The sequence below is a fragment of the Hippoglossus hippoglossus genome, chromosome 22 (genome assembly GCF_009819705.1).
Source record: "Hippoglossus hippoglossus isolate fHipHip1 chromosome 22, fHipHip1.pri, whole genome shotgun sequence".
Taxonomy (NCBI): domain Eukaryota; kingdom Metazoa; phylum Chordata; class Actinopteri; order Pleuronectiformes; family Pleuronectidae; genus Hippoglossus; species Hippoglossus hippoglossus.
Genome location: NC_047172.1, coordinates 24999892 through 25130026, shown reverse-complemented (window position 1 = coordinate 25130026; position 130135 = coordinate 24999892). Strand labels below are relative to the sequence as shown.

The 130135-nt window shown below is 41.2% G+C and overlaps 3 protein-coding genes across 11 annotated transcripts in view; all 3 read right to left on the bottom strand.

Annotated features, from left to right (window-relative positions):
• Window positions 1–16030: 16030 nt before the first annotated feature.
• bcl11ba (BAF chromatin remodeling complex subunit BCL11B a) lies at window positions 16031–59177 on the bottom strand. 3 transcript variants are annotated; one of them, XM_034575851.1, is made up of 4 exons: window positions 58115–59162; window positions 49329–49790; window positions 19625–21490; window positions 16031–17384 (listed from the first exon to the last, which is right to left on the bottom strand). In XM_034575851.1, the coding sequence occupies exons 1-4, from the start codon at window positions 58167–58169 to the stop codon at window positions 17308–17310; spliced, it is 2460 nt and encodes an 819-aa protein (XP_034431742.1). In that variant the 5' UTR covers window positions 58170–59162; the 3' UTR covers window positions 16031–17307. The 3 variants fall into 3 exon arrangements, with proteins under 3 accessions (XP_034431742.1, XP_034431743.1, XP_034431741.1); XM_034575852.1 differs by lacking the exon at window positions 16031–17384 and having other exon boundaries at window positions 18541–21490; window positions 58115–59177; XM_034575850.1 differs by lacking the exon at window positions 16031–17384 and having other exon boundaries at window positions 18541–21490; window positions 49329–49787.
• A 27420-nt stretch (window positions 59178–86597) lies between these two features.
• setd3 (SET domain containing 3, actin histidine methyltransferase) lies at window positions 86598–113536 on the bottom strand. Of its 4 annotated transcripts, none has more exons than XM_034575854.1 (13): window positions 113475–113530; window positions 109378–109501; window positions 107474–107566; window positions 107233–107381; window positions 106964–107036; window positions 105452–105708; window positions 96841–96899; window positions 95393–95507; window positions 94934–95008; window positions 94322–94488; window positions 92458–92543; window positions 90737–90897; window positions 86598–90407 (listed from the first exon to the last, which is right to left on the bottom strand). In XM_034575854.1, exons 2-13 carry the CDS (start codon window positions 109478–109480, stop codon window positions 89922–89924), a joined length of 1824 nt encoding a protein of 607 aa, XP_034431745.1. In that variant the 5' UTR covers window positions 109481–109501; window positions 113475–113530; the 3' UTR covers window positions 86598–89921. The 4 variants fall into 4 exon arrangements, with proteins under 4 accessions (XP_034431745.1, XP_034431746.1, XP_034431748.1 ...); XM_034575855.1 differs by having other exon boundaries at window positions 88067–90407; window positions 109378–109496; window positions 113475–113536; XM_034575857.1 differs by having other exon boundaries at window positions 88067–90407; window positions 90737–90894; window positions 109378–109496; window positions 113475–113536.
• Window positions 113537–118623: 5087 nt separating this feature from the next.
• Window positions 118624–130135, bottom strand: part of ccdc85ca (coiled-coil domain containing 85C, a) — an 18051-nt gene continuing 6539 nt past the window's right edge. The window contains exons 2-5 of one of the 4 annotated variants that reach the window (XM_034575867.1): window positions 123033–123112; window positions 122211–122291; window positions 120172–120270; window positions 118624–119666 (exon numbers count right to left, since the gene is read on the bottom strand). In XM_034575867.1, the coding sequence (XP_034431758.1) occupies window positions 119529–119666; window positions 120172–120270; window positions 122211–122291; window positions 123033–123112 (398 nt within the window). In that variant the 3' untranslated portion in view covers window positions 118624–119528. The remainder of the gene's footprint in view (window positions 119667–120171; window positions 120271–122210; window positions 122292–123032; window positions 123113–130135) is intronic. The other 3 variants (XM_034575869.1, XM_034575870.1, XM_034575871.1) reach the window with 3 other exon arrangements.

Below are 130135 nucleotides of genomic sequence, written 5' to 3'. Positions count from 1 at the left end.
ATTAAATGTATTCTCATTTAACATTGGTCGTGCTGGATGTCTATATACGATTTATGAGACATGAATAAAGGAGGAGATGATTCTGGCAAAGTGGTTAAAGCAGTCATCCAAGTATTTCCCCCTCAGAAAAGAAAACTGCCCTTAAATCAACCTGAAAACTGTCTGGTCTTGTTGGGCTGGAATGTGGCAGTTACAACCAGACCTGATGGCACGCAGCACTCAACACAACAGAGAGAGAGAGAGAGAGAGAGAGAGAGAGAGAGAGAGAGAGAGAGAGAGAGAGGCAGAGAGGCTTGCGGGAACTTTCCCTTTGATAGCATGTTCAGTATGTAAAAATACCACAGAGCATTCGCCGTACTGCCCTTTTTCTTTTAATCTCGCTACACAGGAATATTGCAGTAAGCGCTAAATCTGATCACCGGCCCAGATTTCGTAAAGGTCAACTCCTGGAGAGTGAAGGCAAAGAGAGGGAGAGAGGCAGAGAGAGTGGAAATATGTGATCATAATTTACTGCTCAGACAATGAAAGACAAAAAAAGATGTTATCATTAAATATAAACACACACATTTGTGTAGAAAATTGTGGTGCACAGCGCACGACAATGACTGGGATGCTCGTGCATTATATGTTAAGAAAAAACAAACAGCAATGTCTGAGAATGTAAATGCAATAGTTTGTCCACACATACAACAGGAGGGACATTTATAGATAGACACTGATAGAACCCAAGTGGTCTGACTAGATAATGCTAACTTTGCAAGACAGTTTTCCTTTTTCGATTTGTTTTTGTAATGTTGTGCTTCTAATGTTAACTTTGGCCCAGGACATCACCTGTCAGTTAAAGTGTGTTGTAATGCTTGACACACAAGCCTCCAACTAATGGGATTTTTCTCTAATTCTCAGCACTGTTTGTCAATAAAACTGAAACTGAAGCACTTTTCAAACAAATCAATACAGCCAGCCTAACTTTGGCAATATCCCTCCATATTAAGCTCAAAAACAAGCAAGCTAGTCTGGTGTCATTAATGAAAACAAGTAAAGTACAGTGGACTACTTCCTTTGTCAGGAGAGTCACACAAATACATTTGCAGCACATGGTTAATAGTCCATGCAATCATATTTGGATACCAGAAACATTAGTCGATCTGTCACCCATCAGAAGAAAATGTATAAATAATCAGAGGTGGAAAATAACTAATTACATTTTTGGTAAATTGTGAGGTACTGGTCATTTCCATTTTATGCTACTTTATACTCCCGCAAAACCTCAAATGGAAAAAAACGCAGGGCCCTAATCGATTCTGGTGAAGGAAGGAAGGAAGCAGTTCAAGAAGCCACTGAGAGCTAATGCATTGGATGGTAGACTACTTGCCTAGATGACACACTGCACTTCCCCTGTAACCCTAGTTCTCTCTGGCAAACACAGAGAGACTGTTGCGTTTAAGGTAATCTCAGCTCTTACCCTGTCACACCCATTGATTTAGGGCACTCCTGGCTTAAAACCCATAATGTGCATATTGATCAGGCTGACTAGCAGAGTTCTTCGTTGGGGCAGTTCTTGTCATTCGGCCTGTTTGCAGTGAGCCACAAGCCCCACCCCCTCCCGCTGGAGGTTCCCTCTCAGAACATTAACAACCTGGTTTGTCCCAAAAACTCTTCCCATTACCTCAAGTAGGTTTTCAATAAAGATCGGGCTCTTTCCTTAGCTCCTCAGAGACCATAGGATTGTGCTATTGGCTTCCTGCCCGGAGCTACGCTACCTTCAAGTCGACTTTACAATCTTACCACCCCTGAGAGAGGCAATGGAGGAATATATCAAGGCTGTTGGTGTACAAATTGTTTGTGAAGGCATAAAAATGTGACTTCCATGCCATGACAGTCAGTTTTCTGGGGTACTGTATATCACTGAGAGCAGGCAGGTTAAGGGTTTGTCAACTTCTACTGCACTTCATCAGGAATTTCAATGTGGTTAATGCTCCTCTGACACCTATAACCGTATCCTTTGTCCTGTTTGAATGGAATCCTAAATCAGCTGCAACTAATCAGAAACTGAAGGACCTGTTCACTTTTGCACCAGTTCAGATCCAGCCTAATCCTTCAAAACAGTTTGTGGTTGATGCCTCTGTCAATGGGGCAGGAGCTGTTCTTTCACATCATTCTGACTCAGATCATGAGATCAATCCCTGTGCTTTCTTTTCACCTGTCACCTGCAAGGAGAAACAATGAAGAGGACCGACCACAATGACCTGTCACATATTCAGTCAGCGAAAAGGTTCAACTCCACAGGGGCATGTTAGGTTTTTCAGTCAATTTGACTTCACCTTTTTGTCCAGGTTCTGTAAAGGTTAAACCAAGACAACTTAGTTCGACACCAACCCTGAACCCATACTGCCTCCATCCTGTGTTGTTGCTGCACTGACTGTGGAAATTTAAGCAATGGTAAAAGAGGCACACAAATACTAAGAGGACAATCAGAATTATCCCTTTGATTGTCTCTTTGTTTCACAAGCCATATGTTCTCAGGTCTTGCAGTGGGCTCACAGCTCCCATTTTGCTGCTCACCCTGGAGGAAATAACATGTACTTCTACTTACATTAAATTGTATGGCTACAGATACCGAGGAGTTTTTTTGCTGTCCTCTATACCAGAAGTAAAGTGTCACTCCATTCCCCAGCAGAAATGTTTCAACCTCTATTCGTCTCACATAGCTCAGCTTGTTCCTGACCTTCCCCTCTCACAAGGAAACGCAGTAAAACCGTTGTAAACTAACAAATGTTTGTGCAATGTAACAGGTAACTTCAGGCTCCTCCATCTTCCCTGACTGGGATATGCTTATTCAAATTCAGTTGTATTTCAAAATGTTTTGAAATATTAGTAAATTAGAAAGTTAATCAGTTTTATGTTACAGCTGTATATGTGCTTTTATACAACCTTTACTACCTTTAATACCTACTGTTTATTGTAAACTAACAGCAGCTTTTAATAGGATACTCCACATTACTCCACAGAGTCTGGAAAATGCTGACCTGAACAGGGTGGCCCCTAATTGTAGCGTATGATCATTGTTAATTAATTGCATCCACTTTGTGTGATCATGATCCTCCACAACTCTAAATGTCCTTTCATGTCCTTAAAGGGATAGTTCACAGAAAAATGAAAATTCCCTCATAATCTACTCACCACTGTGCCGATGAAGGGGTGGGTGAAGCGTTTGAGTCTCCAAAACACTTCTGGAGTCTCAGCAGTAAACTTTGTTGCAGCAGAGTCTAATCCAATTGAAGTCAATGGTGACCTATTCTGCAGACGTAATAAAACAACAGAAAAAACATAAAATGCCTTCATACTGCTCGTGTGGTGTCAACCAAGTGTCCGCATATCCTCCATCTCAACACACAATTATTACATCATTACAAAGACGAATGCATCACTAGGTAATATTGCAAGGTAGGTTGCATGTAGGATTTGGGTAAACCAGGTTAATTTAATTCCCTGTGCCCTCTGCTCTGGGAACCCCAACAACACTAGTGGAACATTGTATTTGTCTGACCATGGCTTCAATACCTGGTCACAGGTGGTGCTGGAAGCGATGAGGTGGGCCATTATTTTAAGCCGCGTTTTAATTCACTTGATCCAGTATTTGCATGTTTAAAATTATTTTTCTGTTTGAATTAAATTAGTAGTTCAATATGTCTTGCATTTGGTTTTATTGTTTTGTATGTGTGTTGCATGGTTTTAGTCGTTATTATGTTTGCTGTTTTTATTAAACTGCATGTTTGTTTGGACAAGGATCAAAGTGATTACAAACAAGTGTGATTAACTGGACCACACACACGGCCCAGGATTGGTCAACACGGCACGGTGTGCTTTTTTAAGGACTGGATTGTGACAGGTAAAGAGGATGAAAAAGGACGACGGAGGATGAAAAGGACTGACACGAGGGCGACACAACAACTGGAGAGTTCTACACATCGCGAAGTAGTTTGCGACGATAGACGGGGCGGCAAAACGTTCCAAACAAGAGACAAGGTACCGGACGAGGACCAGTGAGTCAGACGTGACGCGGAGCCTGGAAAGACTTGGTTCAACACCTGCTAAAAGCTAAGTGAAGAAAAGTGACCAGAAAACGTGACCTGTGTATGTGTGTGTGTGTGTGTGTGTGTGTGTGTGTGTGTGTGTGTGTGTGTGTGTGTGTGTGTGTGTGTGTGTGTGTGTGTGCCCATGACTCAGGGTCTTCCTTCTCCCCCAGTGGCCACAGCAATTTGAGCGAGGACGAGACACGGAATATCCGGAAAAACAGCGCGACGGCGACACAGGATCCCCCCTCCCGGACATAAGTAGAACACTCCCCTTCCCAAACTATTTTATTATGCCACAGAGACATTGGATTTTAGTACCACCACTGTAAGAACGATCATTTGGGTGTAGATAAAGTGAAGCTGGTTAATATCTACTGGGGTACATTTTAGTGATTTTAGCCACTTTAATACCCATTTTTTAAACCTTTTTGATGTGTCCATTAAGTTTTTATTATTTCTTTAGCGGCTTTTTTTTACTTGTTTTGGCTTAACACCTTTTGTTTTTATATTTTATTGGCATTAAATAAATAGTTTTAAAGGACCTCCTGTGATGCTTCATTTCTTAAACAGTGAAAATTCACTTTTGTTGCTGGTATCACATAAAGAGAACCTCACACACTTGTGTGACAGAAGCTTTGATTTAGCAGCTACTTACAGTATTAGTTGGCAAACACACTAGCTAGCTAACCGGACAATCAGTTCACACAATATTCAATAAATATATCTGTAATATTGACTCCTGTGCCATAACTGTCTGGAAACCTTTATTGTGGAGCAGTTTATAGTCCTGCAGAGAAGAGTTATGTAGCTTCTGGTTTCCATCTCGCAAGCTTTCCGCTCTCTCAGAGGGAAGCCCTTTAGAATAGTTTGGTCTTTGTATCAAATTTCATCTTTTTTTTAACCTAACACTTATGCACCCACAGAACTTGTTAAATGCAAAACACAGAAATAAAGTGATTTCTGCACACTTTTATTGCATTTAAAATGATAAAAAAAAAAATGATTGGAGGATGTTTCTTGTTAACCATATTGCTTGATTGCTGGCTGGTTTGCGTAGCATGTTTGAGGCTTGTCATAAGTCAACAAAATTGAATTTATGGAGCAGGATTTCTCGTGTTTCTGTTCTGTCTTTCCAATCAGACCAAGTGACCCTTTCACCTGTCTCCAACCCTCAGGCCTCAGCTACATAATTGCTGTGGTATTACCGCAACATAAAAGATATAGACCAGATTATTGAGAGGGAGAGGGAGAGGGAGAGATTGCAATGCAGGTTTTTAATTGAGGACATTTACTTGGCGCACCTGTATTTTCAACAATAAATCTCCCTCTAACCAATGGCGTACACCTTGCAGCGTTTCTCCCTCCCCGACTGACCTCAATTTGTGGACTTCATAAAAAGGTGGACAGATATCTGGCCCTGTGGTCCGGGAGGCAATTACTAATGTTACCACTTCTCCTTGGGGAGGGGAGATACGATGCCTCAGCCAGCACTCCTGTTTGGAGACGGGCCAGTTATTTCCTGTGGAATCAGGCAGCATTAACCTCCTGGATGTAGATCCATTTGGTTGTAAATTAGCAACTAATTAGAAGGCACTCATCATTTTCCGGAGACACTGCAGATGAAAAACACATCAACAAATGACAGAGAAGAAAAAGAGGCACAGTGGATGTGCAGTTTGTTTTTTTATTGTTGGTATCAATTGCAGTGTTTTGAATGTATTACTTTCTGTTCTTTTTCTTTGATAATTGACAGGTATCACATTGAGTCATTAATTTGGACATAAATAAAATATCTTTAATAAATAATAAAAATTACTTTATAGTACAGCTGATACAAAGTTGAATGGGAGACAAATAAAGATCTATGTTCATTGAAAACAGTACTTACATTTTTATTTAGAGGCATGTACATGTATGACAGATGTGTTACATTAGAAATAGACGTACAACTCACACCCTCTCAGCCTGTTGAGATGCAGTGGATATCTGCTGTGAGGGTTGCCCTGCTGTGTGTGTGTGTGTGTGTGTGTGTGTGTGTGTGTGTGTGTGTGTGTGTGTGTGTAGGGGGACACTTGCTGATGGAGGGGTGGGTGAATTGTCCAGTTTTAGGGGTAAACAGCGTTGCAGCCAAGTCCAATACAATTGAAGTAAATGGTGACCGATTCCTCAAACCTACAAAAACAACTGGATTTTAAAGACCATAATTTTGCCCAGATGATGCAGACACCCGGTGGGCCAATCAAGATGCATCATCTCTTTAAGTGTCTCCAAATCGGACTGGTGGCATAGCCTTTCTGGCCTTTCAAAGTTTGAAATTTTGACCTTTAATTAAGAGACTCCCTGCCAAGCCAATCAGTGGATTGTCTGAAACGTCAGAGCACAGCGGTGAGCTATACCGTCAGTCGTGGTTTTGTCAAAATCTAAGCAGCATCCTCAGATCATTTGTGTTAAAATGTTTGACATTTAATCAGAGCGCCCTCATTAGGTCAATCAGTGTAGTTTTTAAGTAGCTGAATGCAGTTTTATGCCAACCTCATGCACAGTCTTTCCAAACTTCCACTAAACCTTTCTTTTTTTACATCATATACAACAGAAAGGCAAAGACACATTTTCTCCCAGGCGACTAAGTTTTACTTTGAAATGAAAAAAAGAAAACAAATATATCCCTGTGCCATGCACGTAGAAGACACATTCCAACAACTATTGCATGTATTGCCAAATGTTAGTGAAACAGTGAAGGTAGCAGCTCTGGAGTCAGAAAGAACTGCAGAGTGAGCTAAGAAGCTGACACCTCATTCAGAAGTGGTAAAGGAGCTTGGTTACTGCTGTGGAGCCGCTTGAACCAGACAAATTGTTCCAAAGTGTCAGTTTGACTTGAAGAAATGTGGCAGAGTAAATAAATCATATCTAACAAGACAGGGAAATCATCACCAACACTACCATCTTACATCAGATAACAAAGAGAAACAGGTCCAGCCATCTCATCAGATAGTGTGACATATCAGCTATAACGTTAAAACCTCCTGTTAGATATTGTGTAGGTCTGCCTCCACCACCAAAACTGTTCTGACCCGTCAAGACTCCAAGACCTCTGACGATGTGCTGCGGTATCAGGCACCAAGATTTTGGCAGTGGAGTCATACAGCTTCTATATGTGCAGTGCTTTTTTATCACATCTTTCATACACTGCCGGTAAAGCCATCAAATTTGGAGGATCAGTGTCTGCAGACCGGAGGAACAGGGGATTGAACCCACTCGGCCTTCTCGGCCACCGCCTTCCCAATATAGTGTATACATTCATGTCACTAGGAGGATGAAGTGTGTGTGTGTGTGTGTGTGTGTGTGTGTGTGTGTGTGTGTGTGTGTGTGTGTGTGTGTGTGTGTGTGTGTGTGTGTGTGTGTGTGTGTGTCGGAGCTGCCCTGCACAATTTGCGGTAACTTGGCCCTATCATATCTATAGATCCCTCACATGTGGCGCTCTCTGAGGTTTCTACGTTATTTTTCCCCTGTTAAAAAGTTTAACAAGTTAAGTTTTTCTTGTTGAGGGTTAAGGGCAGAGGATTTCACACCTTGTTAAATCCCTGTGAGACAAGATCGTCTTATAGTTCGATTTGTGAATATGGGCTATACAAATAAAATTTGATTGATTGATATAGTTAGAAATTAAATGGAATGTACAAGAGACAAGACATTCTCAGGAGGGGCTGTTTGTGAGATCACAAATGTCAGGGTGAGGATTGGACTTTCTCCAGAGATTCTCTGGCCAAGCCCCAAGTAAGAACTGTGGAGAATGAGCCCATGTGATAACACAGGGATTCAAAGCGAGCAAGTCAGTGTGTTGATGACATTTCTCACACGCAACAGATGCAAAACTGAAATAAATCCCTCAAAAGAATACAAATATCTTAGGATGAAAAAGCAGTGCTAAACACAAACGAGACACTGACAAAGATGTCAAGAGAGCTTTTTGTGATAAGGGCAGACATCTGTGTTGATGTGCTGTAAACAAAAACATGTGATCTCCGCATTGGATTTAATACGTTACACCCTGCCTCTACAATGAGAGAGCCTCTCTCTCTCTCTCTCTCTCTCTCTCTCTCTCTCTCTCTCTCTCTCTCTCTCTCTCTGTTATCTGAGGAGTCTTGATCGGCCTGTCAAGGCTCGCTGATCGAGGCAGCCAATTGCAGTTGCCCCCCCCCCCGATGTAAATAACCTCCCCATTATGCTGTGTGTATGGGAGGGGGGGTACATGGAGAGGAGGGTGTGGGGGTATGAGAAGGGGTAGAAGATGTCTCCTATAGTAGGACTAGGACAGGGAGGATGGAGATGGGCGAGAGAGATTAGCGGGGACAGTGGAAGAGTGAGCGAGAAATAATGCAGAATGATAGAAAGAAGCAATCTAAAACAGACAAGGAGGGTGACAGGTGTGTGTGTGCGCCCACGCGTGCTGATTCTATTGTTACCAGCTACGTCAGTGACGTACCAAAGTTACGGAAGTCACTGGCCAGAAATCCATTCCACAGAACATCTTGTGTTAAGTCTGCACTCTTTCTCAAAATGAAGCTGCAAATCTCGCAGTATCTGTCAAGCTAACCTCATACTGCACTTGACGCAGGCTTCTAGCGCATTATATTTTTTTCTTCATTATTGGGATGCTTATTTTATTTTGCAGTTGATCAGTTTTAGTTGATCATGAGAGATGAAAATCATACTCCCAGATAAGTGGTTGCAGATATTCCAGATGTAAGGGTTAGTCCGAAATGTATATAAATTAATGTAAATTAACTGTTTGTAATTAGTTATCTATGTTGCATTCATGACTGATAAAAATCAACCAGGGAGAGAATGTGGAATTCTGCGTTCTAATTTCCAAAGGTCTCCATTTCTGTCCGTCCACAAGCAAACATAGTTTTTTTAATGGGGCAGCAGCGTCCCAAAGGTCTCAGGTTTAGGAGCTAAAAAACTCAGGAGTTGTGTGGACTGATAAATGTGTGGACAAATAATTGTGTGGACGTAGCCTAAGCCTTATAAGTGGCCAGTACATATTTACTATCCATGCTAGCCCGGTGCTGCACTTTACAGCAAACAAACCCTATAACCTCATTATACATATAAGGTATTCACTGAATACTGTATTATACTGATCAGTTATTATCAGAGGACTCACAATAATACTAATTCCTGGCAGTTAGTGCCTGTTTACAGGATGTGAAGTCCACGTTCGCCCGTGACACAAATTGACGGAAACGTACTCCTGGTAGCGCAGTGGGGGGGCTGTGGAGGAGGGAGTGCTGCTGGGGAGTCGCGGAGCTTCATTCACGAGGCTGTGATTGGACGAGCCCTCTAACGTGATGACGTTAACGACTGATGTGGCATCTTCAGGAATGGACGTAATGACCTTTTCACTTTTGAAAAAGCGGTTATAATTTTTTTTAAATTGTACTTTACATTTACATGTGAAAGCCCCCCCCCCCCAATAGACCTAGGAGCAGGGGGGTCAACTGTCAAGCTTCTCAGGCTTGTAAAACTGCCTGAAACTGGAACCCCACGTCAATTCCCTGCAGTTTTCTGTGCTGCCTGCAGATTCCTGTGAACAGTCGTTAACCTAAACTTCCACAGAAATTTACAGGGGCATTAACTGACACAAATTCTTCTTTTCATGCAGTGTGAACTCCACAGTTTCTCCGTATTTCTTCCGGAGGAGGTGCATGTGTGAATGCAAATGTCCGTTGTGAGACGCTCTGCAGTCTCTGCAGTCTTTATTTGCCTGGCCTCGTAGTATAATGTCTGTAGAAATCCAGGAGAATCCGTGAAATGTGTGAACACAGCGGGGGATCCCCAGCAGGATTCATCACAAGTGAGTGGGGGGTGGGATTGATGATGCTTCTAACACGCGACATACACAAAAATGAAAAGAAAAAAAAAATATCTCCAGGTGAAAAAGCAGTGACACACACATGGACGGGACCGACGAAGATGTCAATAGAGTTGGAGGTGATAAGATGGTCTGTGTGCGCAGCAGTTAATACGTCACTTCCTGCCTCTGTCTGCTGCACCTGGCTGCTTCACCTCTCGCCTGAATAATGCAGAGGATCCGTTGCTGTTGTGAACTCGTCTGTGCAGAGAACCTCCTGCTAGGTTGCCAATGTGCAAAAGGCAAACTTTGGGTAAACTAGCCAATTCTCCAGATTTTACTTGCAGGTCATGTCTGAAAACGGCTATAGAGAACCCGAAACACAATGATTTGACGCCCTTCTTGCCTTTTGTTAGAGGGCTTCATTTCTATAATCATGGCCAGTGTGTGAAATAAAGGCTGTGAAACAAGGCTGGAGCTTAGTGATAATGGTACTGATAGTGTCACTCATGCTTCACCTCTCTCTCACTGTCTCTCTTGGCTTATAATCTGTTTTCCCCTGTAACCTCTTCTCTATTTCAAAGCAAAAGGGGGAAAAAATGCCTTCAGTGGTCAGATCTATCTGATCCTATGTCTCCGTTGGCTTTAATGTAAGCAGATTGCCAATCATCAAGGATGAATCCAATCAAGCGAAGGGGGAGGGGCAACAATCTAGGGCACTTTTCCATTGACTGCTGCAGGCCAGGAGATTAGAGGACAGAAGCAGGGATAGGAGGGGGGGTAATAGAGGTGCCGCAACTACGATGAAGAAGAAGCCTTTCATTCGGCGATGCAACACTAAATCACACATGCATTCATCACCTTCACCTCCATTTGTCTCCCCCTCCAACACAACTCCTCTTGGATAAAGAGATGCAAATTTCCCTCCTCCTTCTCTATTCACTTCTTTTTTTATTATTATTTCTACCATATGGACGCCAGCAAGGATGGGAGGGGGCATAGTGTTTCTACAAATCAGCATGACTACTGGTTGATTTATCCTCAAACTTTCCTCCCTCCCTTCTCTTTCTTCCATCTCCTCATCCCTCTACCACCAACGCCCAGTGACGGCTCTCCTTCCTCTCTTCTCTCTCCTATTTCCAAAGCTTAACTTCATTGTCTCAAGCTCCACTCCGCTTTCATCTTAAGACAAAGATTTATGTAAATCTTTGGGCCCGGCGTTAATGCGGAGCGCCGTGTGAGAAATAGCATCCCTAAATCGTGGCATTGTTGTTGAAAATGACAAGGCAGGCCCGTTAATCCTACAATGCGATCATCCAAATGTGTCATAATGCTGTGTGTAGGCAGGCAAATCTGAATATCAAAAAGACGGCACGCACCTCTTATAAGGCGCCTTCAATACTTCCACAGCTAACACTCTACGTCCCTCCATCTCCCTATTTCTCTCCGTCTCTTTTTAAAGAACTCACAGGAATCAAACACAAAGTGTCACAATCTGAAGTTTGTTGCAGAGCAAAAAAAAAAATCCCCATCATATTTGGCTTTTCTTTATTATTTAGCCTGTTTTCTCCTGCATATGAAAGATAATTACAAACTACAACTGTGTAATTGTCTAAGTGGCTGCGATTATGAGTTGAAATAAATCAGCGCTTTCTGCTTTGTCACAAAGATGTATTTATTTCAGAAACAGCAATAGGAGGCTTTGTAGAGGAACAGTATGCAGATACAAAGACAAACAAAGAGCTGTATCAACACGTTGAGTTAAGTCGCCACATGCATGGAGATTTTAGCTAAGTGTCACTCACCTCTTATTCCTTTATTAGGAATCAGTACAAGAGGCAGAGCTGCTCCGTCCTCTTGATCACGTGCGGCGCAGCACTCTGGGATCAAAATGAACCCAGCACAAGTCTGATGAGAATCCATTTTCCAGTGGTAAATTTACAGTGGAAGTGAAGCAGTGACCGAGGAGGTCATATGGGTGTTTTTGGAAAGAGCCATGAAACAGGCATGCCAATCCATTTGACTTGGACAAGGCTGCTGAATGATAATGTTAATAATTAGCAGCCATGTCGAAGGACGCATTTCTGATTGGCCGTGAAACCTGCGATGATTAAACGCCCAGCCTCTGCCCCTCTATCCCTTTCCTCCTGGCTTTACCTCCTGACATGTGACACCTACTCGTCTGACCCCTTCTCTATTTCTCATCCAAACTGACTCCAACCCCCTCCCTCTGTCATTCCTCTGTCATCCAGTCAGGGAGGAGCCCTGCAGGGGGATTTTGTCAGGGAGAATAGCGGCGTTGATCTTGAAGGCTTAAGACCCTACTGTACCTGTCAACAGTGTGGCTTTGGTGCTGACGACCAGCGGCTTAAGTCATTTGAAGTTGCTTTTTTTAATGAGGAGGGGAGGAGGTGCAGCGAATGCTGACAGCCAGTCAGGGTCTTGAAATAATTCCATACCTCTGAATAACCAGAGGTGTCTGTCTGACTTAATCCCCCCCTCTCTCTCTCACACACACACACAGACACTTTAAGGTAGAGGAAATAAAAGCAGATTGCAGGGCTAATAATGAGGAAGTGGTGGCAGAGAGGGGAAAATCCTTGTCTTGTCATTATGTGAACTGACTCTATGAATCAAGTCATGTATTTCTTATTTGAAAAATGTTATTCAATCATTACGTATGGTCACCTTTTATGATATCGGCATTCCTGGGATCCAAATGGATCCAATTACCTGCTACTATTTCTTATACTTTTATAAATTTAATATATTAAAACAAATAATTTGGTCAGAAAACAGTATAAATGGACAGTGGTAGATGATTCGTCTGATCAACAGTCCAAAGATATTCAGTCGATTATTGTAAGATGAAGAAAGCATTTTCATATTTGGAACTGAAGCTGTGGCCAAGTTTAAAATGTGACAAAAATTATGAATCAATTATTGGAATAGTTGAGTTACCAATTGATCAACTAATAATTTCAGCTCTAACATTAATGTCATTGCTTTCTAACTTGTTTCAGTCAGGGATTTGTTCGGGATGTTGTTTTACCTGCGATGCAGACAAATGTGATTTTTAATCTCTCTGTTAAGCGAGGCTTCACTCCTTGCTTTCTCTCCCTCTCTTATTCGGTCTCATTACTTTGCTCTCACTCTCTTTCTCTTGGCTGGGATAATCCCCCCTGTAGGGGACTTCAAAGTGCAGGCCAACCAGGGAAAAGCCTTAATTACCCATTTGCCTTGAAACTCAAGCCAAATCACAACTCGCCCCGGTCTGTCCGACTCCGTACTCCTGCCTCCCACAGACTAATTGTTGGTCTGGATTTCTTCTTTTTTTTCTTTTTCCTCCTCCACAGTGAAAGTGGAAGGATGAAATTAAATCAGAATCAGAGGGAAAATCTGAAATGTGAAGCAGGTGATAAAAGTGTTAGTGACCTTATTTTAGGAAGCTGATTTACCTCCATGTGCTGTTTTTCTTCAGACAGTGAAATTCAATGATATCAAAAATTGTTCTCTCCAAGAAAGTGCCATCATCAAGATAGATGTTTGGTATTTTCATATTTTATTTTTGCAAATACTATCATTAATATTTATAGGAGTGCAAAGCTTTGTAAGATAAATTAAAATTTACCTAAATTCACTCACACTCCTCTGCTCCCTTCACTGGTTACCGGTTGCTGCCCGTATCCGTTTCAAGACACTAGTACTTGCGTACCGTGCTGCGAACGGATCGGTTCCAGTCTACATCCAGGACATGGTCAAACCTTACACCCCAGCCAGTCCACTCTGCTCTGCTTCTGCCAATCGGCTTGTTGCTCCCTCACTGCGAGCTAAACACTCAACAAAATCACGACTGTTTGCTGTCCTGGCTCCCAAATGGTGGAACGAGCTCCCCAATGACATCAGGACAGCAGAAAGTTTACACATCTTCCACCGCAGACTAAAGACACATCTCTTCCGACTAAACCTTGAATAAAAGTTTAAACTAACAATTTAGTAGCACTTAAATGGCACTTACTTATAGAACTTTGTAGTTTGGCTTTCTTGAAGAAATAGTACTTTCTTGATTCTTGTTGTTCTGGGTTTGTACCCTCATGGTTGAATGCACTTATTGTAAGTCGCTTTGGATAAAAGCGTCAGCTAAATGAAATGTAATGTAATGTTAAATTAAATACCACATTAGCTGGCAAAAGGTTTCTATTATTCTTCTAAGAATCCGATTTAATTGTCATAATTTGTCCTTTATTCATTTTGATCTTCGAAAAGCATTAAGCCCCATAGATTGATGGCAAGGTTTAACATTTTAGTAACAGTGCCACCTCTGAAGTGGTGCACAGATTCTGACGAGGGACGTCAGTCAGAACAGGAGAAAAGACAGGTGCTGTGGTTGATTAGTGTGATCATAATGATTTAAATTAGCTCTTAAATATTTGACTCAGACCGATCTTTCTGCTACTTCTCTTCAAGAAATGGCAACGCTCTAGGAGATCAACATTTGGCTAAATTCCGGACCTGGTCACACAACTTGTCTTCTACTCTTTCCCTTTTTGCTCGTGATGATGTGCCCACTGACCCAGTCAAGGACTCGCCACTATGTGGGTATTGCATCTTGCGTACGCGTCGCGATGATTTCTGAGGACGTGTACAAACCTACTCACCAAACGGACAAAGGATTCGCGAAGCAGCCATCTTGTGTACATGTTTCCAACCATTCATGTATTATGTTTGGGGTGTTGTGTACATATTTATTCAGTTTTTAGAAACCTTGGGTCATCAATGAACTGAATTGAACTTTATCTCTCTCCTTTGCTACTTTTAAAGTTGATGAGAGGAGCTCATGTGTTTGGTCAACAGACCCCAGCCACTGGATCTGTAATAATGTGCTCACCAGCGTGAGTGTTTTGAGTGTTGTGTCACCACGACTGTTGCCCGTGCTCAGTTGTGTTTGCATCTGTGTTCTACGTCAGGACACCAGAACACAATGTGTTGATGTGCTGAGGTTTATTGCTTCATGGTCTGACCAAGGACCTGTTTTAAATGTTTTCACTGAAGACTTCAGTATTAATTGTAGATGCTCTAAAGGAATTCAAATATATCTGTAGTATCTGTAAAAAGTATCATGCAATGTGTAGTTTAAGATGGAGCATGGCCATGTAGGAGGCTTCAATGGAAACGCTGCTCCTTCAATCTGAATAGTGTGATGTCACGTGTTGCCAAACTGCATTGTGGTTGCATTGCTTCGCTCTATTTGTGTTGTACAGGCATCAGCCAAACAAATCACATTCATGTCCTGTCTGACATCAGATGTCAAAATGGGGGAGAGACTGATTATTGATTTTTGCAGTGGGAAATCGCCCTGTTGTCAGATATTATTTACTCACCGGGACACAAACCAGAGAAACTAAGCCTGGGCAGAGGAGGCAGAGACAGATAGTGAAGCAAACTAGCCTTGTTACAAAGTCGGCCAAGAAAGACAATGCTCTGGTAACTTTTTTCAAAATGATTGAGGATTGTCATTATAATGATTGCGCCAGCACCAAGCATCATGGACGCCAACTGTCATGTTTTACAGCATCGCGTATGTGTGAGTGCTCCCTAACAGGATAACAGTAAATGATGATGTGTTGAACTTTACAGTAGGCCTACAGGATATACACTGATTCAGACATTACGAAAAACCGATGGTAGCACTGATTGTTTCATACTCTTATTCATACACACATATTTCTTAAGTTAATGACTACACTTGGAAGTGGTAGAAAAAAACTGTAGAATGCTTTTTATTTGTATTATTGTTGAGTATTAAAATGAGTAAATCTACAATAAGTTGTGATGGTAAAAGTCTGCTGTCATAAGAAATACATGAAATGCCCTTTACTGGATTATTTCATGGTTTTAATCTAATCACCAAGAATTTCTCGTTTCTACTGGCTGATGTTCATATGATGGCAGGTCTTGTGTTGGCGTTCAGCAGCAGTAAATGTGCCTGTAGATGGTAAAACCTTAGTGCATGAAATACATTTTTTGATTCATGTTGTAAATGTGTCTTTCTTTTTGAGAGATCAGCTCATAGAACAAAATGAGACAAACAAGCAGAGGGTGGAGAATTGTAACAGCTTGTATTTGTGCTCTGTTCTCATGCTGAGAAATATCAACTGGGGAGGCATGTGCCTGAAAACTGACATGGAGGTCACAAAGGTCAAACAGAAGAATCACCCCCCCCCCCCCCACACACACACACACACACACACACACCCACCCCCCAAACACAGGAATTCACTGCCAGTGCCAGTTAGATATCACAATCAAATAAAAAGAAAAAAAAAGCAATTCAAACAAAATTTAAACAGTGTAGTCATAGAAAACTATGTACAACCAATGTAAACAAAACATCAACTTGTGTTTTTGTCACTAAAAGGCTGTCAAACAACCGTTTTAACCCCACTCTGTACAATGTGATTCATTACAACAGTACAAATGAATTAGGTTGTGTTTATCCTGCCCAATGAAAGGAAAAAAGATCATGGCAGCCTGTAAGTTGTATCTTGTCACTGGAATGAAGTCACCCTCCCCTTGCACCCAGTGTAAGAGCAAGACGTCCCCAGGTACTCAGAGTACCCTATTCACAAAGGATGCATGAAGCCTACAAGTTAAAAAAGATAAGCTCCTCAGTAAAGACAGCAAGTGCCTACACATGTATTTCAAACTGTCCATGAAGAATATTCCATACCAGAAGCAGGAAAATAGATACAAGTCAGGATTTTCAGTGTGATTTTCCTGAAAAGCAGAACCAATGCTCCATTGTTTCTAAGGGAGGAACCCGACATCCTCCAAACCAACCACCCACCCGCACCCAAACTCCCCTACCAAATCCAAGTGTGTTACAGCTCTGTCATTTTTTATTTCATTTATTTTTTATTTCATTACACCCAAGGCAGAATAAAAGTTACTAAAACTGAAGACTTATACAGTTACAGTGACAAAAACAGTTTAAGAGACCCACAATTTAAATTGGACTGCAAAATAAAAAATTCAAAACAATCTTTTTTCTATTTTTGTAAAATGCCCAGGCATTCTCCAATATTACAAATACTGGTATACTTTGACAGTAAACAAGAAAAATGTAATATATATTCATATATATTTATATATATATACTAAAACCCCGTCACCAAAATTAAAGAAAGGGAAATAAAAAAATTATATATATAAACAATACACACGTCGCCAGTATGGCATTCAGAGGAACTTTAGAAGCAAACCTAGAAAAAAAATACTTGTTTGTTCAAAATACACATACACACAAATATTATTTTACCCTTGTACTTGTTTCAATACTGTAAACTTATTTTAAGACACAGTTCACTAAAATCTTTTTTAGCTTCTGTAGTTCCTGATTTCTGTCCAGGTCTTCCTTGACTTTTTGTGTGGCTTTTGTTCACTCCTGGGATTTTCTGTTGAGGGACAAACATGTTCTTATGAGTGAGGAATTTGATATATATCTATATATATATATATATATATATATATGTTTGTGTCTTTATATGTACATATGAATACATATATACACACAGACACATAAGTAGTGTGCTGGGCACTCCTAACCTAAACTCAGCATCGTTTCATATGTCTTGATTTAAATAATTAGCTGAAATGTCAAATTACACATCAATAAAAAAAATGATCTCATTCAATTTGATGCTTCATAAATCTGTTGCATTTGTCTTTGACAATAAATAAGAAGATTGTTATTCAAGGCACACTCATGTCAAACTGAATGGCAGTACAAAAACTGTCCTGGATTCATCATTATTATCATAATTTTTTTTTTTTTGTGCCAGCATTGGGAAAGCCATGCCTAACAACCCTGGGCAGTTCAATGTCAGGAGATCCCAAGCTCTAGACCCTTTTAGTAACTTTTTCTGACCATCTTTCTGTGTGTGTCTGACTGAAAAAAAAAAAGTGCAGGTCTGTTGTTCAGAGCTCTGTAATTTGTATATTGACAACAATAAATTAGATCTGATTTAAAAATAAAAAAGTGCCAGTATGAAATAAAACTGGGGTTATGATATCTAAAATTACAAAGAGAGCATGGAGCGAGCTGGTGCTGCTTGTTTAGTCCTACTATTTCAGCAAACATACACATTTCCCTCTTCTACACAAAATTGTCCCACAAAAATGTAGCTTTAAAGAATTTTTATTCCTGCAGAGTGACTTCATTAATCAGATTAACCACTGTAACAATACAAGTCAAAATTTACTGCTCATGTCTTTGTAAATGTTTTTGCACAAAATTTTTATATAAATTTGAAAAATAAAATGTGAGACATACATTTTCTGCAGAAATCCAGTTAAAGTGTTGACATCTGCCATAGTATGCACATACATTTAGCCCTCACCTAACTAAATCATGTTATAATGACCCCTCTTTGAAATAGTATATAGCTTGAAAACTAAGCAGGTAGGGCAGGGCAAGAGGACATAACTGTCTCAAAAGATTTCAACATATGATGAAATGTAAATGCCTCTGAAACATAGGAGTGGGATAAATAAATAAAAGTAGTATAGCTCACCCTGAGATGTCCCTGTGCTCGCTCTCATGTCTGGTTCTTCCATCTCTCTATGTATTATGCATGGCTTCGTGGTCAGTTTACTCCTAATAAATAATATAGCCTAGATCATATGGCTTCATGCAAAGTATAATACATTGATGTATGAATGTAGGTTAGTTGGTAATAAGTGGAAGGGGTGTGGCAAGGAGAAGAAATTAGGGATGGTTGTAGCTTTGTCAGGATTTGGTACTATGTACCAGTCAGCAGCTGCCTTATCTAGAATCTGTTTCTTCTGGCTGGTTATGGTGTTCTCAGGAAGAAACCACTTTGATTTTACATTTACTGTCAAATATGACACTCAGTGCTACATTTCCAATTATATTGACATGTTTAAGAATCAGTTCATGCTACATTGCCAAGGATTGTTGTCCGCATATCATCGTCACACAAAACAAACTAATTCTAGCAATCTCAGTTAACGCCACTGCCAAATTGAAGATTGAATTCAGCTTCTCTTCGAGAAATCACATTTTTAGCTTAATATTCAATTTTCCTACATGTGGCGGCCAAAAAGGTTTAATTAAAATTGACTTTAAAAAAAAGAAAAACTCTAAGGATATAATGTGGGTTACTAAAAAAAAGAGTAACTTAAAGTCAAAGTATTACAAATAGAAAAAGCCTAAATAAAAAATTTACCTGCACATGCCAAAATACAAAATCCAATAAATACAGAAATTATTGCACAGTTAAAGGCTCCACATATGTTAAAACTCAAGTGACTGATTGTTTTAAAAGGAACTCCAAATGAGGCAGTTTAAACAGCTTCAATTGGTGTCAAGATCTCTGTTTTCTTTTTTTCTTAGTTGGCAGTTTCTTAGGCAAAACCCCAAATTAACCCAAAATGAATATCTCAGAAAAAGAGTATCCAGCTCCCCATTTAGTTTTTTCTTTTTTTTTTTTTTTAAGTCAAAGTGTGGCACAGATTATGGAAATAAAGAACCTGTTTTAGGTTCTCTCTGCTTGTTCAATTTTGACCTCATTTGTCATCAAATGTTCTCCATGCCACTTTTTCATGTGTTTTTCCAGAGTGCTGTACACGCTGAAGGGCATTTGGCAAATGTCACAGCGGTAGACGTCCTTACCAAGCTGGCCATGTGTCTTCATGTGGCGCGTGAGCTTGGAGCTCTGGGCGCAGGCATAGTTGCACAGCTCACACTTGTAGGGCCTTTCACCTGTGTGACTGCGCCGATGCACCGTCAGGTTGCTACAGTTCTTGAACACCTTTCCACAGTATTCGCAGGTGTCAGACCTCCTGCTGTCCTTGGAGCCAGGTCGACCTGGTCCAGGACCTCCACCCAGATGTGGTGTGCTGCCCCCACTGGCGGTGCCGCTGCGGCCGGAAAGGCCACCATCCAGCAGGTCACCCGGAGGTGTTGAGAACCGCAGGCTGCCATTGTCTGATGAGTGCTCAGAGGAGGTGGCAAAGGGAGATTGTCTGGAGTCGGTGAAACCTAGGAAAGGGTCTTTGATGAAGTGTCGTGAGGCAGCGTAGCCCACCAACCACTGGGAGTAGACGTTCTCTGAGGGAATGTGGGGTGCTGGAGGAAGGTCCAAGTCCTTCTCAATCTTGATCCTCTTATTTGAAGAGTTGGACAGGCTGGGGCTAGTGATGGGTGTGGGCTTACGGGGGAACAGGCCTGAGAAAGAGTCACCAGAGCCACAGTTCCGGCCATTAATGGTGGTCCTCTCTTCCTGCTGGTGGTGGTTTATTTCGCCAACCACTGAGTCTTCATCCCCAGTGTCCCGCAGCCCATCTGAGCCCCTCTTAGAGAAGGGCATCCTTTTACGATTGTCAACTATTAAATTATTGTACTGCTGTATTGAGTTGAGGCCCCCACCCTCCATCATCTTCTCAAGAGCGAGTGATGACTTCTCCTCTGATAATGGTTTAGAACCATTCTCCCTGTTGCGGTAGAACTCAGACTCCATGCTGAAGTTGGATTCTGGTCGACTCTCATTCTCAAGTTCCTCTTCTTCTTCTTCCTCTTCTTCCTCCTCGTTGCCTTCCCCCTGGAAGTCCCCGTCACGATTCTTCATGCCCTCACCTGTGACATCACTGGTACCTGGCTCTGGAGAGCTCGTGGTAGACAGTCCATCATCTGAGCGCCCGGTCAGGGATCCAGCCTTGTGCATGTGTGTCTTCATGTGGCGCTTCAGTTTGCTTGCCTGAGAGCAGGCGTGGTCACACAGCTGGCACTTGTAAGGTTTTTCTCCGGTATGGCTGCGCCGATGCACCACCAAGTTGCTCTGAAATTTGAAGGTCTTACCGCAGAACTCACAGGACTTGACCTTGTTCTGTGTCTGGGGAGGGGTGGTGCTATTTGGGGGCATTGGTGGTAAGGGGGGTGTGCTAAGAAAGGGAGATTTTGGTCCGGACTGAAAGGGGTTGGGGTTTAGTAGTCGGTGCATAGGGTTGGCCCTGCTGGGTGATAATGGTGGTGTGGTAATGTTGTTGTTCCCTGCCAACTCACGTAATCGTCTGGAGAAGTCCATAGACTGGGACTCCATGGCCATAGGTGTTAGCCGCATCACCCTCTCAAAGGCACTAGGGTGCTGGGAGATGAGGCCCATTTCCTCTGCACTAAGGCGTTCCAGCCGGTGGGGGTCCAGGAGATGGCGGGGAGGGGGGCTGACAAACGGAGGTGTGTTGGGAAGGCGGTTCTCCACAAAACCTGGGGGAGGCTCCCGTAGCAGGGGACCTGTCATCCTTAGGAGATGGAAAGGATTGTTGTCCCCAAGAAAGTTGGTGAGGGGGGACTGTGGGATGGAGTCGTTGCCCATGGGCGGGGGCATAGTGATGCGTGGAGTGAGGGCTGTGCTGGAGGGGTTGGACTCCAGGTAAATGCGAATGCCATGGATGTTCTGGGCATGCTGCAGCAGGAACCAGGCGCTGGGGAAGGGCTGTTTGCATGTGGTACATATATAGCTGGAAGGCTCATCCCTGCCACCTGCAACACAGAAAGAGAAAATACATGAAATATTTCAACAGAGACCTACTCATTTATTTGATGCGATTAAAACATGAGTGAGAGATGGACAAGCTTTCTGAAGTAACACATATTTTCAGTCACAAAATGAAACATTTATTCCTTTTTTAAAATACCTTATTAGTAAACTTGACACCATTCATTATTAAAATTGTCAGGAACTATAGCTTTTCTACAACAGCTTATTTCCAGTGTCTAAACCTTTGGCTGAAAGGCAGTGACATCGGATAAGTGTGTGTGTGCTTTATACTATGTGTTGTGGCTAATACTCATGTGGTCACATAAATGCTACTTATCATGCTATTGAGAAGTGCCTTCTCACAGATACTGGATTGGCCATCACAAGGTGTTGAATCTCTCATATACAGTATTGTGAATCTCAAAGTACAAACTGCAACTGTGTTTGTGTGTGTTTAGATTTACAGCAAGCATGAAAGAAGATGTATACATGTATCAGGCATTTTAAAAATCCCTCTGAGCAAAGAATCTGTGATAATCTAATACTAACATATAAAATTCCTGGCTTTTTGGAAGAAATAAAATCAGCTGAGAGAAAGACTTGAAGTTATTATATTATAGTGTGGTTTTTATTATAAGGTGACTAGAAAATGTAAAAATCGGTTTGTCAGATCACCTCTGACTGTCCCAGAATTTAAAAGTGACATACTTGTTTGGAAGTTTAAATACCTACTCTACAATCAAAGACTTCTTTAATTTGTCAGTCAATGACAAGTAATGGTAAGAATACAATTTTGAGGCGATATATGATCTGTGATTTTAAGAATTAATTAACGCAAATGTTTTAATGGTGCACATACACAGATACAGGACATATGAAGGGTCCCGCAATTCCTAGGTAACTTGCTACCACCATGACACAACTGAGCTTGATCTCCAATAAAGAGGAGCTCTCCTACAGTGAGTATACCAGTTATAAAACCCACTCACATACAGATAATGGTAATTGTACTCTTTAATGGCTCTCATATTTATTCAGTGAAAGCTCGCAGACTTGACCTTGTGCACTAATTTCAGGTACTACACAAAACATGTGCTGCTGTAATTGTTTCACTTAATTATGTGTGTGGCTGTGGTTATTTCTTGTGGCTTCACATAGACAAATACAAACATGAATGCTGTACATACAAATTATACTTTGTGTTTATATCACAATGCACTACTATGAGAAGCATATTTAATTGAATATGTTTATTCACTCATCTATATCCACTCTTTCTTCCCTTAACTGCTTCTCTGGAGATGCATTTAAATTTATTACAGAAGCATACAGGGGTGTGGAGCGCTTTGTGTGGGAGACACTACATTTTCTATACATTTTCCTGTAAGAACACAGAAAAGAAGTGCATATTAGCATAAGGCATGACTGGAACACCAGTCAAGGTCTGCTACCTACACACAGACCTGACAAGCCTGAAACCCTGCTTGCAGAGATCCCACCATTGACTTGTTAACTTGCCTGAAAAAGTGGAAAAGTTGGTTCAGCACAATTTAACTGGGCTAGCCAATCAGTCCTCAGTAAGTGTTTGAAATTTCAAGATAAAGTGTGAGTCATGTGAGCAGCCTGGGACAAAGGCAGGGTTCTGTAAGATGAAGAAGTCAACTGTGAACTGTTGTCAGGACACTCATTTATTCATACACACTTATTTTTGTGTCTCTTTTATTGTAATGTCACACTACACTTATTGTACACTAATTGATCTTTATGACAACAACATTCTATAGTGGTTTGATTAGCTGAGAGCAAAGTATGACGGGCCACCCAAACATCTCTTCAAGTGTTTCAAACGTATTCGTTTTTTCATACCTAAAATAAATCCGCACAACAACCCACATTTTCCACATTTAAAAAAGGTGTCCAAATAAAATTGATTCAGCAAAGGGCAGGTTACACAATTATACACTATAATGGTGGAAAGCCATAACAAGATTGGATACAATGCTTATAGCATCTTAGAGGATGAATGGGTTACAGTATGTTCACAGGCATGAACACAATACTATATAATAGTTTTTCCTTACTCTTGTTGAGGGTTAAGGATGTCACACCTTGTTAAAGCCCTATGAGACAAATTGTGATTTGTGAATATGGGCTATACAAATAAAGATTTGATTGATGATTGATTGATTGATTATATAATGGGATAACAAGATAATCCACCACCCCTGTGAAGTAAAAAAAAAATTATCCTAATTATCCTTTTTATCAGTGCTTTAACTACAATAATCACCAACACACTTAGTATCACTTTATATGTGAATGTGTGGAGATTCTTCTTTAATGTATTATATCTCTTAAATAACCGATAGCAAATACAACCAGCACTAACCCAAATAACTGTGTGCCAAATAACACAAAAGAAAATCGGTTGATCCACGTGTGCTTTTGCCCTGTGCTGGAAGAGTGTTACTTTTCCCTCCTTTAACTTTTTGTATGAAGCTTAACATTTAGCGTGGCCCTCGAGAAACTCAACTCAGCAGTTAGGAAGAAAGCTGATGAGTTTCACGACATGTGGGATGTACTTTTGGAATTTGTTAAGGATGTTGAAGTTACTGTGTAAATAAATCTATTGTGTGAGGTAGAGGTTATATGCGGTTGCGATGGTATGACTGCTACATGTTCAATGCGGAATGTTCAGCTACACACAAGCGTTAAATGTGCTGAATATGGTAAATGGTCTGTATTCATATAGCGCTTTTCTAGTCTTGATGACCGCTTTACAGTACAGTTTTTTTTAACACTGTAGCACTTTCTTCTATGAGAATGGCACAGCCGCCAGGGGCTCAGGAGTACCGCTCTACCCCCTGAGCCACACCTACCCAAATAAAAGAATAAAGATGCATACGTTATATTTAAATCCAACATGTTTGAAGATTTAAAGTTCTCTTTGTATTATTATGATTTATTATTATATTTATTATTATATTTTGTGATTTGTGAATATGGGCTATACAAATAAAATTTGATTGATTGATTGATTGATTGATTGATATTGACATTTTTTTTACTAAATTATAAAATAATGGAAATGTTGTTCAAATTTATATACAAGCCTCAAAATATTATATTTTATTATATTATATTATGGCTTTTGAAAAGAAAAACTAGCACAAAAGAAAATTACCTTAAATAATTCAACAATAAGCAGCTCAGTAATTTAATATCCCCCTGTTAGACAGTTAACCTCTCCTCACTGAAACATTTCACCCAGTCGCTCGCCCGTGTGTGTGAGTCAGTGTGGTGTGTGACTGCGTATGTGTGTTAAGGAGGAAAGGCAAGAGGCGGAACAGCTGTTCACCTCCACAGTCCTGTAAAGCCTTTTGACTTAATTATAGTGGACAGCAACCCCCCCCACTTCACCCCCCAACACACACACACCCACACACACATACAATGAAAATAACAGCTCCCCACGCCTCAGCTTTTGTCTGCACCTTTCTGTCTGCGCTTTCTATGTCTCTCTCTCTCTCTCTCTCACACACAAACACACACACTGTTTTACTACTGAAACTCAAGACCCACAACACCAAAAAAAGGAACCCGCCCCTTCTGTTACTCTCTCTTTTCGCTCAATCCGTTGATCCGTGTGTAAAAGAGACTGAGGATGAAGGGAGAGCTGAGATGCTCCTCCATCCTCAGTCCTTCAGCTGAACTTCTCATCTGCCGACAGAAGTCATTTAAGGGGCAGCTGATGTTCATTTCTGCCCAACAATTAAGAGCAGAGGCGTTTGTGTGTGTGCGTGTGTCTGTGTGTGTGTGTCTGTGCGACAGAGAGAGAGAGAGATAGAGAGAGACAGAGAAATAGAGAAAGTATGTGTTTCTGCACTGAACGCCATTTCTCTCTGGCCACAGTGGAAGGAACGGGTCACGGTATTTGTTTGGGGGAAGTGTGTGTGTTTGTGTGTGTGTGTGTGTGTGTGTGCGTGTGTGCGTGTGTGCGTGTGTGTGTGTGTGTGTGTGTGTGTGTGTGCCCTCCTGGGGGAAGGGAGTCCAACGCAGATGGCAAATAAAGTATGCAGCCTGAGGCGAGAGCACATTATGCTAATTCTAATGTCAGCTGTACTTTAATATACGACTCTATTTAATCACCCCATTATTTCCTATTTCCATATGAAAAAAACAGAGGGAGAGAGAGAGAAAGAGAGAGGACTGCTCATTACTTTATTTGGTAAGATGCACAGAGCATGTTTTATGGAGTGTTGTGTGTCACACACAAACACACACATAACGCTCAAAGAAAAAAACACACTACCTCATCGGCATTTGCAGAGATACTTTCTTTCCTTCTCTCCTCTCTGTGTTTCTGACTTGAACACACACACGCACGCACACACACGCACACACACACACACACACACACACACACAGTTTGAATTATGAAATACTGAATGTACATTTACAGGTTGTGCGCTATGTGGTCCCCATATTACTCATGTTGTGGGAACCTGTATTTATTATTGAGATTGTCTTCCTTATGGGGACAAAAAAGACATATTTTAAGACTAGGTTAATGTCATGTTTAGGGTCAGGGTCAGGTTAGGGTTAGGGTTAAGTTATGGCTAGGGTAAGCTTAGGAGAGAGAGAGAGAGTGTGTGTGTGTGTGTGTGTGTGTGTGTGCTTTCTACTAGAAGAAATAATATAGAAGAGTCAATGCTTTTCTTTACAGATGTGAGTCTAAAAAGTGGAAATATGTAAAACTTAATATTAGTTAAAGTAAATTTAATTGAATTGAATTGAATGAAAAAGTAATTAATTACTTACTGTACGATGCAATAAGAAACTACAAATATATCAGTTAATCAGTGAGTCCAAATTAACTTGTGCGCCAAATTTGAAAGAATTCCCTTCAGGCATTCCTCATATATTACAATCACAGAAACATGAGGTCACAGTGACCTTGACCTTTGACCTACAGCACCAAAATCTGATCAGTTCATCTTTGAGTCCAAGTGACCATTTGTGCCAAATCCGAAGAGTTTCCCTTACGCCAGTCTTTATATATCACATTCAAGAGGCCAAACACATATTGTGGGAGTTTACCGTGATCTTTGATCACAGTAATTAGTTTATCCTTGAGTTAAAGTGAATGTTTGTACTGTACCAAGGCGTTCTTGCGGTATGGTGTTCACAAGAATGGGATGGAGGGACAGACAACCCGAAAACATAATGCCGACAGCCACTGGCTGGTGCAGACATGTAGGCATTATAAATCAGGGCACAATGCAATACTAAACAAGTCTAGGTCCATACACACAGGTAGAGAGGGTTGTCCTCTAACCAGAAGGTCAGTGGTTTGATCCCTGGCTCCTCTGCACTCTTTGGGCAAGATATTGAAACCCAAATTGCCCCTGACAGTTGTGCTGACAGTGTGTGAATGATGATATTAGAAAAAGTGCTGCATAGAAGCCCTGTATGTATGTAAGTGTGCCTGAATGGGTGAATGCGACTTAAAGCACTTTGAGTGATCGATATGACTAACAAAGCACTGTACAAATATTGTCTATTTTACCCACACACACAAAAATATATATTCAGTGTGCACTATGTATGTAACACTTGAAATTAATACTTTCACTGGAGAGTAATCCTGCTAAAAAAATGTCACTAGATGACATAATGAGCTAATCAGCATGACATCATGGCATTGTATTTGTATCATTGTATTAACATCTGGCTTAATATCTGCTTGCTTCTCTGCCAATCTCTGTTCTCACATATAGCCTACAGTATTTAAAATGAACTGTAATCCGAATTAAACTGTTCTTATTAAAATGTTTTTCAGACAACAGAGCCAATGTGGAATAACTCAAACTGATTTTCAGCCAAAGACGACTAAGACGACTTGTTAACTAGCGGTAACTTCTAAGCCAGTCAGTTGAATGAGACAAAGAGGTGTGTCTGTGGAGGGAAAACCTGAGCTTGAGCTTTTGTTCGACGGAAATGAGTTAAGGTTTGTCCCAAAGCTGCATGACTGGGTGTTCTTAAGAGAAAAAGTCACTGAACCGGTCTGAAAGTTGCAAAGACTGCCGATGACGTAATAGAAGCTGTTTAAACCAATAAAAGTGGCCTTTGCTCTTTCAAAAACAATGGCCAACAATGGCTCCTTCATCATTCAGTCTTTTAGAAGTGTGACAGTAATTAGATGATATCACATTTTAAAAGCTTCACAACATTTTCGCATGTAAAGCCACAATGAGAGGATGTTTTTCCTCAGAGGATTCTGGAATAAAACTAGCTGTGGTTTTATTTGCTGCAGAAGTGTTACTTGTTTTTCAAATTATCCCATTCAAGTTTTTAGAATGTTCAGCTATAAAAGATTCTTTCACCGCACAGGGATGTGGCTTTTAATATTTTAATAAAACAACATTTGTATCAGCAACATTAGATTACCTTTTGATAAATATATTTATTGCTGTTGTGGTAATATTACAATAACAGAACTGGAGATTTTTAAAAATAATTAAAACATTATATAAATTATGTCGAATATTACAATTACTAGTAATAAGAACAGTTATAATATATTGTCAAATGTTTGAAATAATGTGCAGTAGTATATGAATATTAACTGGATATATTGCAGTACAATATAATATAAAATTACCAAAATTTGTAAATACAGCACTAAATTACCTAATTCAGATTAGCTATTGTTATATGGTTGTACACAATATTCTATTTCATAATAATAGGCTAACTTCCCTATAGCATCTAATTAAATTGCAAGTACAAAGGAAGTACAAAAGAATATAGTCATTTCTACAGTTTTAAATGGATACAGAGTAAAATGGTGAAGTGGTAAGTAATTAGTTTGAGAGGACTAATACTACATACAGATGTTGAAGGGAAGTGACCTCAGTCTGTCAGAGACTCTCTCTCTCTCTCTCTCTCTCTCTCTCTCTCTCTCTCTGCTTCCTATTAGAGCCTCTCTCTATCTGTGGAAGTGCAGTCTGGCCCTTTGCCTGTGTTTTCTTTGGCTCACACTCTCTCTCTCTCTCTCTCTCTCTCTCTCTCTCTCTCTCTCTCTCTCTCTCTCTCTCTCTCACACACACACACACACACACACACACACACACACACACACACACACACACACACACACACACACACACACAATTTCTCTCTGTCTTTCTCTTACACACTGGCAGCACAACCTGTTTCAACAAGTGTGAGTGAAAAGGAATATGTGTTCTGTTCTGGATGATAAAAACGACTTTCTTTTTTCCCGACATTTCTTTTAAAGGATTGATAATTTTAGACACATATTTTCACAGCTGAAGTTGTGTCACTGCTAAGAAAAACAATGCGATCATGCATAGTCACAGTGTGTTAGCATCTGACATTAGACATACTGCATTGGTGTGTGTGTGTGTGTGTGTGTGTATTTGTCCCCCAGAAGCAGCCATATGGAGGAGAAACAATACACACTGACATCCATGTCTCCCTCCTCATCCTTCCGTCCTTCAGTCGCTCTTCTCCTCTGTGTGTGTTGCTCCTTCCTGGTTTAGTTTCACACAGCATAGAACTCTCATTACTGACTGATTCCAGTTTTCACTATGATTCAATTTGCTATAATTACTGTGGCTGTCGCTAATAAAAAAGGGGAGAGAGGGAACTGCTAGAAATCCTGTGCGAAGGTCAACTGGCAGTTAGCGCCATTCATTTTCATCTCAGTGTATTCATCTGGGGCGGCTAATGGCCCAATTTTCTCCCCCTCACTCCTCAATAAATATTGCTGGAATTACAGGTTAAATAGCTAAATTAAATCACAGCTATTACAGATTTGGGGGGTCAAATACGTAGAATTAAAGAGGAAGCGCAGATCGCCTTAAAGTGTGCGATTAATGTGTCGGAAGAGCAACATTGGATTATTGTGTCAGATGATTACAATGATGATTTTTCTCTGTAGCTGGCGGCTGAGTGGAAGGCAGACACAGAGACAGCGGACTGTAAAGAGCCAGAGCAGACTCACAATATTTAACTGCGCTGACATGGATGGTTTTACATTCACTTTAACTCGTCTTTATATTGTGTCTCCACCCAAACTGTTACTGGTGTTGTAATGATTTACTCCACACTATTGTTAACTCTTACTGTAAAATCAATTTTGTCGCATGGAACATGGGAATAATGTAACCCACGAAAATTCAAAAGACATCTGTGTGTCAAAATATTTTTTGACACACAGATGTGTGTCTGGCTCAAGAACATGGTTACACCTGTGGATTTTCTACTGTTTACTGTTTTTTTAGATTTTCTATTTTAAAGACCATCAGTGTCTCAGTGTCGAGTTTATTCATTTATGGATCGCTCTACATTTAGGTGTTTCATTAAATGATCCCAAAGCAGACAGGGAAGAAAGAGGATGAATGGGGACAATTCACAGAAGGATGTATGGCTACATCCCAACAACTTTTGGGCCCCTAAAATGGGAACTTTTGGAGAACTCCAGGATTGCTGAGTGCAGAAATTGAAAGCTGAAAAAAAGCTATTGCAGAACAATGAAGCATGCAGGCTGGTCGGTTGTTATCAGTCACATAACTCGATTACTTGCGGTGAATGCAATGTGTTACTAACATTCACTATCAGTAACAGTGCCACATTATCTGTCAAAGAAAATAAATCCCCGCTACAATATCAGCACTGAGACATTTACATACAGAGCAAAGCTGACATGAGTGTGTGTGTGAGTATGTGAAAAGTTTCCTGATATGTTTTCTTGCATTACTAAGTCGGAAGCATCTTTACCATTTGTGTGATCTTGAGGTGCCCCCTAACCGCACACACACACACACACACACACACACACACACACACACACACACACACACACACACACACACACACACACACACACACACACACACACGGTGTGGAGAGTGAACAAATGTGTATTCTTTGCTTGTCCTGTCCTAGTTGACATCATTAGTTCCTGGTATTCTTTAGGTAGTGTGTTAGTTTTGAATGATGTGGTTTGAGAGCAAAGCTTTAATGTCATCCAACAAGCTTTTAAATCTGCTGTAACTGCAGCTAAAATCACTACAGGACCATACAGCAGCAGCTTTAATTAAGACACACAAACTGTACCAGTGTGAAAACCCTACACAGAGTCAGCACTGACAGAGCCCAACACTGGAGACGGGGCGGGCTTTATCTGCTGCGTCTGAGTCTGTGATTCAGTGCAGCTACTTCACAGCTCCCGCAGCTCCACTCGGCCACACTGAAAACTCCTTCTGGGGAAACTGAGTCATCCCTGAGCTCAGTTCACATATTTAGCTAATGGCTAAAGACCAAGAGGCAAACCCTTACCTCTTGCTGCTATACAGACTGTTACTGTCAGCCTATATGCCATGTGCTGGGTCTCCATCCAACATTTGCTTCTTCTTTTCTTTTTTTCTAAATTATGATGTGTTGAAAGTGAAAGGCTGAATGGAAAACTCAGGAGTTGCCTTTGAAGACTTTTACGCTTAAATTTAAATTATTGAAAATAGGGAATTTGGGAGAAGAAATTCTGCTATTTGCCTCTTAGCAAGAGCTGTTCTTGTTTTTGTCAAAAATCAAGGTTGGAACTTCCAGAAAACCCTCACATGAAATGACACTGGCATTTGTCATAACACAAATGGCTATAAATCAAGCATTCGAGGAGAACCTCAGTCCAGAGTTAATGATGTGGTTCTCCTCACATGTCCCAATAAGGCTGGTGAACGCTTTTTATCTCTGTTTTAGTTCCCCGCTTTTAGTTAAAATTGTCTGCAGGTTAAATCTCAACAGCTTGACAAGAGGAGCCAAATGAGTGCCCATGGCTAAATCTAGACATAGCCACACATACATACAAACATATATACATATGTATATATATATATTTATAATCATTGTTGAAAGTACAATGGAATGTCCTGTTTAAACTGCCTGGAGCTTCAGCTCTCTATCACTGACTTCATCTTCACTGACTTCTTCTTTTTGAAAAAACTTCAGTGAGCATTTTTAATGACAATTTCTTACTGCTGTATGTTGACCTCCAACTACCTGTAGAATGGCATCACTCTCATCCTCAATCCATTTCATACACATTTTTCCTTTCTGGCTTTATAACAGGAATAAAATGATCCCAGCTCCTCATCCCACCAACAGTGCTCTGATAGGCTCTGTTGTTTTACCAGCCATCAGTGGATACATCACCAGATCTGCAGATTTGAGTCAGTTCACAGATCTACACCCAGGCTTGAAGAGTCTGTCACAGGAGCACTTTATGCTTTTGGTGGCAAGAAGATTCATGAGGATGTGTTTTCTTTTAAAGCAGATGAAGTTCATGTGTTTTCATTATTCTCTCTGCCTCTGTAACTGTCTTTTACTCTGCCTCTGTCTATGCAACCTTCGTTCTTCCCAGCATGTGTTGAACTTCAGCAGGAGCCCATCGTCTGTATGTTATCCAGCCTGCAAAGGATTATCATTGTGCAAGATGTGCGTGTCCATATGTGTGTATAAAAGCCCTGACAGTGAAGACAAGAAGTGGCGGGAGGAAGGAGGCTTTGACATTCTTATGATATGCATTTGAAAGTAGGGCTTAGCTGATCATGGCTTCATCATTAGTGGGTGAGGAGAAGCAAGGAAGGAGGAAGAGGAAGAAGAGATTCTCTGTCCCTCACACCACTTAAGTAGGTAGCCAAAATTAGGAGGTGCGGTACAATCCAAAACAAACTACTGCAGCAAGTGAAGGTGCGTGTGTGTGTGTGTGTTTGTGTGTGTGTGTGTGTGTGTGTGTGTGTGTGTGTGTGTGTGTGTGTGTGTGTGTGTCTGTTTCTGTGCCCTGTTAACAAATTAGAGGGATTACCAGGAGAGTGTGCCAGAGCATAGCAGCTAATCCCACACACTGGCCCACACCACTGCACCGGGAACGAGTGTGTGTGTGTGTGTGTGTGTGTGTGTGTGTGTGTGTGTGTGTGTGTGTGTGTGTGTGTGTGTGTGTGTGTGTGTTTGCTATTAAAAGAAATATTTTTACTAGAAGAGTTCATGCTTTTCTTTACAGATGTGAGCCTAAAACAATAAAGCCACGCCCCCTGGGGCATTTAATGAATTTATTTTAAATAATCTACTATCAGATTTATAGTAAGATCGCCAGGTGTAGTTCCAATATGTATGTGTTCATTCCAACAAATATCAGAGGCTACAACATGTATGGGAACGCCTTGGTTCTGAGCTGTTTGTCATGGTTCAGGTGAGGCAATTATTTAGTTCCAATGAAGGGAACTATTAATATAGCATATGACACAGTGACAGGATACACAGTCTGGTCTCTGACATGAAAGTCAGATTTTCTACACGACCATCTACCACCTCAAACGTCTCTATTTTCCTCCTACATACAGGGGACAAAACTTCCAGCACTGACATGCAAAATAAATCTCAGTGTCCAGAATCGTCTCCTACAGATGGGCTTAATGTTTCTATCTAATGTTGATAGAATAATTGGATCCCAACATTGTGTTGCTTGGACTACAGTTGCCTTTATAAGGTGGACAGGTTCCTGTTTAACCACTTCTGGTTGATGAATGTACAGTGAATATGTGTGAATAGAATGGTTGCCTCCAAAACCAATCATGTTGAACTTTACTTCCACACTCTTATAACATATGTAGTGAAGACTGAAGGAATTTAATAAAAATGCACCAAGTATAATAATAAGCATTTCAATAATTGAATTGCTTTGTGAGGTCACAGTTTACTTGACCTTTGACCTCCAAATTCTGACCAGCTTGTCCTTGAGTCTAAAGCTGCCTTCAGACATGCACTGAACTCTGGAGAACCTCCAGATATTCTCCTGCGGGGCTATAAGTGTGAACGCAAATTTCCGAGTGAGAGGCTCCAGACTTTCTGTGGACCAATTTCTTCAGATATCCTCCAGAGTTCATGTCTGAAAACAGCTGAATGTTTGAGTCAAATGTAATGAAATTCCCTCCTGGCATTCCCGATAAATCGCATTCAGAAAACGTGAGGTCACAGTGACCTTGACCTTTGACAGCGTAAATCTAATCAGTTCATCTTAAAGTTAAATTTGTAAAAATCCTCTTCCTAAGATGTTGCACTCATGAGAATGGGACAAACAGACAGATGAATGGACAATTCAACTATAATTGTGATTTAATGATAGTCTAATTAAATGTAAAAGTGGGATGAAGATGAAAATAGGAGCTAAAAACTGCCTATGGAAGAAAAGCTGTTGTAGCTGACACTGATATATTTCAACAGCAGGACGTATAAGACGATGACTGGGTGTGCTGAGGCAGATCCTCCAGGTTCAGTATCCTGCGAGGATACTCCTCTGTGGGGACTAGCAGGTTTAGTCATTGACATGTTGTCAGGTGATGAGTTGGCTTGGTCTCTGTAGCCACAACACACAAACTCTGCCATGAGCCTGATTTGACCGGGGTAGCAGTCCAACACATTTTTGGATCAACCCTCTCTATCCCCTACGTCTCCCTTTCGCCTGTCCCGTCCAAATCCACCCCACCCCCCTTCCCTTCCCCTATATGAAGCTCGTCCAAAATGTACAACGCCAAGTGAGAGTCCCCTGGAACACACACACACACACACCCTAGCCCCATCCCAATCTATGATGTAGCAGTGCCCCTCCTGTCTGAAGGAGACATATTACAACACTGTCTGACAGTGGCATCAGGAAGAAAAGATGTCTCTCTCTCTCTCTCTCTCTCTCTCTCTCTCTCTCTCTCTCTCTCTCTCTCTCTCTCTCTCTCTCTCGCTCTGCTGTTCCTGCATATGTCTCTCTCTCTCCCGCTCCACCAGTGAACCACAGAGTTGAGTGCAAGCCCAGGTTTATGAATTCAACATTATGCCCTCTGATCAGTTTCACCTTTTCAAATTTCAGCAGAGATCTCCTCTTGTAAACGTAACCTTTAGCAGCTATTTCAATATCTTCCTCCACATAAGACGACAGAATAAAATAAGTCATATTTGACTCGAATAACTTTACCCACAGAGAGAGAAGTACAAAGAAACTGTTTGCTGAGGTGGAAAAAGAGGTGAAGCAGGGAGGAGAGAGGGGGAAAATGAAGGAGTGTATCCTTTGCTCTGAGTGTTATGGTCAGACTCCACTTGTTTATACAGAAATGGCAGCAAGAAGTGGGGGGGGGGGGGGCAGGTCGAGGACAAGAGCAGATCCAGACCAGATGGAGGTTAGAGGAGGGCATGGATAGAGGGATGGAGGGAGGAATGAGGGGACATGTCTGTCTTGAAGGCCCTTATAAGGCTTGGATGACTGGTGAGCTATGGAAAGACAAGCAGAGACACTGAAAATATAAAGGGACCGAGTGCAGGGGGAGCCAGAATGAAGCCAGCTCAACTCTCAGTACTTCACACTAAACGTTATTTAAGTCAGGCCATCTAACTGGTTCTCTGTCAGTCAGACACTCATCCAGTCAGTCAAACTAATTATGAGACTTTTGTGCAAAAACTCAAATGATTTGGGGAGAGCAAACAGCTGCATGTGGCCATTAGCACTGGTGACCATTAACACCAGAGTCTTCTGGAATGTTTTCTCAATTCTGTGTATATCTTTTTTTTTTTTACATTTGTTGACGGTCAAATACTCAGTCATGATTGGTGTATGGATCATTCTAGACTAAATATGAAGGTCTAGACTTTTTTTCTGGAGGAGAGAAGAGTAGCTTCTCAGTCCTCCTGCTGTCTCTACAATAACTGGAAGCAGGCCTACTCCCATAACCACTCCAATCTGTTTTCATTTGGTGAGGCACAGGCACAGACACACACACTAACACATACACACACACACACAATCTGAAGCACAATAAAACAAGGCTGCCTCATCTCTTAAAGGAGAAATGCACTGGTTTTATTTTGTTCTTATTTCAGATTGCAACATTGTCATACAGTCAGCATGATGGAAAAGTATCAATGCAGCACTCATATGTTGCTTTAACGCTTAGCGGTGGGTGTGGCTGTCACTTGGTGTCATAAGGACAACAACCAATCACAGTTTCCTAATCGTGACACACAACATAGCCGGCTTTTGTGCTAACATGCCATGCTAGCAGTCAATACAATGATAAAGGGAAGAACAGAGGAATTAAACTCCACAACCAGATGAGGACATACCAGGTTCACCGGCTGCCTCTGCCTCTTCTCTCCAGGCTCATATTGATGTTTGATGTTAGACTCAACCTATATTTGCATCATTTGATTGGCTGGTACCTGCATGTGAATATTGACATTCATGGGATCTGATTGGCTGGTGCCTGCCCTGCACTCCTACTGCATGCACCACAATGCAGTTTGGCAGCACATGACGACACATCATTCAAACTGAATGAGTAGCGTCTCCTTTAAACCTCCAATGAGTACATGAGTCTGCCATGAGTAAAACAGTGTCCTCTACTATTTTTCCAACAAAGATCACACACATAGTAGCCTCCATGTTATAGAGTGGGATGAGTGCACACACTAACACACAGCATCATGCCGCAACATGATGTGACATGAGCTAATGCAGTGACATTAAATTGCTTACATAAGTCTGAACATCACACCAGCATATTTCCTCTGTACATTTGAAATGCACAGCAGCACAATGAGTGGAAAGAGAGCTGAATGCTGCAGCAGGAGGAGATGAAGTGTTGGACAAAGAGGAACTAGAAAAACAGGAAAAACCTCTTTGTCATGTGAGGACATGACAGTCTGAGAGGCTTGGAAGGAGAGAGCACGTCAGAACCTCATAGTCATATCTCAGTGGTCACACAGCAGCCAAATGCAACAAAGACATGAAGAAAAAGTGGGAAGAGACAGATGATAAGTGAGGGCAGGGAAAGAATGCTTTTAACTCATCCAACAGACACACGTTGACAAAAAAGTATTTTGGTTATAAAGAAATGAAGCCTGACTTGTGTGTGGGGTCATGTCACTCTGCCACTTTTCACTGCTAAAACTTTCTTAAGGGACTCAGGAACCTTGCTTGCATTTCAGGCCAAGGAAGCTAAAGCAAGTTTTGGTTCCTGGGTCACAGTTCCTGTCCAAGAATACAATATTGAAGTACTCGCACAGTGGAATCAGCACTCCCGTGAAAGTTGTTATTAGCAATATTTCAGGTGTGAAGATCACAGGCCGAGCATTTGCTGGCTGAACAAACTCAAACTGCAAGACTGCTAGGACATGTGCATCGTGTTCATTTAGCCTGCAGGTATGCACTGCTGGACATTATTAACAACATTAATGGTAGGGCTGAGAGCGTTCTTTGTTATTGGTATTTAAATAATACCAATAATAATAATAATAGCTCTGACCTGCTGAATAGTCTAAAATAAGAAATGGGAGGACAATCCTCAGTAACCCCTTAATGCAATGAGGTTATGTAGGGGAAAACATCAGGGGGGGGAAAAGAAAGCAGCTTCAGACACAGACAATTGTTGCTTTACAAACATGCATCTTACCTTATTGCTGTTTCAAAGCCTTTCCACCCCAGCACATACAGTACTTCTAATTCAAACCTTATTAAGACACAACACATTATTGCTGTTGTCTTGGCACATATCATAACTTAAGAAAAATATATTTTCTTTCTAATTTACCGGACATTTCTTCAGTGTGAGACAAATAAAACAGACTTAAATAGCCTGCACCCACATTATGTGACCTACGTACATGCAGTATGTTTCTGTTCAGCACACTAGATCAGCCTTATTGTCTTTACATAGAACATATACGTCACACACACACACAGAAGTGAACTGAGATTGCAGCCTCCTCCGCTGCTCATTAGATTCCAGAAGTGACCATTAAGGTCAATACATGCACTGCTGGATCCGCTCCGCTCGATCAGAGTTTCTACGTGTGTAAATGTGTAGTGAGGCAGCAGCAGTCAAACACACATCAAGCTACACAGGATACACTGATCTGATTTCCCTCGCTAGCGAGACTTCTCACCACAGCCAGACATACGGCGATGCTGTGCTGGCAGCCACGACGCAAGGTCTGCCGAGATCCAAGTCCAAGCTGGTGGCCAGTCACACTGTATCCACTGGCCAATCACAGCTGGGCAGACACAGACACTGCCTCAGGTCCTGGGGTGGGTGTAAATGCCTGCATGGGTGGATGAACAGTGCTGCAATGTACCTAAGCATCTAGATGACATAATAACGTGCTATGGGGCCAGGGGAGCAAAACAATGCAGGAGCCCTCTGGTGATTAAGCAGTCTTAGTCAGGGAGAGAGAAAACGCTGCACCTGCCAACCTGCAATTTCCTCCTCGGTCCCTTTTATCTGCAAGCCTTCAAGTGGTGCCAAAGGGGCATTTATCTTGTGGCTGCCTGTGAATGTCGCAAAATGGGCCAAATATTTAGCTGTGTGTGATGCACATGTTCAAATGTGTGTGTAGACACTGTTGGTCAGGGAATATGGGAGAACATGTGAATAAATGAACAATCACTGTAATCCAATATTCCGTTTTCAGTAATGTAACACAGAGTGAACAGGTTATCAGAAGCTTTTCTTTTTAAACTCCTAAAGAAGTGAAAGGATCTCGCTGTTCCTAATCAGAGGTGCATGACCAGTTATTAGCTCTTACACCATTGTTTACTTGTTCGACACCACGATAGATAACTAACAACAAAGACTCTTCCCACATGGCAAGCAACCCGATCCATAGACACATGCTCTAACTACCTAAATAACAAAGCAGAAATAATTTAAATGCATTATTTGCTTTCCTGGGGAACGGGACAGGGGCTACTTTCTCAAGAGAAAAACTGCACATATTATTGATTTATTTACAGATGAAAAAAGAGAGGCGGCAGCAGCCCAGCACCTCTCCTCCGGCCCTCTTTTTCTTATCTGTGATGTTGCCCAGAAAAATCAATAGAACAACTGTAGCTAGCAAGCTTTGTTTATCTTTCCCTTTAAGTGAATAATTCAGGGGTGTCAGCAGGGGTGAGGCAAAGCTTTGATACAAACCAAAGGGTTTGTTGTTCAGGGGGGAAATCTAACCCCTCCTTATCCCCCCTATTCTTCCTCAAAAGTCTCCAGGATGAGAGATGCTGAAGCTGTTCAAAATCTGGTTGTGGGTGAAGGATGGAGAGAGGCCGCTGCTCTGGCTTACTTCCACCAAGAGTGTCCCTCGCAAAACAAACAAAAACATGAATATCAGCACTAAACACTGAATATTGGGTGAAAGGAGAGGAAGTTGGTCAAACTGCAGCAGTGGAACAGGTTGTGCAAAGTAAAGTTAAAGAGGTGGTAACGGCCTTTAAGCAGTGTGAGGGGACACTCCAGAATTTCAGGGGCAGCAGTCTTCTGTTGTGTGTGCAGGCTTAAGAGTCTTGAATGAGGTCTTGCCAAAGCATGCTAAAGGCCTTGGATCGAACTGGGGTCTTCCAAACACATGTTGGAACACAAGTGTTGTAGCTGTGCTAGATGACCATGGAATATTATGGTGGATGAGATCCTGAGAGGCAATAATCAGTCAGTATGTACAATGTTTTAAATGGTCTGTCTTTTGATGTGTTTATGTTGCATTTGTACATACAGCATACATAGTGATGGAAAAAGTGAAAAAAGTGATAGGGGTGTGATTTGAAAACGTCATGCTAAGTCTGAAAAGTTGAAGTAGCCAGATAATACTACTAATTATTATTATTATTATTATTATTATTATTATTATTATTATTATTATTATTATTATCATTATTATTATTATTATTATTATTATTATTGTTATTATTATAATACTAGCAAACCATCAGCTGTTTCCAGGACATGACACAAACGAGAAGGATTTTTATGTTATAGGCTTTGGTTGTAAGTCCTCCTTCCTCATGTGTGTAGCCTGAGTAGTTATATGAAACTGAGGAGGCTAAGACCTTCCTAAACAATGGGATCAACATGTATTTGTCAAGCTATGCCACCCTCGGCAACATGCACATACACACACTGCCGTGCGTGTGGACGGCACGGCTGCAGATATCTCGAGCAAAGTTTTTAAATGTGTCCCACCTTTGCCGCGGACACACAAACACCCTCAGTCCCTTGTAATTGAGGCTTAAATCCTTCCATAACATCCCCCATCCCTCACTCTTCAGCAAACACGGATTGTGCCGACACAGGGCCCCTAATCCTTCCCAGTTTAACCAAGTGAGAAATTAGCTTTTGTTAAGTGGTGATTTGGCTGCTGCTAAACGCCAACAGCCCATTGTAAAGGAGAGGGGCAGTCATGAGTCCCCCACAACGAAGCAAAATACTGTGGTAATCCCATCCTGTCCGTGCGGCCGGGCTGGAGCTGCTGCTGCCTGTTATTGTGCACTGACAATATTGCCAAGTTGTTTTTATGTGTCTCTTTGTTGTCCAAAGTGGTTTTGGAGCATCGGCATGTCAGCTTGGCTACGAAGGCTTGCTCTATGTATTACCCAGGTGCTGTCGGTGCTGTGTGTGTTTTGCAGCATATACAAGTCCTCCTAACCCCACCACCCTCACTTCTCTCACTGCCATCTCTCAATTTACAAAATCAAATCTTGTATGCAAAGTTGTCGTGGAAGCCACCAATGTCAGGCTGATAGATGACACAAGAAATGGCTGCAGATTCAGATCCTCAAAGCCGGTGAGACAGAGCAGACTGCACTGGCAGGGGGAGGCAAGACAAAGCACAGCGTCGTCTCTGAGACTCAGCGGGGAGAAATCTGCCACAGAAAATCCCTGTGACTTGGTCTCAGTCCGAGCAAAACTCCAAAGTTAATTCAGAGAATTCTGCAATGGCAGGAGAAATTGTCAGGCAATAAAAAGGCAGAAGAAGAGCAAAGAGCTGCGAGAGAGAGAGTTGGCAATGACCTGGGTGCCAAACATTTTTATGGCCAATCCCAGGCCAGACTGTCACGTTTATTCCCCTGCTGTGGCAGGAAGATACCGCAGTTCTACTGAGCATGGAGTTACACACGAGTTTGATGTCTTTATGTGGAAAACGATAACTCTTATTCATACAGGACGCAGTGTGTATCCAAGTCTACCTTTTACATGAATACAGATGTGGTATTCTAGAAGATTCACTTTTTTCTCTCCATCTCATCTACTAAGAGCCTGCATCACATGTCCATTGGGCACTGGACATATAGTGCATCTCATCCCATCTAAGTGCTTCATTTTTATTTCTTATAACCTAAGTGGAACTTCCTGTTCACTGTAGTATTTTTTTACAGTGTATGTGCACGGCCTGCAGTCTCCTTCATCCACCTTTTATACATCTCAATTTTAATTGTGGTCTTTCAAATTAAGTGGTTCCTTATAGTTTTGGCTTATGAAAAAATAGAAGCAATAACTACCTTGTTTTACTCAATGTAATGTTTTATGTCTTTATTGTCAATACGTGTCAGTGAAGTGAAGAAATAAAATGTAACCGTAAATTAGAAGAAGGCACACATTTTGATAATTTAAGTGTCAAAGTTCTCTCTTGGAAATATTAGTTTGACAAAGAAATCTATATTCGAAGGAGTTTTCCAAGTTGTTCTGATATGACATCATCAGAGCCACTGATGATGTATACACGAGCAGCTTACAACAAAGAGCTATTTACAACTGCACTTATAGGAATATGCCTAGTTTGTAAGATTATATATATTTCATATCTGTAAAAGTCTGAAAACCCAGATTTTCTCATACTACTCTAAACAATTATATTCCCTATTTCCTTACCTTTATCATGTTTTGAGCATAGTATATTTTATCTAGGTTTAAATTATTATTTATGTATTTAAGTGCAGATGGGCTATTTTCTAGCTGTGTTTTCTAAGTGTGTTGGTCAACTGGTTACATGTGTACACGCTATGACTGACTGAAATGTTCACAAACCACACACACACACACACACACACACACAGACACACACACACACACATGCACATGTTCCTAACTGACACAGAAAATAAAGATGAGTACACATACTGTACACAGCACAGTGGACGCAGCAGGTACAGTATCGCTGCACACACACACACACTGCCACCTACATAGTGTACAATGGAGTTTAGAGTGGGTATAGAGTGCAGCCTTTCCTGCAGTGCCTGCATTCTGAAATATCATCAGCAGTGAGTCCACATGAATGCAGACGGGAGTATAGCTTTGCATCCAGCTATTGTCAGTGGCACAAAGATCCCCAATCAGTCCTCTTCTGCCGTTTGCCTCTTTCTATTCACTTTCACATACTACTTGTCTGACTACAGCTTCCTGCTCTCACACACAATGGGAAACAAACGACACCTCGTGCTCTGTCGCCTGATCGGATCTCTCAGATTCACAAAAGCCAACATGCGGTAAGAAAGCCTCTCCCATCCACACAGGGAATATTCACAGAGGAACCTATATTTTATTCAGAGATTGCATTTCCCTAATAATCCTTACGGCTCTGGTGACATGCTGTTGGTGTTCTCATGTGACTCAGTTCTATCAGACTGACTTTACAAAACTGTTAAATAAAAAAAAATAATTACATTTTCTTTGCTCTCATTTAACTATTAATATATTTTTTAAATATTAAAAAAGGAGATTTATAGCTGCTTTTAGAAAGGGATTCGAACCAGATTAAGTTTTATAGAGAGAGAGCAGCACAGTAATCTTTAGGTGTGAACAGTCCTTACAATCCCAGATAGACAGTAAAACTGCATCAAAAACAATAACACGTTTAATTAAAAATCCCACTGACACAAATCCAGCTCACTCCGAATCGAATAGACTATTGTTATTTTAATATTTCTGTAAACGACAGGTGTAATGCAACACTATGCTGTAAATACCCTTATATTTCTGATGTTCTCCTTTACACGTGACATCTATTTGTCCGTCCTGGGAGAGGGATCCCTCACATGTGGCTCTCTCTGAGGTTTCTACCTTCTTTTTACCCTGTTAAAAGGTTTTTTCTTTTAGTAGTTTCTTTACTCTTGTTGAGGGTTAAGGGCAGAGGATGTCTCACCTTGTTAAAGCCCTATGAGACAAATTGTGATTTGTGAATATGGGCTATACAAATAAAATTTGATTGATTGATTGATTGAACATTAAATAAATTATACATTACAATATTACACAACAGTGGTATATTACAATGTGTTTATATGCAGCAGAAATTCCAGATCGAAGGCTGGAAAGTCTCAAAGGTTTTAAGATTGTAGTGAGAAGTGCTGTGGTAAGTTATTATTTATCCTTGAATGAAACAAGATTCATTTTGACAAAAAACAATAATATATATATGTATATAGATATAGATATAGATATAGATATAGATATAGATATATAAATATAAAGAAAGGTCAGACAACGTCAGGACTCAGTATCAACCAACTTCCAATTGAGGATACAGCAACTGCCACTTCATAGATAAATATTTGCTTCACAGTTTGTGATTTTACCAACTGTCTGCTTTCTACTTTAACCAAGTTACACATGAACAGAGAAAAGTTTGTTTGGTTGGTCTAAGGAGTGAGGGCTCCAGTTGCACGGCTGAAGTAAAGTGAATGTAAAGGGGAACGCCTGAGTGTGACTGACAGGTGATCACTGTGCCGAGCCAAACAGAAACCTCTCATGAAAGAAAACAAATAGGGCAGAGGAGTCTTTAGCGTTACCACTTTAGACCTTTATCCATGGCCGCTTGTGATTCATGTCCATCCTGTTGGAAATGTCTCTGTGTTGGCCGGCGCCCCGGACTCTCCACGCTGCTAAAAGCTGCTGGCTTTAATTCTGTCGTTACGTTGCAATGAATCAGAGACCACCAAGAAAAACACAATTTTTCTCTCTGTTTCACCAGGGCTCTCGGTTTCACTTGAATTTTGCACATCTACTGTAAGAAAAACACACATTGAAAGCCCTGTGCCAAAACCACATGAAAAAGGCCAGAGAAATTCCATTAATAAATGGCAAAACTGTGGAGGGACCATGAAGAAAGTCTCAAACTGGGTTTAACAGGTCTGTTAAACCTGATCAGCCCTGTGGGGAATTCAAACGAGCTCGTCCTTGAGGGAAAAGCTTTAAATAAATGGAAGGCTTCTAAAATCAGCCTTCGCTCACTTAGACGCCATTTTCATCAAAGAAAAGCTCAATTCCAGCAGCTATTAAAAGCCAGAAGGCAAAATAGATGTCTTCTGAGGGTGTTTTACCTCAAGTACAAAAATCACAATGTGAATTATATGGCTCTAAATCTGTGTGGTTCAGTTTGGAAAAAGGAAACAAGGAACAGAGAAATAATATTGTGATTAGAACAAAAATAATAATTTAAAAAAGAGTGTGTGTGAATCCGACACAGTTTGAGAATTTGAGAGCACAATAAAGTCTCTGCTGTTTGAAATGAAGAACTGAGAGTAAACAATGACTTCAGAATGGATTCCAGTGTGTGTGTGTGTGTGTGTGTGTGTGTGTGTGTGTGTGTGTGTGTGTGTGTGTGTGTGTGTGTGTGTGTGCGTGTGCGTGAAAAGCCTCTCCTGTTACTCTCAACAATTAAAGCAGATTTCATAAAAGTTATGTACAGACATAGAGATACGCTGCCTGAAAAACAATCCACAACAATCTGGCCCAACTACCCCAGCCCCTTGCCTTCATCATCTTCAACCTGTCTTCATCCTCACACACACACACACACACACACACACACACACACACACACACACACACACACAGATCATCTTCCACAGTCTCATCCCTGACGCCAGGACATCAATTTTCGCAAGTTGCTGAAAATTACCATGCATGAATGCAAAAAAGGCTGATCAGGAGTAATTAACATGGCTTCATATGCAAATTTTATTAATGCAGAACTACAAAGTCATTATGCAAATGAGGGTTTCGTCGAGCCTCTTGACAAATATTCCCAGCTCCAGCCATCTAGCAGCCAGGATGGATGACAAGCCTGCTCGCTCAGTTTGGACTGGAGGGATGCCTGTGTGTTTTAGTCTAGTTAGCAGATTAGCAGTGGTTAGCGCTGGTGGCTAGCTGTGTTTTTGTACGTGTGTGTGTATGTGTGCGCACACATATGCATGATAGTGTGTAAACTGTGTGATTAGGGAAGTGGCTAATGGCTACACAGCAGAGTAATGAACCTGAGATCCAGGGGATGGGGTGATGGAGGAGAGGGGAAGGGAAGGGGGGGAGGGAGGGTAAGATGATATGAATATGCATGATGTTCACTGGCTTTGATGATTAAAAAAAATTTAATATTTAAATGAGTGCGTGCAAAGTGATTAACGTGGCAGAGAGGAGACGAGGCGAAAATCGCAAAAAGGGATTTTGAAAATGCTAAGAAGCGCATGGGATGCTGCTTTGCCTTTTTATGCTCTATTAATAGTGAAAACTCTCTCTCTCTCCTTGTGTTACCGTATGTCTCTCTACCACCCCCACCCCTCTCTCTCTCTCTCTCTCTCTCTCTCTCTCTCTCTCTCTCTCTCTCTCTCTCTCTCTCTCTCTCTCTGGTCCAGCCTTCAAGTCTCACTTGTTTTTGCTCTAGGTGTCTGGTTTGTGTCCAGGATGCTGGATTTACGGAAGAAATATAGAGCAAAATTTCTAAGAAGTGGATGAGACGCATACACACACAGGCAGATCTTAGCTAGTTAGTGTGGAGAGTACAGTCAGGAGTTTGTAAGGTTGTGTGACATTGTGAATGTATCCACTCTTTGCAAGACACACTCACTGGTGACAGATTGTGCTTCTCTATCCTCACATGTTCAACACAGTGCAGGGCCAGTTGTTTGAAATCTTTAATCAGTGCGACACCTGAGTTTCTCTTCATTAAATATCAACATGTCACTCTGCAAAACATAATTTTACTTCTTTACTTTACTTTTACCTTTCTGTGTGTGTGTGTGTGTGTGTGTGTGTGTGTGTGTGTGTGTGTGTGTGTGTGTGTGTGTGTGTGTGTGTGTGTTCAAACAGTGCAACATTTTTAATAGGCCTGAAAGGATGTGGACACACAAACACACACACACACACACACACACACATATGCCAAAAACCAAAACTATCCGAAAGCACACAGGATACAGAGGCTGGGAGAGGTAGAGAGCGACAGAGGGAGAGAGAGCGAGCAGCGATACAAACCAGAGTAATTACCACTTCAAAAAGGCCAGCGCTCCATCCGAGAGGCCTCCCAGCTTTATTGAAACAACACAAAAAAACAAGAGCAGCGGGCGCCGTAATGCCTCTAAAGTACAGGCTGTTATATCAAACACACACTCACACAGACCGACACTGTGCCGCAGCTCTTTGTTAAGTTTGTGCACTTTCATTTGGAAGATAAATAAGCATATGGTAAATATTTTAAGGACACACCGCTGTGCTCCATTATTATTTATTTAAGGTGTGTGTGTGTGTGTGTGTGTGTGTGTGTGTGTGTGTGTGTGTGTGTGTGTGTGTATTGTTTCCTTAAGATTCATGCATGAAAATGTTTTAATTTTGTGTTTTATTAACTCAACATATTGTTAAAAATGAGTATGAATTTTTTTTTTTCTGACTGATAATACTAAAGCTGTGGGTGTGTGTGTGTGTGTGTGTGTGTGTGTGTGTGTGTGTGTGTGTGTGTGTGTGTGTGTGTGTTGTGTCTGTGTTGAGATGGAGCATCACCCTGTGGTGGCCATCATTAATGTCCAGCAGGCACAATTAGAAGTAGAGGAGGAGGAAATGGAGAAATACTGACCCGAAAATATAAGTTGAAAAAAATCATGAAATTGATTGCTGTCGACAAAGGAAATAATAGGAAACAACAGGACTAAACAACACAAGATGGTGTGCAACCTCAGAGCGAGAGAAACAGTCTGTTCTCTAAAATCACTGGAAGTTTTCATCGGCGCCGAGATAAGCTCTGTGCTGCTTCATTTCCATGTCAGAGCCTCTGCTCTGCTGCTGCAACAAGAACACCTTCTAATTTAGAGCTACAAAAAAATATGTCCTGACGCACATGTAAGTGTGTGTGTGTGTGTGTGTGTGTGTGTGTGTGTGTGTGTGTGTGTGTGTGTGTGTGTGTGTGTGTGTGTGTGTGTGTGTGTAAGTGTGTAAGTGTGTGTGTGTGTGTTCCTTTTAACATGGGGAACAAATGGTAGTAAAAAAGCTTGAGAATAAAGGAGTCATTTGACTGGGAGCCAATTATGAAGCGTTGTCGTCAGTCGTGTTCTGAGCTGACATTCAAACTCCCTGATCACTTTTCCCCCCCGCTCGCTCTCTCGCTCTCTCGCTCTGCTCTCTTGCTTCCTCCCTTATGTGTCTCGCCCTTTCCTCCCCCCCTTCCACCAGGTAATGAAAGGTGTAAAAATCTACGAGAGGAAAAGCACAGTCTGAGTTACAAAGAGAAAAATCCACCTGCCATATTTCAATCCCCCGGTGATTATGAGCCGGGCTGAGCATGTTCTCACCAAATTAAACTGCAGCTCCATTAATAAACCCCTCTGTCCTCTCCCGTGTTAATAAGGTGCTAGTTGGACATATTTCATGTGGAAATTGTGAAATACCGAGGGTAATTTTGGAACATAAAATGTTATTGCAGCAATATAGTTTACAGTTGCCACAGTGCGCGTCCAATTGAGCCGCTAATATGTTTTTGCTTTTAATGGGAAAATTATTGCGCGTTCTGTTATGAAGAAATATTGAGCAATTACAATTTGAAGCTTTCCAACGCTGCACATGTGGAGTTGATTTCACAGGAGGATTACAATTAGATATATTACAGGCATTTAAACACAGGAGGAAAAATATACTTGTGTAGATAAATATGAAAAATGTAAACCTAATACTGTGCCCACTGTCGCCAAACAGTGAGTGCACATGCCCGAGTGCAGCTCTGCAGATGCTCAGATAGTTGTGTGGTAAATGTAAAGTGGTGGTGCAGTTACAGAGCTAAGTGGCGTGCTTTCTGAGGTTCAGGTGGCGGTGCTGTCCGCTGGAGCCCTGTGCGGCTGCCTGACACAGTTGTAACAGCCTGGTTAAATATTGATGAATTTCAGGCCCAAACACAGTGTTTTACAGCGCAGGCCAAACCGCAGAGTGACACGTTCAGAACAGATCTGTGCTGCTCTGGCAGAGTCAGGAGCGTTACCTGTGAGAACACTTCCTCCCCTGGCTTCGAGCCAGCTCTCTCTCCTGAGTTTAGTTCAGTGCTGATGATGAATTTACTTTTGTTTTTGTCCAAATGTCAGGAAGGTTTAACACAAACACTCACCACAGGTGAGAATAAACTGTCCTCAGTTACATAAAAGCTCGTCAGTACTGGCTGAGCTTTATTACTGATGTTATTTAAGTTACATGCTTGTTTATGGATTAACATGTAACAATGTGTTCATATCATGCACTTTTTTAGGAGCACCTCTCCTATGATGTCAAAACACTGATTTTCAAATGTTATTAATATTGTATTGTTCTTCATGAGAAACTTTATCTGATATCTTGTTTGAATATGTGGCTGTTTACTCTGTAGACCAACTTGTATTTGTTTGTCTATTTGTCTATTTCCCTCCTAGTTCTAGTATTAGTTTGTCCAGTTTATTTGTGTAGGAAGCATCGTCCAGGTTATAGTCAAAGGTTTTTTGATTTCTTGTTTCATTATATCTAGAGTTTGTATTTTAATTCTTTGTACAAAGCACCTTAAGTTACTGTAAAAGTTGCCATACAAATAAACATGACTTTCCTTGGAAATTTTTTTTTCTAGTGTTGTAAAAATTAACATGAGCCTGTGTGAAAGTTCCCAGGTTGAGGTGCGGGGATGAATTTGATGTTAGACTGAAACTATAAATATGAAAGGAAAGTATCAGGATTTAGTAATATCCAAACATACCTACTGACTACAGGACAGAGCCAACACAAACAGCTCTGCAAAGTACAGAGCTGTGCAACGCCCAACATGTCAGACTGGACAAATATTCTTTGTCTATGTTCTCATCTTTGAGAAGTTCAGATTTAACTGTTGACTTGTGGGTAATTTCAGGAGCTGCTGGATGTTGGTGGGAAGCTGCTGCTGAGCTCTGAGCTGCAGCCTTGTTCTTCTAAAAACACTGACCTGTAAGAAAGCAGGACAGCTGAGAGGTGCCCCCCTGGCAGACTGAATATTCTGCTCTTCCCCCCCTGGCTTCTTTTGAGCATATTGACTGGTTTGAGAGATAACTGCTGCTGCTCTTCCTCCTGCAGCTGCTCTCCTGCTAAAATGCCTCTTTACAAAACTGAATGGCAGAGAAACTAGCCTCTTTTTAATCCCCCTTTCTGTGTTTTTTTTTTTTTTCTTCTCCTCTCATAGTGTTTTTTCCTCCTTTGCTTATTTGAATTTTAATGAGCTTTTCACCTTTTTAAGCAGACGGCTTAGGCTGGATTTCTGCATGAAAGTCAGGGTGAGTCTCTCTGTCATGTTTTGCACAATTTGTTTCAACCAGCCGAGTCCTTGAGGGGGTTTAGGGCTTTGAGTGGGTAATGTGCCTGTCTCTCCCCTCTCTCCCTTCTTTCTGTTGTCCTTGCTTCTAATGGAATGAACATCACTCTGAAGAGGATGGGCTATGTTTCCTTGCATTCATGTTGTGTAAGAAAAGTCCACTATATTTAATGGGATGAAAAAACTGCAGGTTTGGTATTGTCCCAAACACCTCATCCAAACATCCTGATGTTTGTCAAGAGATAGTTCCACCATAAACACCCCACAAAAACATGTAAAAACATTTTAGATTTCGGTTCCAGGTCCACACTCCAGCTCCGTACTTAACACAGGAATGAGACATATACATTTTCTGTGGCACTCTGTTACAGTGAGTGTGTTCATTATGCCTACCTGCCAGTGCGTTTTCCTGCTTGGGGCAAATTCCTTTGATGGGCGTCCTCTCTCTCCTCTCCCCTCTTCCTCTTCCTCCCACCTCTTCCTCCTCCTCCTCAGGTGTCACCTGAATGCCGATCTCCACTGGCTCCAGCACCTTCCTCAGCTCCACCCGCTGGCCGTGGTGATGTAGGCCCTGCAGAGTGGGACTCCCTCCTCCGCGGTCGCTCATCTTGTCGTAGCAGCCATTGGCCAGCAGCGGCATTTGGCACTGCTTCTTCTTGTGCTCAATGAAGAGAAGGATGTCGCCCAGCGGGAAGGTCACCTGGCACTGGCCGCATGTCAGCAGGTCGTGGTCGGCGTGAAGTCCAGGTGGCAGGGCGTGGGCCAGGCTGGGCTCCAACGCGTGGGGAGGGAGGCCAAGCGACTGTGGGAGTAAGGAGTCGGAGAGCAGGCTGCCATCTGGGTGCTCAATCTCTGCCGTCCCAAAAGAAAAACAGAAGAGACATGTCAGAAGATTTAACATGTACTTTGTTTAGTTTACACATTTTTTTATTGAGTGGTCTGAGGGTAACATGTGGGTGGAAAATGACACTGGGCAATTTAACAAAACACTGAAGGAGCTGTGTTTCCTTTTCTTTTCAGCTGGATAACTGTATGACTGTTGTGTTGTCATGTGGTGTCCGAAGCTAACACTGAAGTAGAACCCACCAATGAAATGATCAGACAATAAATTTGTGTCTTTGACTTTTTAAAGTAATACAACAATCAGATCACAGTCGGACGTACAGATGTCTCAAAGAATGAAACGCTTTAATGTCCCTTTCAAGCTCTCAATTTGTTTAAAAAAATATGTTGTGTGCACAACTGAATGCAACAACATGAAATCTTTCCAGGAGAGATTAAGAGTGTGCTGCCTTATTCCTGTTTATATGTTTCATGATGTCCTGTGACTTTCTGTGATACCTTGCGCTCCACTTTTGAATGTGGTCAGAAAGAGCAGGTGCCTTTAAACAGTAGCCAACCTAGTTTGCTAGAATTATACTCAGATTTATTCTCTCTGGAAGAGCTGGAGTGCCATACATGCTTATAAATCTGCAGTCTGTGCTGAAACACTTATAACACAGTTCATTTCCCCGAGGGAGAACAGAAGAAGACAACTATATTCATTCACTGGTTCCAAAAATCTCCCATCGTGCAATTGCCTTCCAGTTCCGACCAGTTCTATCAACCAATCAATCAAATTTTATTTGTATAGCCCATATTGACAAATTACAATTTGTCTCATAGGGCTAAACCAGGTGTGACATCCTCTGCCCTTAACCCTCAACAAGAGGAAGGAAAAACTACCACTACTACTTTTTGGGGGTCTTGGACCACCCCTATAGAAACTACTGATCCATGCCTTCCTGAAAAATTGTTGATTGAGCCACACTGGTCCATTTAGCAAAACACTCCTGTATGTTGTGTGACACACAACTTCAATTTGAGGAGGAAGCTGGTTACTGCAAGTAAATATTTCTTTAACATTCAGTACAAAATGAATTAATTCCTACTTTGGATAATGTTAAACCTGTTCCTGCTCCACCATCTCTCTGACTAATATGATGGATTAACAGCAGCTTGGCCATTTGTCTCAGCCTGCACAGTAGAAATCCAAACAGATTTGGGATGTCCGATGTAGAAGCAGTCTCCACAGCCCACCTCGCCCACACCTCAGTTAGGTCTGTTTTTAAATATGACACAGATAAGGTGTTCACCTCTGCAACTATTACGGAACTAACTCTCAACTAATAAATCATTTAAATCATGAAAAAGTAACAGAAAAAGGAAGTAAATGTAATTAATAAATACATACATGCAGATTTATACACTTTATAGGCTATGTTAACACATATGAATACATATATGTACACATATTGCTAAACATAATTTGTGTTTGTATCTAATGTGAAGAGGTTGGCAACATGAATAATAAAATAATAGTAAATTAAGTTATTTCTCATTTTCATCTTAATCATTGCCATTTTCATTATTTAATTCATAATTCATTTAATTTAAAAATAAATCTTAAAAAACTGTAAAAAATAGAACAAATAAAGCAATTGTCTGTAATTTCCTGTAGCTACGGCTACAGGAAGTGTGTGTGTGTGTGTGCAAGCAGGTGTACAGTGTGCGAAGCTCGGTCGGCCCAATTTCCACACACCGCCTCCTCCTGCCCTCCTTCTGCATGTGTGTATACATTGCATGTTTGTACTGCCTGTACCATGTGTCGTACCATGTTTGTATGTGCATGTGAATCATGTGAATACACACACATATGCATTGTGTATGTATGTAAGTTATTTGTGTGTGTGTCTGTGTGTGTGGCCTGCAGCCTGCTGCCATCTGTCCACTGCTATTGAAATGAACAACCATGAACAGTGGAGTGTGTTTCTCCAGTCAGAGACATTAGAGAGAATAGAGCTAGTGATCTGACCTGGAACAAACACAGCACCCCGCAAACCAGACTTTATCTGAGAAATTAACAATTATAGAAATATGATTTAAATAACTGACATACAGCCCTGAAACCCACAGCTGACTTCCAGTGTGTGTGTGTGTGTGTGTGTGTGTGTGTGTGTGTGTGTGTGTGTGTGTGTGTGTATACGCACTGATCTACCACTCACAGAAATATTATTACATTTACACTTGAAAGCTGTAATATGAGCATGTTTATTATAAACATACTGTAAACACTGATTACAAGCCAGTGATATTCAAAGACTATTGCACATGTGGTGCGCTGAAGTCAACAGCGTTCTTTCAAATGACAGATATAAAAAAGAAAGCGTCACTTTGGCCTGATTTGCCTAATAAGGCTCGGGTGAGTCAGGCAGGAGCGCTAATAGGATTTCAGTTAACCAGGGCTGAAGATGAACAAAAAAAATCAAAGGAAATGGAGTGTCTAAAAATGAACAGCTCAAAAATAACACTCTTGATAAACCATGGACAGTATCTGCAGTGAGGCTAAAGCTACAAGTGTTTATATGAAATATATTGTTTGGCTCGTGTCAAGGCCAAAAAGGCACTGCTTTGAATTCCTGTCATCAGGGGGAAATTGTCTCTGAGCAGGATACCGTCTTTGGGGTTTGGCTTCCTTTGTTTACCGCCTCTCACTGTAAATGTGCTGTTAATCCATCTAGACCCTTCTTGTTCTCCACAAAACCGTCACATTAAATCCACAGACACAAATGGGATTGTGTATTAGCGGCAAGCTGCTTCTAAAATATTTGCTTTCCTCCTTTTTTTTTTTTTATGTTTTATAATTTTTACTAAAATCAATAATTCTACCAACATTTTTCCCAGAACAACTTTTGCCAGATAAGTCCAATGATAAGTGTGTAGACGCACAAACACCTGCAGCATCACAGTCATTCATCACTCGAAGCTACTGCCACACCCCGACATTTCCAAACCATGCACTGCACACACACACGCACAGTGTGATACTGTATGATGGTGTGAAGGAACACCACAGACGCAGCAATTAAAGTGGCTCGCTCGGTGGCACAAAACTAAAAATCTAAATATTATTTGCGCATTGTTTTATATGCAAAGTATTTGCAAATTACTAAAAACATTTTCCTCACATCTCCGCTATCAAATAATAACTGCACTGTACAGTAGTAGTGACATCAAATCTATAACGGATCCGAAATTTTGGGTGAAAAACATAGAGAAGTAGAGACAGACGGAACAAACCTCAGGTGTTCATCATTTTCAATCACAGTATATTTGCAACTGACTCTGTAGTAAAAGAATAATCTATTTACCTCAAATTTAATTCAGGTTCCTCACCGCACTCCGGTTGAAGCTGGGATTACCATGTCAATATAAGACATGCATCAGAGGCAAATGTACAAATACTGCAACTCTGAGCAGTTGTTTCAGTCTGATTGTGGTATTAGCTGGGTTCATGTGTGATGATAGAGTGTGTGACAGAGTACAGAGCCACCTGCCCCGGGAGGTGCTGTGGTAGGAATGAAGCGCGCTTTACAAAGAGCAGAACAGCCTTGTACCTGCAGCCCCACATCCACAAAGAAACAATCCGAGAGGGTGAAGTTTGAGTGGCTTTTCAGTCCTATACAAGTCTTCATGATTTAGTTTAATGAGTGAATAAGAGTGTGTCACTCTCAGTGGTCCTTATCACAGGCCACACTGTTTAATCAGGTTCCAAAATGTGACTGAATATTAAAGGTTAAATCATTTAGATCTTCAAACTTCATGAAATTGATATATATATAACATTATGTCAATACACTGCAGCACACACACACACACACACACACACACACACACACAGATGGCTGTAGTTGTCAGTCAGTGTTGAATTTACAGTACATGGTGTAAATTGAAAGTGTGACGGAGAGACAGACAGTCAAGTACAGAGTGTGCAGGTGTTGACAGTTAAGAGGTGAATGTGGTCTTTCAGCACTGATGACATCTGATTAACACACACACACACACACACACTACGCTGCACATTCACACGCTGCTACCCCTCTCACTGGCAGAACGAGTGAGGCACTGACAGCCTGAGAGCTCCCCCTAGCAGGAATAGAGAGAGAGAGAGAGAGAGAGAGAGAGAGAGAGAGAGAGAAAAAAATAAGGGGGGGGGGCGGTTGAAACGGTTTGAGGGGCAGGCGACAACAGACAGCTCACCAAGTCTCAGCTGATCAAACCAACTCTCTGGAATGCAAGCTACAGCAGGTGTGTGTGTGAGAGTACAACGCAGTATCGGTGTTGGGAGAGTGTGCACAGCCTGCTGATCATCAACAAGAGTTAAGGCAAGAACTGAAAACCCCTCGTCCTGAGGATTGACACGCACGCACACACACACACACACACACACACACACACACATACACACACACACACATGCACACACACACACTAAAATGGGCGTTTTAAACATTTTCTCACATTTTGTGGTGAATAACAATTCACAGCTCAGAAATGACATTTAAAAAGCTGCTGTGTAAAACAAACTGAGCTCACTGTCAGTGTTGTTTTTGCAGAAACTATCCCTTAAGTTACGATGGAGACTGTTTACAATGAGAGAATATGCTTTGTAAATTAGTCTGAACAACATTTGTGAAAGGAGTGAGTGATCTGACAAAGAGGAACAGCTTCAATGTATCAATTCCAATCAGCAGACACCTTTACGAATACACTCTATTTTCATTTATGGTGTTTTAAAGACAGCGCATCCACAGAACATTTCACAGTGGATCGACTAGAAGGAGATGCCAGGTTCTCTCACTCTCTCTAACAAAGACTTAGCCCCAGCAGGGTGCATGGCTATTTGACAAGCCAAAGGGAAACATGCATCTCAAGTGGGCGACTGCAATTTACACACAGCCCTCTCTCTCTCCCCTCTCCGTGTGTGTGTGCGTGTGTGCGTGTGTGTGTGTGCGTGTGTGTGTGTGTGTGTGTGTGTGTGTGTGTGTGTGTGTGTGTGTGTGTGTGTGTGTGTGTGTGCAGCTACAATGGGAGCTCTCGTCCTGTTTGCGTCTCTTCACACTAAATCAGCCTCTCGGAGGAAAGCTCGGGTTATTTGCAGTGAATGAGAAGCAGAAGGCACGTCTGCACCTTCGGGTGTAAACTGTCTCAGCGTGGTGACACCAAAACACACACTGAATCTGCCTGACAAACACAAAAAAATCTAGATTTCCACTGATTCATCTCTCCCATGTGTCTCTGGGAGAGAAATTGCATCAACTTCTTGTGAAGATTAGCCATTCAGGGTGGACTGTTTGATTCTAATGTGGCAGGAAATGAGTGTGATGGAAAGCATGCACTACTGGATTTGTTTTCACAATCCGACACGTTAACTGCAGAAGAAGGAGATTAAGAAGTAAATTATTATTTAGTGTTCATGAAGGGCACTGAGGAGATGACTCCAGGCCAAAGTGTGATCCCTTATTGATCAGTTAAAAAAAAAAATCTCTCTTTTTTTTTCTTTTGGAAACAAAGGGAAATAGATGAATAAGCTCTCAGACTGCATGGGATGAAGAGAGTACAAAATAGGACTGCAACTCAGAAAGATGACGCCCGTAATAATTTTTCCTTTTTATTGTAAGGATGTCGCTTTATGACTGAGGCCAAACTACATTAAAATAAATCCACAATTTAACATCCAGAAAATTGCGCTACTGTTCCCAACACTTCCTCCCGCTCAGGAAAAGATAGTAAAAGACAAAAGAGAGGTGGAGTAACACATGTTCCTCTACTACTGAAATCTTGGATTCACAATCTCCTTGTTTAGGAGAGTGTGAATCATCATGTTGCAAAAAGCCAAAATTAAAGAGCTCCAATTAAAACACAGCTCAAACAGAATTTATTACCTGACAGTTCGAGAACCAGAATTTGTAGGAGGGATTCGCATGTGTTCATTTACATGTAGGTCTGTGTTGATGTCCACAAAAGCCTACATACATATTTAAGTGTGTGTGTGTGTGTGTGTGTGTGTGTGTGTGTGTGTGTGTGTGTGTGTGTGTGTGTGTGTGTGTGTGTGTGTGTGTGTGTGTGTGTGTGACTGCACTCAAGCATACTAAATTGGGGAGCATCTCTTACACATGAATTATGGAATGTACAGCATAAATCAGACAGACAGTTCAGAGCTGCTCTGAGGACACAAATACCAAATTGCATTTTACACCTCTCTCTCTCGCACACACACACTGATTGAAAGTAAAGCAGCTTTCACACAGAGCAAGCAGGAAGCTCATTTAATAACTTTTATTTGCATGTTTTTTCATCTCTCCACACTTAATGATTGTCTGTCTGTCTGTCTGTCTGTCTGTCTGTCTGTCTGTCTGTCTGTCTGTCTACCTGTTATTGTGTTTGTGTGTATTCTTTGCTCTGTGCTGCAGGAACTAACGTCTCAGGAATAACATGCAGCGTGCACAATGTGACCCATTTCTGAAGGAAACCACGTCCACACCGCAGGCCTGCGTATGAGCTGCCACACACACAAGTTGTAGTTGTATCAGCTCTCCTCATGTCAGGAGGTGATTTGGCTGGTGCCACGTGCAGTGTCTTCAGGTGTGTGTGTGTGTGTGTGTGTGTGTGTGTGTGTGTGTGTGTGTGTGTGTGTGTGTGTGTGTCTGTGTGTGCGTGTGTGTAGTAAAAGTCAGGTCATGCAGCAGAGGACAGCACCTACAAACAGCCAAGCAGGCTGAGTTTATACTGTAAAATGTGATGTTAAGTTATACATAGCAATCCACCAAGGTGCACACTGATACACTGTGGTGTAAGTGATCTGATCTGACAGGCTTCACTCGAGACAAATCTCCCCAAACACCCTGAAGCAGCAGGGAAGAGAGCGGTGATATCCACCCAACATAAAGTCCTGATACAGAGCTGCATCTTATACCTCAATAATGCAAACCTGTAAACCAGTGACAGATTGGGGCTTTTAGCTGCATCCATCACTAAGTGTCCCTTCCTAATGTTTTCTCTAAAGTCCTGCATGAAGACTTGCTGCTCCTGTCAGAACACATCAGCTGTAATTAGATCTGCTGAGGACTTTCAAGCATCAGCGCAAAAACAGGTTTGCGTAAAAAACGAGGGAAGCGATGCGTTTCCTGTGTGAATTCATTTGCGCAATTGACGCTTGATTTCACATCAAAAAGTTTTAAAAAATTGTTGATTTCATTAGCAAATTTTTTTCAATGAGAAGTACATTTCTTCACGAACATGATTTTTTCCAACAGTAAACGCATTCAAGATTTTATCCATCCCTCACATTAATATAAGATTTTTTTCCTTCGTATTTTCACTTCAATTGCCGTCACTTATTGTGCTCTGCATTAAAGGGCCGTGAGGGAAACCCTTGAATTTGGGCTGTCGGGACGCGCAGGGTTTTAAATAATCCAGAGGCAGCATTAATATTACAAGCAGCGGAAGTATAAACTTTGCCTCCATGCAGCAGAAACACGGGACTAAACAGCTCGAGTACGAACCGAGAGGCTGGAATGTGTCTGTTAAAGATTTAACAAGCTGCAGAAAGAGAAAAAGAAAGTGTGCGTGTTCAAAGCGAGGCTGCCCGTGCGCACGGAGGAGAATCGCGTCTGCTGGATTTCATTCATTACTTTCACTATGGTGGAAAAAGAAGCGAGTGATGCTTGAAATAAAGTCCAACTATCGGCCTTTTACTTGAAGCAAAGAATGAAGACAAGTTTTCATAATAAAATAAAAGAACACAAATAATTCAATTCTTAAATCCATGCGCGTCTATTTGTGTGTTCTTAAAACAGCCGCTGTTTCACATGTCCACCTATATCTGCTGATGAAAGCGCGTCTTAAAGTAATAACGAATTTAAATCGGAGGAATGATAATTGTATTGTACAATATAGATTAACTGTCAGTGTCCCCTGTTTAAAACTTCATTCATACAAACAGTGGAACAATATAGAAGTCACGTCACAGTAAAGTCCGACTTCTCCGTGAGCTGCTTGTTCAGCAGAAGTCACACACTTTTCCACTCTCTCTGTTTTATTTGTTTTAGAGTTTTAAGTTTATTTATACACCGCAGTGATCCCATAAGTGCATTCAAACTCTGTCTCAGATTGTTATTCAACTAAAAGAAGAAGAAAAGGCCTTCGGGGGGCACTTTGAAAACTTTCTGTTTGTTTGAAAATGTTTTTCGCACCGATAATCCGGAAGAAAAAATCCTCAGATTGACAAGAGAAAAAAAGAAATAACGAAAAGTAGATTATTGTGATAATATGATGTGAATTTTCGCAGCTATACTTACGTGTTATTTCTCTCTGGGACAGGTGCTGCGGGTTCCCCTGCTTGCGTCGGGACATCGCCCTGGCATTTACACTGGCATCGCCCGGAGAGCGGCGCTGGAAGGGTCGGTTCTCCTCCTCCTCCTGCTGCTGCTGCTGCTGCTGCTGCTGCTCCGGTATACCGACCGCAATCTGGCCCCAAAACCGGCCGCTCGCTGGCCACCCGAAACGGACTGCACGGCACTGGCCCCAAATGTGGCCCTCGAACTGACCCCTCTGCGGCGGATCCCCCTCCAGCGGGCAGCGGCTACTGCGCTTTGCGGTGACCGGCCGTGGCGCAGCGCTGGGCGGCCGGGCGCTCGGTCGGAGCTCGGTGCCAAAGTGGTTGTGCGCCTCCCTTCTTCGGTCGTGGCGGTGGCAAGGGAGGGAGATAGTCCGGCTCTGCCTTCCGCTACTTTCGCACCATCTGTGAGAGGAGAGCGGAGGAAGGAGCGCAATAGAGTGGAGGGACGCGGCGAGGCGCGGGAGGTCGGCGGTCAGCTCCTGGTGGTGGGTCACTACCTGTGTCCACTCTCCGGCCACTTTGGACAACGTGCGTACCTGCTCGGACAAAGCAGGTAACTGGACACCAATTAATGTGGGAAAGTGTTTAAAATAGGGATCCAATTTTCTCCTCTGCACTTCACAGGGTGTCGCCAAGTGGTGGGCACTTCTTCTGCTGCACTGGCAGTGCCAGCCAGGCGGGCGGGTTAGACTTGAACTCTTCAAGTCAAAGCCCAGTGCTGGTTTGAGGACAGACTGCCACCCTCTTTTCTCTTTGTGCTGGCTGCAGCGTCCCGCATCCCCGGGCTGTGTGCGGCGGTGTGCGGCTGTGTGCGGCTCTCTGGCTTCTACAATGGGAGAAAACTCAAGTTCAAGTGCGGACGTGACGTTCAGTCTGCGGTGAGAAGGGAGAGTGGAGACTGAAGAGCACTGGGGGCGACTAGTGGTGGCTTTCACACACACTGACACACACACACACACACGCACACACACACACACACACACACACGCCACTCTCACGCCCTCGCACACACTCGGGCGCGTGGCGCCTCACAGCGCAGTGGTCAGAGTCGCTCCTGTGTCTCTGTCCCGTCTCTATTAGAGCTGGATTTATTTGTGTTAAAGTGTGACCCGAGGGTTTTCTGTACATCCTCCACAGGATGCCGGACACTTTGCAGGAGCCCGTGTTCCTATGTTTTAGAGGTGAACACGTGCAGTGTGTCAGTGCGCACTCCGTTACACACTCAGAGACTGTGCCGGGCAGTGTGCGCAAATGTCTCTGATGATTAAATTCTGTTCAAACTCAACATTTGACCCTTTAAAACACTTCCACATGCGCGTGCAGACACGTTCTCCACAGCACAGGCCTGTCATTTCACGGTCCGTGTGAAAAATGTATGTCTCTCAATTTGACATTTAAATGCAACATAAATAAGTGATGCGTAATTATTTTAAGATTGTCATTGACTCACTGAGTCAAGACATTTTTTTTTTTAAATCAATAAATAACAGGCCTGTGTGTGTTTAATCTATTAAGCCGCTGAATTTGTACCCGACTCTGAGTCAGACGATGCGCCGTCTTGGTCCGGATAAGCGCACTGGTTTACGGATCATTCAGATCATTTAATAATAACCTGCATGTATATGAAAACACACATCGTTATTTCTGAATTGTTTTTAACATATTAATTAACATACATTTTAGAAATATACTGTCAGCGATATAACTGTCAGAGAAGGAAAAGTAAATTTAAGTGTTCAAAGACGTCAGAGTTTAAACAGGTCGTGTGTGTGTGACCTCATGGTGACCTTAGACTGCCTGAAGTGGAAAATGAAAGACATTAATTTCCAGTTGCTGGTTGTAGACAATAAAATATTCTGTATCAAGAATTTCATTGTATTTCCAAAGTAAAATTATAATTAAAACAAAAGACAAAAGAAAAAATGCAATAACTGTCACTTACACACACCTTTACATCACAAATAGGTGCACTGTGTGTGTGTTTGTGTTTGTGTGCGTGCATGCGTGCGTGCGTGTGTGTGTGTGTAGGGAGGATGTGGATGCAGGCTGATGATGGATAACTGGTTTGGTGACAGAAAGCAGCATCTCCGCATGCAGGCTGCTCACCGCCTCCCTGCAGCAGCTACTGTTTAACAGAGAGGAGCATCTGATTCTCATCCTCACACATCCCTGTGGGAGAGGAGGAGGCTCAAACGCAAAAGTAGAAATTTGGTGACTTGGAGATGTGTGTGTGTGTGTGTGTGTGTGTGTGTGTGTGTGTGTGTGTGTGTGTGTGTGTGTGTGTGTGTGTGTGTGTGTGTGTGTGTGTGTGTGTGTGTGTGTACAGACAACAGAAAGTAGGTGAGAGTGAATGTCTAGATTGTGGTGGCATCTCGATGATGAAACCCCATCTCGCTCAGATGTATATGGAGGAACGTCAGTGTTTTTTAAAGCACAGGTTTGAACCAGTGGCCAGTCAGCAATGACTACAACTCCAGCTGCCAGCCCCTTCATCCCTACAGAGCTGCATCTGAGCTGGATTAGCTGCTATCACATTCCAAAAACCCTTCTTCTTTTTTCTTCTTCTTCATCTGCATGTCTGCATTTCAACTTCGTGCCTCCATCTCTATCCTCAACCTCGTTGCTTGAAAAAGAAAAAAGCGAGCTGGGGGGAGGATTGCAGGCCTCAGGGTTCTTTTTATCCCTCTCTACCTCGCATCTAGACAAGCCTGTAGTTTGTTCCTCGGCCAGGTGTTGTCAGAGCGGCAGATCATCCAGCGAGAACGCATTTTCCCGTCCCTCATCCACCCGGCTTTGTGTTTGGACTTCTCGCTACTTTTCCTGCATCGCCTCGAGTGCTGCCGCTCCTTTCCACCAATCCGTCTTCTTTCTTTCTTTTTTTCTTTCTAAATATCTTCACGGGGGCTTGTTTCGGCTGCTCAGGCTGTCTCTCAATAAGCCAAAAGCCTCTCCTTATTTCACCAGCATGCTGTAGGAGGACATAAATAGATTTCCCATGCTCATTTGCAAGAAAAAGGAGAGGATGGCAGGTTCGTCCAAATGTCTTTGTTGCACACATAACAGAACACCCACTTTCATTTGGGAGGGATACATGCAGCACTTTGTCACAATAACAGCCGACAGAGAGCATTATGTTGAAATGTAAATCATTGTCAGTTTTAAGGCGCGACTCCGTGCCAGTGATTTTTTTTTTCAGGAAGATATGGGATTAAAACTGCTTTGAGCAGCTCTGCGGATGGACGACGGGAAATACGTAGAAGCTGTCTTCATTGTCGCTCATATTCTGTCCACACACACACACACACACACACACACACACACACACACGCATACACACATACTTGGAATGCCTCTAAACTACATTTTCAGGTCCACACTGTTTATCAGTTTGAGCCCTGCTGATGTTATAACAAGTTGTAAATCATTTCTTATTGAAGCTCGAATTTTTTTAAGGTGTGTTGTTGCCGTTTTGGAGTATTTTATGTTACCTAAAGCTGTGAAATCGTCACTGCTGTGGAATCATGAGTGCATTCTGTGCCAAGTGACACTCCAGGCCAACTTCTCTACCCGGATATGCTCCTTGTCCTTGCTACCTGATTGGCTCATTAGTCAGACGGGCGACAGGTGCATCATTCCCACTTTCTTATTGGACGTTTTTCGAAGGCGATCTCTCACTTAAAGGCCATCAGTGTGAGTTATGGCGGATGGCTCCTGGCATTCTGTTTTCGCCCTTCCTTCATTTGCATATATATATGCGGCTGTTTGTTTTTATGTTAATGCTAAATAAGCCCTTTTACCCTCCCCCTCCTATCAGCCATCGCCTCGGCTGGGCGGTTAAGTTTTAATTAGAGGGACGTGGAGGTGTCCTTTAGAGTTTTAAGATCACTTTCCCAACAACTGTTCACCACTAAACTGCTAATATTGATGTTTATGTGTTCAGATGCATGCTGGGACATAAAGCAGGGTGTGAGGAGAAACAAATGTGCACAGTGAGTTCACAATGTTACTGAGAAGCTGTGATAGGAATGCTAAATATTTTAAACGTATCAACGTTTTTCACAGCAGGCCAATCAGAAGCCAGTCGTAGATGCATCAGATGAATGCCCTTTTAATCAAATGAATTTTATTTGTACATTTGAGTAAATCTCATACACTGTCGAAGAAATCCTGGCAACAGAAGCCAGGAAGTGGAATTTCTTTGTTAAATGCAGGGAAAATATAATTTTTCATAGTTAAAAGTGGATTTTTACTTTGGAAACAGGTTCCTGTTCCTGAGCTTTAATTCATATCACATGAGCTGCAGCAGCTGACATGGAATGTAGGTAAAAATGTCTTTGTTTTTCAGGCGACTTTTAAGACAGATTCTCATACAGCTGAGTTCATTCTTGACCTAGGAAACAACCTTTAGTGGCAAGAGAAGATCATATGATCTGATTTAAAGCTCCAGAAAAGACTGTTAAATTGACCTTGTAGTGAGATAGTGTACTTAAAAGAAAGGTCATTATATTTTGTCTTGAGTCAAAGAGAAAAAAACAAGCTGCTGGTATTATTTTTAAACATTTCTGAAATATAAAATTGTTGAATTGAGATGGTAAAAGATTTCAGACACAACATCCAAGTGAGAGACTCGTGTTTATCAATGAGCAGCTGACAGATTCAGTTGAGCAACAACCATCACATCTTCATGTCAGCATCATCCATTAAAGTGCTTCGTTTCTTTTCAGTATCCAGTGATAAGGAGTGAACTGCTCATTAGAAAATCAGGAGATCTGCTTCAGCTCAAAGCAGCGCTTCTCTGTTCTCACACCTGCAATACAACACCACCCTCTGTTGGTCAGCCACCGCCACGTGCACATAAAAAGCCCTGTGTGTATGTGTGTGTCTGTCTGTCTGTCTATCTGCCTGTATACATGAGGGTTCGGACTTGGTTTTAGGGTTAGAGTTAGAGTTAGAGTTAGAGTTAGAGTTAAGTTTAGGTTTAGGTTTAGGTTTAGGTTTAGGTTAGGGTTAGGGATAGGCATTTAGTTTGGATGGCTCAGGTTAGGGTAAGGGGCTAGAGAATGTATTATGTCAATGAGTGTCCTTACTAAGATAGAAGTATAAATAAGTGTGTGTGTGTGTGTGTGTGTGTGTGTGTGTGTGTGTGTGTGTGTGTGTGTGTGTGTGTGTGTGTTTTGTGTATATGCACACACTGTTGAGTGCTGCACTCTTCTGATTCACTCAACATTTTGTAATGTTTTTTTTAAAGCAGCATTCAATGATGCTCATTAATACAGCTTGTGAATGAAGGGTATAGTGAATAAAACGCTGCTGTGATCGTTTCTACACGGGCTGAGGAGCGAGTGTGTGAGGGCTAGCGGAGGAGCAAATAAGCCCTTAAGCACCATTAGGGATATCAAAGTTCAAATGATTTCTTTTAAAGGGAAAATGCTAATCAGAGATGTATTTAGAGCAAGTTAGCAGCAGCACTGCCTCAACACACACTTTCACACAAACACATGTGCACTCTCGCTTCAAGACCTTTTACTTTCACGCTCACTTTTTTTCCTCCCTCCTCTCTTTTCAAAGAGAATTATTTTCAGAATCATTAATCCAACACAATTATACCAGTGGTTAATGTATACGTTGGTCATTATTCAGATTGTCTTATAATGAGGCAGAGAGAGGAAACAGGAAAAGGGGATGTGTTCTCAACTCAAAGTGTAGCAAGCAAATTAGCTTTGCTTTCAATTAGAGACTAATGAGCAGGCCACACCCCCAATGGCATCATATACTGATTCAAATTTTCATATAGTCATAGAAACCTGGAGCCACATTCACTAAGGGCTGTTGCTAAACTGTTTTGTTTGAGATGTAAAGTTGAAGCCAGGAAAACAGTTGTCACTTTTACTTTTTCTTATTTTTATTTGTTATAAGTATTTTAAGATACATATTATATAGAACAGAGGAGAACAGAACATAATAGGGAGAGCAAAGACAAGATGGGGAGAAAAGGAAAGAGCCATTAAGGGTCACCCAACAGGAGGAGTCACTAGTGCAAGTCGTTGTGTCAGATCACCAGGTGAAGTGAACTGAGGCTGCTCCAAATGTGAAACCAAAGTCCAAAGGTTGTTCAAACATAAAGACAAGTGTCCATGATGGGATGCAAATACTCAAGCAAATGTTCCTGTACTGATTGTATGTCTATTCAATCATCCATCCAACATTTTTTTGATGATGTTATTCATCACTGCTTTTATTTTATTTTTCATGAAAACAGCAAAACCTTAAATGATCAAAAAATGATCTCAAACAATGATACAGCTATTCTCAGAGGCAGACGTTAGTGTCTGAACCTTTGTAGTCCAATAATAACTTGACACAAAGTTTATTTCTTCTTGTTTTTAGCCAGACAATTATTATGTACAACATGTATGTGTATAAATGATATTATTATATGACTTATCTGATCAAATGGAAATTAATGCAAGTGAAACGTGAGCTTTATGTGGCTGGTGTAGCCCTTTAAATAGGAGTTATGTTTTTAAGTACAGTTCTGTCAATTCTATCAATCAATCAATCAAATTTTATTTGTATAGCCCATATTCACAAATCACAATTTGTCTCATAGGGCTTTAACATGGTGTGACATCCTCTGCCCTTAACCCTCAACAAGAGTAAGGAAAAACTACTAAAAAACCCTTTTAACAGGGAAAAAAGAAGGTAGAAACCTCAGAGAGAGCCACATGTGAGGGATCCCTCTCCCAGGACGGACAGAAGTGCAATGGATGTCAAGTGTAAAGGAGAACATCAAGATAAAGGTTTTAGCAGCATTGATTAGGGTAAACATTTTGAAGTATAACTGACACCTTTGCCAGCCTCCAGGCATTAACACACAGTTTGTAGGTCTGTCTGTCCAAAGGCGACTCCCTAACTCCCCTAAACTGTCTGTGACCCTCAAGCCCATTGGTTCCTCCTGAAGATAAAAATATTTCGAAACAGCTCAAAATATATAGTTTATTTTTGTTGATTTAGAAATAAAGCTCTGTAATTTCCCTAAACAGCTACTCACTGCGGTTGTTATCAGGTATCTCAAACAGGAGAAAATACAGCATTTGTTGGGAACTATTTTAATAATAATAACTTCAATTTATATTGTGCTTTTCAAGAGACCCAAGGACGCTTTACACGTGTCAGTGGGGACAAAAAGAGAAAAGAAAAGAAAGAATTTCGCACAAAACAGGACAGAAATAAACAGCACTAATGGCAGGGTGGAGCGTAAATTAGGCTTTAGTGAACAATTTCGGCAGGGAAAGAGTTCCAGAGAGTGGGGCCTGCGACACAGAAGGCTCTGTCTCCAAAGGTTTGCACTTTGGTGTTGGGGATGGAGAGCGTAGTTTGAGGCCTGCAGCCTTCTGAGCGGAGTGTCTGAAAGCAGCTTTACTGTAACAATGTTCAGCACCTCATTGCCATTGTGACAGTGGAAAGGCCCAGATGGGAAGAGCTCTTCAGTGCTAAATATAAAAGTAATAGTAAGAATCTCCGTAAGAAACATTGAAGTCCAGCCCTTCAAAACACAAGTAGCTAAATCACTGAGGAGTCCTGCCATGGGCGAAGCTGTTCTGCTTGCAGGAAGACTGGGCCAGTGCGGGACCCTGCAGCCTGACAACCGTCGGCCACCGGCCACCGGCCACCGGCCACCAGCCACCGGCCACAGGGCCAAACATGATTGTTTTGCAGTAAAAGAATGGCACCCAAGTGTGACTAAATCAGGTTTACTTGGCAGCCGGACGGCAGGCCTACTTTCACCAGAGTCCCCGGAGGAAGCAGAGAGAGTGAGCAAACAAACGAGTGAGGGTATGCACAGCCCAGAACCCGCACACACAAACGCTGGCATCTGATAGAGGAGCATGCCGCTGCCAAAGCTCTGTATTCACCACAATTAGCTCTGTCCTCAGACGCTCATCCTAAACCCAGCAGTAGTGAGCCAAGTCCATGCTTTTGTTTTAAAGAAGCTCTCGTGTAGTTTTTCTTCTCCAGCCCTGACATGACTTTTGGCTGCCTGAACCAGAACTTTGTCCTCTCATTGACAAGCACATACACACACACATCCTCACATTTTCTCTTAGAGACAACGTTTATTGGGGTTAATTGATGTAGGATGACAACAGAATATGATTTGGCTGTGAAAGTGTTCTTTCGCGCTGTGAGCAAAGCGAATTAGTAAATTCATAGAAGCTGATTCTTTGAAAGAGATCATGATAGAAAAACAAATACAGAGACCATGTTACGTGTTTTCTTGTAATTGTCAGGAGGAAATTGAAATGAAATAGCTGCAAATGCCATTTAGGTGAGGAAAGCAGCACAGTTTAAATCCTTGTATCTGCACTGCAGGAGTTTGGGGTTCAGTTTTGGGAAACATGACATGATGTAGTCAAGGTAAGACACAGCACTGCCATGAATAGGAGCTGGACTGATCAAAGAAGAGATGTCAAAATTATGATGACCACCACAAACACACACAGACCTCTTATCAGGCTGAACCACAGCTGACTTCTTTGTCGGGGGGTTGAAAAACTGAGCTGAGTCTATCCATCAGTGTGATGTGAGTGAGTGTGTGTGTGTGTGAGAGAGAGAGAGAGAGAGAGAGAGAGAGAGAGAGAGAGAGAGAGAGAGAGAGAGAGCGAATGCAATAAGTAATTGATAAAGTATAATTTACAGTTAACATGTTATACAACTGTTACAACAGTAATAAACATTGAATCCATTGAATCCACATTCACAGAATCCAAATCGCTTTGGCAAATTCCTGAAGATCAGTTTATTCTCTACAATAAATTAGAGTATGTCACTGTAACACTACACACTGGAAGCTCTTTCTGGATCCCTCGTCACTCTGTACAGATTAAAATCTATCTGTAGAAGAGCCCTCAACATTTTGACAAAAATAAAGACAATTCATTATCTGCAGATACATGGCCTTCTGAGCTCTGTCCAGAAATCAAAGCTGACATTTCTTTTGGTTCTTCTGGGAGGACCTGTAACACATAATCATCATCAAACAATCATCAAGACTTCACTAAACAACCCAAAAAGCCCCCCCAGCATTGAGAACAGTGGCAACAATCAGTTGATAAAGCAATGTCTCATGATCAGTACAGAGCGAGCAGTGGTGACTCGCAGCAGTATTAATGACAGAGAAAGTCAAGATGGTGCGGGCCAACAGCCTCCGCACTAAATCAGTAGGACGACAAAGAAACACCTTGTCCCTCTGCTGCTAAGGTGATCAGGCCTTGTCCTCCTTCCTCCCTCAGCAAATACAGCACAGTGCAGCCAGTGTCAGGAGAAATCAACAAGGAGATCTGGACTCATTCAGCTCAGTCATGTCTCTTTGAATTTGAAAGATTAAAACAATCCTAAGGTGTATTTGTCCTAATGTACTTGAATTCAGATCACATAAAAATGTCTTGACTTTATACAACCCTGAAGATTTTAAGATAATCCTCTGACAAAGACATGCAGTGGAGGATCCTAAATGGCCTCATACATTTAATCCATTCTTAATAGTGTGTGGCATTATGCCAGTCTGCTCTGATTGGTCAGCTGGCCCACTCTTTTGTCATTGTTCAATTTCTTACAATGTGTGTCACACCACTGCAGAGGCGGCGGTAGCATGGTTACAATAGTGTTGGTTCTCCTGCAGCAATTTAAGAAAAACTAGTTTGCAGACCATGTTACGTGTTTAATGTTATGTGTTGTATGTAACTTGGTAACATAGAGGCCAGGAATGTAAAAAAGGTATTTCAGGAGCAGTGTTGAATTTCACCCTTTTTTTCATAAAATAAAAAGCTGTGACACCCTAAATTAAAGAGAAAAATCTGAAAAGCATAATATTCGCACTTTGAATTACTTGAAGCTTTTAGCAAACACATGTTTATTGTGGTTTTTAAATACAGTCAAGTCATGTCAGCTAGTTTATCATTGGACAAGCAGAGATGTCTCATGTGAGCAGGAGGAGGAAGGTGGAGGACTCATTGGATGTTGATGTTAGAATGAGGTCCAAATTGCTGATGGACTTCAGACTTTACAGAGGCAGCAGGAGCTGGATGCTCACCAGGATACCAGGGGCTAGTGTGGGAACCACCTAAGTTTTGACCCAAGTACAATACAGAGTACATGATGACATATAAAGGTTTGTTTAAAATATATTTTCTTGTGCTCTCCAACTGTCTCTCTCTCTTTCTCTCTCTCATGCTCTTTTGTCTCTCTCCCTCTCTGACTGTTTCTCACTCTCTGTCTCACTCTCTTAATCAGCCTTGGTTAATTAGGCAACTATGCTTCATTAACTGTCTTCCACTGCCCTCTTCTGGTCACTATGTCCTCATATTGGACATCTACTGACAACACTTTACTGCACTATTCTTGATGGCCAACAAGTGACAGGCGCAAAAATGAAAAAAAAAAAAAATATATATATATATATATATATATATATATATATATATATCTGGGTTTAACACACACATAGAAGACACAGACGAAGATATCCAGACAGTTTGTGGTAACGCCAGTGTGACGACATGTGCTGTGAACAAAATCGGCAGAACTAATATGCTATGTCCTTTCTCTGCCTGCTGCACCACCTCTCACCTGAATCCTGCGGAGAATTTGTTGCTGTTGTGAATGTGCCTGAGCAGAGAACCCCCCGCTGCATTGTGTGTAACTGCGGAGAGAGTCTGGACCCAATTCTGTGGAGATCCTTCATAGGACATGTCGGAAATTCGCTTGAGCACAGCTCATCTGTGGAGAATAATAGTGACCATAATAATAGTGACCATAATGATTATGACAGGGGCCATTGAGGAGGTGACATAGTATAAAGAGTAATTAACTCAATGTTAGGAGCAAAGTGGGGAGGATAGATGTTTTCATATAGAAGGTTCTCTGACCCTAAGGAAGTTCTTATTTTATCTCCAAAAATGATATTTTCCTAAAACAAGTAGTTTTTTTTGTGCATTACAAACCTAACCAAAAAGTGACAGTTATACAGCCTTAACCTTGTGTTAATTACTCTAACTGTGACAACGGTGGTCTCATACGACTGCCATTGGTATGCTATGGGTCGTATACAATCAATCAATCAAATTTTATTTGTATAGCCCATATTCACAAATCACAATTTGTCTCAAGGTGAGACATCCTTTGCCCTTAACCCTCAACAAGAGTAAGGAAAAACTACAACAAAAAAAAAGAACATAGAAACCTCAGAGAGAGCCACATGTGAGGGATCCCTCTCCCAGGACGGACAGAAGTGCAATAGATGCCACGTGTAAAGGAGAACATCAGAAAGATAAGGGTATTTACAGCATTAATTAGAATAAACACTTTGTAGCATAATGGAAGGTCAATGAATTGATGGATTATTGTCAGTAATGGTCGAGTATCTGAGGAGAAATATTATATATCAAGCAGTCTTGTTGTAATCATAGTCCATGGTCAGCAGCCACCACGATCATGATCCACCATCAAGATCGGATGCCACTATAGTCCACAGACATTGTCCACTGCCGCCATCAGGATCCACCATCAGCTGCCACCTCAATCGTGGTCCACCACCACTATCAGATGCCAACACGATACAGGATCCGTCATTATTGTCACGATCAGCCAGCACGATACAGAATCTGTCATACTGGATCCACCATTACGATCTCTGATACGTGATCCACAGATCATAATCCACGATGTGGCCGCAACCGCGGCCCTGGATCTTTGGACGATAAGGCAAAGGGACTCCGGGGAAGAAGTCATGTCAGTAACATGTATTGATGAGATATTCATTTCTTTGATGTGATCAGGATGGAGAAGAGGAAGGAGAAGCTGGGAAGAGAAGCTCTGTGTGTCATGTGTCCCCCAACCTTCTAGACCTATAGCAGCATAACTAAGAGCAGGTCTAAGACAAGCCTGGACCAGCTCTAACTATAAGCTTTATCATAAAGGAAGGTTTTAAGCCTACTGTTAAATGTACAGATGGTGTCTGCCTCCCGAACTGAAAGTGGGAGATGATTCCACAGGAGAGGAGCTTAGTTAATTGATTACATTGTTCAGGTTTTATTGACAAGTATAACTGGGTGTCATCCACATAGCAGTGGAAATTTACAGAGTGTGTCCTGATAATGTTTCCTAGTGGAAGCCTATATAATGAGAATAAAATTGGACCGAGCACAGAGCCCTGTGGAACACCGTGGTTAACTTTGGTGTGCACAGATGACTCATCATTAATTTGCACGAATTGGAATCGATCTGAAAAATATGATTTAAACCAGTTCAGGGCGGTTCCTTTAATGCTAATTAACTGTTCTAGTCTCTGTAATAAACATTTTTGATCAATAGTGTTGAATGCTGCACTGAGATCTAACAGAACGAGGACAGACACAAATCCCTGATCTGAAGCTATTAGAAGGTCATTAGTGACTTTTGCCAAGGCTGTCTCCGTGCTGTGATTGGCTCTAAACCCCGACTGAAAGTCTTCATATACATTACTTTCCTGGAGAAACCCACACAGCTGATTGGCTACAACCTTTTCAATGATTTTAGACAGGAAGGGGAGGTTGGATATCGGTCTGTAGTTGGCTGAAACCTGAAAGTCCAGAGTTGTTTTTTTGAGAAGGGGTTTTATTACAGCTAGTTTAAAGGACTGTGGTACATATCCTGATGATAATGAGAGATTGATTGTGTTCAGTAACGTACTATCAATCAGGGGCAGAATTTCTTTAAGTTATTTTGTAGGAATGGGATCTAAGATACAAGTTGTGGGTTTAGAAGATGAGATTATTTTGGTCAGCTGATCAAGGGTGATCAGAGAGAAGCTGTCTAAATAATTGATAAGATTCTCAGCTGTTTCTGATATTTCTGTTCTTGATAGGGTATTCGTGCCAATTGAGGGCAGGAGATGGTTGGTTTTATTTCTAATAGTTAGAATTTTATCATTAAAGAAGGTCATAAAGATATTGCTATTAAGGGATCAAGGAATACTGGGTTCAGTGGAGGTGTGACTCTCTGTCAGCCTGGCTGCAGTGCTGAAGAGAAACCTGGGGTTGTTTTTATTTTCTTCTATTAGTGTGGAGTAGTAGGCAGCTCTTGCTTTGTGGAGGGCCTTCTTATATGCTTTAACACTATTTTTCCAGGCTGGGAGATTTTCAACACAGTTGTTGGAGCGCCACTTCCTTTCTAGTTTTCTTGATGCTTGTTTTAATTCATGTGTGTTGGATTTAATACCAGGGAGCTAATTTACTATATTTTACACGTTTCTTTTTTAGAGGCGCTATTGAGTCTTATGTTAATCGTAATGACTTTACAGAGCTATCGACAAGATGGTCAATCTCACTGGAGCTAGGGTTTTTAAAGAATTTGTTGTTTATATCGACGGATAATACGGGTTTAAATGTAATTGGAATTATTTCCTTAAATTTAGCTACAGCACTATCAGGTAGACATCTAGAAAAGGAGTTTTTTATTAGTGGCATGTATACTGATAATGAAAATTCGAAGGTTATTAAAGGGTAAGGAATAATATAAACACATCTTGAAACTAAAACTCAATATTTTCTTTTCAACACAATGCCTTGAGTTGGCTTTGATTGACGACGAAATATCAGACTTTATTATAAAAGTCGTTTGTTTGTTTACTTTTTTCCAAATGACAGTATATGTTGGTTTCTTTTCACCATTGCCACCATAGGTCCATCCCCTTAACCATGTGCTACCATGTCCATCAGCTCTCCTGCCCTAACCATGTTTACCTAATCCTAACCCTGGTTAATGTTTGGTTCATTAATGTTTCCCTAAACCTAACTAAGTAGTGTTATCTCTAAAGTTGACTATAGAGCGGTCACAGCAAAACAATGAACTTTGGGATCAGATCAGAAAATACCTAAAGGTGTTGCTCTAAGGAACATGCACACAATCAACAATCTTCACCTCTTGTCCTCTCACTACTGGGGTCCCTCAAGGTTCCGTCCTGGTTCCCCTCCTCTTCTCTCTGTATACCAACTCTCTCGGCTCTGTCATTCACTCACATGGCTTTTCCTACCACAGCTACAGAGATGACACCCAACTAATCCTCTCTTTTCCCCAATCTGAAACACAGGTAGCAGCACAAATCTCTGCCTGTCTGACTGACATCTCTCAGTGGATGTCCTCACACCACCTGAAAATCTACCTTGACAAGAACGAACTACTTTTTCTTCCAGGGAAGGGCTCTCCCACCCACGACCTGACTATTACCTTTGACAACTCTGTGTTAGCCCCCCCCCCAGAGTGCTAGGAACCTGGGTGTGACACTCGACAGTCAACTCCCCCTTACTGCCAACATAACTGCAACAACCCACTCCTGTAGATACATGCTGTACAACTTCAGGAGAATGCGTCCCCTTCTCACTCAGAAGGTGGCGCAGATTCTGGTCCAGGCTCTTGTCATCTTACGCCTAGATTATTGCAACTCCCTCCTGGCAGGTCTACCTGCTAATGCCCTCCGACCTCTGCAGCTCATTCAGAATGCAGCAGCTCGACTGGTTTTTAACCAACCTAAATTCTCTCACAATACTCCACTCCTCCGCTCCCTTCACTGATTACCAGTGGCTGACCGCATCCGTTTCAAGACACTAGTACTTGCGTACCGTGCTGTGAACAGATCGGTTCCAGTCTACATCCAGGACATGGTCAAACCTTACTCCCCAGCCAGTCCACTCTGCTCTGCATCTGCCAATCGGCTTGTTGCTCCCTCACTGCGAGCTAAACACTCAACAATATCACAACTGTTTGCTGTCCTGGCTCCTAAACGGTGGAACAGGCTCCCCAATGACATCAGGACAGCAGAAAGTCTACACATCTTCCACTGCAGACTAAAGATACATCTCTTCCGACTATACCTTGGATAAAAAAAAAAAACACAAAAAATATTTATATATATATTTAGTAGCACTTATATGGCACTTACATAAACAACTTTGTAGTTTGACTTCCTTGAAGCAAATAGTACTTCCTTGATTCTTGTTGTTCTGGGTTTGTACCCTCATGGTTGAATGCACTTATTGTAAGTCACTTTGGATAAAAGAGTCAGCTAAATGAAATGTATCCAAAGCGACTTACAATTACTGCATTCAACAACAATATGTAATGTAGACGCTGGCCATAAGGGATGTGCACTGTATTACCTCTTTGGCAATATTTTATGTAAAAAGGTTGGTGCAACATGTCACAGTGAAGTTAAGTGACCTATAACTGTATGCATTAATTACTGATAGGGGATTGTTGATTGCACTGTTGTGGAAGCAAGGGGGGTGCGGGGTGGTGGGTGTTTTTATCTAAACATTTCTCAAGAGCAATTTCTGAAGGGGACACCAAAAGGGACCACCAGTATATATATATAATTTTTTTTTATTATATATATATATATATTTGTTTTTTGTTTTTTAGTTTTTTTTATTACAGATGAAAAAAGAATGCACTTAGAACCTAATTGTTTTAGGTAAGTTAATCTTAAATACAGTATTATAGAACTATTACTCTATTATCATCTATAAAAGATCACGTATTTTTGTATGAAAACCTTTATTTATAAGGTAACCAAGCATTCTGTGACATAAATAGACATCTGACATTTTTAACAAAACAAGCTCAAAAATCTGTTGAAAATTCACAGTTATGAACATTTTAATTGTGCATTGGAAGATGCAGCTGAACGTACCAAGGTGGCCTGGGTTAGATTCAAGATTCAACGGTGGCACTAAACAAACAATATCCAGTCTGGTTAAATGTACATTTTATTCTACTGAATGGTAAAATTAAAGCAACATGTCTGACACATGCTTTGCTTCTAGTTAACTGTTATAAAGCTGCTATTTTTGTACAAAATTTAAAAAGTGCTTGCTCATTGTGGGATCTGTTGGGTTTGCTCTCTAAATGTTAAGGTCTCGACCTTAATGTGTTATGATTTGGTGCTTAAAATTGAATTGAATATTATTTTTGTTCAATCATTTTTTGCCATGGATTTTGTGAAGCACTTTGTAACCTTGTTTAGATAGGTGCTATACAAATAAAGTTATTGTTATTATGATTATTATTATTATTATTATTACTTCAGGAAGTAAGTCAACACACTGAGATCGCATCGCTCTTAGAGAGAGGGAGAGAGAGAGAGCATATGTGTGACACGGGGGGGGGAGGGAGAATGCTTTATTTTACATTTATAATTAGCGAACATGCGTTCAGTATAGATTGTACTATTTAACATCATCATTGCTTATGTTTGCAATGATATTGAGGCAGGGCAACTCTCTGGATTTGGAGGTTGGGAGCCCCCTGTCCCCCCCAGAAAATCCGCCCACGGGGGACAATAAAGTTTATCTCATCTTATATTATCACGCACACAATAGGGTATTGTTGATAATAAACAAGGACTCACCATGTATTGTCAGTTGGTATGATGCTTCAGTTGTGCATATTCTCACACTTTATTTCAATAGACCACTAACTTAAGGGCTCAGGGAGCAGAGCAGTCTTCGTCTAACCATCTGCATGCCGAAGTGTCCTTGGGCAAGATACTGAACCCCGAATTTCCCCTCATAGAAAAAGTGCTGCTCATAGATGCACTGTATGAATATGTGTGAATGGGTGAATGGCAATAAACTGTACTGTTGTACCATTTAGACTGTTTAACTTGCCGACCAGCCAGGAATTCTGGTTCTCAGGGCAGTTCTGTTCTCCCCAGTAGGTAATCCAGCCTTAGATGATGACAGTGCTGATATGAGCCAACAAATACCCCAATAAGCACCAACCTCATCTTCCTCTTGAAGTGACATACTGACGGAGAGTAAACACTTGCACTAGCAACTGCACACACTGTGATCAAACCCAAATGAGGCAGATCTCATCCAGATAGACCCAGATAGAGATCTGCTGAAGGAGCAGACAATACACTGTTGCTCACAAAATGAATTATTTGTTTAACAGTTTAATGGAGAAAAACCTCACAAAAGATACAGAAGTAACTTTATAGAGAACTATATATTTTTCATCTCCCTTTCTTTCTCCTCCATCCTCTGTATGTCTCTCCCTCCAACAATTCTTCTCCCCTCTTCAGATATTTGGCCTGACAGTCAGGCTGCTGGGCTGGAGAGCTCACTGTGCCACAAGCCATCATGTCACACACACTCACTCACATACACTGTCCACCTGAGCAGCCAGGGCCCCAGTAATCACGGATATGGTCAGAGTTAGCGCAAACACACACACACACACACACACACACACACACACACACACACACACACAGGTCTGGAGGATTCTGGGTCAGAGCTGGGAGATCTGATGAAGATGAGGGGGGACACCAACAGTGGGCCTCTTCGCTTTCTGGTCAGCACACCGCTGTGCATGGGCGTGTGTGTGTGTGTGTGTGCGTGTGTGTGAAGGGATCAGGTCTGATCTGAGCTGATTTTGTTGTCGCTCTGCCCTCTCTGCAGCATCTCCTGACAGGTCATCACACCATAACCAGGAGAAAGACCAGCGAGACAGAGGTAGAGGTTGGAGGGTGGGGGTCAGGGAAGATAGAAAGTAGCAGGTTGAAGGGGAAGTGCATCTCGATGGCCTGATAATAGACAGTGTGAATGGTGGTCTGAAAAGAGGCTAACTGTTTTTGGCATGAGACTCGTCACATGCTATAATATTCCCCAGCTTTAAAATGTATGACCCCACTGCAACTTATTTTATACCCAGTGTTATTTTACATATTCATTTACATGGTTAGTGTTTATTTTCAGTGCCCTGAAAATTTTGAATTGAACGGATTCATCTTTTTTGGGATTATATTCTATCATACACTGAAATGTCCATAGCATCTCTCCAAAAGCAAATAAAAAGCCCCATCAGAAAGCATCAGTAACAGCAGCATATCCTTTTTACAAAGTGATGCTCGAGTTAAAGGGCATGTTCATTAAATTAAATGTACATAGAGCATTTACATATTTAAAAAGGTTGCGGGTTAAGTGATATTAATACGAATAAATGGGTGCTTGGTTAGTTATTGTGTCTGTGACAGCCTCTGTGTGTTCACGTGCGTGTGCATGTGTGTGTGTGTGTGTGTGTGTGTGTGTGTGTCTGTGTGCATGCTGCACCTCTCTTAACTGTTAATCAAGTGTTGTGACGTAGCCTTCTTAGATATCCATGTAACATACATCTATACATTTACCATATAAATACACTGTAACTAGTAACGTTCTATTTCATTTGCCTTCGTCGTATAACTGCATGCATTAATTACTGATTACACTGTTGTAGAAGCAAGTGATCTCTCATGTTGTGTATTGATTCATCAATGATTCCCTATAGTTATAACCTACATTTGTATAATCCACGCTCTGCCTTACAATCATTTATTATTTGGTTTACCCCCAAAAAAGTGTTTATAGGTCATGGTGGCCTTTTATAGATAAGGTTACACAATTTAACATTACAAAATCATTGCTTATCCTCCAAAAGTGAAGACCCAAGCATTACCGTGCCCAGGGACACGTCAAACCCCCTGGGACAAAAATAGTGGTCAGACACACACTCCATAAATTCTTCACACACTTTTCCTTTTTCTTTTTCTCTTATACGCTTAATTTTGTTCATGTTGTTTCCTTTTTAAGTGTCCCAGCGTTGAAGTTTATCAATAGAATTACTTAGTTTTATCTGAATGTTTAACTAGTAACTATTTTATTTCTTAATGCCAAAAGTAGTGCGTTAAATGATCTTTTAGATAATCTTTTTGAATGACCTCATTAGGGATTTTGTTTTTTCGTATGATGGTATAGAAATTAATAAATCAGTGCCGGTTCCGTCACCAATCCATCAGAAGCATGTCAACCTATGGTGTCAACTGGACGCCTGCACAGTCAAATTCAGAGACCCAGTACCTGAGGAGAGAGCCTGCAGAGGTGTCCTGCGATCACTGGGTCCAACATGGGGCTACTATCCACCAACCCTGTGTTCTAGCCAAAAAGGTCCACAGCACAGCAGCACTCATTCAATAGGCTCGGTCCAATCATTCGATTCTGCTATTAATGACTGGGTTGATGTTGTTACCTCAAATATAATCCAAAGATCTACTTTTATAGATTCAGTCACTCATTCATTCACTCATAGATTAGTTACTGTTAACAATCATTATTGCAGAATCCCACATCCGCCACCATCACACAAATGATCACCTTTCTATTCCATTGCTATAAGGATATGGTTAATTTATTCCATTTTGCATATTTCCTGTGTCCTTGTAAATATTTGTGTGTAAATATTCCCTTCCTAGTTAATTCAATAAATCTCATATTTTGGACCTGGTTGTTGTGGAGGCCCTGAACCATCGCTGAGTTATGCTGCTATAGGCTATAGACTCCATAGCTGCAGAATTATGATTATGATTATTATGTGAATAATAATAATTATATTAATAATTATATTAATAATACATTAAAAGGTGCTGCTATCATTTATAACATCATTACATCTATATCACTCTTACCATTTTCATTCTAACAACCAGTCTAGATTGAAGACAGAGTTTAAATATGATGGTTACACAATTGGTCACGGCCTCTTTCATAGGTCATAGGTCAGGAAGTCATACAGTATATCCAGCTGAAGATGCTAGATATATGACTTCTTATTCCCAGGAGGTGAGAATTGGCAGTCACATCTCCTCCCTTCTGATCCTCAACACGGGTGTACCTCAGGGATGTGTGCTCAGCCCCATCCTTTATTCCCTGTTCACCCACGACTGGACAGCCGAGCACAGCTCCAACACCATCATTCAGTTTGCCGACGACACGACCATCCTGGGCCTCATCACAAACAACGACGAGACAGCCTACAGAGAGGAGGTGAGGTCACTGACGAGCTGGTGAAACGCAAACAACCTCTCTCTCTCAATGTCAGCAAAACGAAGGAGATGATTGTGCATTGCAGAAGACAGCAGGGAGGTGGACACCCCCCCATTCACATCAGCCATGCTGAGATTGAGAGGGTCAGCAGTTTCAGATTCCTCTTTGTGCACATCACTAAGGACTTCTCCTGGACACTTCAAACAGACACCATGGTCACTTTTCTCAGGAGACTGAGGAAAATTGGCATTAACACCAGCATCCTCACAAACTTGTACCGGTGGAACATTGAGAGCTTGCTGACATTTTACATCACAGCAAAAATCAATGCAGAGAGTGGCAGAGGTGGCACAAAACATCACCAGAAACAGTCTCCCAGCCATCCAGGACATTTACCACCAGCAGTGTCTGCGGAAGGCACACAACATCATCAAGGACCATAGCCATCCAGCACGCAGACTGTTCACTCAGTTACCATCTGGAAGAAGGTAAAGGAGCAGGGCTGCATTCATCACCAGATTTAAGAACAGGTTCTACCATCAGGGAGGTTTAGGAAGCCCATAACTTACAACCCTGTGCACATCTTTTTCCTGCCTGTTTGCACTTTATTTGGAAAAATGTGAATCACAACTGTTACACACGTGGTGCAATAACTATACATACACATGTGCAATAACTATTCACACACACTGCATACAGTTAAAGTTCAAGCACCTTTGATTGTATATAGCCTTAGTTTAGCATTTTATTGCATTTGACTATTTTATAGTAAGCTCTTTTTACCTTGCTTTTATTTCAATTTTAATCGGTTTCTTCTTGTCCAACACCTTTCATTGTACTGCTGACCTTGTCTTAACTGCATATGACAAATGCCTGCCACATTGAGTCTGGTTCTAGAGGTTTCTTCCAGTTAATGAGGGAGTTTATTTCTCTCCACAGTCGCCAAAATGCTTGCCGATTGTGGGAACTGTTGGGTTTCTCTATAATCTTTCATGTCTCAACCTTAATATGTAAAGTGCCTTGAGATAATGTAGCCTATATTATCGCTTTACAAATACGATTGAATTTAATTGAAATGCTTTGGTAAAAAACTGAAAAACTACTGGTTTGAGATTAATTATGACTTGCTCCGATAAGAGCTAGTGCAAATTCATCATCATACTACACTTGCTTGTAACATTTACATGTGTCACTTCCACCTCTGGACCCTGTTGACTGCTGTGGTCTTCATAATGAAGAAAGACTTGAAAGTTATGTTAGACTCCTTAAAAAACTGAACATTTGTTTCATCTTGTTTGTCATGATCTGTAGGGATGGAGCATATAACCTACCACCACTAAATCAAGATGATTGCAGTAAACCGATGTGCTGAAGCCTCCAGGAACCGCTCATGTTAGTGTTTCCGTTTGCACACAGAAACAAACATGGTCCTGTTTGTTTTTTTTTACTGTATACAGTCGCACTTAAAATAAGTCATACTTCTTGAGACAAACGGAGATCACTCTGTTTATTTCTCCATTACAGTACTCACACACACACACACACACACAAAGGTGGTGTCCTTGTTTTGCGTGTGGCAGGCGTTGACTGTCTGGTTGATGGATCTGTTGTGCTGCTAGTGATGGAAGCCAGGAACACTACTCCTTGTCATGTACTCTATATAACTATGTGTGTGTGTAGGTGTGTGTAGACATACATGCTTGTGTGACTGTGTGAATATGTGAGTGACTCAGATGTCCTCCAGTCCAGATGTACCTTGTTAAGGGTATTAGAGATCAAGTAAGTGATTGATCTACATGTCAGATGACTAAGTGGTGCGTCTTTTCACACCCAGGTCAATTAAGAAGTATGCGTGTGCGTGTATGTGTGTGTGTGTGTGTGTTTCGGGAGGACAGGTGAATAAGGTGAGGGGAGAAGAGAGATTGACCATGATAATTGAAAAGGAGAAAGAGAACAATGTGTGGTGGAAGTGAGAAACACTGGCTCAGATCTAAGTTCAGCTTCTCTTTTAAAGCGGCACTATACTTTTGCATCTCCACATTCTTTGCAGGAATTCACTGCAAAACATTGTCTTACATGCACAGTGGATCAAAATTATGGGAAATGAGGGAGGAACAACAATAAATTTTAGAGAGATAAATTATCTGCAACTATTTTTGAAAATACTGGGTAGATACTATATCTGTACAGGAGAATAGTGCCTGTCTCATTCCACACATACTCCTCTCTTTGCAGTGACCAAGATTAGGTTATAGATAAAGGGCCAACCAACAGTACATTGTAGTGTCTACGTTGAGGGATTTTCATATCTAATTCAGATGAGCCAGACAGAGAGGCACAAGTTTCAACTCTTTTGCGTATTTCACCAGTGGCAAGACGTAAGGACACAATGTGATTTAGGAATGCATATTTCGGCTTAACTATCCAATTGGATTTCCCAAGATGTTACTCTTTTATTCCCCATGGTCAGGAAAAACAACAAATAATCCCCACCTCCACCCAACTTTGCCAATCACAGGTATGCTATCTCACACAAATCCTGTCAAGTTCACTGGCACCTCGCATAACTCAGTCCTTTTTAGCTTAGTTCCTTATGACACAACATAAAAGTTAAGCACTTGAAGCTCGTACCCTAATTTTTCGGAGGGCTATCCACTCAGACCACCTCACAAATATCTAGCATTCATTACACCGGCACACGCATGCCCAGTGTACTTGAGTGGTCACGTGATATGTGTTTTCAGGCATTAGGAATTAAAACAGATGCGGAACCAAAACGCTTGTGTGGAGAGAGGTTGTTTTCAAACTGTGGTGGGATTGGATAGTAGGTGTAGTGGTAGGAGATGATGGTGTTGACTCCAAATTGAGGGTTATAGGCAAACGGCAGCAGGTCTTGAGAAGTGCTCACCTGCAGTCTGAGATAGACCAATACCAACAGTATCTCCGAGACTTTCAATATTTGGGATGAGGTTCAACTGATATAGTCATTGATAGCAGATGGAGATGACTCCTTTGGCAAGAGACAACAAGGCAGGACGGCTTCCACAGCACCAAAACCCTTTCCTGTCTCAGGCTAAGGTTAATTATGCATGTTTCATGTATGTATAGTGAATCCAAAGCTTTATTTTCTCTGGGGTGGCAGTTGACAAATGGTGGTATAAAGAGACTTTGGGACAGTGTGAAATCTCAAGCTAAAATCTACTACAGTGAAAATATAAAAAAATTTGATGCATGCTATGTTAGACATACTAGCGAGGCTGTGAAGCACAGCATCACTGTTGTATGAGCATTAGAAAATGTATATATTTTTATTAATGTACAGGGTGACACTGTTTGATTATTGTTACAAACATAAGTCTACAAACATCCAGCTTTCCTTTTTGTTCAGTAATCTACTCAATCGCCGCAGGATGAGATGAACAGAAATAGATATTTTTATTCGGACTGAACATTTCAGACTTTTCTTCACATGTAGGAAAAAGCTAATTTGCTCCTACTCTTTAAGCATTGAGTGAACACACTGTTACATTGGCTGAGCAGCTGTTACCCCCACCAGGTGCTTTGTGGAATAGATATAGATGGAGCTAAGAATGAACTAATACACAGCATAACCACAGTGTCTTCTGACCGACTATATTCAACCTCCCACCAGCCACTGGATGTTCTTTGAAAAGATAGAAAACACACAGATTATTCTCAGTCTTTGTAACCAACAAATGCGAATTCAGTAGTGAAGAGAGATGCGTTAAATAAGCAGAGGTGAAACAGAGCAGGCATCTGCACTGACTTTGACTCCGTCACACTGAATTGTGTATGAGGCTGTTGGTCAACACTGTGATGTAATGATGCTGCAGTGTATTCCCCAGGGCGGTGTGCTGTCTGGAAGCCGCCATCAGCTCTAACAAATGAGCCTCTCTGCTGGGCAGGTGGCTGCACCTCCTCCACCTCCTCGCTGAGAAATTATCCTGGAAAGGGTTAACCCCCCACCCCACCACCTCCTCACACACACACACACATACACACATCCATTTGCAAATGATCTGGCTTGTCTGCATATTGTCAGTTGCAGCCGGCCAGGCCATTCATCACCTGTCGGCGACTCCCAGCGCCCTCAACACTTAATTGTTCCCTCTCTGACCTACAGAATGGAGAATGATGTTCCCTTTCCTTGAAAAAGAAAGAAAGAAAGAAAGAAAGAAAGAAAGAAGGAAAGAAGGAAAGAAAGAAAGAAGGAAAGAAGGAAAGAAAGGCGGAAAGAAAGGAGGAAAGAAAGGAGGAAAGAAAGATAGAGATTCAGTGACAACGCTGGTCACTCTTTTTCTTTTCTCTTTATTTGTTCTTTTCTGTCCATCCATCCAGGTCTGTGTTTCTAGGTCAGATTAGAGGAGAGAAAGTAAAGGACAAGGAAAGGAGACAAAGACAGGAGAGGAGGCCCCATATATTACGCATGAAGCACTTCTACTGTTGCAAAATACTATTTCCAGTCAGCTGCAGTTTGATTAAAAATGTAATGTTCTTCACTGGGGTAGAAGAGCGGATCAAGGCTGCACTCCAGTGCATGATGCAACACTGTGTTCATGTGTGGTCTGAACTGCTGCATCAGCCTCTGACATCTACCGTGAGGCGGATCCTTCTTCTTGAAAAGGGGAGTTCAGTCAGAGGATGGAGGTCCACACAGCGTGTTTCTTTGACAGAGCACTAGGGAGCACTTCATCATAAAAGTGCAACGTGTTGGTTTGGTTGCTATCATAACAATAGCTCAACAACATATCACCACTTTTGCTGTTGTTTAATAAACTAGTATCTCCCCTTTTCTTTTTATTAGTATTGTTTTGTAGTTTTACAATGAGCACCAACCAGCATATGCCTACTGGACAGCCATAGAGCAAGGAGTCATGTTATTGTGTGTAGATTACGCAGCTAAGAAACGCTTGCAATGCTTTATCCTGCAGGAAGAGCCATTAGATGTTAAACAGTGCCAATGACAAGAACATAAAAAAACATTCCTCACACCATCACACCAGCAGTAGCAGACTGGACTGTTGACACACGGCAAGCTAGCTCCATTGACTCTAGATTGTGACTCTATCTGCTGCAGCCTCAGCAGAAATCCAGAAGCATCAGACCAGCCTTTTTTTTAGCTAACTGTCCAGTGTTGGAGAGTCTGTGTCACTGCATCCTCACATTTCTGTGCTTGCCTGGCAGAGGTGGTACCTGATGTGGTTTCTGCTGTTGTAGTCCTTCCACCTCAAGGTTGGACGTGTTGTTCATCCCGAGATGCTTCCGAAGAATGGTTATCTGAGTAACTGTAGCCTTTGGCGCCCATGTTATCAGGTTAAAGCAGCCACACTGTTGTTAGGAATGCATACTTTAGGCTTAACTATCCAATAGGATGCAAACACCTACATGTAACATAGAGAGTGACAGCAATTCTAGCCATTCATGGATGTGCTGATAGAATGGGTGACGCAAGTAGAGGAATTATGGGGATGCTGTGGGAGACATCTTCAGACTTGGGGGTGACAATTGCTCATGTTACTGTGTCAGCGTTTGTATATTGTTTCACCTTCTGGTCTCCTTGATGCATCAAGTCTACATTAAAACCTTCTGCATAAGACATCAGTTGCTGCCTGAGTTCTCCTTTCACCAGCTTCCAGAAAACTTCCATAACAATCATGACATGTGCTTGGTGCATTGTTCTAAAGGGTTGTATTTAGTCTCATTATTCTTGGGTGTGTTTTGGCCATGTCATATAATAAACCAATCAGAGTGCCTTCTCCAATTCCCTTTAGAAGCCAGATGAGGTCACACCTTGAGCATAATGGTGGATTTTCCGGAGAGTAGGACAACACTTGCAGAGGATCTTGCTGATCATCTGTGTGTAATAAGTACACTGGCTGTGCAGCCGCCTATGAAGCATATGCATATAGATACTTTCTTGAAATAACGGAAATACTGCACCACTTCAGATCAGCTTTTTCTTTACACTGCCTGTAACAATGTACCAACAATGCTGCTGAGTCACTGACCACACCTCATTTTAGGACCAACACTTCCATAGGCACCCAGGTGGGCGCAAGTGCATTTGCTATTTAAACAACAGTGTTGAAAACAAGTAGTGAACTTGTAGTAATTTTCTAGGCTTCATTATAATAAAATTACCTCATCTCATAAAGTTGAGACTTTCTTCATAATAAAACATGACTTCTTCTAATATTCTGAATTTATTATCCAAATATTAAACATTTTCTTCACAATTTTGTAACATTTCAATTATGATTTGAAATTCAGTCGTAAAACCTTTTCGCAAATTATTTTTTTCCTAACAGTGGCCTTCACATTGTTTCAATCATACCACAAATGTTCCAATAGCATTTTAATGTCTTCATTTTATTAAATATCAGGTTCCACTGAATCACCTGGACGAATTTCTTGGCAAACATGAAGCAGGTAAAAAATCCATGTCTACTTTGCCAGCTTGAGTTGTATAAGAACATATGTATAACTATAACACAGTAGGGTTAGGGTTAGGGTTATGCTGTAGATAGAGACAATACTTTCAGCTGAGGTCAGTGTGTCGGACTCAGTACAGTGAAGTAACAGATGGTACAGAGGCCGAAAACAATGTACTTATCCATCCATCACCTTCACTTTCACAATCACTCGACCCCCCCTCCCTCCAGCCATCATCAGCATGACACCAGTAAACACTTGCAGTGGTTGGGATGAGTGGTACTGTCACAGTTAGCCGGGCCTGGCCATGGCTGCCACCATTGTATATTAATACGGAAGACAATTTATAATTGATGGGCCAGGATTAGTTGGGAGTGCTGGTCCCAGGACTGCGTCCTGCTCCCTGCACTGACATGGCGACTACTAACAATACTGGACATGCCTCGATCCCTGCTGCCCACCCCAGTATCCATTATAATAATATATTCAAGGATTTAAGGGGTTTTATCTTAGATGCACATAAATAATGAATAGGCCATTTCAAAATTTAATTGCCCCGAATTAAATGATTCAAGATAATGTTTCTTTTATAAATTTGTAATAGGGCCAGGGGGCAAAAGGGGGAGGAATACATGAAATAAACCTTTTTCCCTCCCAACAAGCAGGAGAGGAAGAATAGACGGATGCTGACCCGGCGAAGAGTATGGCTGCATCTGAAGAGAGAACGCTCAAGAACAACACAGACATACAGGAGCTGAGAAATTAGATGAAGTTTAATCTCTGACTTTTAGATGTCGACAGCTTCAGGATAACTTTCCATATCAGCTGTAGTTTGTACTGTACACTCCAAGAGAGAGACCCACAACTATACATACAGTGAGATGGTGGGGAGACGGCTGGATAGCAGTGTACCTGCTGAGGAGTGTGGTTAAAGCTAGGAGCTTGGACGCTCATACACTAACACTCAGACACACATGTTTGTACTTCTATCTTAGTGAGGACACTCACTGACATAATACATTCCCTAGTCCATTACCCTGACCTTAACCATCTAAATCTAAACCCTAACCTAATTCTAACCCTAACCCTTAAACCAAGTCTTACCCCTAAAACAGCCCATTGAAACATAGAGGACCGGTCAAAATGTCCTCAATCTGTAGGGTCTATTCTTAAAATGGTCCTCACAAAGATATAAGTACAGGAACACACACACAGTGGTACCGAGGTCTTTAGAAAAAGCAGCACAGGTTGGTGAAAGTACATGATTGCATAAAAAAATACAGATTTGTGATGGAAAAGTGACAGATCAAATGTGATAGAAAACAAGAGCATCATGTGGTCACGTTCACATCCGAGCTCATGTTAACCCAACTCACATTTTACAATAAGACCCCATACATACCTGGTAGTAACATGTGGGTTTTGTGATTCGATCACAAGTGGACAGCTCTAAATACAGGTGTGAACCCACTCAGATTGGATAGCGATCCGGTGTGAACACGAATGTGGTCCTGGCCACATTGATGGACCGCCTACTCAACAGAGGTGTAAGCGGAAAATACACTGGAGGCATCATTTAAACTGTAGCAATAGGCAACAACAACAGATGCAGTTTTCTCTGGCATGAACGCATCGTCTGTTATTTTGATTTCTTCTTTTTCTCCTTGTAGCTTCCTGCAATGCATTTCATCTTTGAGAGTGTAAATGATGTACAGGTTAGATTATTTGCATAAAGGGCGAGGAAGTGAGTTTCGACCTGAGATCCGAACACGAGACGATGTCAGGTGTGATCGCACGCACTCAAGAGCTGTCCACTTGTGATCGGAACACAAAAAACACATTAATACCAGATGTGTACTGGGCCTGAGTGGCTGATTTTACATTAGCAAGCCATGGCTCACAGCAGATATGGGTCTGATTTTTGGAAGGTGGAATATGCCAAGTTAAAAGGTTAGACAACAAATCAATGGTGGCGTTTTCCACATACAGTATTAACCAACCATTATTTCTGAAAACATCATCCAATAGAGGAGACCAGGGACAGTTCACTTCAATTTCTCCTTAACATTCAGCAGTCTTTTTTTTTTTAGAAAATATGCACACTGGTCATGCTGTGAAGTTAAAGATTTTTGGTGAATACTTAATAGTTAGTCTTTCTTAGAATTAAATGAGAAGATCATTACCACTCTCACCTGTGTGTTAAGTAAAGAACTGGAACCCAGGAGGTTATTAACCTTACATCCATACAGTTTCATGTTCATGTTGGGATCTGAGCTAAAAAACATTATTGGACTTATCTTTAAGTTGGTCAGTCTAGCAGAGCTTCAGACGCCCTCTGCAGTGAAAAGAAAACTGACGAAAATGTGATGAGCAGCCTCCGTCAGTCAGGCCTTTATGGTGAGATGACAGATGGACATCACTGACAGCCTGTTAGCAGTTTGTCAAACAGCATTTAAAAGGACTCAGAGCACAGGGTCTAAGATTATCTGGTCCAATGAAACAAAACATTAACACCACACAACAGATACTGCTCATCACCTGATTAATAACATCTGTAAGGCAAAGCATGTTGGGGGAAGAATCATGCTATTGGGTGGCTTCTCAGCAACAGAGGGAGGGAGACTGGTCAGAACTGAGTGGGGGACGAATGCAGCCAGATACAGAGATGTGAGGTAAACAGCCCACACAACACTGGAGTGTCTTAAGGACAAGACTGATTGTCCTCCACTGTCTAGACTTAAACCCCATAGAACATCTGTGGAGAGAACTAGAGACGTCAGTTCACAGACACTTTACATCCAATCAAACGTAGCGTGAGGGACATCAGTCATAAAGAATGAGAGAGCTGTCCAAATCCAGGTGTGCAAAGCTTGTAGAGACTTAACCAAGAAGACTGGAGGCTGTAACTGCTTCCAAAAAGTCCTGAATTATGGGTCTGAAGAGTTTAGTTAATGAAAGATTTCCGTTTTTATTATGATGGGTTAGAGTGTAGATTGATGGGCAAAATATCAGTTTACATCTACAACAGAATAAGGTGAAGGTCTATAGCCAGTGCAGATCTGTCAGGCTCATTCATCCCTGATCAGTGTTTAAAGCAGAGCTGATAACAGTAACTGATCAGTTAAAACAACAGGCTGTAAATCATATTTACCGTTTGTGTGGCATCTGCACAACGACGAAGAAAGAAAACTGCTAATAGGCTGCAACAAAGCAAGAGCAGGAAGACGAGCTAACAGCACAGTGAGTGTTATCAGTGCTCGTTTCTGATTTGTAGAACTCAACTGACCCCTTTCTCCCCTGAATATCTGTGTCCTTCCATGTTCTACACAACCACTCAGCAGATACACTTCAAACTTGGCGGGTGAAAATCTAACGACCACAGGAATACTCCACTGCATTTGCGGGTACCACGGGTTCGTGTTTTCTTTTCCACTGAGAAAACAGTCACAGATGATGTCGCTGATAACATCATCAAAGTTCACACTCCAGCTTGATGGGCACTGCACTAGTTGACAAGATAAAGGTTGCTTTATACAGTATGTGAGCTGAAGTGGGACTGCCAAGACAGGTTTGAGACAAGTGAATTCACCTTCTCAAAACAACCCACTGACCATGAGTCCCTAATTAGCCGGGTTCCTTTTGAACAGTGTACCAGGATATTGACAGTTTCACCTCAGAGCAACAAGTGATGATTCTTATTCTCTTATCTTCAGTGAAGTAAATATTGATAATGATGCTCCACTGTGTTCCTGGTCCAATTTTGTGAGGCTAAACTTTTCCTTAAACGACACTATTACATCATCATTCTAATGGAAGAGAGACAGTTTGGGGAACAGTAGATTGTCAGAATAAATTAAAATTACACCAACAAGTGTCTCCTGAGCTTTTCAACTACATATCATGCTCTTCATCAGCATTCAGCAGTTTGCTAAATTTCTCCCAAAGAGTTGGTTTAGAAATGTACACGTGACCCAGAGTAAATATTAAACTTTTGTGACATGGTAACAAATGGTCATATATGATTGGAGGATGGCAATCCGTTGACATTTGACCCTGACTGGATTAGGAAGGGGTCAGACTCAGGGAGTCAAAGGACGTCTGGAAAAAGACGTGAGGACATCCAATGCATCGAAAGACATTAGCATATATCTCACCTCCTTCATATACAGGTAGGGCTTTCTGAGCCCAGATATTCAGACCACTCAACTATAAAATTCGAACATTTATTCGAACAGTGGGAAAAGATACGTATTCCACCCGTCATGACCCGCTCAGAGGGCAATCACTGTCAGCTTGAACCATTGCATGCCCTCTTCATCTACCAGCAAGTCGGTAATATACGCAATATAACGTTGTTTTGTTGTGAAAATAGAGGACGCTAGCAAGCAAAGACGAATTATGGGATCGAGATCCTGCGTCTGCAGGGAGGGTTAATGATAATTATACTTTAAGTGATCAGACTTGAGGAAGCCGCCCCATTATGACCACTTGTTGTCACTTGGGTCACCTGAACCAACATGTTCCGATGGAGATGAAATGTGGCCGAAGGCTCAAAGATGAACTCTGTCAAATAGTATCAATCATGTATGTCAATGTAAAAGTACCACAGTACTGAATGTGGCTCCACAGTATGGTGAGTGATAATGATAAGTGTTTTCAGTAAATGGGTAAAACTAACAGACCCCATGACCACACACACTATTATAAGGTCCAATGTAATAAGTGATAAGCATGAAAGCCTGTGCATCAAATGTGAGTTTTTCAGTCAGTATTGGCTTTGTATCAGTGCACAGTTAGTTAGCACTGAGTCCTGTATATGGCTTTCTCAGGGGCAACAACAGTGATCACTGTGTCACACATCAGTCCCTTTAAGTCACATCCACAGATACTCACTCTAACGTGAACTGACTACATTCATAAAGATACTTTTAAAACAGGAAATAAAACAGCTTTTTAAGAAGGCCTGTAGCTACGTAATTGTTATTCAGCCTGAAATTATTTGAAGCAGAGAAAAGAAAAAAAGAGGCCAGCGATGGTCTTAAATCAGCAGCACACCCCAAGATTCTCCATAGAAAATGATTGTCAACTCAAAATATAGTGGACACATATGGAGAAAAACTGCAGTAATAAACCAACCGCTTCACAACCAATAACAGAGGTTTTGGTTTTGTGGAAATAACATTCACCTAACTCTATTTTGTTTTTTTTTAATTCATCTGATGATCTGCTGGGACCTGTTCTGCACCCCTCCCACCTGCCACAAAAACCTTTCAATGCAAACCTACATTTCAAATTTAAACACACACTGATTTGAATGTGAACATCGTTGTTTCTTTCAGCTTTGATATTTCTGAGTCATTTTAGAGACACAAAAATAAATAAATAGCATGGGCTGTGGCTGTAAGCGGAATATATTTATTCACTCCTCTCTTTGGGAATCTCTTCAGTTCGGCTGGCACTTTGGTCGGCCATTTCCATTTGGCCTTTCTGGTTTGAACTTCCAGTGGAGTCCAAAGCTGAATGAACATCTTTGCTGACCCTCTCCTGAGTCTCCTCCTGCACTGGCTCTCCATTCGCCTCCATCCTGTACACCACCTTCTCCCCATTCAGGAGATGACTGTGCTCTTCCACCTGGATCTCCTGGCCTTCCTCCACCTCCTCCAGCTTGCGGAGGATAATAGGAAGCTTTGCGTCTGGTTCAGTATTCTCCAGCAAAGCGATATCGCTTTCCTCATAGTGAGGCAATGGTGCACCCTCCTCCAGCTTCTTTTGGAAGTGCAGACGTTTAGCTCGTCCACTTGATGACACCTTCTCCAAGATCTGCTTCTCAGCCAGACGCAGCTGGATGGCCACGCGAGAGTGCAGAGAAAGATCAGGTTTCTCCAGCATGAAGCGGTCCTCCTGTATGAGACCAGGCCAGGAGATAGGAAGCAAAGAAAACGAGAGAGAAAAAAAAGAAGAATTTCACATATTTGATTCGGTAGCTCTTGTTGGATCTTTGAACAGGATCCTTCAATCCCCAGAAGGAGGGGTCCTAAAATAAAAAATAAACTACCTGGTATCAAAGAGCTGACAATTATACCGTTGATTGTGGCCTTCAACAAAAGGTATAAACACTTTTGGCTGTAGACGTGTTCTACAAAATTCAACCCTTACAACCCTAAAATGTATCTGCAAACAGAAAACTCTAATCAAAACCTTTAAAATAAGTTCAACTCCCGTAAACTGACCTCTGAGGTGGTCTTATAGGTCTTGAGCAGCAGAGCAGCTCGGGTCTCCAGGAAAGTCCACAACTTGATCTCGTTCTCCCAGCTGACAGGGAACTCGCTGTTGCCCAGGGTGAAGATCTTATTAATTGCATGGTCTCCGAGCAGGTAGTCCTTTAATTCTTCTGAAATGAAGCTACATGTTAGCCTCTGTTCAAATGAAACTAAAACCTAGATTAAACAGGACCGGGACACACTGCCTGCATCACATGTGAATAATGTGTGCAATATGCTTGTGGAATGTCTTGGTTTTTATTTTGATGCCCATGTTAACAGGTTTTTGGCAGCAGAGTTTTGTGTCTCACCTTTTTTTCCACATGAGACGTGCACGGACTGTTTTGGATTATTGTGTGTATTGTGTGTAACACCGTTACATAAAACTAACACATTTCACTAGTTTCAACATCTCACCTACTGTAAATCTATATATGTCAGAGACCTTTTAACCATTTTAGTAGTTTTGTGATATAAAAGGAGAAAGTGGAGGCCACATGTGTACTGTACATTCACAGATGAAACCTAATGTAGGCTTTAATTATGTTACGTTATGTAAGTCATTTTAGTGTGTCATTCCAGTGTGTATTAATTTCATAATTCTGGGTCTCATTATCTGAGTTAAATATTTTATGGTTGCGAACAAGAAATAGGCAGTTTTTTTTTCTTCAGAAAAAGTGATTGTTTTTCTTTCTTTGGTCTATGTGGGTTATAACTTCAGTTAAAATTATTGAAAGATTAAACAAATATTCTTCTCACATGACACAAAAAAAGACCTCAAAAGGTGTGAGACTGTGCCTTTATATGTGATCAGTTTCTTTGTCCCTTCCTTCTATCAAAGATGTGTGGAGCCATTCATAACCTTCCACACCATCAGACAGTCTTTATCCAACTTCCTCTCATCTCAACACTTTAACATGGCTTAGTTACATGGGAAGATGAAAGCGCCCTAGTTGTGTGTGCACACTATTCCATCATGTCGCATCTGTTAGGACACACACACACACACACACACACACACACACACACACACACACACACACACACACACACACACACACACACACACACACACACACACACACACACACACACACACACACACACACACACACACACACACACACACACACAGACACACAGACACACAGACACAGAGAGAGAGAGAGAGACACACACGTTGGGACCATTTTAAAGATTAACATGCAGCAAAAAAGTGAATAATATATCAAGCGGGGTCATCAAGACGAGTTGTGTGAAAGAGGAGGATGTGGCCTTGTGTGGTTGGGGATTTATGACACCGGTGCTGTTCTGCATACATGCCGATGAATATTGCAAACTCCCAGCGGATTTCTCCTTCCACACATCTGGTGGCCTGCCTTGATCAATTAAGCAGCTTGGGAATGGACAGGCCTAGCTCTTCCCCTTTCCTTCTCCTCTACCTCCACCCCCTCTATGTCTCTTCCCCTCTGCTGGTGTTGCGGAGGAAGCAGTCACTTGGCGATGGTCCCGGAGGAGCGTCAGATACTGTGGCGGGCTTTGTTTTAGAGTACGCTACCAGGTTTGTCGCTTGGAGGTTCCACAGGGAATGTCCTGCTGCTGACTTGTGTGTGTGTGTGTGTGTGTGTGTGTGTGTGTGTGTGTGTGTGTGTGTGTGTGTGTGTGTGTGTGTATTTCTGTCAGCGTCTTACCTTCCGTCATGCAGAAGACTCTGAGGAAGGCTAGGAGCTGGGCTGAAATGGGGGGTTCATTACAGTGCAGAGCAAAGACACAGGACCTGAAAACAACAGCATACACACCAAGTTACACACCAAGTTACACATCAATACACACTCCCAAGAAACAAGAGGCAAAATATAATATTTAAATAGGTCCACTGTTTCAATCATATAAAGCATATTACATCCTGGCATTCTGAACAGATGGCAGAGAATGCATGAGATGATGAACTTCAACCTCATGTCTGTGATTTGTGAATATGGGCTATACAAATAACATTTCATTGACTGATTTATTGATGTACTTTGTATAATCTTTTCAAAAATCTCTATAAACCACATGAAAAACAATAATAATGTGACAGGGAAAAAAACAATGTATGAGTGAGATGTCCATTATACAACTATGGATACTGTGTTTCAGTGCCCAGTCTATTCGGAACGGGGCCATTAAGGAACACCACCGCTTCCATCTCACTCATCAGAACCTCTTCAAAACTCTGTAAGAGCAGCAGCTCTTAAGTAGACAATCAAAAATTGGCTGGAACCACAAGTAAGTAAATGGAAAGACGCAGTTAAAAACTTGTATTAATGAGATGATTAGTCACAGGATTAGAAATTTAGCCTGTTTGTTTGATGTTAGATAGAGGAGAAAAATTAAGTTATTATTATGCAATAAAAACAGTCAAAGATACTCCCCCATATTTATCAAGTTATGTTATTTTTGTTTCCTAAACCAGTGTATTACTCTTATTGTTAACGGTGGAGGGTGGAACTATCATATAAAAAAGATTTCAAATAGAAATGGGCTTCATCCTGTAATAGAAAGTATAAAATGTAAAAGTGAGGCGATATTCCGCTCTGTCGCATCTGTCTGTGAAAATAACGTTAGTGTTGCAGCTTGAAGGACAACAAATCATTACATTATAAGCCAATCTCTTTTACACAATATTTGTTCCTGCTTGAGCCAAGAGATCGATGTGGCGATGGGCAGCACAGGGTCGACATTATTACACCACACAAACACATTACAGCCACCGCACTATTACATTAGCCCTCTGTCCAGCTCAGGGAAATGTCTTTGCTGTGTCTGTGTTTAAAAAAGTTGTTTTCAATGATATTTGTAAAAGAACAGTCCGATGTGTTCACTTATTTCCACTTTTTCAGGGAGTAACACAGTTGAGGTGAAATGAGAAAGGAGTGTGATGATAGCAGCCGCTCCACATCTTGACAAGGCCCTGACACTGAGAGTATTAGTGTTTCCTTTGAAAATGATCTACGAGCATATCTGTCAGTTTAATAGAGCGCCCCTGCAACAATGGGGAATGTTTCATTTAATTTCCACTGTTGAGATTTCGACTGTCATCAATAAGAGATTAAAAGGCGTCTGATTAAAAAATGCAGAGCAGAGGATGCTGCATAAAATTAAGAGGCTAATGATAAAATGATTAAACTTCTTGGTGATGAAAGTGTTGGGACTGATGGGAAGTTGATTCTTGGTGGGGAAGGAGAAAAAAAATAAAAAGACATGCTGCAATATTTATATTATGTTTCAATTATGCCGAAGGGGAGGCCTAATTGGTTGAAATATCTATTGTTGGAAGACAAACGTGCACCATGGTTATATGAAGGATACATGGAGTTGGTCGTGAGCCTCGAGCTCCCCTTGACCCATATTAAAGACTTCAGAGTAAAATGCTTCAGGCTTAGTTTGCAGTTTCAGTCACTCATTAGAGCTGACACCATCTTTGTGGATAAGAAGCAGGAAGAGGAGGAATTTTGGTCCTTTTCAAATAAACACTTGTGAAGAGTGACATAAAGGAGGGTTTGGACTTACGCTGGGATGCCGGCTCGTGCCAACACTTCCGCCTTCATGGCATACAGGCGCTCGCTCTTACTGACACCTAACTTGATCTTCACTCGGTCATGGGCGTTGTCCTGGTAGAAGAAGCCGTTGTGGATGACAAACTCAGCATTTGACCTGGTGCCATAGAAGATGTAGATCTACAAACAGAACATGAAATAAAAGAAAAAAAACATATTTATACCAGTTTTCATCCTCTGCAGGCTGTCTGTCGAGAAGAGAGACGTGTACACAGACGCATGCACGCACAGATTTCATGTTGTGATCTCTGATGCAAACAAGGACAATGAAATAATCTTTACATGAACAGAAAATATCACTAACAGAAATTAATGAAGCATTTTACATAAAGTTTGTAATGTGTGAGAGGAGTGAGAGCAGGAGAGGAAATGCCAGTCCCTCTGAATCGTCCCTGATCATCCCTGCGGTAATGAGAGCAAGGCGACAAGGGACTCTCTTTCTCCTCCATACTTTTAGCTGGCTCTCTTCTCACTTTGCTAAGCTGCTGACATCAGTAGCACTGATAAGGGGTGTGTGTGCAGACTGAGTTGCAAAGAGAGACAGTAAAGTGTGAGCAACAGTAACCTGTTCATTCTCCTTGTAGTCCTGCAGCGCCACACATTCACAGCGGTCGTCCTCCAGGTTGTACCCAGTGGTGATCTGCAGATCAACAATTACCTTTACTCATCAATCCTCACCGCTGCTGAGCAAACACATTTTTATGTTCATCAAAACAACGTCTTCCACTCACCAGCGACCATGAATTTTCTTTTGCGATAGTGAAACTGCTAAGCTCATTGTGGGAACTCTTGGGTTACTGTATAATTTATAAGGTCGTGACCTGAATATGTAAAGTGCCTTGAGATAACGTATTTTATGATTTGCCGCTATAAAAATAAAATTGAATTGAAATTACTGGGACATGTACATTTATCACAATACATGGACAAAGTGTCCAGAGGTTTCAATATAAGAGCCTTAAAGCCTTGTTTGTAACCCTAGCAACTGTCCATCCAAATAGTGTGTGTGTGTGTGTATGTTTACCAGTCCATTTGTGTGGTTACACATGTCCCACAGGGGGATGAGAGCCAGAGTGACGCGGCTCCCGTCCTCAGTCGGGATCTGGTTCTGACGGGTCATCACTGAAGACACCGCCCACCTGTCACATACATCAACTTATCACTGCTCAGTACTGTTGCGTTTATTTACTCCACTGGCAGGGATCATGTGATCAGTGTGAGAGGGGGAGTTTTATCAAATCAACTGTGGTATTACCATGTAAAGAGAAGGCTTGCATCTGATGAGGAGGGAGAGAGATGGAGTGAGAACAGAGGAGGTAAAGATGGAGGGAGAAGAGGGACTGAGGGCCTGGTTCTCTCACATGATCATTCTAATATATTACAACTGGAGTTACTGAGATCTGACAGGCCTTTAAACCATCCTTGGTGAGCATCATCGTGTACCACTACTGATGATAACCGTAATTTATCCTCAAAGTAGTAATTCATATCATGTTAATTATACATATCCTATAATATACATATGCAATAATATCATGGAAATAATCCAGTGCCTTTAATCCTTTCTTAGTTAGTTATTAGTTGTGATTATCATTTCTACCACATGTGCTGTGCAAATCTCATCTCTGCCCCTCTCCTTGCCCGACCACCCACATGGAATTAGGGCTGAAGGTTTTATTTAAAACCATGAAAAACGAAAAAGTAAACAGACAGAAAGAAGTCAATATGTTCTATCTGTCTATGATTTCCTCCCTTGTAACTGAATCAGCTATTCAATATTATATTATATATATATGATATACTATAAATAATAATATCTTTGGACCAAGAAGCCACCCAATCATCATATATGTACTTCTACATGTAACAGCACCACCTCCATTCTTCTGTATTATCAGCATGATTAGGCAAACCTGGAACCATGATTACAATAAAGATACATTAGTAATAAAAGTAACAAACTATGAAATTATGTGAAAATACTGAACTATCATGCAAAAATCAAATGATATTAAACATATATTACAGTCATTAATTGTAATTTTTAAATCTTTATTAATGGATAAAATACTACATTTGTGGGTCTTTCTCCCAGCTTGCCGGTGAACCGCAAGGCATTCTGGGTACCCCTAGGTTGGAAGTGAGGGTCTGAAAAATCTCTGTTTGGAGGGGTATAGAGCCCTACCCCTCCGGCCCAACAGGTATTGGGACAGCATACCCTACATGTGAACGCGCAAAACGAAGGGGAAGGGCTAAGGGGTAGGGCCAAGGGGTGAAAGGGGATTGGGCCTAACTCACTCCTTAAAGAAATGTCCCAGTGTTTCTAGATCTTAACAGAACACACCATCAGAAAACTGTGAGAATATAAACCAGGCATCTGCACTAAACCAAAATGATTCCTCTGCATTTGTTCCAGTTAAATTAGCAATACAGAAAACAGGCCCCATCCAACACACAGACACACACACTGACCTGTAGTCATCAAATGTGAAGCTGTCCTTCAGGGCCAGTTTGCTGGCTGCAGGATGAGTCTGGGGATGGAGGAAAGAAGGTGGATGAAAGGAACAAGTAAGAGAGAGGAAAAAAACACATCAGTGAGAGGAATTTCATTATGCAGGTATGCTTGGGAGTGAGGGTGGGCTGCCTGGCAGGGATGCCTAACAAGAAGGACTGGGAGTAGGGGTCCACCGCTGGGGTGTGTGCACATGTGTGTATATGTGTGTGGTCCGTTAGTGCAGTGTGACACTCGCTCCCCACCATACATCACTGTCAACTTAATTTGTTGTGGCCAGCAGCCGTCATAAATCTGCCTCATCAATTTGGGCCTGAAACTGTGTGCGTGTGTGTGTCCAATGTTGCCACCGGCAACTAACACAGCCATTTAAAAAGTGTCCTGAGCTTAAGCAAGAGAAAGAGAGAAAGAAAGAGAGAGAGACACTGTGTTAAACAGAGACCCTCAGTATGCCGCCTTTGCTTGTTTGCAATGAAACACAAACCCCAAGTCCTGGCATTCTGGAATCAGAAACATATTGATGATGACTTGTAACACAGCAACGCCGGCATCCTGTCCCACCATTCGACCTGGCTCAGTGACTATCTCTGCTTCCAGAATGAAGGTGGAATAATAGTGTTTGTACCTTTGATACTTAACGGCTGGGCAAAAAACATTGAGCAGGTTGTGTAAGAGAGCGACTGCAACAACACTGAGCTCCTGACAATAGTTTTGGTTAGGAAACTGAATCAAGTCACAGACAGGATTTAATAAAGAAGTCCCTAAAGGTCATCTTTAAAACTTAAGATACAGTAACTACACACTAAAGCTTGCCTACCAACTCAAAGCATGACTCTGCCTCATTTGACTTAAACTAAACTAAAAACAAAATACTGGTAAAGCTTCCACTAATGTTTAGGAAAACTCACACACTATGCAGAAGGAATGACTTTACCTTTAATACCATAACACCTCCATGTTAGTGAATTTGACAAGGACCAAACTAAAAAGTCGAAGTACACATCCAGGGAAAGGCTTTCCCAACCATGACCTTACTATCAACATCAACAACTCTGTGGTCGCCCCCACCTAGACCGGGTGGAACCTGGGTGTGACACTCGACAGTCAACTCTCCCTTACTGCCAACATTGCTGCAACAACCCGCTTGTGTAGATACACACTGCACAACATCAGGAGAATGCGTCCCCTTCTCACTCAGAAGGCAGCACAGGTTCAGGTCCAGGATCTGGTCATCTCACGCCTAGACTACTGCAACTCCCTCCTGGCTGGTCTACCTGCTAATGCCGTCCGACCTCTGCAGCTCATCCAGAATGCAGCAGCTTGACTGGCCTTCAACCAACCTGGCCGCTTCAAGACACCAGTACTTGCATACAGTGCTGTGAATGGATCAGGTCCAGTCTATATCTATCTCTGTATCTATCATTTAAAGTTAAGCTAATGTTTGTCTACCTTCATTTACGTAATAATACATTAATATTAAATAGAAAACAACAGAAACCTGGACATAAGGTACATTTCAGGATTAGATTTTTGTAAATGATGGGCTAAAAATAGTGCTATGGTCTTTGAACTTCTTAAACACAAATGTGTCTCATGCTAACTGCATTCAGCACTTCTCCGAAATACACACGCACGCACACGCACTCACACCTCAGGGTAAAATAGAGTCACATCATATTTTACCTCTGGAGGTGAATGTTTGCTATGTTTGTGTGTGTAGAAGTGTGTTACTAAAGCGTGTCCAGAGGTGACACTGATTCATCTTTACAGGTGAGTGTGGAGGATCAGGCTTGTCAAGTTAAACAAAGTGACCAGGCTTGTATCTCTCTCTCTCTCACGCACACGGTTTGTCTCTCTCTTACATTGTCTGTGGTATTGACTTTAATAATTTGACTGCCACTAATGGCATATACACTTTTCAGTGGCGGCAGCAATGTACTGGTTCTTCTCACACCCACCAAGAGATGCTCACTTCCCACAACAAATTTAGTTAGATTTGGTCACATCTACAGCCAACATGTATGAATTCACATAATTATCCATTCACCTCAATAGACAGACTTAATATAATATTTTCTGAGCGTTTTCAGGCATTGTTTCATTGTAGAGCCGTGTGCAGTGCTTTTTGCCTGCTGTAGCTCTCTCTCTCTCTCCCTCCTGCTAACAAATACATTGACTTGTCTATCACAGTCAGACTGGCCATATACAGAACTGGGAGAAATCCCATCCTTTCAATGGACCATCAAAACATCCAGAAAATGTTTAGTGTCATTGGCAGAGCGAACGCGGCATAACATCTGTATTTTCTGCTATACCTGCCCATGTTACAGCAGGCACGAAACAGCTCATCATAACACCTACCCTCTCTGTGTACCTGTCATTCAGGTGCACATGTCAGAAAATTAGTTTACGTTCACAGTAATTTTTTTAAAATTTTGAACTAAGTTCACGGTACATCATATGTAAACTGATTCGTTCAGTTCATCATTCACAAAAAATATGAACGCGTTCAATGAACTTTCCTACTCCTACCTACATGTGTTAAAGTAAACCTCTGGAGAAAGTCCGGTCCCAACTCTCCGGAGAACATCTGCCAAATCATTCCCGGCACAGAGACATAAAAATCTAAATCTACATTGCAATTAAGTGTGTACAAAGTGAAGGTGTCTGAATACTTTCTGAAGCCAGTGTAGATCAATGTGTGGCTGATTACTTACACATACACGAAAGACAGAGGACAAGGAGGAGGTGAGACGGAGAGAAATAGACACATACAGACAGACATGCAGAGAGAGCGAGAGAGAGCGAGAGAGAGAGAGGTTTTTGAGGAAGGTACATTCAGGTCAATTCAATTCAAAGCCAATGTGACAAGCTAATTTTCCAGCCCGGTCATCTGAGGAGGAGTAGGGACGCAGGGACAGAGTGAGGGGGCTTCACGAGAAGTGTGTGTGTGTGTGTGTGTGTGTGTGTGTGTGTGTGTGTGTGTGTGTGTGTGTGTGTGTGTGTGTGTGTGTGTGTGTGTGTCCGTTAAGAAAGGAGATGTATCAAAGATGAGGGGACAGGACACACACACCTTCATGAGCCCTCCTCGCTCAGTCCCCATCTCAAGCCAAGTGCACGCACAGCTCTTTGTTTGTGTATGTGAGAAAATCTCCTCTCCTGATAGACAAAGTCAAACTCTAAGCATCATTTTTAAATATGACACTGTACCAAACACTTTCTGCACAGTGACTGTTATTGTGGTGACTAAGGCTTCTTATAATGCCTTAATGCTAATGAAATAATAATGTCATTGTCACTTTATCTGTTCATTATTTTCCCAATGAACAGATTCATGGTGTGGTCTAGAAAATATCAGAAAACTGTGGAAAGTGACCATTCAAACCTCCCAGAAAGGTATATTCATGTTTCATTTTTACACAACAATAGAAAATCCAGAGACAACGCACACAGTCACAAACTGTACAACAACAATAAATATTCAACCCTTACATTTGACAAGCTGCAACATAAATTACCAATATGAATGAAATGCCTTTTTAAATAGTTGATAATTAATTTTCCGTTGGTAAGCTCATCAATTAAATGACTAATTGTTGCAGCTCTGGTAGTGACTATAAAATCTCATATAATACAGTAACAATATATTACACAGAATATGCTACATTAATCTATTTCTGTTTTCTATCTAGATATACAAGTATTCTGTCATTAGTATTATATATTCTGTCCCTCTTGTTGAGGTTTAAGGGCAGAGGATGTCACACCTTGTTAAAGTCCTATGAGACAAATTGTGATTTGTGAATATGGGCTATACACACTCTGGCCACATGAGGCCGGGCATTGTCCTGCACCAGGATGAACCCAGGGCCCTCTGCAACAGAGTAAGGTCTGACAATCACTCTGAAGATTTCATCCCGGTACCTACAAGCAGTCAGGGTTCCGTTGGCTATGACATGGAGGTCTGTGCGACCCTCAAAAGATATGCCTCCCCAGACCATCACTGACCCACTGCCAAGCCGGTCATGCAGGACGATGTTACAGGCAACATAACGTTCACCACGGCATCTCCAGACTCTTTCACGCCTGTCTCATGTGCTCATTGTGAACCTGCTCTCATCTGTGAAGAGAACGGGGCGCCAGTGGCGGACTTACCAATTCTGGTGTTCTCTGGTGAATGCCAATTGAGCTGCATGGTTCTGGGCTGTGAGCACAGGTCCCACTAGAGGACATCAGGCTCTCGTGCCACCCTCATGGAGTCTGTTTCTGACAGTTTGGTCAGAAACATGCTCACCAGAATCCTGCTGGAGGTAATTTTGTAGGGCTCTAGCAGTGCTCCTCTTGTTCCTCCTCACACAAAAGGTGCAGATACCGGTCCTGCTGCTGGGTTGATGCCCTTCTAAGGCCCTGTCCAGCTCTCTTCGTGTAACGGCCGGTCTCCTGTTATCTCCTTTATGCTCTTGAGACTGTGCTGGGAGACACAGCAAACCTTCTAGCGACAGCACATATAGATGTGCCATCCTGGAGGAGCTGGACTATCTGTGCTACCTGATTGGGCTGCAGGTACCGCCTCATGCTACCAGTAGTGACAAGGACACTAGCAGAACACTAAACTAGAGAAGAATCAATCAGGAAGGATAAGGAGAGAGCAATTGTCTGTGGCTTACCACATGCAAAACCATTCCCATTTTGGGGGTTGTCTTGCTTTTTGCCTCTCCACTGCACCACTTTCATTTGCACCAAAGCAAGTGAAATTCATTCACAATCACTTGTGCTTCCTAAATGGACAGACAAATATATTATGTCATCAGAAATATATATTCTGTCATTGATATAAGATATGATGTAATACTGGGTTTGACAGTATCAGGTTAAACATTCTCGTTATTATCCCACAGTAGATGCTTTCACCAGATTATTTAAAATCACATAGTTAGGCCTTGAGAGAGCTGCCAATCACTGCAACAGCATTTCCCACTACTGGAGACTGCAGTGCATTTCAGCTGTGATTCTCAGGCATAACATATATTTTTGGGATGTGAAGAACTCAGAGCCCATTATTACTTGTATTTGAGCTGCAACTCCAATTAAGTTTATTGTTTCTGCAACAAGATCTGATACCTCAGACAGGGCAAACTCAAAAAAACATCTCACATGTGCTCGCTGACTGTTTTAAGTAATTTATCTTCTGACAAACATGACTTAGTATTAACATATCACCTGTTTGATTACAAATATCCCATTTATCTTTTAAGATTATTTATTGATCCCCTGTGGGATTGATCGCTGAGGTTTCAGGCAAACAACAGTTCCCTTTTTTTATATCAACCAAATAGCTGCACAGCACTAAGCTGAGCCTGTGTCGTCATAACAGACACACTCCCAGAGTATAAGCAGGAAACTTCACCGTCAGCTTCATTGACAGCCTCTAAGCTTTATAACCACTTCATGACAACAGTTCAGCTCATCATCCACACATATGACTATTCAGGTAAATATGGTTACTAATAGAACGCCATTCATACATATACAGTACAACTATGAATCACAGTAGCTGACTGATTGGTCAGTAGTAGTTTGAATAAAAGACTTCAAACTTTGCAGAGCTGTTCAGAACCACAACAGTAAGAAAGCCAAGGGTGTTCCGACCATGAGTCTGAGTCTTCATGTTTATCAGAGATGATTATCATCATGAATCAAGAAGAACATGATTATAATAAAAGTATTTACTTGTGACAATCTACACTGAGCTTGTTTCTCTGGCTCACTGACCATTTAAAACACAACACTCCCGCCTAGTGGAGTCTATCAAAACTGCACTGTACAGTAAGAAATAACAAATAACAAAAGCTATAACCAAAGCATTTAGCTATGGTTTCTCTTCTACATGAATGAATTATTTATATTTGACACAATATATGTAATATTATGGAATTAACTGAAACAGACAAATAATTAACCAAACACACTTTTGAGATTTTCCAATAAATACAGATATCAAGGTTGTGAACATTCAGTCTCCTGCCTGTTCATCATATTACTGATATGTAGCTGCTAACAGAAGACAAGAAGAGGAAGACTGATTCCTTTCACCATGCTACACTCTTATAATGGGAAATTAGCATATTTTCTGATCACTATCCTACTATCTGTTATCTGGGCCTGTTGACAAGTATTTCATCATTTAGCACAATCTCTATATCGTATTCCATGTTGGCACATTGAGACTACTGATGAACTCTGATGAAGCTTCAAATTGAATCTTTTCCCACACTGATCTTATAATATAAATCACTGTCATATTTATATCACACTATGATTAAAGGAAGTTTATGCCACAATCCTCAGTTAAATTTCGTACATTCTCTACCCTCTAATGGCCTTCATTGTTGCTTAAAGGGATAGTTCACCGAAAAATAAAAATGCACTTATTATCTACTAACCACTGTGCCGATGGAGGGGTGGGTGAAGTGTTTGAGTCCACAAAACACTTTTGGAGTTTCAGGGGTAAACAGCGTTGCAGCAAAATCCAAAACAATTGCAGTAAATTGTGGCCAATTCTTCAAAAGTAAAAGACAACAGAAAAAAAACATAAAATGCCGCCATACCACACCTGTGGTGTCATCACACACCATGTTTTTAGCCTAAATGTCCGCTGTGGTCCACACACGAATGCAGCTCCAGAGGAGGATATCAGAAAACATTAAGGCTAAAAACATGGTGTAAATGTTGATGTTTTGAGTCAAATTTGAATGTCCAGACACTTGGATGACACCACACGAGCAGTATGTAGGCATGTTATGTTTTTAATGTTGTTTTATTATGTCTGAAGATATGACCACCGGTTACTTCAATTGTATTGGATTTGGCTGCAACGCTGTTTACCCCTGAAACTCCAAAAGTGTTTTGTGGACTCAAACACTTCACAAAGAGTGCATTTTCATTTTTCGGTGAACTTAAGATGCCAGGGAGTTACTCACTGCACATACTGCTTGTTAAATCTGAATCTCCCACGCATGTGAATATATAAAACTGTGCAAAACCTTGGCCCCAGCTCACATCTGTTTGTTTCAGGCTGCACAACACAATTTGACGACAGAGAATCTGTTCATTAAGCATTCTGTAACGTTGCATGCCTTTGATTATGTTCTGGCCCACCATCTACTAGCTGAGAAGAAAATGGACCCCTGCACTCGATCATAATGGCAGCAAGCCTTCGCACCTCCACTAGTCCCCCCTTTGGCAAAGCAGCTCCTGCAATAGGTGCATTATGACGCCGAGATAACACTTTGTTTTGTTGAGTAAGATGTGGGCGAACTTGGGGACAGTCACTGCTCTGACTGCGTCAAATGTCAGAGCATCATCGGTGAGTTCAATATTCTTCTCTGGGGTGAAAGCAAAAGATGACACTGATGAGAAACCTGAGAGCATAATCTGCAAATCAGATCAGTTAATTCTTGCTCAGGTAAAGGCGACCTTAGTCACCATGGCGACATGTTTTGTTCTCAACTGTAACGACCAAATGTTTGATTTCACTGCTGCACTGATTGACAGCTCTCAGCAGCAGCCAAGGCTCATGGGTAATATAATATTTAGACCTATCCCAAGATAACAGACAAAACACTGTGAAATTGTCAGGAAAAGTGCTGTGTTCCCATGGTCGGTAGAAATATGAGCGACACACGCAGTGAGATCAGAGCTCGTTCACATTAAGCAGCCGGTCAGTGACTTTGTAGAAGAACAGTGAAACACAGAGTTTCTCTGGTCTCAGCTGCTCAGTGATCAGCGCCGCTGCATCATGATCAGAGCAGAAGCTGCAGCTGGTTTGTACCGAGCTGGAGTTTCTGTGTCCTCCTCCACTCTGCTCTCACTTGAACTAATAAACACTCATCACTAGTTATCAGGACCTGATCAGCACATGAAGTAACTTAGTGTTTGTTTGATTCGCTCAGGAGTTTATGAGGCTGCATTTAAACGTCATGAAAATGACTCAACATGTTGTGCTCAGTACAACACGAGACGTGACGCTCAGTCAGGACTCAGTGTTAAAATGAGGGGAGCGACACACAGACATGATCCGACACCATCGATTCAGAACCAAACATATGACCGTACGTTTGTCACCTAAATCATCCCAATAAAAAATGAACTATGAACGTGAATTAGTTCATTTTCATCTGCATGAACTGAACTTGGAACTCGTTCTTATTAAGAGTGAACTGGCTCAACACTGCTTCTACAGATGGGCTCAGATTCAGCCCGGCTTGACACACACGGAGCAAGTGCTCCTCTCCACCAGCCGAGTGATTGAGTGAGAGCCAGGCGACTCGAATGATCTCCACTGGCCGAGTCAGAGTCCACCACGCCCAGCTAGACGCACACAGAGCGAGTGCTCCTCCCCACAAGCCGAGTGAGTGAGTGAGAGCCAGGAGGCTCACACGAGCTCCACTGGCCGAGTCAGAGTGCACCATGCCCAGCTAGTGTTTTACTTTGTGTAGAAATAAAAAATTCAGCGACTACAACTATGTACCAGCTTTGTGTATGTGTATGTGGGTGTGAGTCTCCACCTACCTGGACCAGTTTATAGAAGTAGGCGTACTGCCGTGCAGTGTTTTTATACTGGCTCAGAACATCCTGCACGGCCTGTGTACCCAGCAGTAGCTCCACTTCGTCTTGCTGGTAGTAAAGCGGCGTGTCGTACTCCTGGGGAAGAGTGTGGATGTATGGCAGCCACTGGGAAGCCGTGTTGGCCCGCTCACAGAGCAGGTGGAGGGCCAGTGTCACATTGCCCATTGCCTGTAGGATGCGGTCCTGGCTGTACAGAGGACCTGAGGCCCAGAGAGTACAGTCAGATACAGGACAACAGTGCTCTGAGCAGCCTGAACAACCCTGCTGTTGTTGTGTTGTAGTGAAAAGTGAAGAAATGTTCAACTGTGGTGGAACAGAATACAGTAGCCACCCAAGACATTGATTTGCAGAACGACATCTAGATTAAAACCTGCTAGAATATTTTTCAATGTAATGAGAACCTATGTCACAATGGAATATTTATTTCAACCATTGTTGTAGTTGTTTGCAAAGATTTCCCAGGGGAAATTACATTAGTAGATTTCTGAAGTGAAAATAAGTCAATCAAACCTCCGTAAACAGAGATGAAAAATGAAGCTTCGTTCTTGTTTGTCTCATCTACTTAAAAAAAAGAGACAAAAACCAGAAGCATTTTGAGAGAACATACCTCCCCCAAGGCTAACGCCCTATCTCTCCATGTCAAAGTAGTGTTTACATTGTTAATCTAATCTGTAGCGGCCAGCCATATTCTAACTTGTCCCACCAGTTTCATAATGAAGAAAACATTTTTTTTTTACACTTTTCATAATAAGAGATGTTTAACTTGGTGCTGTACTCGGTTGTCTCACTGTATAGCTGCGTGCAGCACCTTTTGCAGCATTTTATTGTCCAAAAAGTTATGACATCCATGACAGTCTGACCTCATAACTTCAACAGCAGTTGTGTGCATATCCACAAGTGGCATGCAACATACAAATTCTGTCTCTCACTTGAGAACTTCTCTTTCACTCTTCAGTTTATGTATCTATCACTCTGGATCTGTTGCATGTGAGCCCAGCCTTTGTGCATGCATATGTGCACATGCACGCACTACAGCCATAGATTGAAATAATTCTGTGGAAAAAGCTGCAAAGAAAATGAGAAAGCCCATTTATTTGGATCCGCTCAAAAACGTAACAGGTTCTTCCTTCACGTCCCACCCTTCGACAAAATTTCTTGCAAGTCTATAATCTGCCTAACAAACAGATAAACAAACACTGATGAAAACATAACCTCCCTGGCAGAGGTAATAAGACTTGTATTTTCTTCCATAATAAAAAGGATGGCCAGACCTTTGCACACCTGTATATGTAGCCTTGACATGTATTATGTTATGTAACATTAAAGAAGATATTTAACATGAGGTAGTTTTTCTTTTCTCCTACATTTAATGGATCAGATTTGCTCTCAGAATGATGCAGGTTCCTCACAAACACTTTTATTAAAAGTAATGAACTCATCATAAAAAGTTCTTACCTAGAACAGAGTTCTGGGCTGACTCTACTGTCATCAGCATCTTCCTGGGAATCCACAGGAACAGTTCCTCTGCCTGCACCATGCACATAAACACGAAATTCAAAGATCAGATTTTTAAATGTAGTAAATGGAATCTTCACTCCTTTAACAACTATTTCCTAATACATGATCAGCTTGTGGCATTCGTGGACTAGACTAGAAATACTGATCAGCAGACACTAGAAGATCCTTTAAAAAAAAGAAAATTGAATTAAGCTTTCAGGGCTCACCTTGATGTCCATGGTGGCTCGCAGGCCGTAGCCCTCTGTGCCAAAGTTGGTCACAGTGAAGCCGTCACAGGAAGCTCCATTTTCCTCAGCCCAAGACATCAGTTCTGGGAAGTAATCCTCTCTACTACCCTCAAACACCACTGACAGACCTGAAAACACAATCAATGTGTAAGATAATTCACTTCAATTTTAAAGTCATGAAATAGTGAAACCATTTCTGTGTGTGTGTACATGTCCTCACCCTTCTGTTTCTTGCGGATCTTCTCAACCAAGCCTCTAATTTGGGTGTACTCCTCCCACTCCTTACCAGCAGAGGGTGCTGCACTGCTACATTCTGGGAAAACACAGGGTAACCATAAACATGTCGGCTGAAGCATACACACAATACGACCATGATACCATGTTAACCTGCAACTACATAAAAGCATAAGTGAACCACAGCAGCACAGAGAGCACATCAACAGTGACTGTGAAACCTGAAAACCGTGAAGTATAACAGAGTCCTGGTGAAAGAAAACAACTGATGGACGCTAAGGACATTAAATTGACTTTAATCCTAATTCAGGATTAAGTCAGTAAAGAGTTCTGGTTCAAATAAACAGCAGAGTTGAGAGGTTCTGGAGCAGACTACAATCTTTTGTCTACTTTCTCTGCCTAAATTCTTAGGTTTTCTGCATGTTCAGGTTCCATTTAAGACTGTTTATACTACATGGAATTAATTTAATACATGTTTAACAACCATATCATCCAAAGTATGAAAGCACAATAAATAACCAGCAAGGTTATGGAAACATGAGTCCAGTGTCAGTGCTAATCCCAATGAGAATCTTTGTGCCTCTATGACATCCTGGTCGTGTATGGAAGATTATAATTCTTGTCTTTTCCAGGGAAAGTGTCAGGGCCCAGGTCTGACAGAGGTTTTGTTGTGATTCCTCCTAAAATGGAGGTAACAGTAGATCATCTGTAGAAAGTAGATTTAGGCCTTCCACGATGGACCTGGATTTTAGTAGCTCTTGAGTATCTATTCTTCATTTAGTACTCTGATTTGGTAGTTTGACATTGATAAAGATTCTGCTTTGGACTGAATTCAGTGTAATAGTATTGTGTAGGTGTTTCCATATTTCACGATTGTGAATAGTTAATTGTTAAAGTTAAATAGATAGAATTCATCCCATCCATTCTTTGACGGCCAATGAGAATGGGCATAGCGCCGTGCCGAACCAATCATGTGGCTGGGATAGAGTTACACCCACATCAGGTTAGGTTGACACACACAGCACAGAGCATAGGAGGAGCAGCACACGTGTTAATGTTTGGGCTCCTGCAGGGAGGAGGACGACTCTGCATTGATGCAGTGACTGAACATATTCATGTTTTCAGCTACCTTCATTATTTTAGCGGGTTTCCACCGCTGAATACTTATAACACTGCTGCTTCAGGATCAGGACAGATGCTCATTAAAGGTCCGGTTGTCCTGTGTCAGAGTCTCTGTCAGAGCCTGCTTCCTCCTCACTCCTCTGACCTGCACTCACTTTACACTTTAACAATAAACACCATCACTGATCACAAGTTATTAGGACACGAACAGTACTGACGTTAACTTTCTGTTTGTTTGATCTGCTCTAGAGTTTATGAGACACATGTTTAGACCTGCTACACAACACGAGACGTAACGTGATCGATGAATAACTAAATACATGTGATTATCAGTCATTGTGTGAATAGTGTTGGGAACCGAAACATGGTTCCAAATTAGAACCAAATCCAAAATGCCAAGTACATTGAGTGTTATAATATGGGAAATGTAAATGCATCTGCAGAATTATATCTGTACCTCTCTACCACACAGCAGGATAGCACTCAAATATTGTAAGCATGATTTTGATTGGAATTTGTGAGTGATGAAATGTTCTCTTGAAGCCTAGAAACCTACAGATCTTGTTATTCAGTAAAGAAAAAAATTACATTTCCAGGAGTGATGTGGAATTAAACTATACTCAACAATCCATATGTTATCCAAATCTCCAGCTCTCTTTAGAGGGAGTTAGCATTTAGACATGAGCAGTGGAGTGTGGGGACTGGGAGAGTGTCCCAAATGAAAGAGTGTGAAGGAGAACTGGGTGTTGAGGTTTAAAGTGAACGTACTTTGCAGCAGCTCAGAGATGAGATTCATCATCTCTTTAGGTGAAACCACAGCGCTGGCTCCTGAGCCCGACTTCTGAGTCTTCACTCGACTCTTCTTTCCCATGGTGCTGGATGGACAACTGGGCTGAGAAAAAACACCACTATTAATGTTAGCATAGCATCACACACTTATAACTTATTGCCAACATCATGTTTACTGTGTGAAGTTAACTCGTTAAACAAGTCGTTGTTTTTGTGCAGCCAATACATTTCTCCACTTTGCTCTATGCCACACAGACAAAGCAGAGTCACACTTGACCTTTTCATTGCATTTCTGAGAAAGTCATCGTCATTGTTTTGATTTGTAATTTCAAGCACTGACTGCAGTATCTGAGAGGGCCCATTTGATGATGCTGAGAACACATGTAAAGGACTTACTACTATCTGTTCTGGACAAATTATTTTATTTATTATTGACACATAAAGGTTTTCTTGTACACGTTATATATCATGGCTGCCTATATTGAGTCTGGTTTTGCTAGAGGTTTTTTCCAGTAAATAAGTGAGTTTTTTCCCTCCACAGTCACCAAAGTGCTTGCTCATTGTGGGAACTGTTGGGTTTCTCTAAATTTTAAGGTCTCGACCTTCTATGTAAAATTGCCTTGAGATCATGTATATTATGATTTGGTGCTTTATTCATTCTTTTACTCTACATCTGTCTATTGGTTCAGAACAGGATTAGAATTTACTTATGTTAATCATATAAAGAAATTGTTTCAAGAGCATCATCAGCATTGTCTACATACTGATTGGGTGAAAAATTATATATATATATTTTTTTCTTTCTTTATTCAAGAGCGTGGTCTTTCAATTTGAGAGCAGGACTTATTGCTTTGATTTTCAGACGTCATAAGGCTGTCACTCAAAACCTTGCACTTGCAGCTCCTGCTTGTGCTTCGATTTTTCTGCTTGTCCTAAAACTTTGTGATGGTTAAGGTAAAGGTAAGGGGCTGGGGAATGCATTGTGTGAATGCATGTACTTACAACAGTGGAAAGACATGTCAGTGTCATGTCAGTGGAGGGAGCAGAGCCTTGACATTCGTCAAACATAATCACAGTAAGGGTAGATGTTAGTTCCTAAGGCTTGGAAATAGTCACATCCTGTCACATGACCAACCATAATTTACATTGACCACATATGCAGTCCAATTTAGTTTGCTTTATAGCCTTCTAAATATTTGTTTATGATTGGACATGTGGAAATATGGTCCTGGTAATGTAACCAAGCCATCACTGGGCCAAGTTGTCCTGATAACATTACCTAGCTGTCACAGACTGTGTGAGATGTGAAATATACAGATGATACTGCAACTAAAGAAATGTTTCTGTTCACTTTTATTCTGTTTCCACATATCTTATCTACAGTATATGAGGTGATTGTATGAGGACCTTACAGTTGTAGTAATTGAAAGCACATTTATTTACAATGTTTAATAGCTGTTCAGCAGTCCTGTTTACAAGGTTATAATAACATAAGTATACACTGTGCATATTTTACTACAATGCATGGTAAAATACATAATAACTATTAGGGACACAGAATATTGACAGTTGAAGAATTGCACTTCCATCTTGATGTTTTGTGTCAGAAACACTTCTGAGTGTAGGAAAGGGAAAAGAGTTCTAACCACAGCTCAGGATTTCTACTTCTGCTCAGGGAGTGATGTGACATCATGTATTAATATGACGCTGTGCCCTGCTGGAGTTTAACTCATATTGTGAGCTCGAACATGATACAGCAGAAAGACGAGAAGAGAGCTGATCGACATAATCTCCACCATAAAGAACCCTATAATAACATGATCAACTTGACATCCAACCATCAACATTGTTGATGCACACCTACATAGAATTCTTCACTGCCTAAAGCTATCAGTTTTTATCTTTAGTTTCTTTGATTAATCTGTCAACTTCTTGATGAGAATAACAGATACAAAAACAAATCTGGATTTACAGCTTCTGTCACATCATGTGGATTGGTGTCCTGGTTGGTCATGTGACACAAGGGCACGCCTCCCAACCCTTAGGATGTTACGACTACCAGACAAGGCAGAGTAGCAAGAGACCGACACCAAAACCTGAATTTCCGATCTGCTAATCCATCTCATTGGTCTCACTACCAGTCAGACATTATGTTGTGAATGGTAAATTACAGTGTGAGTTCAATGATTTCCATACATTCATATAAACACACGTACCAACCAATGTGAACCAGTTTCATTTCCAACAGCTCTTATTACAACTAATATGGATTCCTCCTCACTGAACTGCTCGCCCCATGTGCTCTACCTCCCTCTAACACAGGCACGCACACATACACACGCACGACAGTTTACCAAAGCAGAAGAAGTGGCTGAGTCCGTTTTTGGCAACTGGGGTCTCTTTCAATCTAACCTCACTTTACAACCATGCGCCCAGGACACGTGTGTCTCCTCTCGCTCTCACAACACACAGCTGCTCAGTGAAATCCAGTAGCAGTTGTTACTGTGGTCCAAAGCCAGTCATTTACCAGAACAGAACTTCAGGCAGCCACTTCCTCGTTCTGCTGCAACTGCTGATTCACATCACTTTAATCCACCACTCAGAACAAAACACTAAACTTCATGATGAGTGGAAAAATGCTTGATGAATTATATTCCTACCTTTACATCAATATTTTGAACAGTTTTATGACCAATCACTCATTCATGATCATGACTGTTATCTGGGTCTATTATTCTGCATACCATATCTACTCTAGTGCAACTTTACTGAAAAAAACTAAATCCAATATGGTGTCCTGATATTGTGTACGAGGCTTTTTGACGGAGCACATAAAAACTTGTGTCTCAGATTTCAAGTCAATCATGAGAGTTCTAGAGTTGAGCCTTTTCAAATTTGGATTTTGGGTCCTTAATTAGAGCGCCACCACCCGGGTGATTGGTCTCATATTTCTTAGGAGGCCCATGCACATCATTTCCTGGGCCAGGTTTCATGTTTCTAGCATGGCAATTTGAACTGTAGCAGAACACAAACAACAATAAAAACAACATGTATATTATTACTATTACAAAACCAGAACAATCGTGTAAAAGTTGTAGAACCAGCGTTAAGAGGCCCTTTAGTTTTCCTGCAGACCCGGGCTACATTTAAAGTGTGCCTGGGTCGAAATCCATATTTTGTATGCAAATTACATGGAGAATATCTATACATAAAAATCCATATTTTCAAATTAAATAATCTCTACCTAATCCTAACAAACCGACTCCAGATCAGCACGTACACACATCCCAACAGGTTTTCCCACACCATCACCAACAACGTGCAGTACTGCTCTCAACTCTGGATATTCAGATGGTTTTGTCTAAACTAAACCAGCAGACACTGGAGGGTTGTGTCCTTTAGGAGCTACGATCGAAACGTTTCCACCAGAAATGGATGACTTGAGTCCAATAGACTAAGCTTGGTGCTCTGTCAAACCCTGCAGGAAATAATATAGCTTTTTTTATAAAAAGTTGGGCTACCCCACCCACTACGGAGCTCACGACAGTTAGCAGCGTGGCTGCTCTCTGGAGTTCTCTGTCATGTTAGACAGCTGGTGACAGAAATCACTCAACACTTTCTGACCAACATTGACCAGGTTTGGTGAAGTGCCTATCAGGGCTTGCTTTTTAGTTCCCGTAGTAAGACATGAACACGGTTCTCCCCTCCACCCACTGCCCAGCACCAGCTAGCCCCCCGGGATGTGGCAGCCTCTCCCGCTAGGCCAGCAGCTAGCTTCCTAACACCGAGGACTCAGGCCCACCCGAGCAGAGCCGTGAGCGGACCGAGGCTCGGTACCGACGGGAGCTCAACCATCAGCACCGAGTAACGTTAGCGAGCTAGCTGTTAGCTACTAATCTGTCCTGCAATAGAAGCTGAGTTTCAGAAGGGGCTAATCTGCTGGTTAGCTAGTTAGCTATGCTCGCTACTGTAAAGCAGCCTGCACAGTACATACACACAGTGACACGGAATAAGAGTCGCGTAGTCAGAACTGAACCATAAACCCCAGTAGACCTTTTTCTCCGGTTCACTCGTACCTTTCCACTGACAGCAACGGTCCCTCTGTTCCTGCGCACAAACCAACCTTGACCCAGCCCCGCATCTGATTGGTGGGACTTCCAGACAGAGCCCACCAAAGGCACTAGATTCTGGCGTTTCGGTTGGTTGTAGTACAGTACTCTCAATGATCCCGACAGCTGATTGGTTAAAGCTGCTGCTACACGTACTTCCCCTTCTCATCACGCATTGTGATTGGATGCGTACTTTTAGAAAGCGAAACAAGACCATAGATGGTAATAATTAAGATGTGGTGATTGGTTGAAAGACATGTCAGTCATTGATTGGCTCCGGTGTACTCATTTAGATTTTATTTTAAAAAGATGTATGTATACTTTTTTAAGAGTGGTTAACAGTGTTTTCTGATTTATGGAGTGATACAAAGAAATGAACAAAATCCTCTCTGTAATACATAAGACTGTAACGTCTCATTTTCTGTGTAAAAATGTGTGTATATTTGAATAGATATTGCATCATTTGCATATTCAAATGTCAGAAAAAACACAATAGTTGTGGAGTAATAATTGGCTTGATGTAAGTAATTGGGAAAATCTTATATCTGTTACATTTGTTAGGCATAAACTAGAAAAAACTAAACAAATTAACAATAAGCTACAGGGGCAATTTGGAATTTTTACTTTAGCACAACATTCTGTTTAATTCACTTGCAGGCCTGCACATTAGGAACTAATGTGCAGTATTGATAGAATTCAGTATAGGACTGTTAGGCCCCACGATTATGTGGCCCTATGTAGCAAACAATGTGAGATCACTGACCACCACTGACACAAATCAACAACAGGAAGCCTTTAAAACAGCAGAACCATGGGATTTACTAACATCAAACGACAATTCAATATACACAATGTTAAAATCCCAGGCTGAGTTTTTAAAGATCCTTGATGACTGATCAGCGTGGAGCTAGAGGAGAGATGAGAGAAAAACAGGGACACAGAACAGGAACACTGCAGCTGTACCAAGGACCTAAAATAGTTTAGCAGATGATTTTCAAGTTTTTAGGGAATACCTGGTCAGATAGGCATAGAGAGACGGCATTCATCCCACTTTCTATGTAGCGGCTCTCATATCTAGAAATATGACAAGGTTTAATAAACAATTAAAACTATGATGGGCAGGGTTGAGACCAGGAGGCAGAGAGGCAGTCGTACACGTTGCTCTGCGCTTCTATTAGAGCAGCCCCCCCCAACCCATACACTATAGAGACTGTGTTTGCATCCTAAGTACCAAAATGTGGTCTGTTAAATATTACATCACTTTCATCTCGATCTCTACAAGTCAATGATCTGATAACTAATAATTGCATTGATTTATTCAACATAAAGCCTGCTTGAGCAAAATTATATTAATCATTCAATAATGAATTGATTATTATTTCATCCTTCAAAATAATGGTTATTTTAAATGATCAACACCCCCTACTCATACTAAAAGTCTTATTCCACATGCCAATTAGGAGGAATGATTTTGCGCTCTAAATTATGATTAATTGATTTTAATACACTGATAGGACACATTCAGGATCATGATATTGTTTGATTATTGTTCCCTGACATTAAGAATCAGCTGTTGTTGTAAATCACTTAATGTCACAGTGATCAGAGGAATGCTGCAGTGCAGATGATGGGGTCAGCACTGTAAATGAATGAAATAGCATGTAAGTAAAAAGTGAAACCCTCTTGTTTATATTTCAGCAGACGAGTCAGCTTGAAAATGTGATGGACAAAGCTGCCACAGGGGGGAGCTCTTTACTCGTATTGCTGTATAAAGTCAAGTCTAAATGCACCATTTAGCCAAATATGAGCAGTCATATGTAGTTAGGTTAGAGTGCAGCTCACCAGCACTGAGTCTTACATTGTTTTCAATGTGATAGTGAGATAATTAGGTGTCCACAGCTCCAATTTGGTATACCTGTGTTGTTGTAAATCCTCCCTGAGAATGATCTGATGAACAATCTCTGACAGACAGGCCAATAAGAACAAATCCTGAATAATCACCAATACAAACCTGTTTCAACTCATCCATCTTTAACACTGTCAGTCTCACATATTTTCTTTATAATGCCATCTCTGTCTCTTTTATTCTCAAAACATATTAAAAACAAATCAGTGAGTCACGCTGTTAAACTGAGTGACGTGTTTATTCAGAGTTGTTCTGAGCAAGTTAGGTGATCCAAACATTCTGACCTTTTATCATTAAAAAAAGGTAATTCAGTTTACCTCTTTATTACCTGATGATATGGAGCAGAGAATGAAAATGCTGCTAATCTATGCCACTTCCTGCTCCATTATAGAAAACACTTTCATGTGGGTATGATTTAATTTAGCATTGTTAACATGGAGGATTGAAAGGTCTTGCTTCACAAGTACAGGCTGTTTTTGACTATTTAACAGCACACACAGACTTTTGATGTTACCTTTTCATTCGCATGTTGAAGCAAACAGTCAAAGGCAGCTTTGTGACGAAATGTTTTTTTTTCTCCTTAATAATTAACTTTTAAAAGCTACCATCTTTTATTTACTGACCATTATGAATACAGTGTGTTGCTAGTATCGTATCATGTAATGCTATTACACTGGTCTCACACATATATTTTATCCTTTGTGCATAAATAGCTTAGTTGTTCACAATTTTGTCTGACTTCTCCCCACAGGCCAGCTTTAACTGACTTTTAAATTAAGCCATAAGTGATATTTATTTATCAAATTGCAGTAAAGCAAAAACAGTATTTGCCGTAAACCCCTTCACCTTTAAACCATCACCAGTTCTCATCAGTTCACCAGAAAATCTGAACAACCGTTTACCGTTTTAGAAAAATCTAAATAAACATCATCATCAACGTATTTTAACGTGCACAAACCCATAAACGGAGGAACAGTGATCAACAGAAAATTGCGTAGAAGTCAAACAACTGACCCTCTCTCCAACTAACCCGCTAAAGTTGAAAAGGGGCTTGTATAAACTATTATCCCCACCCATATCCTATGTGACCTACTTTCTGCAGAATCAATAAACATCAATAACAAGTAATCAAAATAATACATCTTTGATGTTTAGTCTTTTTTTTGCAGTATTATTATCAACAATTTTATTTAATTAAATTTAATTGAAATAATGCCGCAAAAATAAAAACCTTCAAATGCCTTGTATCATTACCAAAAAAAAAATGATATTCATCTCAAACTCATTCATGGATCTTACTGCAAAAAAGATACGATTTCAACATTTTTGTTATTTTCCAGAAAATAATTAATGTAACTTGATTTTAAAAATCTGGCATTTTCAGTGCATTGATAGTTATGAGTGTGTACAATTTGGGGTGCATCCAAAAATCTAAAATCTAGATGTTTGTATGCTTGCCTGGCAAACAATAACCATAAAATCCACATTTTATATCAAGCTTTCACATTAAAAATCTACCGACACAGATTTATAAAGAAAGAATATTAAATTTTTATTTCAAAACCATCTAAAACATTCTCATATCATTATCATATACTGCTAAAATACATTTCTAGCTACATACACCTTTCTCAAAAATATAAAGGAATGCTACACAATAGTAACCTATAGGAAATATGTTTTGATAATCAGCTTCTTCGGGTCTTTCTCTAAAATATACCATCATGGAGGAACATTTCAGTCAAAGGGCCTTATCTTACACCAGCGATGGTTGTGTGAAACTTATTTAAACAGAAAATGTATTTGTGCACATCTGAGCATGAGTTACTGATGTTGTTAAAGAAAAGCCGTTGGGAAACATGGTTCACCCACAAGAAGAGAGAATAGATTTGAATCACTGTGGCTCAGGTACAGTACAGCACAGCACAAGATGCATGAGGCTTAGCAGAAAGACTGGTAGCATTGGAAATTTATAATTTACCTTTCAATGTTTGCATTTCAATATTTGCAAGCTGCCCTGTTTATACTGTGCAGCCTATTCAAATTGTCTAGTCACAAATACTACTCACTTTACTTGTTGACAGTAATTGGTGGTGCATCTGTGGCTAGCTCATAGCTAACACCATGTAAATCAGACAGCGTTAGAGCTTTTTATTATGATAGAGAATGACTGTGCTTCCAATGTTTGTACTGTGTTACACTAAACATGTCTCTGAATGAAAGACAGATGTGAAGTTAGTTGATCAGTCTTTTTGTGGGTGACACAGCACAATTACATGTTACAAGTTACAAGTCAGAGAGTAATAGTAAACTGATCATGGAAAGACATGGTAGCAGTTTTAGCTCTGTGTGCACAGTGTGTGTCCTGTGTTTTAAGGCTGCTGCTAACATCAACGACAGTGAGACCAACAGCAACTCTTCAGAATATATAACAAAAGAAAATATAAGCTTTCTATATAAGAACTGTCTTTTACATTTAGGCTAAGTACAGAAGTTTCAGAAATCAGAGACAGTAGTGTTAGTGCATGCACATGTAACTCTACAGTTAAAGTATCAGCTTCAAAAGAGATTCTGTTCGTTTTTTTTGTTCTAAGATAACTTGAATCCCTAAACAGGCCAATCTACAGAGATCCTTTCTGAATTATGATTTTTTTAATCTTGTGCACACACAAGGTAATTATCCTGTGTGCACATTATTAAGGTTCTGCACAAATTTAGACCTTCAGACCTTCATAGCCTTTTTCCATTCTTACTGTGCATTTACAACAACGTCAAAGGTCATGTAATGTCCAGGAAATGAAATGACAGTTTTGAGGGAAGCCCGGGTTAATCAGACAAATGAAAGGAAATATCAATCAGAGAAAACCTCATGAACTGTTTAAATATATGTCTTCCTTTTCTTTATGGAGAAACAAACAGAGACAAACAGAGGCTCCTGCAGAGACAGTCATGTTCACTACCAGGGCAATAAGCTGCTGTTTGGTCTCGTCTCTCTGACAGCAGGTGGCAGAGCTGAATCAGGAAAACAAAGCAGAAGTTCAGCTGCTTCAACTCAGGGACACTTTGACCAGTTTGAAAAACATCTTGAAATACAGAGTTTTTTCGAAATATTTTGGAAATATTAAGGCTTAAAGGGAAGGATTCTGGTAGTGTTGATTTGATTGACAGGTTGTTTTTGTTTTTATTTGAAAACACCAAAGAGTCTCTGTCCACACAAACGATTATGCTCCATTTAAACTTGAATCCCCTTGCATACAAACATGTGTGAAAACATATATTACGTGACCGCTCATGTACACTGTGCATGTGCTCCCTCTGGACATGGGAATTGTCCCAGACCGCTCGAAAAACAGCTTGTCTCCTCCACATATAATCAGTTGTGTCATTGTAGAATGCTGAATCTAACTGCACAACAGTTGTAAGCAAAGACAACAGGGTCAGCAATTGGTCAGCAAGTGCTTATAATTGATTATCCATGTTGTGTTCTACACTGGTTTTCGTCCAGAAGAGGGTCATGTGAAAGGAGCCTGACGAGTCAAGTAACATTGTGACCAAAAAGACCCAATCAGCCAGAAGTTGTGTGTGTCTACTTCATAGTTTCCAAACATCTCTGTTTGTGCCAGTTCAGACTAAAATGCTGCCCCCGTGTTTTCAAACCAAAAACTAAAGCATTTACAAACTTCTCTGTTTAAGCGGCGTGGTGTAGTAGTAGTGTGGATGCCGGGCGTATCTGTCGCAGGATTGATGTGTTTTCAAACGAAAACGTAGTAATGTGGATGTAGCCCCAGCCATTCCCATTCAGCCATGGTGACTGCGTCTTGTGTTGTAGCTCCAATCAGGCTTTGCCCACATATCCCATGTTCAGACCTTCTGCTTCTAAGATGATGGCAGGTAAACCCAAACCCAGCGTTTGAAAATGTTTCATACAATCTGTGTCTCAGACACACATCCTCAAGAGTGGCTGTTTTTGTACAGCCATGGTCTTCCACAGTTGGTACCACATCCAGGTAGAAGTGAGACATACATCCATTAAAACTCAGTTTAGTTCAGACTGAGGTGGCTGTAATTCATCAGCCAACAAAGAAAATACATGGTTGAAAAGCTTCCAGTCCAAACTAGGATTGTTGGACTGCTGGGATGTCTGGTGGCTTCACTTGGTGTCCGACAACTGTACCTTTGGACTGGTTTCCTGAAAGCTGCTGTCTGACGGACGGCTTGGAGCCGGTGGCATCGCCCAGCTTTCTCCAAACAACCTGAGAGGGACAATCAATACTGTTAGGGATATTGTATATGTTTATCAGTCATTTTTTACCAGTCTTGTTATATGTCTAAAAATCATTTTAAATAATCATCAGTCATGGTACATGATTATTAGTCATAATTTTAGTCATTTTTATTATGTTAGAAGAAAATAGAGCATGTCTATTTCATGTGCATGAACATGCTGGCTGTGAAGTGTGTGTGATGTGTAGCTACATGTGACAGGTGTGTGATGACTGTCTGTGGGTATATAAGTTTAATATAAGTTTATAAGTTTTGGGGAATGTTTTATCACTGTAGAACCATTTGACATGGTTGTCTGTGTCTGATTTTGTACTAGAAGAGGATCTTACTCCTGCATATTCTTCCTGAAACTTTAGTGAAAGGAAATCATCTTCCAAAGATCAGGGACACTGACCTATTGCATGTTCTGCCTGAGATTTCAACATATGGACATTATCGCCACACTGCTGCGGGAAATTTCTTATTGGAACTTACATTGCACATCTCTCTGACAATGGCCTTCTCTTTTTCACTGAGATCTTCATCATATTCTTGTGGACACTGTCTGTCAAGCTTTTCATGGACCTGCAACACCTTCACACACACACACACACAGACACACACACAAATACAAATGGCATCAAATCTGTTTCTTTTATGTTGCAGATTTAATTTAAACTGACTATATAATAAATAATTAAATATAATAGAAGAAAGAAAAATCCCCAAAATGTGCATTTAAATGAAAATAGCTCTGAGATGCCACTAGAAGTCAAACACTGCTACAAAACCAAGATTGTAAACACAAAACAGCTTTAAAAGAAACCAAGACTGTCTGAGCAATATGACAACAAAGCGTCACCACATCACCTACACTACCTGTGTTCAGCTGAACTGAGGCAAGGAAACAACTCAAGAGGCATGCATAACAGTAACTGAGAACAAAAATGAATCCAACTCTGCTGTAAAGTCTGAGCACAGTTTTATTGATGAAGCACGTGCGCAGCACTAAGTTCTTTTGGAGTGAGGTCAGCTAATTGAAAGTTAAAACCTGTGTTAGGGAGTCAAAGTTCAAAGACAGTGGACAGACAGAGGTGGTGTATCAACCTAGACTTGGTAAAAGCTCTATCATATTTTAGCCACTAGAGGGCAGCTGGTGTCTTTCATTGCAACATATACATAAACGACATATACATGTTAACTGACAGCCTGGATCAGTGGGAGTAGCATGGGTCTACCTCAACAACATACATGTACTGGAGTATTTTTCACATTACTATATTGGTACTATTACTCCAGTAAAGGATGTGAATACTTCTTCCGCCACAGTTTTTCCTTTGGTCAGAAGGATAAAACCAAACAAAACTGACAGCTACAGTAAATGATTACCAGTTGCAGTTTAAAAGTATGACAATTCTGTACAAAACAATAAACTGCAAAGAATAAACAAGCAATTCCCAACCACGTGGCTTGTGAGTGCTAATATAAACAGTTTGAGGGCCCTTTCTGAGGGGCCTAATTTCTGATGTGTCTGGGTTGTTAGATGTTATATCTCTAAACTTGTCCCATAGTTTCATAAATTATCCAATATTTCACACAAAATCAAGACCAACTGAAAACAGATCAGAGAATCAGATCAGTATGTGTTTTTTCCTCTCCCATTAAGACCTCCTCATGTGACGACCTCTAATTAAAAACATTTGTGTGCTGCTGAAGCTCAGGATTAAGGATCTGAACTCTTTTCCCATAGTACAGTAACTACATGAGGTACAGATTCTTGAATTTGAATGCATTAATTCTACTTGTTTTAGAGTATTGTTAGAACCTTGGAGCGTTTACACCTTTTTTGTTTCGTTTGGATGGTATGAATTTGGATTCGATCTCCGGTGCGGACCAAACAACTACACTCTAGTCCGCCTTAAAGCGGTGGTCTTGGACCGCTGTCAAGTGAACTCTGGAGTGGTTCATTTCTGGTGTGAACACCCTTTGAAATAATGACAGGAAGCATCTCACGTATATCTGTCATTTGAGTCGTACGACAAGGAACATGCACCAACTCATCGTTGTCTGCCATGGATAGCCACAGTTACTCAGCTCATGTAGGCCGATTATTAAATGACTTAATACCCGCTGTTCATATGCGCAGTCTTCGAATGTTTGATTATATATACTTCAGATTAACACCAGCATAAACAGAACCTGACGGTGCTCCACGACATGGAGTGGGAGTGTTGTATTTTTACCCGCCCGATTGAATGACAAATAATAGAGCGACACTCCACCACATGGCTTTTGTTTATACTTTCTGGGACATATTGAGTTTGGGCTTTTTGAAAACGAACCAGACCAGTTGTAAATTTAAACAATGTATCCTTCTGACCCTGATTCAAACCAGGAACCTAACTTTTTGGTGTGAACCCGCCCTAAGTAAAAGCACAATACTTGAGTGAAGGATCGAAATAATTGCTTCTTTTTATCCATAATCATCTTGATTATGGCGTAAAATAGAAGACCTCATCATGGTTGTGGTCTACCTTCATTGCATGGACTATTGCCTCTGGTTTCTGCCCTGGGGGGATGTAGAACTCTGTGGGTGAGGGGGTCCGAGCAGCACCCTGCAGAGGTAGGATTCACAATCATTGTTGTCACCATGTTAACATAAAGATGAGAGTACAAGGATATTCTGAGGCAACAAGCAGTAGAACAAAAATAATATGAAGAGGAAGAAGAGAAGGTGTGAGAGGAAGCAGCAGTGCTGCTGAGCTAGGTAAACATCGTTCCCATAGCGAAAGGAGGTGCCATAGACCTGCTGTGTTTGCAGTAAAGCCGGACAGGATCAATCCGCTCCTCAGACAGAACTTGAGGTGATATAGGATGACCTGTATCTGCTGCAGGAAGTTAATGGTTTCCTGATCTGAATCATGTGAGAAGAGCTGCAGAGCTGATATTGCACCTTCACCTTCTGATAAACATCTCAGATGTAGTTTATATATTTTTTCTTCAATTCAGTAGATTCTGGTGAAACCAAAAGATCTTAGAACACAGTTAATACCATCCCACACACTGCAAAAAGTGGTGTCTGACCCTGACTGAAGAGCTGAACTGATGAACGAAAATCAAATCACATGTTTTGTATTCCTACCATTCATCATTCATAATTCCAATAAACATTTACAAAGATCTGCTACATAAACAGCAGATATATGAGCCAGAAGGTTTGAGGCTCAGCTCTTAATACTTGTTAATGATTGGTAGGAGTCACGCACACACACACGCACACACACACACACACACACAAACACACGCACGCACACGTCCACACAGAAGAGCAGAAGGAGGACAGTGACACCACTTACCTGTGACAGCAGCAGCTTGTTTTCATCCTCCAGCATCCTCACCTTGTTCTCCAGCTGTGTGATGTAACCCACGGATGCATCTTTACAAGACAAAGAAAAAAAGGCACATCTGATGAGGTCTTGGATTGAGCAAATGCCAATTATAATTTCATTTTTAAGTGAATAAAATTAAACTAAGAATAAGAGAATTTTTGGTGGCACGGTGGTGCAGTGATTAGCCGTGTTGCCTGACAGCAAGAATGTTCCCCCCGTGTCTGTGTGGGTTTTCTCAGGCCTCTTCCCGTGGTTGGATTAATTAGAGACACTGCACTGACTGCAGGTCTAAATGGTTGTTTGTCTCTGTTTGTCAGCCCTGTGATATGCTGCTGACCTATCCAGGGATGGATGGATAAAAGAATTTGCTCATGCCTTTATTTTCATTATCTTTCATTTGACACAGCAACATGATCAACACTGTATAGCTTTATTATAAAACAATGAGCTTGTCTGTGGGCCTCCATAGTTTCTGATGGCTGCAGTGAACTGATACCTGAGCTCTGTGTTCATCTGAGCCTCCACCTCTGCCAGCATCTCCTTCCAGGGCCTGGACTGACATGTTTTTCACATGTTTAATCTCCACATAAGAAGCTCTTTGTATTATCTGATCTTACTTCTCAGAACAACATCAGGCAGTGAAGCAATTTCTGGCACCTTAAAGATAGTGTAAGTTTAACCTTAATGTGAATGGGTGAATGTGACTGAATGGTCATTAAGACGAGTTAAAGGCTGTATAAATGCAGCTCATCCACTTTCCATTTATCTATATGGTCGTTAAAGTTGAATGAATTGTTAATATTTTATTATGGCACAGGCAAATAAACTGGATTCAATGTTAATCGGTTGCATCAAGCCTATCTCAATTTGTTTGATAAATAATTATAATCATAATGTCACTATCTGGACCAACAGTGCCATCATTGACTTATAAGTGGTACATTAATGTTACTCTTTCTACTTGTGATAATACCTCAGGTTGTCTGGGGCAGGTCTGCTTTCTGTCCCTAGAGTCCTTTAGGTTTTCATCAGCCATAAGCGGAACAAACAACAAAGAACAGCAGTGAACTGCAGGTCTTTTCTGTTTGACATTGACTTTTATTAAATCAAATTAATACTCATGCACTACACTGGGGAGTTTTTCTTTCCACATTTGCCAAAGTGCTGCTCTTTGTGGGAACTGTTTTCTATAATTTTGTAAGGTCTCGACCTCTAGATGTATGTCATGATTTGGCGCTTTACAAATAAAACTGAATTGAACCAAAACTTTGACTTCTTGTTATTTATTCAATTAGATATTTAACTATTTTGAATAAATAATAAATGAATAAATAAATATAAAACAAAAAGGACAATATGGTGAGACATGATTGGGGAAGAGCTTGATTTTCATTCCATTCCATTTCCACAAGCCATGAGATAAAGTCCAGGCGATGTGGTCAAAGTCCCTGGTACAGATGGTGCTGACCTCAGGGCAAACACAGGAATGCACACACATGCATACACACACACACACAGACCCACAGGAACACCACCCCACCCTCTCAAGTGGAGACAGTGCCGAGTTAAGAGGACGTCCTTAAATTACAGTCAGTCAGCACTAGGTCAGTACAGTACAGTTCTGTCTGTCTCTTTCGCTGTCTGTCCGTCTGTCCTTCAAAGTCCTTCTATCTATAAAGATGGAAGATTTCACTGAAATCACTTATGGCTCAAGAAGATTTTTAGTTTAGTTTACACAGAAAAACCTGCTAATGTAAGGGTTAGTTGTGGATGAGGGGTTGCAGCTGAACTCCCCTCTCTTTCCTAACATTTTCCAAGGTTTCATTTACTATAATCCTGTTTGTTAGTAATTTAGAATGTTAGGCATGAAAGGACAGGGTCAAATTTAGTCGTACCTGGCCCCACAGACATTTCCTCTACCTGAATGTGGATACTGAGGAGTCTCATAAGTCTGTGAGGGGGATATTGAAATATGTGGTTCAATAAAATCCAACCGGGGGGCAAACAGGTATTAGATGAGGCTCATGAGAGCGGACCTGAAACCAGTTTGACCAGAGCATTTAAAGGGATAGTTCACCGAAAAATGAAAATTCACTCCTCATCTTCTCACCACTGTGCCGATGGAGGGGTGGGTGAAGTGTCTGAGTCCACAAAACACTTCTTGAGTCTCAGGGGTAAACGGCTTTGAATCAGATACAATTACGAGGTAATTTACACCGTGCCATGCTAGCAGACGTAGCCACACGATAGTGTGACCGAGGGTCTGTGAATGCACCTTGTAGGAAGATATCACATTTAGGCTTAAAATGCAGTGTAAATGACCTCGTTTCAAGTCGAACATGAATGTCGGGGCTTACTAACACTTGGATGACACCATACGAGCAGTATGGAGGCATGTCGTGTTTTTTCTGTTGTTTTATTACATCCGAAGAAGAGCTCGCGATTGACTTCAATTCTATTGGATTCGGCTGCAACACTGTTTACCCCTGAGACCCCAGAAGTGTTTTGTGGATTTAAACACTTCACCCCCCCTCCATCGGCATAGGGGTGAGTAGATGATGAGTGAATTTTTTGGTGAACTATCCCTTTAAGTACATTAGTGTGTTTGCCTTGGTCGGTTAACTACATAAAATAACCTTTAAAAAAAGTAGTAAACTGTGCTAGTAAATTTAATATGCTCGAATTAATGACGCATAATTGATCATAATTAACTAATCATAATTTTCCTATTTTCAAATTAAACATAATTTTAAAAAAACAATAAAGCTACATGAAAAACGATCCCTTCCTTTGTCACACAATCAAGAATCAGTATTCCAGACTGGGTGCCTGGGTGTTCCAGATTGGGTTCAATCATTGGGATGATTGAACCTCCATACTAAGTATTTATTATCTTATTAGGATCTGGTGTTCTCCGATTGAGTGTCAACAACATCCCAAGATCTAAAGAGCCTCCAGAAATACAGGCTTAGACACCTCTGCATCTGGCAGAGGTTTTGAAATATCTCCAAATTATGTGAAATAATTAATTCCACAGTCAGGAAATGTATCTACACATGGATAGAAACAACTTCCAATTTGTCCAGGAATGGCCAAACTGGAAAATTAAGACCAAAGGCAGACCGTTTAATTCAAGACGAATGCTCCATGAAATTTCAACACAGCACCTGCAGGAAACTCATGGTGTCAAAGTGCATGTGTCTGCAATCAGAATGAGACTGCACAAGTTTGAGTCCTGCCAGGAAAAAGACTTTACTGTCCAACAACAAGAGCATTAGAGCAAGACTACAGTTTTCCGATGAACAGATAGGCAAAGAGCATATACAGTTTTTGAGTTGTTTGGCCACAGTATCCATTTGGTGCAGACCAAAGATCTTTCAGGAGATCCTCAAGCAACTGTGAAGCACCTTGCTGGAAATGTTATGGTTTGTGGACAAGTTCCATTTTGACAAATTGTCCTGAAAGTAAAAGCACAACGAAATTTTTTTTTTTGCTGCAATACAATGTTTTGTATCGAGCTGAGTTACAGAGGTTATATTTTGAAAAGTTGTTAACTTGGGTCTCAACATTGTGTTGAACTCTGTAGAACTCTGAAACAGCCGACATGCAATGTACTAAAAATAAATGCAATTAAATAAATCATTCAAACTTATATGTAAGCCACACACATGAACAGTAATAAAGCAAATTCAGTTTCATTTTATGAAAATTGCAAATAAGCCAGACAGGATGAACGCAGTTTTCAAACTTCACTCTGCACCATAGGCTGTGTATAAAAAACTTTGCACACGACGTCCAGCACACAAACAACAAGGGGTGACAGTATATTTGAGCAAGACTCATTAATGACAAGTAATAATTCTTAAGTAGCTCCAAAACATCATCACAGGCCAAGCAAACCGCCCATTCCAAACCGTGATGTTTACAACCAGCACTGCAATAGTGATCTACATTCTCATATTAACCATTCCCTCGTCAGCTGAATCACTGGCATGAAAGTCGGTTCTTTTCACCAGCAATGAATCATTTGATTCTTGATAGAAGTTGTTTTTTCTGCAGAGCTGTTTGAGGGCGCATGTTCTCCTCACTCTCTGTTATCAACAGTGTCACAACGCTGTGTTATTTCATATGATGTAAAAACCTGAACAGGCTCAGCTCTGGTGGGAATACAGAGTCTGTTATATGAGAACCTCGAACATGCTGTGAGAAATACAGGCAAAGCACTGGAAACTGAGAGAGCAGAACACAAAGCACAGTTGGCAGCAGAAACACTGGTTCAGCACTGTCTCTGGTAACACACACGCACACAAACCCACACACACACACACACACACACACAGAATTTATTTGGTCCATATTTATATTCAGTAAAGCTGCTGTGTAGCCTATTTAACTCCTTCCTCCCTGGACCCACCCAGCAGGTGTCTGAGGCTCTTCAGTAACACTGGACAAAACAAAGCTCTATTATTGTTTCCTCAGCACGGCTTTTTTTCCCACACTGCTCTCAGGCCATTATGTGCACTGTGCTGGAATGTGGGAATTCCTGAGCAGGCAGCGTTTGTCCTGTGATTCCAGGCCAGGGCTCGTCCCTACGGCTAGAGTAAACTCACTCAGATTGAACATGTGTCTCTTCTGCTTTGTAATGTTATCACATTCAAATTAATCACTAAGTTAATGGGGGTAAACTGATTCAGCAAAACCTCATGCTGTGTTTCTGATACATGAAAGTCATTTATTTAGCCAGACATTACTCATTCTGTATGTGTTTATTGACAGTTAATAGAATATTATCCCTCTCCATCCAGACTCTGAACATGACGTAGTATGAAGAACAACTAAGTCCATGTTAGGAGCAGGTCAGGGTGAAATCAATAGTCACCAAACTTCCACTTCATGTTTATTATTGTAGACATGAGGACAAAGGTCCTCCAATCTGAAGGAAGAACTCAATTGAAACCAAACCACGATCTTTTCCTAAACCTAAGTAAACCGTGACCCTTCCAGAACCACACATTTTTTTACTGTTAGGTTAGGGTTAGGGCTGTTGAGTGTGCATGATTCTATGGGTCGTATGAGGGACCTGGTACATGGTCAAATATGCTAGAGGATTTTTTGAAAATGACAGTGTAAGAAATAGGAAACAAACACGCAGAAGTCCAATGTACCAAGTTCTAGGTAAAATGTTAATAATAACAATTTCTTTACAATAATCAAGACAAAGAGCAAAATATATAGTAAAAACAGACGAGAAAATACAAAAGCCACAGTTGAGTCACCGCGGAGCAGTCCCAGGTGATAAAGCTTCATACGACTGACCGCAGAGAAAACACCCTCTGGATTCTACTAACGCAGTCTGTTATATGTTCATGTTTGTTTCTGATTAACTTTTTGACTTTGAATAAAGACTTTGGACTTTAGCTCAGGAAGATTTGTCCTCAAGCCTCAACTTTGTGAGGAAATACAGTAGTAGTCCTGTATGCGCACTATAAAAGAGTCACTAATATGGATTCAGTCAGCCGGTCACATGGATATAAACTTACACACAGCAGTGTGCTCCGCTTCTCCAACAGCAGACAGTGGATGGTGTATAGAATTAACCTTATTCTCCCATGGTGCATTCAAAGCTTTTCATAGCTGCAGATACACACAGACACACACACACACACACACACACACACACACACACACACACACACAGACAAAGACCTTCCCATGCAACCTCATTAACATAACAACACAGCCTCTCTCCATCACACGCTGTAAATCTGTCACACACACACAAACACACACACACACACAAACATTGAGAAGAGGCCGAGCCCAGATACAAGCTTTTTATTCGACTCAAAGACTTACAACAAACACACACATCTTCAGTATGTGATTACCAACAAATCTGGGCAGATTAGACGGTACATAGTGAACACAGTTCGTATAGGCTGAGGACAAAACCTGCAGCAATGAACCATGAGTCTTAAATTGTTAAAAAAACTAAATAAAAAGTGAATTGCTTGAGTCACTAGAAAGTATTTGAATCCCTAAGAACCAGCAGCCCCCCCCCCCCCCCCCTCCACCACACAGCAGCAGATGTTATGGGTCTCCAGAGGGCCACTGAGAAGCTGTCAATGAGCAATTTATGGATCACCCCAATTACAGGGTCCTTCAGAGGGTAACAGCAGCACTGCTTGTCTTGTTATGGCTGCAGGATCAGGGAAAGACATGTACATTTACAGAATTCAATTCAAAAATTTGGATAAACTCACAAAAAAAATATTTCGCTGTACTGATGGATTCTAATGCAATTTCTAATGAGGAGGAGGTCAGAAGGTAAAAATGGGGTGTCAGTGGGTGAACAGGGAGGGAAACAATAAAATGGGATACATTTGCCATAGGTGTTTGGACACCCCTGTCCACATACTCTAATGGAATACTGCCAGGATTTTATCAACATAATGTAGATAAATTGTCAACTAACACCCAGCGAGTTGCAAAAATCTTCAGCATGCTTGTATCAGCTGAAGCAAGATGAAACGTTTTCATCGTTGTGTTTGTGCTCCCAGCATTTGGTAAAGGTTAAGGAAACATGGTGGTTTTTATTAAATGCAGAAAAGCCTGTGTGATTTGAAGCACAAGGTGTAATGTTTACTTTAATAACATCTTTTCCTGACGCTAACCCAGGACTAAACCTGTAACCACATGCAGGACTCAGGATGAATCAAATCTCCTCCCCCAAACTTTTTTCAACATTCTACAACTTTCTATGGCCATTATCCAGGCAGAAACTACACTTTGCATACTGGGCATTTAGGGAAGCACATTAGAATTAAGTTAAAGTAATTAGTAAGAACAAAAGGATGCTTCCAAAATGTGATGTAATGAAGAATGGGTGGAGACACTGATGTTGACATGGACCGGAGTAATACATCTGCTTCCAGATTACATTACACACCGTGCTGACCTGTGTCAATGGTTAATGTTACTAACCCCCCAAACATGCATGACTAAATGAACTATCTAGGGATAACACACACACACACACACGCACACACACACACACACACACACACACA

What these genes read in the sequence shown, in the direction of transcription:
- bcl11ba (XM_034575852.1), bottom strand. Translation starts at nt 58,169, where the DNA reads ATGTCCCGACGCAAGCAGGGGAACCCGCAGCACCTGTCCCAGAGAGAA. An exon ending in GTCCCAGAGAGAAATAACAC is followed by an intron (nt 49,791 to 58,114) that starts GTAAGTATAGCT and finishes CTTTTGGGACGG; the next exon opens with CAGAGATTGAGCACCCAGAT. An exon ending in GCAGGAAAACGCACTGGCAG is followed by an intron (nt 21,491 to 49,328) that starts GTAGGCATAATG and finishes TCTGTGTTGCAG; the next exon opens with GTGGCAGGGATGAGCCTTCC.
- setd3 (XM_034575855.1), bottom strand. Translation starts at nt 109,480, where the DNA reads ATGGGAAAGAAGAGTCGAGTGAAGACTCAGAAGTCGGGCTCAGGAGCC. An exon ending in GCACGAGCCGGCATCCCAGC is followed by an intron (nt 92,544 to 94,321) that starts GTAAGTCCAAAC and finishes TGTTGTTTTCAG; the next exon opens with GTCCTGTGTCTTTGCTCTGC. An exon ending in AGTCTTCTGCATGACGGAAG is followed by an intron (nt 90,898 to 92,457) that starts GTAAGACGCTGA and finishes GCTTCATTTCAG; the next exon opens with AAGAATTAAAGGACTACCTG.